We start from the raw sequence: 119,432 nt of genomic DNA on the forward strand, positions 1-119,432 counted from the left end.
TACTTGCACAGGAATATGCTCTGAATTCTGCCATTGTGTTGTTGCCATAGCAATGCGTGGCCATTGATTTGTAGGGTGGCATGAGCTCTAAAGTCAAGTGTGTACTAGTTCACATCCACAGGTGTCCACTTAAAATGGTTGAGGACCTCCATTAGCTTATTTCACTGTGGACTATTTTCTAAGACTCACGGGCAACACTCACCTTTCTCTGTCAAGTAATAGGAGACTCACACATCCTCTCTTCTCTCTGTTGTCTTCTGTCTCTGTCCTCCTTGTCTTTACAACTTTTCTTCAGGAAGCAGAGACACGTGTCTGCCTGCGCTGATCAGGTACCGTTAGCACGTGGTTTGGGAGCTGGACCGAACCATTTCATGTGCATAGGAGGGGGGCAGGGGGGCGCTTTCTTCACGAGAGGATAAAACAGAAAGCTTGACATTCACTGGAACGGATGAAATATGATTATAGGTTAAAAAGATTGTGCTCAAAACTCCAATAATCATGATTTTTAGGGTCCCTGTTGGTCCCAGTCCCTTTGAATCGTCCTACCCTTTCTCCATCATATAAAATGCTGGTTATTTCATCATTTCATTCCAAATTATAAAAATTAAACTTTCCCATTTACATCTTGTGTCAGTTGTACATGTTTTTTTTTATTTTTTTTAACAATATCCATCTCTGAGGTTCCTGCCGTTCAAATCCAATAGTGGTGTATGTGCCAGGTATGACTTAAACACCTTATAAATAGGGTGTTTAAAGGTAAGTTATATCAGTGTCTCATATTGTCATACTGTACGTACAGATGGTGAAGGAGACGGATGCAACACTTGGCCATGTGCTCGTGATGGAAGTGGTGTAGAGCTGAGCGATTAGTTAACAAAAATTACATATATGTGTTTTAAGAAAAAAAAGACTTGTCACATGATCCTCAAAGTTTCCCTCTTGTTGCCTGCTGTTACAGGCGTTCACTCAGTGCACCTCTTTCTTCTTTGTTATCATGTGGAAACAGGAGTGAGAATAAAAACTTTGAACTCTGAATCATCAGTATGTAGAACCATTTTATTCACAGGTACTGTAAAAGTAAAACACAAGCTGCCGTATCATACATTTATACATTGGGTCTGAAAGTCCTATACAAAAACAAAGGGATTCGAAAATATGGGTTTTGATATGAAATATGACCTTACATATAATAATTTATTGGAAAAAAGGTCTTGGTTTGGTAATAGTTCTTTAATTCATGAGCCTTAACCCCCACACATCATTGAAAACTGAAGTTATTGTAAAAAATTAGAATGGTAAAAATGGAGTAGAAATCATTCTTAGAAATGATTAAAAAATCTCATGCAGCATCTTCAGAGAGGGCCTGAGAGAGTACATCTTTGTAAAAGAAAGAACACAAAGTCATTTATGTCATAGATATAGAAATCAAACACACCGAAGTACAACAAAGCCAGTTTGTTTTTCTTGACATTAATTTTCACCGATCATCTTTGTCCTCTCCGTGTCAGCCATTTTGATTTACAACAAACACATTCTGGCAGCTTTAAAGAGCTGATGTCATGATTGATTTTGCTAAACAATGTTATGATCATTGGCTCTTAATCACTGCATCATTTCACAGGAAAATCAACAATTCTGAAGTCATTGTTTTGGACACTGGCTCGACTTCATTAATGGACCTCTTTAAAAAAAAGGGTGGGGGACGTAAGAGGCCAGAACTATGTTGTTGCCCTTTAAGTCGGTACTGAGGTTCTTGCAGTAATTGCAGTAAATGTATTGGAATGCATAGAGCCAAGGATTGGCAGCACTTAAAAAAAGTACTGGGTATGAGGCCGGTAGACCTGTGCTATCTCATCTGTGCCCCTTCATCATACAGTGTCTGACAGTGTTTCAGGCTCACTGATGAGCACCGCTATCAGTGGAACCATTCATTATGCTATCCTCATAGGCTAGTGTGGGGAAGGTTAAGTCTCTCAGGTTTGCATTACCACATACTGAGGCACCAGAGAGAATGGCTGAATCGAGAATAATCACTCACTATCCGTCACAGTGGCCCTTTGATTGATATGTTTTGGCTTCATGTCTCGTCATCTCGCAGCTTGAAGAAGCCCCCTGTCCCCCAACAGAGCGGCTGCTCTACCTTAGAGCGTCCACTGAGACCCATTTTGATCAAGGCAACTGGAGGAAAAAAAAAACATTCACTCAGCGCTGCAAGCCTCTTACAGGCCGGCTGGCAGGAGACGAGTGACAACAGCGAATGCAGTCCTTGATGAGATAACACAGTCCAGTTTGAGAATCTAGAAAACTACAGAACCAGAGAGTTAACATAAGGCGCAAGAGGCTGAATGAAGATGGATAAAATGCAGACTGAGGTTTGAAACAAGAGAAAAGGCAAAGTCTGGGAGCGCAATAACATTAGCTTATTGCTTTTTTCTTTTTTTTTCTTTCTTTTTTTTTTTTTTTTCCCGTAAAAGGATATTTGTACACACCACATAATCATATAAATACACTATACAATGCAATATAAAATATTTTATCATAAAAGAAATATGTTCAGGGTTTGCCCGGGTATGCTTAAGATACCTGCACCATATGAAAAATAATGACTTAAAACAAAGTGATAAAAAAGGCACTTCCAGGTGTTGGTGACTCTTGAGTAAGTGATGGCCACTGCCTTGCCATTTGGGCAACAACATTTGTGCTCACGTTTCATTCCTCTGTCTTTAAAACCATGTCCTGGACAACGAGGCACTGTAGTTAGGTGGTTAAGATTTCCTCTGTTGATCAATGCAATGATCCACTCTCGTCTCTGCCTCTGGTTGTTCTTCATTCCAGTGGTAACTAGAAACCGGCTGCTACATTTCTTCATCATCCTTCTTCTCACTTCCTCTTTTCTCCACCTCAACTTTCTTTCGTCCTCACACTTCAACTTCACGCAGTCCCTCCTGCGGGCAAGACAACGGCGCCGACGACGTGCTGATGTCGAAGCAGGTCACCATCATGACGCGGGACTTGCATAGGTTGACGCAGAAATCCAGCTCCTCAGTGGCCTGTGCCAGGGCCTCCAGATACTCAGGAGACTCTTTATCCAAACTCTGGTCCACCTCAACTATTGTAAAAGTGAAATGACGTTTGGTTAGATGATTTGACTTCAGAGAAATTCTTACACAGTTACACAAGATCTTGCATTTACAACTTCTCAGGAGTTACTTACACTCTCCTATCCACTTGCAGGGGTCCATCATCAACCGGGCCTTTGTGTCTTCCAGCTCCTCCAACAACACCTCATGCTTTGCTCTCAGGTCCTTCACTTGCTGTTGCCTTCTCTCCAGTATTTTCAGCTTACTGTTGAAATACAGCAGGCCCTGATAGACAAGAAGAGTTGATTAAATACAGTGAACACGTTGTGGCTCTGTTCAACTATAGATACGAATAATAACTCTTAAATGATGACAAAAGGGGTAACACAACCTAAAATGTGAGTCATGTTTATTAACCCTGCCTCCAGGGAGTATATTTAAATTATATAAAAAATAAAAAATAAAAGTCAAAGAAGTTGTGGTGTACTTTAATTGAAAATAAGTGATTTACTTTCAGGTTTGTGATGTCATTATGAAAAATGAGCTCACCTTGTCAACATCCTGGAATGGTTGCTGAAGACAAATGGAAAAAGATAAAATCAAGTTAGTATGTTGAACAAGACGTATTATTATATGAATAACATGTAATTTCATACATATACATACATACAAGTAGTGTGTAAATATCCATACATACTGTCGACACAAGCTATTGAGGCACTCGCATGAGATTCCAATAGTAATTTTTAAATAGTGAGGGAAAGTCACGGAGAAGCAATTCATTACTTGTATTCAGGCCGGGAGAGAAAATTTAAAGATAATTTTTTCCTAATTGAAAGTAAATCAAGCTACCGTCTATCTGATTTAATATCTTCTCTTAACAAATCCCCGTCTGGCTGCGCTGAACTGGTGGGAGCAGTTAATGATCCACAGAAGAGGAGCCAGCTATAAAAAGCGATCAGGCAACCAGTGATGAGTGCTTGTGGTGAGCTGATTTGGGAGAGCGTTGGGCGCCGCTCCATTCATCACACATTCCCTGACCAATCTTTTCATGCATCTACTTTCTCATTGCTTCTACCCGCACAACACACACTGCTATCGTCAGCAGTAAGTCGAGTCATCACTCATATCCAAACCAATTAACCCTCGTCAGTAATTGCCTTCTGAACTCTTGGCATTCCTGAGGAATGCTGCCAAAATACCAAGCTCCAGGAATCTGGATACAGACATTTTAGCTGTGGGATTTGCCGCTGAGCTGACAGAAGGTCAGACATAGCAGACTTATTATTCCTGTCTTGTTCTAAAAAAGAAACTGGGAAGAAGTGAGTTAAGACATTCCCACAACTTGAGTCTATGTGGCACATCTTGAGCATCTACGGCATCAATGTCACACATGCAAAATATTGCTTCGGGCTTAGCAAGTGGGATTGACAAGACCTTGACCCAGACGTTACATTATCTAATACAAATTTAGCGAGAGGAGCCCCTATGTAGAGCAAGTCAGCAGTGACCCTCTGCTCACCTCTGCGGTTTCCTCCTGACGCCGCCTCTGAAGCCGTTCCACATCATCGATCTCATACACCTTGATCTCAAAGGGCTCCTTCAGCGGTCCAGACATAGGAGGCAAGTCCACCCACTGACCCGCTGTGCCAGCTTTCTTCCCCAGGGTGGAGGTGTCTGGCAGGGGTGCCGGGATCAGCCGCCTCCTCTGGAAACCTACAAAGCCACAAATAAATTCAGACAGGTACCAGTTACACTGGTGTCATACAACAGCAGTATTTGCTCGGCTCTCTGAGTAAATATGTATGAGTCTCACTCTGAGATGTGATGTGAGGCTTTACATGAGCCAGCTGAGTTGTGGTGATTGCATATTTATGAAGGTTTCACAAGCTACTATTCTGTACATCTATAGCTCAAATAAATTCAAAAGGCAGGTGAATTAATTCAAATAGTTAAATATATCTAAGGCTACAAAAACCTGAACCAGGTCACTGCCACTCATGTTCAATTCGTCTTAGATGATCATCACACTGTTCAAACTTGTTTGAAATCATCCCATAAATGTATGAATAATGTATGCTGCTGATTCAGGGGAGAGAAAATCGAATGAAACACCAATTCATGACTGTAATAAGAATGGATTCATAAAGTTAGAACCGCTGTGTGGATAATTTACTTGGAAAGTGCATTCATTTCAGAATGCCATTTCATTGTATGTAGTATCACTGGAAGTGCATCTTAAGCTACTTCATAAGATGCTATTATCAGAATGATATATTCTGTAATATTACCTGTACCTGCATTGCTATGTGTAAAACCCCAAAACCCAAATGACTTTCTCACCATTTGTTCTCTTCTTGGGATACTTTGAGCCCCTCGTTCTGCCGGACGTTGACATGCCGCTCTCGCTCATGGAGTCGTGGGCAGAGGAAGCGCTGCCTGTGGCTTCACTGTCTCGGATCATGCTCTCGTATCCGCTGCTGCCGCCGCTGTGGTAGAACAGGGCCGTGCGGCCCATGGCTGGAGGCAGCTCCCCGCTCAGCACGCTGCTGTTGTCGCTGCCGTGGCCGCTGCTGTAGCGCTGAGGTCGCCTGGGTGCTGTGATCTTGCTGTATGGGGAGGGCAGCATGGCGATGGTAGATTTATCTTCACCTACGTTCACCCCACTGTCGTTCCCACTGTCTGAATCTCCTGAACCTCTCATGTGCTTTCCTAATATGTTGCCTGTTGCCAGTTCGCTCACACGGCTGTTGGCAGCCCTCATGGCCTGCTTTGTGCCCATGATAGTTCCCCTGCCAGGCTTACTGCCAACGGCAGCGGCGGCCCGAGGAGCTGATGTCCGTCCTGATGGAGGGAGGTTGGCGTTGGTAGTCCTGGACACGGGATTGGACAAAGATTTGTTGGAGGAGCTCAGGCCCTTTGAGTGGTTGGCCGACAGCGAGCGGGCCTTGCTGTTATTGACTGCCCCTAATGCTCTGGGATTTACAGATGCTTTTACCTGACCAGATTTGGTCGTATTCCCTCCACCTGGGGATGAGGGGCATGTAGCTATAGGAGCGCTGGATGAATTAGGAATACCAAATCTGGGAATGGACTTGTTGGATTTGTTGCTCCCTAAACTTGCCCCACTATTCTCCCTACTAAGTGCCGTTCTTGAACCCGATAAAGACAGGCTTCCACACCTCTCCAGTGACATTTGACTGCCATAATGCTGCCCAGCCTCTCCCCTTGGCCCTCTGGCCTTCAGACTGGAGGTAACTTTGGCTGTGTTGAGGCTGGAGGTTTTGAAACTGATGGAGTCTGCTCTGGGCCGTACGTCAAGCTCATCCTCTGATACAGCTGACCTTGCTCCAGAGGCCCTTCCTGTCTCCCCATATGGTGACTTTAAGGCACTTTGGGGCAGCAGGGTCTTAGTTTTATGATCAAGACTGGACTTTCTCACTGGAGGGGGAGGAGGCGAGATGCAACCTGGTTTCGGGAGATTACTCGCTTTCTGTGAGTTGGCCTTGTTGTTTTTCCCCAGAGAGGAGAATTTAAGGCTTGTGGCAGATGCAACGATGTCTTGGGTTCCCTTGTAGTCTGCGAAGGAATGGATGACGGGCACTGTCCCCAGGGTAGTGGCACCTCGTCTTAGCTGAGGCATTTTGCTAGGTGGATTCTTGCTGGCTGACTTCTCACAGCCATCAACCACCCTCTGGGATGAGGTAGACCCCTGCACCTTTGGTGGGCGAGGTACACTGTTGCTGTTGTTGGCTGTTTTGCTGGAAGGTATACCACTAGGGGGGTTTCTGGCAAATCTGCTGGTGCTGCTGGAGTCAGAAAAGTGAGGTTCGGAGTGGTTGTCGTTACGTTGCCATGGATCCTCCTGCTTAGCCTCTAACCTCTGTGGCTCTCTACTGCTGCTGCTACTGCTACTACTATGAGAGATGGATGAGGTAGGTTTAATCTTCCTGGGTAGACTAGAGTGGACTATGGAGGGGGCCTGTGGAAGTTGGGAGGAACTGAGCGAGTGAGCTTTAGTTATTTTAGATGTGAATCTGAGGGAGCCTTTGGCTGATTCCGGAGATGGGGGACACTTACTCAAAGATTGTTTGCTTGAGGCAGCACTATCACTGTCTAATTCAGAAAAACTAAATCCACTGTCATTTAAGGAGTTCTTGGCATCTCTAGAAGAGGATACACAATGGAACATATCCAGGGAATCAAAGTAAAAGGTGGCCTCTGGTCCCATGTGTTTGGTCTGAGGAAGGAAGACATCCGAAGAATGAGCCCCTTCGCTCTCCAAGGTGCAAACACTAACCTCGCTCAACCAAGAGCTAATAGATGAACCCCTGCTATCCATGGCTCCTTCCTGAAGGGGTGTGGCCACTGCGATGTTCACCTCTGATCCTCCCATCGCTGACGTGTAGGCATCAAATTCATCGTTAATGCTGCTGATGATGCTGACAGGTCGGGAGCCGGAGGCCAGGGCTTGAAGGGAGCAGTCACTGTTGAAGCTGATAATGCTGGTTGGCCGCCCCTGATCTATAATACTGCCTATAGACAGCTCCTCCACCACAGTGAACACAAGCTCATCCTCTCCATTTAGTTCTACAGGCTGCTGCAAGGTGACAGTGGCTCTGAGAATGTCCCGATCCAGACACCTCTCCCTCAAGGTAGAGCGCACCTGACACATCTCCACCGGACCTCTGAGCAAAGGAGAGGTGCAAGGATCCCTCCTTTTCACGGCTTGGTGGCTCATTCCCACAGGCGGCAATCTGGTGCTGGATCTTTCTTCATTATCTGCACTTTCTCTCAGCTCTGACGGAGGTGGAGCCGGCCTTGGCAGGGCTTTCTTGTTGAAGAAGACCTTCTCCCGTACCACAGGCTCGGAGTTTGGCACTGCAGCGGTTGATAGTTTGTTTGTACTGATCTGGCTTTCAGAAACCAAGGCCTTCTCACCATCAGCGCTGGTTCTGCATACATTTTGGACACTCTCTGGCGGTACCCTTTCTGCCGGTATGCATTGCCTCTTGATAGTGTCAAGTTTAGATTTACTAGTGGGACTGCTGGATGGTTGTGTGGTGGCATGTTTTGGAGATTGTTTTGGTGAGAGGTCCTCTGGGTTGTCAGAAATATTTGCTACAGTCTTTGGTGAAACAGCGCCTTGGCTCTCAGATTTGTCAGTCTTGGGGCTGGGCTGGCTTCGCTTGCCCTCTCCAACAAACGCAGTGGGTTCTTCACTGCCGTCTATACACTCTAGCCTCTCCTGCAGCTCAGCAAATGTGTTGCATTTGAAGAACTGGTCTCTGTCCATAGGGCCATCTTTTGTAGACCTCCTCCTATTCAGCGAGGGGATGATTGGAACAAAAGCAGGAGGGCCTTCATTGTCACTGAGCTCTCTGTCTGAGATTGCAGTTCCCCCCGGCCCAACGTAAATGACAGTATCACAGGACTGTTCACTACTGGAGGAGTAGTCCGGGTCACTGAGCAGAGAGGGCAGCTCTGGGTCCAGGGCTACTGTCCGAGGGTGGAAGGGCCTGAGGTGAGGCGGCCGACGGATCCTCCCTTCCTCACAAGAGCTCTCCCCTCCAGATGAACTGGATGCATACTGCAAAGCAGAGTTCAAGACATTAGTCACTTTGGATTTAAACACGATCTCATTAACCGATGACAGTAATGTAATTCTATCCTCTCAAAATGTTAATGTAACAATCCTGTCATTTTACAAACCAGTTGTAACCCTTGTGATTTATCGTGAACTCACTTCTTAACAAATTCATAGTGAACTAAATTGCAGGGCTATGAAATTACCAGTCGATATTTATCTTAAGGTTAAAAGTGCACGTCAATAGTCAGACAGAAATTAATGTCAAAGATATGAATTGCTATATGTGGACTGCATTGTAATCATGCCAGCGACCAATACCAAATAAATACATGCTGTCATTCCACCTAATTATCTGGAGCATATATTTCCCTAATCCGAGGGAATGCATTACACACTTCCTTAGGCGGTGGTATTGATTACATGATAATGTGTTGAGGAGCCGAGAGGAACTAGCTCTGAGTTACCGCACTAATAATCTTTCATTTGCAGAAGCATTCACACATTCATTTGCCTGATCGCTCCAAAATTACATGAGCAAGAAAAATGTGAGGGCCTAAGTCCCGGCGTGAAATATGATCAATGTCATAAAAGTTGCACATGCACATTAGCAAAGTAATTGCTATAATAGCAACGGTTAAAATAATGGTGAATATCAATTACTCTGCATTATCATTAACATATCATCGTTGCCGTAACATTAAATGGGGAACAGTTGTTACAGGATTCATTATTTAGAGTTATTTTAATTCAAACATCCTAAATGATTGTTGTTTCACAGATGTACCATTTTGCTGTCACTTGATTATCATATATGTTTATTACTGCATATGTTAAACCAGATTTATCAGTGCTAAGCGGATCATCAGTGTACCTTGGATTTCTTCTTCCTCATGCGGTGGATCCGTGATGCCAGCTGGATGGTGGTGAGTGAGTCGGCGTAGTTGGCAGGGGAGTCGGAGATGTGGGCGATCATGGTCGTTCTGCAGTTGATGTTGCCAAGGGACTCCCTCAACAGCATTGTCAGTTTACTGTCCCTGGGGGGGGGGGGGATGCGTTTACATCGTTATCAGCAAACAGCACGGTAACATTTCAAGATCACAATAAAAGGTAGTCGTCATGATTCCAGAAGGAGCCATTTTCAATTCTCTGAGCTGAAGAATCCTCCCAAATGAATGAGTAATTAATCTTCTCACGCCTGAGGAACTCTAACAAAAGCTTGTGCAACACCAGTAAAAGCTGTAATATGAGGCTAAACAAACTAAATAAATGGTCACACAGCAAACCTGCAAGACTGACGACACATCCAGGGACAATTACTTATAGTTCACAGACGCTGAAACCCAGTAAAAGTTTAATGTCAGTTCTCTTACCTGTAGGGGACATGCTTTGCTCCATTTGTTAAAGCCATGATGACATTTCCCAGAGCGTTCAGAGAGAGACACTGGCCTCCTCCTCCCTCTCTGCTCTTACTCAGGACCTTTTCACAACTCCCCAGGTCAATGAGGTGCAGCCTGCTCCGTCCGCCCGACACTGAGCCAACAACAGAAGAAGAACCAGATGAGCAGATTGCAGACACTCCCACAAACCCTAACTCAGCTCCTCACACACTGTGCCATAATGACATGAGTAGCCACTAGACCGGTGACTGTCAGAGCGGTGTGATTTGTAGATGCACAGGATTCCCACTGTGAAATGATTCAAATAGCAGGCAGACTGGTAAACTCCCACCAGATGTTTAACTTGTGGTAACAAGGAGGCTCCGTTGGTTAGACACATAAGAAATGAAAGAACCCACATGTCAATCAGAAATACATATGCGGTCTCCTGCTTATGAATCAAACGCATCTTGGGAGAATTGGCTGTCACACTGAAAATCACTGGTTTACACATTGTTATGTGGGAGAGATGTAATTTCTACAGCAGCAGCAAAACGTTAAACTCTTGTCAGTGAGATTTCAAATATTCACTTGATCCTGACCAAAACATAAAAAACTTGTATGCAGATTTATTTCTGTCTTCCAGAGGCCAGAGGTAATTCATCCATAAAGATTGCAAGCAATGGACGTGTCTGACATTTCATTCATACTTAAAGGGCAATTATTTGCCTTCTTGTTCACAGCACAACAATCTTGTGATTATTCAATGTGAAAGACAGGTCACCTTTACATAACTGTATTTATACTGATTATTACTGATGTTGTTGCTTCACGCTATAATAACGTTATCACCTCTGTCTGTCTGTTTGTTTGTTTGTTTGTTTGATTGTTTGTTTGTCAGCAAGATTACGCAAAAACCACTGGATGGATTACCACGAAACTTGGTGGAAAGATATGCTATGGGTCTGTAAAGAACTTTTGTACAGATTCAGATCAGGGGGCGGATCCAGAGATTATTTTTTACTTTCTTTAACATTGTGAGATATGATCCTTTTCATAATTTTACTAGATTTCTCAGAGAGTCATTTATGGATCATATGTTAAGGTGCAGGTGAAGATCCAAATAAAAATCCAGATCTCTTAAATTTAAATGTGGTTCCACAAAGGGCCTGTCTGTATGCCCTCTACTGAGTGCCCTTCTAGTTCTGTACTATGAATGTGTGATGGCAACATGGTGGTTCAAAGCAACACAGTCGTAGATGTAGTAATGTAAGCACTTACTTCCTCCCTTGCCGCTCTTCTCCATGCGGTACTGGTAAATGTGCAGGGTGAAAAGCATGTGGGAGTTGCGTCGGTCCTCCTCATCTGCACTCGGTTTACTGGTGCTGCGCGCGGCGATGGCTGCATCCAGGTAGAAGGCAGCCTTCTCAGCGGTCGGGGCGCGGAGCTCGCTCTGATTCTGGAGCTGGATAGGGGGGAAGGTAGAGACAGAAAACAGGGTTAGGGTGAGCAAAGGAGACCACACGGGGCTTGAGAAAAAACGTCTCGATGTAAAAAAGGGTCGAGAGGAAGGAGAACGAGAGGGGAGCCTGTTAATTGGACCTCAACACACATTTCTTGCCCATTAGATTGGGTCTCGGGGGCAATTAAAAACAGCAGATATGCACATGGAGGGCGGAGGATTAGGAGAGGTAATGGTACAGCAGGAGGCAGGGGCACTTCCCTTGCCATGGATGTGATGATAGTGGTGGGGGAGATACAGAAAGAGAGGAGGAGAAAGGGGGAGGTAGAAGAGAGAGAGAGAGAGACGGCGGGAGGCATCATGAAGGGAGCCGACACGTGGCTGCTGAGAGGAAGAGCATGAAGGAGCCTCACAGAAGTGCACCGTCTTTGAAGTACGAGTCCATATAGAGCCCCAAAAACAACATCTGACAGCAACACCTGTGAGTGCCTTCAAACCTACAGCATGCCACCATCCCCCAATAATACTTCTATTGTGCTGCAGAGGACTGGCGCTAACACACGGGTAATAGATGCTGATGGATGCTGACAGCAGAGTCAATACAAAGGTAAGGAAAAAGCCATCAATACCACAGATGGGTTTGGCGGAAATATAAAGCAAGGATTTCACAGTCAGGTAGGATAGAGGGGGAGTCCAGGGAGATAAAAACACACATGCACACACACAGGATAAAGTCAAACATCTTTGGGAGACGAAGAGGTAGATCATACACAGAAAAAGATCAATACCGAGACGGGCTAATACTTTATAACCTGCAGGGAGAATGAAAGGATTCAGCAGACAAAGAGAAAGTGGAGAGGAGGAATGCTTCCAACCTGAGTGCCACAGATGGGATCCTCTCTCAGGTGGATACCCTGGGACTGGCCCTCCTGCAGGCTGCCGCTTGACACCTCCGACAGCAGGTCCTTCAGCTCCTCGTCCTTCCCAAAGATTTCCACGGCGGACACTCGGATGGAGAAGCGCGTGCCCGTCTTCTCCTTGCGCTCGGTGATGAGCTTGAAGAGCCAGGAAATGGCGCAGGGCACGATGCCGAGGTTCTGAGTGGAGCTGTCTTTGCCGATCATGGTGTATGTCTTTCCTGCGGACGTGTGAACGAGAGAGGGAGGGATTGAAATGGAAGTGTTGGGAAGCGCAGTTAACACTGGCTCACTCCACAGTGTGTTTAAATTAAAATGACTTTTTCGATCAAGCTGTTCGGAATGACGACAAAAGAGTAGGCGCTGAAATTGGTTATTTTCTGAGGCTTATTGTGTTTAACAACTGCTGATGGGAAAAAATAATTAATAATGTTTGAGGTGGGGGTTCGGAGGTAATATTCAGTGCATCCCCAAATTGAAATCAAATGAGTATAAAATGGCTTATACCAGCAGCAGTAGAAAATATAGCTGCTCCTTGCATGAGGGGAGCAAGCCCCTCAGCCTAAGAACACTGGTCAGGCCAATTACTAAGATTTTAATTACAAACTGAGCCCTGAAGCCTGGATGCAGCACTTTATCCCTCAACACCCCCCTCCCCTCTACCCCGGACTCACTTCCCATTCCTTTCCTCCAATCCCCCATTCCTTGACTCACCCCAGTGCACCGCTAAGCCAATTGTGGACATCAAGTGTGGCTAACAAAGAGCAATGAGAGGTTTCCACGGCTACTAACAAAGCCTCTTGTCTAATCTCTTGCCAGTGGAGGAGCTTACCGAGCTTGACTTGGCCGAAGCAGAAGATGCAGCCGTCGGCGCCGTTCACCACCGACTGGATGACCTCGGCGACGGTCCCTGAGCACACCTCAGCCTGTTAAAAAACGCACAGAGACAGCGCACTCACAGTCAATTTACCATTCAGCCTCATCCGAGGAATACAGTGCAACAGGCCAACATGAGAACAATGAATCCAAACTGGTAACATATTAACCAAACAGCTATTTACTGGATACAGCAAATCACCTTAATGGTTTCAGTATTTTACATCACTCTGGATTGTGTGTGTGTGCTGCAACGTGGAGCTCATTTTTGCAATCTGTTTCAGCATGGGTCCTCTGGGGCAGGGCTTGTGGAAGGAGAGGCCCTCTCCCCATACATCACGCAGCAAACAAGGCCTCTAACAGCAGAGCAGCTTGCTGTTACCGTTAGCCACCAGCAGCGCCGTCCCAGCGGTGCAATCTAGCAGCTTGGCCTCAGCGCTGCGGCGGCAACACTTAGGCTTTCGCTACCAGCAGATTACTGTGCAAAATACTTTCTCCAAGTAGGTGGTAAGATAGAAGATCTGAGGCTCTCACCAGTACAGAAACGCTGTCCCACATAGTGTTGACAATCTCCTCTGCCCTCGGCTATTTAGAGCTTACTGCACCACGGGGAAATACGTGACGTATTTGACCTCAGGTTTTTCAAAAATTTTGCAGGGCTGATAAACTGCATTATAAAAAATGCTGTTTGTTTAAGCTATGGAGAGAGCATGGCTAGTGTGCACCTACAGTTACCGTGGAGTCAACATGTATATGACCTTTGTCTTAGTTCTTAGTGGGTATGTCTGCTCTGAGCTGCAGAGGCCTGAGGTTAGATATAGCTGTTCTATGAAAGGAGAGGTTAGATATAACTGGAGTGGATTCAAATCATTCCCCAGGGGCCTTAAAAAGCCCAGCTGTTAGAGCCACACTGGTACAGACGCCCTCTGACCCAAGACAAGCATTTCTCCTCTAAGCCCCGGGCCACACCCTGCCACAGCAGAGAGATGTCCCTTTGCCCTTGAGACGCTGAACTCCTAAACAACACCTAATAAAACCACCAGACATACACACCCACTCCTACTAGTCCTTACTTGTGAGGCATCCTGGGTAAAAACAGCATCGAAGGCGAATATCTTTGGGACGGCCACCGTGGCAGATCTCCGATGTCCTGAACTGGAGTGCGGCGGGCTGGACGCGGGGTCATAGAGGGTCAGCTGCTTCTTCCTACTGTCCACTTTCAAAAAAGACTGAGACTCGGAGGAGTCTGCCGCCTCCAGAGACGGACAGATACGCATCATCACTTTCACCTGAATTTCAAAAGAGAGAGGGAGAAACAGAAAGTAAAAAAGGGTGGATTAATATGTGTAGACGGACTCAGTGGAGCGATGTAATAATGCATTTTTCTGGTTGAGCACATTAGAGGAAAAAAAAAAATCACATCATACTTAACATCTTTTACTCAAGGAGAAATGCACCATGGGTATTCTGAACATAGGTTAGGATCCAAACTGTGAGCCTGGTTTAGCTTTGTGCATTAACGTCACGTCCACTATGTCAGGGTTGATGGACATCGGAGGTTGCCATGGAAACACTCGGTCTCGCATTGACTTGGCGAACTCAGTGGGTCAACACATTGTATAGTGGTGTCAGCGAGGCGGCAAGGTGCGAGCCGAAAGTCATAGCAGAAAATGGGGGACATTAATGTGTGTGAGGCGCCGTGCTGCGAGGATTATCCCTCGAGTGGGTTGTTTTTCTGGACCAGGTGCAGCTCGCCAGCATGGGAGTGCAGGAGCATATGGCCCCCTCCCTTACTCTCATCCCGCCCACCCACTCACTCTTCCTCCTTCTCCTCTCCGTCCCCCCTCTATTGCTTGAAAACTGGAAACTCGCCCTGTTGCATTCTGGGCATTCATGCAGTGGGCTTACAAGTCTTTACACATTCCACAGGTCGGGGTGTAGTTCATCAGGCCCGCACTGGAACGCTAACTAGGATGACGGCCTATGTCTCAAGGTGTCGATTGGGCAGCACCTTGACAAGCCTGTTCGTGTCTAACATTATTGCCATGGTTGCAGAGTTGAAGTCATTCAGCCAGTTGTGTACGGCGCCCCCTCCCCACCCCCGGACAAACAACAGCAAATTTCACCGCTACCTGAATCGACCGTGCTGCACTGTGTGTGGTCGGTGTGGGTTCGGCCATATGACACCCCCCCCCTTAACAATGACCTTCTTTAGAAATCCTGACGACTCTATATTGCTTTACAATCTGATGGTCAGATATACACCGTCGCTTTTTTTTCCTGCGGAGGCACAGTGGAAACATATCTTTGACTGACAGGAGACGTAAACGGCTCTGGGGATATGTATAGGGGCCTTTGGAGTCCCTGTCAACCCCCTGAGTGTTTAGTGTTACGCTTCGCATTATATCAACGGAACAGTTTCTATATCCTGCAGTGTATATGATAGGGAACTCAATCCCGGACCATTTCCAAACCTCTTGAAAAAGTACCTGTGATGCCTCGCAGGCATTGAAACAAAACCCTTAAAATACAGCTAGCTCCCTTCCCCTTTCTGACAGATGACTGTTTTGCTCAGCTGGGGGACTCTACTGTCTTCACTCCCACACAAAAGGTCCATTCTTCCCCTGACTAGTATATAAATATTGCTACAGATCCAGACTCCCGCACGCTCCGCAGCAGTGCCGCTGGAAATTCTTTTCTTTCAGACGATGAATTCATCTTGGATTCCTGAGGCCAAGTGCAAACTCTCTTTAAACTCCGCAGGGGGCTGTTATCCTGACTGACGTGTGCATATGTTGAGTAAATTACGTTCGCTGTGATATTTAAACTGGGCTCCCACATTCGCGGAGTTCGCCGTCGAGCAGACAGAGGCTACCAGGCGAACTAATGTCTCGGTTTTATTTATGTTGGCAGAGATCAGACACCGGAGGCCGCGGAGGATTGGCTACAGTATTTTCACACCTCCGACTCCGTGCTAATGGCCGCTGTTTCCCTGTCCCCTGATCCCCCACTAAATCCATTAGTGGGGCTTTGGCATTCCTCCATCCACTCAACTGTCAATGCCTGAGGAGACAGGTCCAGGTCAAAAGTGGAGGGGTGGAAGTGACCCACATATGGGTTGATGGAAACAAGACGTTCACTCAAGTCGTGCACAATTGAATAATGTGAATTAATACGAAACAGACACAGGAAAAGCCGAAAACCAAGCAGGCTATGCTGAAAATGTGACTCCACAAGGGAGAGACAAAGAAACAGAGAGCGAACTCAGATGTTTTTTGCTTTCCAATAAGAAAACCTGAAACTCAGGCCTGATCGGTTTGGAACAACATCATAAATCTTGATTCCCCTTTTAAAACCAGCCGATGTGATGCACAGTAAACCTCAGGTGTGGCGACGCTTGTTAATAACAAAGCGTTTTTTTATATGACGTCCGTGTGTCAATGGGAGATTTACAGTATGTGGCAGAATCTCGACAGTCTGGATACCTTGCAACAGAAGCGAGCACTTCCTATCCAGGTGGGATCTAATCTTGTTCGGGGGACTTCTTCTGCTTTATAAATACAGGACGCCGGCTCTGACAAACAATACCCAATAAACCACAAAGGAAGAGCGACGTGTTTATACAGCTTTGTTTAATGACCGTCCTATTGCTGCCAGCCCGACTTTCATCGTCACACACCGTATACCTTAAATGGAATTAAAAATCCTGCTGTTGAGGGGACCGCAGATTTGTGAATTATAGTTCTCGCTGTCTTTCTGGGTTCAGACGGAGGAAGCTGGTCGCACAAACTCGGTGAATTCATGACATTCCAGCAGGCTTATCTGACTGTATCTGTGCGGACTGTACCAGACGACACACTGCCTCTGGGCCAGTGTGCCGCCACTCTGCATTCTCCCCTTCAATAAGGCTCTGTATCTGTGTGTGTGTGTGTGTGTGTGTGTGTGTGTGTGTGTGTGTGTGTGTGTGTGTGTGTGTGTGTGTGTGTGTGTGTGTGTGTGTGTGTGTGTGAGACTAAATGTGAGAAGGGGTTTAGTCACATGTATTCACCATGCTTTATGTGTACTTAACGGGCATTAAAATAATGCATTCAGCCTTGAGTCTTAAGCGTACATGCCGGCTCTCACCTTTCCCATTCCTGGGTTCTCTTTTACTTTGGACACGGCTCGGAGCAGGCATGGCGGGGCGGGGGGCGGCGAGACCTGCAGGATGCCACTGAAGTTGGTGGGGTAGATGGAGGGCTCCTGTGGGTGGAGCAGCGAGGGCTGGTGCTTCTTGCGCTTGGAGGACAGATTCAGCTTCTGAGCTGCCCTGGAAGACAAAGAGAAACATGGAGATTGAAGCCAAACTTAGAAAAAACAACAAGGCCATGTTCATGTATAAACAAATTGCTTTTAGCTCAGGTGTTGTTTCCCGGTGAGGTACACAACCAAGAGCTTAATTGTCTACCATGACATTTTTAAGGGTGTGCAGAAATCACAGGCTGTAACGTAAAGGTCACCGAGCTCCTGTTGGTCTGCCAAAGTAAACAAAGTCAGCAGGAAAGCTACACCACTCCCACTCTTTCTTCACTTTAAATATTCCTTTTCTTCCAACTCCCAACTCAGTTTCCCCTGCAAAGAAGGTAATGATTAAGCCCTTCAACATCACCTGGAACCAGTTTACTTCTCTCCCACCTCGATATTTTATACAGAAACCACAAATCCATAAGATAAAAATAAATAAATAGGCCTTTCAACTGTCAGGGACCATGTGTAGGCTGTTATAGCAGGAAGGGCAGAGCAAGAGCATGAATTTATCTTGCTCAAACACAAAAAACTGTCACCGACATGACAGGCGAGGGCCGCCGAAGCACGGTCTCCTGGGATATAGTCATGTCCATTTCTGCAAGTACAACTAAGCAATTATGACAGTGTACGTTCCCCCTGTCATTTAAATCAAAGCTGGAGCAGGGTACGGTGCATTTGGAGTTTTGATCCTTTACATTAAATGAGGTGGACAGAGAGGCAGGCAGGTGAACCCAGCTCCCTCCTCCACCTTAGTGGAATCTTAATGGACAAATGGCTCTTAGCCCTCTGTAGTAACTGGATCCAGCTCTTTGAGGGTCCTCTAATTAAAATCCACTGTCATCCCGGCCGAGTGTCTCCCAGAGACAGCACTGAGGAGACGTAGATTGGCTACAGGGCCAAAAGAGTCTGGCACATACACACTCCATTCTGTCTAGATTCCTGCAGCTAAAAGGGCAGCACCAATATTTCTGCCTGGCCTGCAGGGAATCGAGCCAGACACAGAGTAGTTCCAGGTATGGCATTGCCCTGGATCAGCTAACACTGCACCTCAGCTGGAAATTCAAGGTCAGTGGAAGAAAGTAATACGCCAAGGACATCCAATGCACTCAAATCTATTTTTTTTTTCGACTCAAGCAGTGGGGATTCAGAGAAATGCATTCAAGGCAAAGAGGTGATTGCCAGCATGAAGGAAAATACTGGCACGGGGAGTGAATGAAAATTGCAGGGAGAAATTAAAAGATGAAAAATCTGCAGAGCGAAGGGATTTTACGAGAAGTGAAAGAAGCGAGGCAAATGAGAAAGAGGGAGAGAGCAAATAAAAAGTGCAGACCCATGTGCGTCCTGGTGAGCAGTATTTTCCTAAGAGGTCAGCCGGAGCTCATTAGTCCTGCACCAGGCTCCTCTGGGCAGCACTGGGTGGGCTACAGCCAAAAAGCACAACCCACCCACCCCCTCCTCCCCTCCCAACTCCTCTCCCTGCATCCTGGAATGACAACCCCAGACCCAGCCCCTCCTCTCCTCAGCGGTCCCCTCTCCCAACTGTACGCCCCCTGCAGCGACAGCCCAAGAGCACAATCAGGGAACACACTACCGGCTGATGGAATAATTATTGCAACCAAGGGGGCTACAGGAGAAGGCTCTCCCCGGGGAGCTGCCCATGTGTGATAGCATGCGAGACGGATCGTGTGACGGGGAGGAAGAAAAATGAGATGGAATAGATGAATGTGAGATGGAGGGAAAGAAAAGGGGGGAAACAACACCAGAGTACACGTGGCTGTGTATGTGCGTGTGTGTGTGTGTGTGTGTGTGTGTATGCACATTTATGAGAGGTATCCACGGCACGTTCGTTCAAGATAGATGCGCCCTGTCGCTTCGTCTCCGTCTCACTCGCTCTCTCTCTCTCTCACCCCATTCTGTCTCTTCCTTTTTCCGGCAAAGAGATAAATCAGGCATCACGTACCAGGAGTCACCATAACACACAGCATACAGAGGGAAGAAGGCGGCACTGTGCCGATTTATAATTGTCTTGACCAGTGAGGAGTGCTCAATACCGAATGCCACGCTTGTAACCTTGAGATTTTAATTCATGCTGCACAATGGTGCACGTGTTCTTCAGTGGAAGGTGAGAAAAAAAAAGGGATGGTTTGCTTTTTTCTCACCACAACCACATGTACACAGGGAAATTAATTGCTTGTCACCCTCTCTCCCTCCCTCTTCCCTCCCTCCCTCCTTCTCTCTCCCTCTCCCTGCGTTTCCCGACTACGCGATCAGTCAATGGGAAATAGGCTGCGTGAGGAGAGGCTCAGATTTCTTCGACAACAGCTTGTCCACCTGTTCACTCCCCATCTCCATGCTAATGAAGCTGTTTACTTGCACAACTTAGTCTAAATGCACCGAGGAGGGTGTGTGCACAGAGCCGAGGTTTCTGGTCTGGTATCAGTGTTGAGTTTGTGCAAAATATTCTCATGCAGTGTCTGGTGGGAACATGCACCAGTGAGAAAATGCTGCACTGTTGTACTTACAGCTCTTTCCAATCCATTATCTAGTTTATGGTCATAGTCAAAAAAGAGACGACTGATAGAGTTCAACTTTGCGGTCAATGTCTGTGTTGTCACTGTTCTCCATTACTTGCACATTTGATACACTGGCACAGTCGCAGAAAGCGCAGCACAAGGCGGGGCGGCTCGCTAGTTGGGGCACAGGGGTCCTTTTTGCTCCGATCGCAATCATCGAGGTTCCACTTGATTTCACAGACGTTTGTGAGAAGCTGGAGGGGTGGAGGGAGGAGAAGGAGGAGGAGGGGGCGTGGGCGTCATAGTAACGAGAATGGAAGTAGCGCCAGGTGGGGCAGGGTGGAGGTGGGCAGACGGGATGGGTATCCTGCAGGAGAAAAGCAGTAGGACCACAGCGAGAGGGAGGTGTGCAGGTATAGTCCGGAGAGCTTCTCAGGAGGAGGCGGATGAGAGGAGGCGAGGATGAGAAAGAGAATCTCCTCCGTTCAAAGCACCTCCAACTCTTTCCATCCCTCGTCACCGGCAAAAGTTCAGCGTCAGTTCAGAGACGCAAAAACCCTGCAACAGCTTCCTCTCCAAGCTTCTCACCGCTTCTTTCACAATCCATTCATCCCACAGGCTGCACGGTTTTCCTCTCATTCGGTTAATCCACTGTGGTGTGTCTGCTGTTGAATGGCTGCAGGTCCTGATGTCCAGGTCCTTCCCAGAGTCTGTGCTGCTCACAGGCAGACGGAGGGCGGGGGGGAGAGAGAATCAACACGCCTGGCTAGCCTGGAAAATTTCCTTGGGTGGCTAAGAATGAGGAGAATTCCTACTCCGGTTCCGCCTCTCGGTCCCTCTCCTGCTATCGGTGAAATGCTGGCAGCTGTCCTGCCGTGTTTCTCCCTCTCTCTCCTCTCTCCTCTCTCTCCCTCTCCCTGCCTCGCTCTCTCTCTGACTCCCTCACACACACATGCACACACACACATGCTCACACACACACACAGACTCCCTCCTCTCCCTCTTTCTTTCCACAGCCCAGCCCCTTTTCCCTCTGACTGCCAGACGAGGTGTCAGCGCTCGATTGCTGGCTGCTCGCGGCGCAATTTGCAAGTATTCTCTTTCTCTCTCAACCCACATGCACACACGCACGCACGCACACACACACACACACGCGCACACACACACACACACACACGCACACTCTGTCTCAAACCCCAGCACACACACATGTGCACCCCACCACACGTCACATGAATACTTAATGCACACAGGAGCCCTCTCTTCTTTTAGGGTCCCACACTTCAAACAGATTTGGTTAGTATGCATATACAGTGCATGCATGTATGAGTGTGTGAGTGTGTGTGTGTGTGTGTGTGTGTGTGTGTGTGTGTGTGTGTGTGTGTGTGTACACTTTTTTTTAGCCATTGTTAAAGGATGTAATTAGCCAAATGAATGAGAGTGTTATTAATCATAAGGAGTGACACACAGATAAGGAAGGATATACTTAAGAGCAGAAAGATGGATTGCCTGAATGAGCGATGCTTGGACTCAATTGGGAAGCTGTGAGAGATTTAAAAAAAAAAAAAGAGTGTGAGCGAGAGTAATGAGAGGGCACAAAATGAACAGATGACATGTTAGAAAGGCAGATTTATGCCGGCCAGCGAGACAGAGTGCAGTCAGTCAATGGTCAAGGGTAAAAAAAGGGGAATGAAAGCATGTGAGTGGGCGAGCACCGGGGTGAGAGTACCCTGTATTCCCTGGGCTGCCAATTTACCAGTAAGCCCTCTCAGCCCCCGACCAGCCAGTCTTGTTTGAAAGGCTTCGGCGTTGGCTGCAGAGTGCCTCCTACAACACGTCTGCAGACAGAGTGGGTGTGAGACTTGCCAGATGAAAGTGCATTCAGCACAAGCGCACAGCTCTCTCTCTCTCTCTGCCTCTCTCCCTCTGACATAGTGCCCCGTATATGAACCCTGCTGGATTAAATGTAGAGTTAAAAAAACAACAACAACCCTGCACTAAAATAAAAAGCCATAGAGCTGCTGATCTATTTGAAGTTGCAGAGTAAGAAGATACGTGGCATAACCTTTATCTTCCTCCTTGCCACAGCGAGCTCACCTCTGCCTTTGTGCAGCGTGTCTAAATTAATTTGCCTTAGGTGGCGATTTTCAGGAGCAAGAAGCTTGACCACGGAATCCCTTTGAATCATGGCTGGCAGTAGTCAATGAAAAGGAGACAATACTAATGTGGACATTGGTCACCCTAACAGTGTGACTGCTCATTGGTCTTATGCCTACTGCAAGTGTTATACATCAAAATGAAGTAATAACAGAGGACAGCCACAGTTGGAACTGTCCTGATAGCCTTTCAGCTCCATCACTGTCTCCTTATGAACAGACCGCAGAGACAGATAATGACTGTAATATATATAAATGAGCCGCAGCAAGACAGATGTAAAATCATGGACCGGTTAGAATAAAAGGTTTTCCCGGCGCTTTTGTTCGAGAGAGGACGTCCAGGATTTGTCCTCACATTCGGAGGGAGGGACAGTGAAGGAGTGGAGAGAGTGGAGGAGGTCAATGACTGGAGGACAGAGAGCGTGGAGAAGCTTTTGCCTACTGCTTTCAGAGCTCCACTTGGGCCTCCTGTCAATAATGGCTCCGGCCCTCTATTCAAGCTTTGTCAAATTAACAAAAGAAATTCCTCTGGCCCCAGAGAATCATTAGCTGGTGCACCAATTAGCTTGTTTGTGTAAATTTGTCCCCGGCTACACCTCTTTAGGTAGCTTCTTCCTGTGGCTAATTACCATGTTGGCCACATTTACTATCCTTGACATTTCCTTTCTGTGATTCTCCTTTTTTCTTCTTCTCTGCGGACAAGATAAGGATGCCCTGTCCATTCAAGCAGGAATCAGATCACCGGCTCTGATATCACACTGCTCCACAGCGAGTCTTCCCTCACGCTGTTGCTGATTAGCAGGCCGGCGTCGCTCCTCATGAATGGAGGTGGGAATACTGGGCTCCAGCCAGCCTCGACACCATGCAGTGATAATGACTACAACAACAATGAGTCGGGCTCGCTCGCTCGCTGCTGGAGACATTCAAAATTTATCCTGAGCACAGTAGTGAAGGCATGTGAGATCTTTTTTCAAGGATATACAGTGTGTGCATGGAGCCGTGCTGTTGTTGTTGAGCACTAGAGAGACTGTCAAGCCCAAAATGCCATACCAGCAGATGGTGATGATTGATTGGGCAGGATGTGTGTTGGCCTATCAGGTGAGGTGCTATGTTTTTGAGTCAAAGGCTAATCAATAGGAAACCTCCCCAGAGCTAAAATCAGTACACACTGTCTTATTGATGGGCTGCCCTTGACACGATCAAACAGCCCTCTGCCCCTAAGGTGTGGGGGGATAACATAAATCCTCCAACTGAGCTTAACTCGAGAAGAAATACAGACTTAGATCGGTTAAAGTAAGAGAAGCAGGCTAATGGTCGGACTCCACTGAGCAGATTGACGTCACTTCCTGTTTTTTTGGGGGGGGTCAAATTTGGGGTTGGATTAACACAAATCTTCATTTTCAACGCCGGCCTCGATGGCTGCGTGCCCAGGTCACTCGCGGTCCGACCCAGCCGCCGCCAAGCCTCACTGGTGATTAAGCGACCATGACATCAGCCCCTGAACACACACACACACACACACACACACACACACACACACACACACACACACACACACACACACACACACACACACACACACACACACACACACACACACACACACACACACACACACACACACACACACACGTCCATATCATGCACACACAGAGAAGAGGGGATGATGTCATACTCTGCCAACCAGCCCTGGCAGCAAGAAGGCCCACCCCAGACAAGATTTACTAGCAAGGTCAGGATGCTGATCATTAAGTATGAGACAAATGCCCGCACGCCATAAAACCCTCCTTCTCCGAGTCGACCACAGTAGCTATATCTCAGAGGGACTGTTTGCTGTGGTTGTCAGCATCCCTCAGATGTATGGCCTTTCATGTATAAATATATGCATTGCCCCAACACTAAAAGCCGAAGGGGTCACGTAGGGTGGGCTCTTAAAATAACCAAGGAAATAAGCAGATTCAGGTGACCTGACGCACAGCATTAGGCACATGGGGACAATAACTGAGGAACAGGCTGTCAAATGCATGAAAAAGTGGATCCGGGCCTCCTGTGTGGCGCTGAGGATTAGTCTGGTAATGAGTCCGTCTCCTTTCCAGAGTCTCCCTGCAATCAAGGGACCACTGGTATAAACATTCATTTAGTTTCTCTCACTTCCTCTTGTTTATTCTAAATCACTCAAAACAACTAATGCCTGAGGCCGCATCCCGACATATAAAGGCTTTCTTTTGAAAACGCATCGACTCTGGTACGGAAAACGCCTGACGTCCACACTGCTCCGGAGTTTTAGAGCCTCTAAAACAGAGAAGCTTAGAAAAAATGATGTGGAAACATTGCTCATTCACATGACCCTTTTCCTGAAGAATACAAGCAGCATCAGGGAAGAACACAGTGTAACGAAACATGGACAGTCAATTAAAAGCATTATTGTTGTCTTTGCTCACAGCTGTTGTGCAGTTGGATTCTGTTTACACCTGCACACGCATGTCCAGTATATGTGAATGGTCATGTGATGTGAGGGCCTGATGGAGGCAAATTTGTTGTGTGGACGGAGATAGTTTTAGATTGAAAATGTAATTGTGACAACATTTTACTTTACAGAAGCTACTAACAAAATCCTCCACCAGGAGACGGAGGAACAGACACTTCCCTCTGTACAGTCTGGTTATCTCATCAACAAAAAACCCTGATCTTTCCAGTTATTCCCCCAAAAAAATTGTGTTTCCTCTTTCCTTCGGCAGCACAGGATACATTAAAATGGAGGAGAGAACTAACAGGCTTATCTGGCTGTCTGAATCTTATCAATCGAAAGCTCTGAAGCTCTGAAGCCTTCACCTGCATGGAAGCCAGCCCGCTTGCTCGGCTGTTTTAATGACAGTCTGAAGGAAGACCCCCCCCCCCCCTCTCTCGTGTCAGTTTACACAGCGGCAGTTTACAAGAAGTGGCCAAACACCTCCAGGCTAGGATTTGCACGCATTCTATAAATCCTCAGAAATAGATAAATGGATCCTCAGCTAAACCAGACAGCAATGAATGTGATGTCCAGTTAGCTGAGCAATATCTCACTTGGCACGTTCCAAACACATTAAACCAAGGCCTTTTAGAAAAGCTCTTTGTTTCCATAAGGTGTTCGACAAGTCTTTTGTTCCTGTAGTGTCTGGCCTTGGACACAGAATACCAAATGGGGTATCATTTGTGTGCGCTGACTGCTGACAACCCAAGGCTGCACACACATCTCCTCTGCACCAATCCCTGGCAAATTAGGTTAGGCCAAATCCAATCATGTCACATCTCTGAATACAATGTGAGAAGAGAAGATTCCAGGCAAAAACCGATACGAAACTAACTTGTCTTAGTCATGTCATGAATGTGGATTCAAAGAGCTCATCTGCCGCTTCAGTAATAATCCCTGTCCATACTAACACACCTGAAAAGGTATATCATGTGGCCATTCACTTACACTGGGCGTGCTGGTGCAAACAGGAAGCAGATAATCTTCTCTACACTTAGTTGCTCACTTGCAGCAAATACTTTGAACGAGAAACAAATATGGTGAAAAGTAACCTTGAACCGACAAGGTGGAACTGCTGGTGTTTACAGCGTTTTGATTTGCCGCAGGTCATGGAGTTGTGACTGATAAGAACCACTCTGGATGTGATTACGGGGGACTGCGTCATGATTTCCAAACAATGAGTTTTCAAACTAAAACGGGGCCAGCAGTGCTTCCAAACTTCTCCACTGGAGAGAAAATAAAACATAATGTGGATGTTGCCCTAAATTCTCCTCAGAACTCTTCTGAATCATGTGGACTGAGGTGGACAACGAGGGGTTAGTGCATCCTCTGGAGAATAGCTTGAATAACGGCAGGTCGTTTCAAAAACAGGAAGAAAGTACAAGTAGGGAACAGGGAAAAGGGCAGTGCAGAGGTAAAGCTGGAGGTGAAAAAGATTAGAAATTAGAGATGAATGAGATGGAACAGGAGGAAGAATCTCCAACAAGTAGAAAATGCAGGTGAGTCAGAAAGACAGAGGCGGTGAGAGAGGGAGCGGCAGGGTGAGAGTCCTCTCTTCGATCAGCAACTCTGGCTCTGTGCCAGTGAAGCGCTGTCCACGAGGAGGTAAATCATTTTCTGCATGAGAAAGAAACAGGGGGGAAAAAAGACTGTTGGGGCCGCTCTGCCACGGCCAGCTTGAAGTTGCTTCATTCCCAAAGATGGGAATCCCCAGTCGGCCAAGAATGAATGGAACAGTTGGCGCAAAAAAGAAAAAAACTCATCAATATTCAAGGAAACCTGGTTTGTTGCGACAGTACATCAGGGAAAGCAACAGTGGATTCAAGCACTGGCTTGTATCAACACAGAGGTAAAATTAACTTCTTTGTTCGTTTTATTCTGCCTATCAAGGGAACTACGTTAGGCAGGTTTATCTTCTGTGCTTCTGGACGTCGCGTCGAGAAGAACAGACTCGTGACTTCCCAGAGGACTCTGCAGAGAAGGTGCTGTGTGTCTATGCCGGTTAACCCCTTAATGATGGAGGAGGGATTATTTCTGGCAGGGAAATGATCCACAGTGGGTGACAAACCCTTCTTGTGGTAAAACTGCCTTCCGGTGTTTTCTGTTTTTTTAAAGACCTACCCATAAAGCTTTGCGGTTCCAGACTCCCCCTGCGTCCCAGTCACCCTCTGTGAAAGACCACAAAGCTCTCTTGCCAAGTTAGGGGCTTAGGGAGGGCTTCAGACAATAAAGGAAGGACATTTAGGGTAAAAGTTAAGGGCTATAATTCTATTTACAGTTCACTTTATTGTTCTTCCTAGCATTCATGATCACATCATGCTAATATGCCTTTAACTAGCAAGAACATTAAGTCATGTGGTGTTGAACAAAGCACAGGGCTTTAGCTCCGCAGGACCCATTTATCAGTAAATGAGATAAAGGGGCCAATTTAAGGCCCCTGGAGGAAAGAGCTGGACATACCTGCAATGAGAATCAAAAGGTCCTCAAAGGAAAATCTCTAGCAATTGTCTCTAACTCGTTTACAGGAGACTTCCTGAAAACTGCAGCGTTAGAAGCGAGACGGGGGGGGGAAACGTTCAGCTATTACGTCAAAATTGGTCCAGGCAGCAAAAAAGAAAAAAAAGTCCTGGAAGAAAATTCACTTTTTCAGCTGATGGGTGACAGATGATAATGAAGACATGTTTTCCTCCTGCTCTGCAGACTCCCCACCTCTGGCACTGCTGACAAAGATTAACAGCTGCTTTCATCTCTTCCAGTGTTTTTTTCACTCTGCTCCTCAGACACGGCTCCAGGTATTTCTGCTGCGCTCCTCTTCGAGGCTGTGGAGAATCTGGAATAACTTCAGACTCTCGAATACACATGTTGAACTCCGATTCACCCGCAATCCCACCCACACGTTCCCTTGAAAAACCTCAGGAAATTCTGTTCGGGGGCCTGCCGAGACAGCATCGCTGCCGACTGACTGAGTGACGTTTCCTGTCTCGGTAATCGTTTTCGGCTCACAGTTGGCTATTAGACATAGAAGAGACAGATAACAGCCAATATTAACACAGGATGTCTCTGCGATCAGGTAAAATATCATCTAAGATTAAAACATAACGCCCTATGAGAACGGAGGATAACTTCAGGGCATGATGAGTGTGGGAGAGACAGACAGAGGGGTGAAAGCCAGCATACTTCTGCTCCACTTCTCTGCTTCATTAATCATTTGCTGCCAGGGTAAGACACCTAGCGATTATTTATTTGCACTTCTCCACACAGAGGCTATCACAACACACAGGCCCGCAGGCTGCTGAGAACATTTGGGCGTGATTAATCAGTGGGCCGTCCGGAGAGACAGAACACAGGGGGAGGGGAGATTCAACACGTGTTTCCTAATCTTTCATCTATATTCAAGTCAATAGGCATACCCGCAAAAAACTAGAGGGGGTCCGAGTCAGGTGGGATGAGCTGTGCTGTCGGCGAGGTGGCCATGATAGCAGCTGTAGGAGCGCTGGATGAAGTGATCATTTGGATCGGGCGAATCAATAAACACATCACGGATTTATATAGGAAGAATACCGACGTGAACACACGTGGGGGAAATGTGTCCCTGAGAACCGCTGCTAAGACGCTAGTGACTACAACCGCATTATTCGAGCTAAGCAGTTTATCCTGTATCACACTCTCGTAAAGTCAACCACAGAAATACACACTGCAACGCTCGCTGGGCCACATAGAGCGTATGGGGATAATGGGATTTTTAGCACGCCGCAGCTGGCTTTCACGTGCTGGGTCGTGAACCGATTACAGGCTATAATCCGCTCCATTCAAGACGACGTTGCACGCAGAAAGCAGAAACACAGGGGAGATAAATCCTCCTTGCTGCTTTTAGTTTGATACAGCAGTTTTCTTTTTTTCACGTGTCCTGCACAAGCTGCTGGCTTGTTTCGTTTGTAATTGGACGAGAGGAAGTCAAGGGCATAATGAAACTCTTAATCTCTCCTAACTCTCCACTAAGAAGAACACTGTGGTGCAAATATCATGTGGAATATGTAGAAACAAGAATACTGTATTTATTGCACCGTGAAGCCAAAGGTTATTCTTGAAACAAATAAATGGAAAACAAATAAACTCTGCTACGGACACGCCTGGCGTCCACAGTGTTTAAGAGCCAAGGGGTTTTAGTTTAAAAACTCCTGGGCTACGTTTTAGAGATGTTTAGAAACAATGACGCAGACACCCAACACTGTGTGCTGATTGGGTCTTTTTAGTCATGACGTAGCCTTCGCTGATTCATCAGAATCGTATCACATGACCCTTCTGGAAGAAAACAACCAGCATTAGCCCTTTAGTGTAGATCGCAACATGGATAATCATTTACAAGCGTTGCTGCCATTTTTGTCGGCCTTCTGTGAAGTTACATTCTGCTCTTTACAGTAATACACTGTTTACATTCAGAGGAGATGACCTATTATTGAAGCAGTTCTGTCTAAACCGACACATGCATGCCCAGTGTACGTGAGTGGTAACGTGATATGTGTTTTCAGGGGTATTAGTGACGACAGGGATTAAAACTGATATGGAGCCATTCCGCTCTTGTGGACAGAGATTGTTTTCAAACAATGACGTAGTAGTATGGATGTATCCATAGTGTGTTTCCCGTATAAGCTACATTTCAAAACAGATTATGAAAAGAAAGTGTGTTTTCAGGGTGGAATTGTTCAGCTCCTGAAGCTGAGGGTGATGAGGTAAACACTACAGCACCTGCCCTGACAATGGCCTTATCCTCAGTGGTAATCTAAACTCCATCCGCAGAAAGCTGGGCCCTTCTTATTAACTTACAGAACCATGGGGGTTCTGTAATGTTTCCTGAAGAAATAAAGCATGAGCGTTTGGGGAAATCAACCTAATGACAGTGATTAGGCAGCTATTAGTTATGTTGAATAGAAAAGGCCGTGGCTGAGGAGCAGCGATGTCTGAGAAGCTCCACCAGGAGCCGCCTTTGTTTCTCCAGATTGTTCGGCATAAAGGCAGCTCATGGGAGCACGGGCCACAGGCTCTATTCTACATCTGCGCACAATAGGTCATAAAATTCTTTAACGCATATATTCCCCGCCACCAGCTATTGCGATTCCGCTGCAATCTTACACTGCGTCTCGACCACTGTGCAGAAGTCACTGCGGTTGTAATGGCAAAGATAATAGAGTCCATTTGCATGACTTTCACTGAGGGGCACTAAAGAGGTTTAGATGGCATCCCTCGGCCCCCACAGGCATGATGTATAATATCCATTCAACAGGCTAGAGGTTAGAGGATTTGCAGAGTCGTGCATGATAACTAAACACTAATGTACTGATCATCGAGCCCTGTGGGGGCTCTGAGTCGTTATACAGTGGAATGAGGAATTCTCTACGTGGGCAGGCAAACAGAGTTAGAGAAGGATTGACCTCTCCTGCCCACACGCAAATATTCTCACACAGACTGGCTTCTTTGATCGTCCCTGCCGACACGGTGAAAGAAAAAGGAAGCTCTATGTTCAGGGACAAGCCGAAAGGACAGAGGTCGGTGCTCCACATCCTCTTATTTCTCCATGTGTGAAAGGAATATGTCAGAACTGCGATGGCCATGCTTTCCCCCCTCTCCCCTTAGGGCTTAGTGCACGTGGACCCAGGGTGAGTGCACAGGATTGAGTCAGCACTTCGGCTCTTTGTTTGTCAGTCACCCCTCCACTGCCCCCCTGCAGGCTATGTGAGTGGGCCAGACAGACTTCCTGACTCAGGGATTCATTTGGGGGAACAGGGGAAAAGGGGGAATGGGTTATGCCTCGTGCAGGCATGCGACAAACCCTCAGCTTCTCTTTTACCCCCATCACTAGAGCTGTTTTACCATTCATGATGAGCGACTCTACACTGTGTGTCACAATGCTTATCATCACCCTGGAGCTGCAGGGTTATGCATGTGATCATATGCTGTAGGGAAAAGACTGTCACCCAGAAAAAGGGAATCTGCCTCTGTGAGATCAGCAAATTCTCCTGAACGGAGATCATGTGAAAAGTAACACACAGAATCCAAATCCGAATTTTCAATGCAGTGTTCAGTTGAGCCTTAACCGATTCCTTTTCTGTTTTCTGATAAAATATCAGCCTTTCATAAACATATCAGTATCTGTGTTTATGTTTGCTGATATGCAAATGTTATTTAAAAAAAACTGAACAAGGTCATTCTAATAAATTACCGGAGGATGAAATGAAACAGAGACAAGAGAATAAAAACAGAAAGTTGTTACAGACAGATAAAATAGTTTAACATAAATAGCAGAGAGGACAAAGATAAAAGCAATCTGCATACAAAGACAGAATGAGTCGTGTATTCTTAGCAGGGATTTTCTGTATCATTATTATCTCTCTCACACGCGCACACACACACACACACACACACACATTTATTTTTTATTATTAATTTATCAGGACGTGAAGACGATTTCAACAAATAATATTTCTTAAAGGTCTTTCAGACACAAATTGCCAACCCTATCTTTAATTCAAGTTCAATATATTTGGTTGTATTTGTGTTTCCTTTTCATTTATAGTGATGTATAATAAAGTTTAGGGTTAAACTAGAAAAATATCAGGACACAATTAAATCTCTTTGTCATAAGGGTTTGATAATGACATCTTAAGAAAAGTATTTTATATGTTATGCGTAAATATTGGCAGATTTATCAGTATCAGAAATGTTTATTCTATAATATCGGTATCAGCATCAGCCCTCAAAAAATCCATCTTGGTCAGGCTCCAGTGTTCTGTAAATATACTCCTGTGCGGCATGTTATATATATATATATGAGTCACTCAGGCTGCCGGAACACTGCCTGTCCGTGCCAGTTTTCGATGCAGTAAAGATTAAATCTGTATCTTCCAATCAGAAAACAATGATGTCTGTTACCTGAGAATCATGGAGGCTTGTGAGTCAGAGAGAAGCGACCTGTAAGAGGGAGGATGAGAGGATACAGGATGGTAGCGGCATGCACCTCTCTGCTGTAGATGCCGGAGGCTGCAAGGCCAGACTGAATCTCCATCAACATCTCAGCCTTGACGGAGCCTGACGGAGCCTTGGATAGATTCTCACACCTGGGTTTATCTACCGGCTGCAGCAGACGCCGTCAAGGCCTCAGCTGGAGCTGCTGCAGAGTCGACCACTGCACAGAGGCAGCCATTAGTCCCATCAGCCTGATTATGGCAGGAATATAGCAGCTGGTGTTTTATCCAACAGCAAACAAAGACAAATAACACAGAGCAGCTCAACCATCCCAACTACCACCCACTCAATTCTTCTGATGAGCCATGCACTGCCCCTGGGCATTTGTTGCTCAGATTCAACAGATTGATATGAATCAATTTCATTTGTCAGGCTCTGGAGGTGGAGGTAGCATTAACATTTCAGCTCCCCTGTGGTGGTCTCCCTCAAAATGGAGCCAGTGTTTCTGCACTTTGTTTCCTGCCCTGCTACACATTCTGCTCAGACTCTCACTCGGTGGAGAAATCCATCTCCAGCAAAAACCATTACCCTCTCACCCCCGGGGAGCAGACAGTCCGAACCCGGACTGCAGAGAACCGCGCGTCCCACAGAGCGGAAAAGAGAGAGTGACACAGAAACAATAAAAAGCAAAAGGAAAAAGCAATAGACATCAGAGCTCACCGTGCAGAATCAAAAAAACAACCCAGACGTGCATTTTGCTACACAAACACGCACACACACACGCAGAGTATCACACATCCAAGTGAGGTCAGAGTTGCTTGTGTGCAGCATAGCAACTTACTTGACTCCCATGGTAGTGAATGCGATATTCTTCTCCACAGGCGCAGACCTCCTGCTCTGCCCGATGCTGTCAGAATGGAGCATCAGCCCGAGCGCTCCCTCGGAATGACAACATCTACAAGCCCATACGTCCCGCTCAGCCACCGTCCCGCTCTGTATCTTTATCCCCCTGCCATGTGGGCCGCATCCAGAGTGCTCAGTGAGAGCACTCTGCTCCACATAATCTGCCCGCCCTATTAGTCAGCGACGAAGATCCCTCCTGTCAATCACGGCGCAGCCAACCAAACGCAGGTCTGTCCTGCTATGTCGGCCTCAAGGCTCAACCCACGGACCACCCCTATCATGGAAGAAGCTTTAAGTTGTTCTTTACAAACAAACTCTGACACATGATTTAACTTGAATGGTGCAGAGTACAGCTCATACCTCCACCAATCCAACAATCCCCTTAAATTCAATCAGGCCACACCATATTTCACACACTCATACATATGCTTAAAAAAAAAAAGGTCTATTTCACAAAATCCTGGATCCCAGAAAGTTGATGTGTTCCACCAAATTTCATGGAAATCCTTTGATCTGTTTGTGTGTAATCTTGCTTATAAACAAACATATGAACCAACTGACAGAGGTGGAAACCTCATCTCTTCGGCGGAGGTAACAATGGGCTTCTGAACGTCATCCAACATGTTATTCAGAATGAACAAGCAGCTTGGGCTCCTGCAGCGCTTCCACGTTCCAACACGCCGGACTCAGCACTGAAAAGATGCTTTTCCCTCCCTCCGACTAAATTATAGTCCAGTGGACGAGAGAGAGGGTTATTTCAACATCCTGCTTCCCAATCTCCAAAATCAGTCACATTTTATTTCCACAAGCTAATGACTTGTTTCTATGGTTACTCAGCGCAGCCCGGGGGATAAAGGGCAGTGTTGCTCACACAAAGGCCGGAGAGCCTCGACTGAACGGCCCTGTAGCCGCAGCCGCAATTACAGGAGGATTCCTTCTGCACAATCACAGTCATTACTGCGCAAACACTCACCTGGGCAGCAGCTGCGGGGCGGACGATGAGCGACCCATAAAACCACTTCCTCCTGACACTCCTTCAGGGCCGCATTCCAGCAAACAGCTGTCCGCCCTGTCCCTGCAAACGGCCCGGCCGGCCCGCCTGTGTGCCACCTCTTAAGTCTTTAATGTCCCCGAATCCTTCCACTAACTTGTTGAGTCTGCAAAGTCTTTTTGTAGCACTCTATTCATTACCTGCCCATATCTTTAGAGAGAGTAAATCATCCCCCTCTGGTGTGTGATTAGTGTGAGGTTGCAAAGCGAAAAAATGAACTGCACGCCCCCCCCCCCGGCTCTAAACAAACACAAACAAGGGACCAACAATAGGCCGGTGGAAAATGTCTAATGCAGAAGTGAGCAGGAGAAGACCTCAAGCTGAGCAGTGGACTCGTCTGAGAAACATCACAGAAGCGACGAGCAATAAACACACCGTCACAATCAGCAGGTGTTAATGGAACAGAGTGATGGGCAGAGGGGTCTGCAGGGCGCCAGTCAGACACAGCGCCGAGCCCCTGCTGCGAGCTGCGCCTGCTTTCATTGCACAACGCTGTGTCAATACACTAATCATATGCTCTGTCACAAGGCAATCAGTGCTTAACATGCTAGTCAGCTGAACACATGGCTCTAAATTCATTAGCCCCACCCCCAGTATTGCACTGGTGTCCACACTTAATGATATGCGCACATGCACACACACACCCACACTATCCGGTCGCAGTTTGACCCTTGACACTTCCTGTCTCCTTGCGACTGTATAGTCACTCTAATTATCAATGGGTCATTACTGAACCCCCCCCCCATCATCATCATCGTCATCTCTGTTTCAGGCGACTTTACACAATCAGCAGACGCAGGAAGCAGCAGAGAGGAAAAAGAAAATAAAAAGATAAATTCAACTTCATGTGATCTTTTTTTTTTCTATTTTCTGAAAACAGAGGCATCACATGATGAGATTCATGGTCTCTGCATTTTCATGGCGAATCGCTCCAGGCAACAACAAAGAGACTAGCAGCACTTAAGAGTCTCACATTTAGACACACAGCCTCGCAGCCATCGGGGTTAACAGTATCTTATAATCATGCAAAACCACTAAGTAATTTGTTCCCTTGAATTAATAACTAGCACCTTCAAATTAATAATTGTCTCTCCCCAATTAAAATGAGCCCAGACAAATTACTTCAACAATCTCCGAAGGTTAAATAAGTTTCAAGGATGCATTTAAAGGTCCGGTGTGTAGGATTTAAAGGGATCTAAAAATCAGAAATGAAATATATATATATATATAGATAATTATGTTTTCATTAGTGTATAATCACCTAAAAAGACTCAATGAGAGTGGAGTCCGCCACGCTGCATCTTCATTTTCCTACATAACCCAGAATGGACAAACACTGGCTTTAACGAGGAGCTTTTTTCTTACATTACCTGAAGGGCACATTGTCGGTTTGCCTCCACACTAAAGCCCCTTTTTTACTGATCGCAAAACCCAGTTACACCCACTAACATCTGGCTTTTGTCTGCAATGGGAATGGATGCAATCAACATTCACCTCTGTGTTTAAAAAAAAACTAAACAAGTATACCCACTAATTTTGGTGTAAAAAAAAAGGTATTGGAGAGGGAGGGGATGAGGGAAAAGGGTTTTCAGCTGGTCGCACTCTGCAACTTCACCTCTAGAAGTCAGTACACCCCACACACTGGTTCTGTAACAGCTCAAACATAGTGCAATCTACAGTATATTGAAGTTAACGCATGGAATAATCTGAGGGAAATAATTAGTAATTTGCTGCCATCAACACAAACAAACTCTTTGTATAATTGTTTAAAGGAATAAAAAAAAAAAAAAAGCTTGATTAAGTAGTTTATAGTCACAAATAATTAATCTTATAGGATCCACGTTATTGATCTGTGCACAGGACCTGTCTTAAATGTGTCTCTGACCTGCTGAGCTCTGCGGTTACCTCATCGACATTTCTGCTAAAATGATTTTTCAACTCACTACACATCTTTAATGAAACAAATTAAATGCTTTTCTAAGCAGTTGAATGCTTGACTTATTTTCCCATGAAAAATTAAACAATGAGTGGCTTTTGTTCATCACCCTCTTCCCTTTCTCTCAGCAGCAAACTAGAGAGAGCAGCTCGACTCGGGCTAATTGTGTTCTAATTAAAATTTCATCTCTGAGTGGAACGGTGTTAGTGAATGTCAGACAAGTGTCTGTGGAGCCTTCTCCACCCTAGTGGGGTAGAAAGTGCTGTTTGGTTATTCTGCTCTTACATCCTGGGCTCTCAGGATTTACACATGCATACCGCTAATTGTATCTTTGGAGAACAAAAAGGAATACTAATCAGATAAGAGTTTTCAATCAAGTCGAAAACACGGAGAACGCTAATTTCAACACTTAATTTTTTTCAACCGGGGCGCTACCCGAGCAGAGAGAAAACATGCGAATCTGTTGATTGATTCGTCGTTGTTGTTTTTTTTTTACTTTAGAAGTTAAATTTCAATCAGCAGTGATACACAAACTAATGAAACAAACACAAGAATATGAGGACTGTGGTGATGATGATGATGTTCATGTTACAGACGACAGCTGCACAGGGTCAGGAAGTTGGTGGGTTATAAATCAAGCACAGTGCATCTCCACCACCTTTATTTCAATGCTGTGCGAAGCTGGCCCTGTCATCGCTGTGTTTCTCTGGGCCAAGTCAAACACCACATTCCTGGCAGCAAATTATCTTCGGGATGAAATCAAAAGGTGGGACACGTTACTGCACTTCCACGTACACCCCCCTCTGCCCCACCACGACCTGCTGCAAGGAAAAAACAAGTCCGCCTCCCTCTTTTTCCCCTGATTGGCCCGCAATGTGTGGCTAGACACAGCTCTTTATAAGCTACTCTTTTTGAGCTCGGGTCCAAAGAAAACACAAAAACCAATAAATCAGTGTCAAGAATTAACCCCGTCTAGCAGAGGGCCACACCTTGGTGTTATTCAGACCCACGGCTCTTGGGACGGGAAGCGAGATGCACAGGAAGTTGCATATTTAGTGGAATGTCAATTACCTTCTTTAAGCGGGGGGTTTATTTTTCTTTAACCAACGATACGGTAGAACTGTTAATGACAGTGTTTACACCTTTTTACCTTCACCGGTGGAAGTTGAGTCATTGGAAGCTAATGCGGGTGACTGTGTCATTGTTTCTAAATGTCTCTGTTTTTGCTCATCCCTGCTATAATGCAGCCCAGGATTCTACAAACTAAAACAGGACCAGCAGGGTTTCTAAACTGCTGCACTTTGGGGCTCGAAATCTCTGGAGCAGGCGTAATCATAGGAACAAACGAAAACACGAGAACCAATAAATCAGTGTCAGGAATCAACCCTGTCGAGCAGAGGGCCGCACCTTGGTGTTATTCAGACCCACCTCTCTCGTGACGGGAAACGAGATACATGGGAAGTTGCATATTTAGTGGAATGTCCCACAGCCGAAGGAGATGGACCCAAGCACTCATTTACTCTGACCTTGTGGAAGCTGGCAAGACAAACTCCATTTGGGGGCTGCTTGGAGAAAAAAAAAAACCTAAGCTCCATAGTGATCCCCCATGGGCTTCCTGTCACACTCTACAAGTCCCTTCACCTCCCGCGGTGCGGAGCTTCAATGGCCCCATGCATCATTCTCAGTCAGCTTCACTTTCGCCAACATTCATTATGGCGTAGGACTCCTCAGAGAGAGAAGAGGCAGGGAATGTATGCACTGACCAGCCTGCCAGGGAATCTATCAATGACAATGCAGCACATTGCACCAGCCGTCCACCCGCCTGGAGAGGGTGAAGTATTCTCCGGGGCAACAACAACACCAGAGCCAAGCAGCGCTGGAAAAAAAGAACCCTGAGAAACACCGGAGACAAAATGGTTCCACCAACAGAATGAGAAGCCCCGCTCTGCAGCTGCAGGAGGTTCGAAACGTGCAGCTGGAAAATCGGGAGTTTGAAGTTGAAGAAGCAAAACAAAGAGGAAAAATAACTAAACATGAAATACCTCAGGACAATACGCAGCTTTAACCTAAGCCCCTTTTCAGACACTCCCTCCTCTCATTGAATTATGTAATTCTATTATCCATTCATGGGCACTGGTGCCTGTAACCAAAGGTTCATTTAGTTCCATGATGGTGTGTATCCCAAGGCGTGCTAGAATTCAACCATGGCAAGAACAACATGTCCATGGAATAGGTGCCCCACATGGATGTTAACACCGTGAGCCATGACCTTCTGCAGACATCTGAAGGCATGTCTGTACACACCTCCTCTCCAGCTCTCTTCATGTACTGTACACACACACACACACACACACACACACACACACACTGAAGCTTGAATGCACGCAGGTGTGTATGCATACAAGCTCACATAAACACTAAACACTTCATTTACCACCACAACAGCTCAATCTTATCTCTCTATGCTTTGACAGACTCAGCCATGGTGTGATTTGACAGGACGGAGGCGGGGGGGGAGGGGGAAGGAGGTGCTTACCTAATGAAGAAGGAGGCTGCTGTAGATGAGGAGGGGGAGGCAGAGGCGGAGGTAACGGTGACGGCTGAGGGGAGTCCCGGTTGGCTGGAGCTCCCCAGTCGGCAGGGCGTCAGGGTGCTGCTGCTGCTGCTGCTGGTGGTGGTGGTGGTCATGTTGGTGACCGGGGCCTCTGACGCTGTGACGACCATGACTGGATCCCCCGTCAAACCCGGGGCCTGTTGACACACAGATACAGAGATAAGACCACGACCAACACTTACAGGCTTTATCACTCCTGCCCACCTTCCTTCCGCCCCATTTACTTCCCCTCAGCCACAGATGGACGGGCAGATGCTGCGGCCAGCTCCGGTGAGCGGGAGTCAGCAGTATCCACAGCAGAGAGCTCCCCACAGAACAGCGAGGACCGCCGCACCATTCATTGATTCTGGCAACACTCTCCAGCCTGATCTGGTTATGGCCTACTGTAATTAAGTGATAACCCACATTTAATTAGTAATTAAATCAGCAGCGTTTTACTTCACTCTGCTCCCGATTATACATATACCTCCATGACTAATTTGGCAGTTTACTCAACGGGAATGAGGGACGTGTCGTCTCGCATGTCAAATCGAAACTATCTACTTGCAGTTTTCAAAAGGGAGAAACAATTGACAGTCGACGTGAGAGGTATTTATAAGAAAGCTTACATGTTTATTAGGTATTGGAGTTGTGGTTGCATGGCGCACCCTGCTCTGGAAGCTTGGTAATTGAAGAGGAGTAAAATAAGGTGAGATGCTTTCGCTCCAGCCCCAGGGCTTTGGTAAGTCATGACAAAGCTACACTGGGTATATCACCTGTATGTCTACATATTTATTACATATGTGCTGCAGCAGGTCATAAAGAAGCTAAATCAGTTTCATCAATGTCCAAGACTTAAGATTGAGAAAGACAAAAAAAGTATTAACCAGATTTCTAAAGGCTATAAGGTGATAGAGACGATAAGGTGGAAAAAGTTTTGCCTTCACCGCTGGAATTGGAGTCATGCCCAGTCAGGAGGTGAATGCGGGGGACTGCATCATCGCGTACAAGGAGTTTTCAAACAGGTCCAGCTGCGTTCTAAAGCTTCTCAGTTTTATGGCCGCGAAATCCAGAGTAGTGTGGATGGCAGGCGTAAACGTAGCAACAAACTAAAACCTGTCAGTGAGGATGTAGTCTAAGTTTAGTATCAGTATGGAACAGGCTTAATGCAGAGCAACAGATACATAGTCCGGACAAAAATAGAGCCCATTCATACACTAACCCCTCCGGCCCTCTGTTTCTGTTATGTTCGCTGGACAAAGGACCATCTCAGCTCAGCCTGAGCACTGGAGCCGGCACTGGGTTACTGATTGCTCACGGTGCGGCACAAGGAGCGGAGCACAGAGCTGATTACATGAGCCACAAGCAGACTCCGAGACTACACTTCAGCTGGAGTCGCCACACTGACAAAAGGTTAATCCCGAGCGGAGCCGCTAGTTTATCCTGCAGGACGGTGATCAATAGCAGCTGACAGGAAGGAGTGCTTTGGGTTTTCAGCATTCGATATTAAATAAATAAAAGGTCAGGGTTTTCCTTAAAAAACATTTACAACACTGGCACATGAGCGTTTTCAGCAATCAGCAACAACCTTGAATTGAGCACACACACACGCCATTCCGGCCTTAGTGCCATTTCACTTGTTGTATTGTGTGTATTATAAATGCCGCTCAGGCCGTCTGCATATTTGCCACCTGGGTGTTTGTCCCAGATTCATGTTTGGCAACAAAAATAACATCCTTTACAATCTTTTTTATAAAGTGTGCGGCCTTCCACTATCTGCCATTTGTCAGCACGGGCCGACAGCTGTGCTATTTATATGCTGAGCCTGACATGTGAATGCTATACATCAAGATGTGAGGACATACTTACATTCTGGCATTCACATGAGAGGCTTGGCTACTGCTCCTGCGATGTTAGCTTTACATGCACTACAATGTGTTGCTATATTAAAAGTCTTTTCCCGGAAAAGCTTCGCTGACCATTTGTCAAGCAGAGAGGACCTGCAGAGCGAGCGCATGTCATGAATTCCCATTTCTTCCCTCTGAGCTTGTTATCTGAGTTAGGAATCGACATTCTTGCTTCGGAGCTCTGGCTTTTTGGCTCTCTTGAGACTTCATCATGGAGGCTAAGTCAGATGTTAAGCTGCCGCGTGTGAAGTTATGACTTGAGAGGAACACCGTGGAAAAAAGTGGGCGCAGGCTGAAATGAGCCAAGTACAGATCCTCATGCAGCCGCCGAAGCAGAAAGCCTCATGCCATGCGGGTGCGAATGCCAAGTGAGGAACTTGAACCAGAGCTCGGGTAGACCCATTAGACTCTGGCATGAAAGAGTGCAGCGCTTGACACGCAGCCAAACAGGAAGTGGACGTGTATAGCTCATTGAATCTGTCACTGATCGGACGGGTGTAGTGTCGCTTTTTAAAAATCAAGTGGCAGTAGATTTTCAGGAGCATAAAGGGACAGCTGGTCACAGGTGGGGCTGCGCTGTGGCCTCAGAATCAAACACACATACTGGCAAGCACACGCACACTCTTGAGCACATTACAGTGCCTATCAAGGCGTATTCCCCTCGGTACTGAGACAGGGGACTTAAGCCCCTCGGCCAAGCTGCTCTCTGCAGCCTTGGACCCTAATTCTGGCTGAAAAGTACGATCTATCCCCCAGTCAGGTAATTAGCCACCGTCAGCGGAGCCATGTGTGCTCGGCCGTTTACACTGAGAGTCGGTAATGAGCTGGCCTTCCATCCTTTAACCCCCAGCCCTCCCTGATCCCTTTGCCACTGTAAAGAAAAGGCAGAGAAACGAGCGGGGGGGCTGTGGAGATGTGGAGGTAATAGAAAGAGTGTGTAAGAGAGTGGAAAGAGAGAAAAGAGATTGAGAATAGTCTGAGGTGAGGAGAGCAGACCGGCATCCTATCAGTGGACCACTACCCCCCCCCCCCCCCCCCCCCCCCCCCCCCCCTGCTCCTTAACACCACCAGGACTCCTCTGTGACCTCTGACCCCAGTGGTCAACAGACGATTACTGCAGAGTTGAAATAGGCCCTGTGTTAATCTGCCAGCCAAGCCTGTCAGGCTTGGCTGGCCTCTGTAACCAACAGAAACCAGTGATGGACTGCTAACAGTACTGGAGTCCTACCAGGAGAGAAAAGAGAAAATACGCCTTTGTGTTCATGGCTCTTGACAGAAAATGTCCACTGACTTCAAGCAGATATCCAGGCATTGCTTTTCTAATTGATTCCCAGTTTGGAAAATGGGAGCGTTGTCCTTCGATTTCCTTTCCTGCATCGTTCCCTTGTCCTCGTCACTTTCAGTGGCACGTCCCCAATCACACCCAGCTGCACCAGGGCAGCAGCCAAGAACATCTGCTGGGCTTCACATTAGTGGCAGAGGAGCAGATCATGGTAGCCCGCAGCTAACATGCCAATAACGGAAACCCTCATAGGTTAAGAGTACTTGGTCTTTGTAGACACAAGTGGTTGTGGATTTCATGCAGCAAAGAGAGAATCGCAAACCAGTTTTTCAGTTTTTCCCATAGTCTGTATATAATGGTGGATGAAATGGCTGCACCCCAAAAGTGAAGCCAAAGCATCTCAAATGCCACCTGCTGGCTGGCTGCAGTACAGGTCGTAAATCCAGCCTCCTCCAAGTTAGTGGATCTGACATGGAACCAAGTCAAATAATTTTTTCTCAAAGATGGTTTCTGTCATTTTAGGTTGTTCTTATCGCATTGATGTATGATCAAGTGTTCGATTCTATGTTAAGTTTGGTTTTAATTACTAATTTTATGTTATAAAACAGTTTGACAGCAGAGACTAACTCACGATTGGTTGAACACATAGCGAAGGTACAGCGTTATCTCAGCTCCACCCCCTGATCGCTACTGCGCAGACTATGGCTCCAAATGTGTTCGTATCCGAGATGGTTTTATTTCATGGCAGTGGGAGGAAGTGGAAACGTGTCGTCCATCTTTATATATAGTCTACGGTTTTCCTGGATTCATTTAATTTATTAAACGTTCTCTTTCAAAAGGACAATAACACCAGGAATAAAAGAATTTTAAATGTTTATCAAAGCTGAGGTTTCTCATCAGGTTCTCGACCTGCAACCGACTTTCTCAAAGAAGTGCAGAATTCAAGGCAGCAGCATGAAACAGTGCCAGCCAATTTACAAAGAGGGAGTGAGATAGTTTCAATTCCAGTGACCACAAACATCATTCCAGATGTTAACCAGAGCCTTTTCCCAAATGGGAGATTCAAGGTGCCCTATAATGGGCTGTGTGTGGGAGAGCCCCAGGCTGTTTTTTATTCTGCACACACAGAGTCCAAAGCGTCTTTGTCTGAACAACACTGCATGGTCTCCCTACAAAGAAACCAAGAGGGAATCATGAATTAAAACGAGTGCCTTTCGGCTCAGTGTTAACTCCCAATCCTCACGGGCTGCTGTGGGTTTTTGTCATTCTGAGAGATCTGGCTTTAATGAAAGAAACAAGCTTGAGAAAATAAAAGCCTTTCTTTCTGCTGCGTGTGTTACTTTTGTGTCCTGAAGGGACGTTTCTCACAGCCTGAGGAGGGCCCCAGCCTCAGCTATGTGGCATTGAGCAACTCATCGCAGCTACGAGGGCCACTAATTGCCTTTAGACACATAGATGGAGAACACGAGTCAGCCGCTCCCTTCTGTGCCAGGCTGTTTGATTTGCCCTAGATTGCGTACATGCAGTTAAAAGCTTTTGATGGCCTCATATAAACCATCTCTACAGCCAACTGTTGACATTAAAGGGAGGAGTAAAAATCTGTCTTCAATTTCCAAGCAGAAAGGAAGGACTAGCACTGCCAAGACCCATAAGAGACTGCGGTTATCAACGCAGTTAGAACTGGAGTGGCTAAATTTACAGCTTATGAATCTGATGGGAAATATTAAATAGGTGTTTGCCTGGTGTTCAATGTCAGAGAGTTTTGTCAGGCTTTGAGTCCAGATGTTTAGAAAGAGAAACATCAGTATATGTCAGGAGGCAGAAATACAACCTGACATGTGAGAAATCCCTTTTCATGTTCAACTTACATTACGACAAAACCTTCAAACATGTGCGACTAAACTGTTTAAAGTCATAAAGAAGGTACAGCAAGACTAATCATTAGCTCCCATGACACTGAGGGCAAAACCCAGGACCCCTTCAAAGTCTCTGGACATCAAACAGACTAATGCTTATCCAACATGAGAGAAGAGTTATGGTGGCGCTGTGGGGTGGTCATTTGAAATGCCCTTGAGGAGGAGGTCAGCAGATTAGTGTTGCGATGACCTCTGACCCCAAATCACTCAGGCTCCTTGACTACTGAGGAATGAGAGGTCAGCACTCCTGCAGAGCTCTGACTCGGAGATTCTCTGCAGGGCGCCATCGTCTCTAAAGGGCTGAAATGTAACAAACGCATTGACAAGACTTGACCTGACAAGCACTGCAGCATTGTGTGCAGAGAAAAAAAGGTGCTGTGCCATTATTTCAAGTTAATTAATGTCAACTCAGGTTAAAAGGCAAGTCAAGAAGCCAGGGTTTATATTACTGCATATTCTTTACAATTCGGTCCTCTGGGAAGTGATGTGCAATACCTTCCAATCGCTTCCAAATGCATGTAATAAAAACAAGAAAAGTGAAAGATTAAAGTTGTACCAGTTTAGGCTGAGGGAGGAAGTTGTTGACCCTGGAGATGCTCCACATGCCCTCGAGGTACTGCTGAGCCTGAATGGTGACGGTGTTCAGGGATCCGGTGATCTGCCCTCCTGCCACCGTCACCTGGACGCTGGGCCCCGAGGAGGTCGAGGGGCTCTGAGACCAGCCCGGCACCCTGCGCCTCTCCCCCAGGGGCAGGACACTGTGCGTGATGGTTTGGCCTTTGGACAGCTGTTTGGCACGGACACTTGAGGACGACATGGGGAGTCTGGAAGGCTGCGGTAAAAACGATGCGGTGGGCAGGGCCGCCATGTCCGGGCTGAAGGCGAGGACGGGAGCACGGAGCGTCTGCAAGGCCTCCTGCCTCAGTTGGTGCAGAGGCGTGGAGCACACCTGGCAGCAGCTGACACCGGCGTCATGGCTCCCAGGTGTTTGAAGCTGCTCTAACAGAAATGTTGCATATCCAGGGTCCTGCAGAGAAAGCAAACACAAAAGAGAGTCTTTAACTCCACACACGATATGCCCACACACACACACACTTAAAGCATGTAACGCGTTGATTTCAAGCATATCGCTCGTCTGTTCTTATGAAAGGATTTCCTGTGTGTTGTTCACATTTTCCATGTGCGTCAGTGATCCGCTACTAGTGTGGTCTCTGGCTGCCCTCTGGGACCCTCACTCCCTGCCTTAACCACTTCCTTTTTTTTTTCGGGATGGCTGTTTGTTTAGACTGAGAGGTTTTGCCTGCATGCAACTTAAGACTGTTGATCAGGTTAATCAGGCATGTGCTTATTTCACAGAATCTGGGACCAAAACAAGACGAACGTGAGGAGAAAAACTTGGCTCGGAGGGATTAGCCAGAGACCCCACAGAGGCATTCTTCTGTAAAATAAACAAAATGTGTATTTTATTTATTTTGTGAAGCTTTCCGAAGAAAAAAGACAGAAAATTCCAGCTAGTTACTGCTTTTCAAGACGGTGTCCAGTAGAGTTTTGTCCTTTTTACTTTGTCTCTAAGAACGGCCCCCTACGGTGTCCATCTCTGCTTGGGAGGAATGACAACAGACAACAACAGCTGAGCGGACTGAGTGCCCACAGCTATACAATTTACATATGATAAGTGTCCCAGCATGAAAACATATGATGAGCCACCAAATGTGAAAATAACTACTTCCTCCAGGAAGCCGCAGGGACGCACACAGCTATCAGAAGTTTGCAATATCAAATCTAAGTAACTTTCTGATTTTAGGGAAACAAACAAACACACACACACACACACACACACACACACACACACACACACACACACACACAACACACAACAACAAGACAGTCTCTTAAGAGGCATTAAGGGCCACTAGGCCTCTGCCCAGTGGAGTCATGGCCTGAGACAGGAGCCCACAGCCGATACATAAATGTTTATGAGGCCTTTGCTCTGTGGAACCTCCGAGGTGATCAGGAGGAGTGAAGCTGCGGGGAAACAACAATCCACTGCACTAATGCAGCGCCACTTAATACAGCTACAACCCAGAGACCATAGAGACGCGGGTCGAGGGACTCTAAATCTCCTCCGCGTGAAAGCAGCTCAATACTCAGACTTCTGTGCGCACACACACCGACAGTATCAATAATATAATCACATAACCTTTGTACAACCCTGCGGGAAATGATGCACAGTTTCTGTCTGTCCATATAGTCAGAAATGGACAGAAAGTAATATTTGCTGGATTGCAGTGAATGTACCCATAATCTCCATATCATCACCTTACTTAAAGGACGATCGTGCGTTGGACTGTGACTGAACTGGCCCGATGTTAACTGAGTGGTTGTGGTAAATGATTTACTCTATACTGGCTACTTACTTTACACATGGTCGGGCACGGACAGGATGAGGGCACAACTAAGGAAAACACTTAGAAATGTAGAAATTCGTATAAATCTCACTGGGAATGAGGAGGCTGATGGGAGGATTACTGGCTGATGGGAGATCAAGAGCATCACGGTATTAAGTGAATGTTTATATATATAAATGAGGGATGGATTTGAATGTTAGAAGCTTATAATAGACATATGATAGAGCTATGATAGAGCTTTTCGGAATGATATATTAACGCTGCTTGATCCTGACACGTGAACGGATTCCATAGTTGCGCTCAGGCAGGATATTTATGCACAAGACAGGAGAGTTCCGCCGAAACAACATGAAACAGCCTATGACAAATTGGTGTGAAATGGGAAACAGAGCGACAGAGACAAAGGAAACACAGCGGCCTGATATCTTCTGTGCACTGGTCTAGTTTGGTGTCATGTGCGTGCCTCGCAGACAGGAAATTAAAGGGACGTCACAACCAGTCAACTCCGCCCTTCCATCACCCCGACACCCTTTACCCTCTCGGACCAGCTCTCACCCACCTCAGGGCACCGGTGGATGGAAGAAATCAATTCTCCCTCTCCCTCTCCGTGCATTGTTAGGTGTTGATTTAGGGGAGCTAATAAAAAGACACACAATGCTGAGCCCATCTGCTATTCAGTTAGCATTCTGGAGGTTAGAGAGCGGGCTGCTCCTGTAAAGCTGTCGGTGAGCTTTATGCCCGGTGGAGTGAATAAAGGGTCGCGGCCACAAGGCTTATGGAGATGATGGGGGGCGATGATGACGATGTTAGGCATGTGGAGGGGGGGGCGAAGCGGATATGGTGAGATTGAAGGCCACAGGCTCCATCTTTAGGGTCAGAGAAGACATAGATATGGTATGTAATTCTGAGAAAGCAGGTTTGGATTTAAAATGAATAAATTACACTCGGTAAAACCAGCTGAAAAGTCGCCACGCGGTGAGACACTTAAACAGTTTACTCTCGTGTCCGTGCTCTCCAGTTCAATCTAACGGCTTGAGAGCTTGTGCATGAGCATTAAAGTGGAAAACATGAAACATATGACGCATGAGTGCACCCAGCCTGGAAGCCATATTGTTTCTTTTATTATCCATATGATCTATCACTGACAGGTGCAAGTGGGTGTGAAGAGTGGTGCTGCAGCACGGAGAAGTATGTAATGCATAAGGCATCGACACAATGGAAATGTTCAAAGCATTCCCCGTCGGCGGGCCAGGAGTGGAGCTACTTCAGGGCTCGGACTCCTCGGCCATTGTTCCGCACAAGTGGGAGATGGCTTTGGTTTTCAACCCGAGGTCTATATCCACAGGGAGAGAGAGAGAGAGACTCAAAGTGCACAAGTGAGGATGAGAGGACAGCAAGAGGGAGAGAGAGGGGTGGGAGGAGGTGTAGGCCGAGGTTGTGGCCCTTGCCTGGAGGCTTGTGGGTGGTTGTGTTGGTTTACTGCCTGTCAGCAGTGATCTTTATTAAACTCTGGGGACAAATGCAGTCAGATGCTGTGCCCTTATTATGGAAAGGAGGTCTGCACTGCGAGCACGCTGGGGAGAGGGAGCCCTGCATGTGCCTGTGGAATGAGCCCTTCGCGGCCCTTAGAGACCCAAGTTTGTCTGTGTCCCTCACACTAACTGTGATGAAAACCAGGGCAGCCGCGGCAGGAGAGAGAGCCACCCGGCTAACTGACTGTCTCTTTGGCTTGATGGAGAGTGTCATCGCAGACAGGCCGTGCCCAGAGGCTGATGGAAACAAGCTCAGCCGTAACCACTTATGGATGAGGGGACAGGGAGGAGGGTGCGCATGATTTCTCTCCCGTGCAAACACAACCGGGCAAAGTCACACATTTCGAATTTCCCCCAAAAAATCACACCTCATTTGCTTCATCTCGTCCGCTACCTTCTCTCTACCCAGACAAAGTGAAGCTGCCAAATCCGACTATTCCCGTGTTCGGCTTCTGATGCGCCTCAGTTGTGGAGCACCGGCCTAGATGTAAATCAGGCTGAGGTCACAGTGATTTGAAATGCATGAGGCCCCCTCGCTGTAGCCCAGAGACTTTTAGGCACGCTCCATTGAAAGTAAAATACTCTGGGAAACCATATTTTCTATTCCAGTTGAGCCCAACAGATATTTCCCAGACATAAAAGCTCCACTACAGCGGTGGCAGAAAGAGGAATGAAGCAACATCGTATCAATGTGCATCCGTGATGAAAAAGAAAGAAAAAAAAGAAAATCAAATGAAAAGTTGTAGCCTGCAGCTCCTCAGCTCATATGTGAACTGTTTTACAGCTGCCAGCACTGTGGCATTCTGCTGGATACGATTACCATCTTATTTCTAACATCTGTCATTGTGCAATTTGCCCAGAACCAGTCCAGAACTGACACCGCAGCAATGAGACGCAGACTATTCCTCGATCCCCTGTGTTCGCTCTGACTTGCTCAGTAAACGGAAACACAAGCCAGTGGAACTCGTGAAAGTTAATTCTACGATTCAAACTTCTCAGTCGGTTTTCCTTTCCTTCCTTCCCCTTTCGCGTTTCTCCTTCATTATTCTATCAGCACGGAAACATTCCTCACAATGAGTCAGTGCAAACACCATGCTGCTTAATATCTGTCCGCACTAAACTTTATTCACACCAGCACCAGTCCTGTTTACCCGTCACCGATCTTGAGTACTTCCTATGACTGCATTTCTTGTAAAATCGAGACCACACAGCAGCTGCCAAATCCGATGCCCTTTCAACTCCTATTAACCGGCTTTCCCTTCCTCTGCTTCCCTGTAAGGAGCCATCTCTGTTTACTTGGCCTGAGACAGTGTTGACCCTAACCACACACAGTCTACAGTCCCCCCCCCCCAATAAACCGCAGGAGCCCAGTTCCAGATCCCGGGGTGAGGACGAGAGCTTCCAGCAGGCCTGCTTTCCCACAGGTAGCCCGCTCTGACAGCCGAGCCGGAGAAAAACGAGCACAGCTGCTGGCCTTTCCCCGGGTGAGCGCAGGGCATTAAGACCCATTACATTCCCAGGATAAAAAGCAACACATCCAGTGGCGTAATCGCCTTCTGCCCCCAACTACTCCCAGCACCTCAACCACCTCTCAGACTCGCCCCTCCACAGCCGCCACGTGGACTCAGATCCCCCGAAGCAGAGCTGGAGGGCCTGTGACTCTGATTAGATATCAGGTATGTGCTTTTAGTGCCGCAGCAGATCTCGGATACAGACCATTAAATTTAACCACTGCCTGCTCGGAGGCAGAGAAGACAATGACTCAGGATGTCACACGAGCATGCTACTTAACTCTGTGGGAACGAAATCTGGTCGAACACGAAAAAGGGACGGCTCGCCAAATCACATCAAACAGATGTCTGCCCCCCCCCCCCCGTCCGTCTGCTGACTTGACAAGATTAAACAAACCCGCAATAAGACGTTCAGCAAACAAAGCAACAGTATCTGCAGGAACACAAGTGCATTGTCATTACCTGGCTGGCAATACTTCCTGAGACAAAAAGCACAGAGCACTGCAGTAATGAATTCACTTGTCCTGCATGGCTGTGTGAAAAACTATGGCTGCTTCATTTCTTTATGTCAAACTTTTCCTAATTAGAGCACAAAGAGAGTCCATCCAATAATAATGAAACATTTCTGCACCTTCTTGAATATTTCTCATGTGACATTTGGATTTTGTCTAAGTGAGGCTTCATTTAATCTCCCAACATTGGAGCTAAAGCTTTAGTCAGAGATGTGTTTGCAAAATCGATTCTGCTCTTGTTTTTCTCAGGCTGCCATAGAGACTGACCAATACATTGGTTGACCGATAATGAAACTTTCACAGACAATGAAGAAAATACGTGATAATAACATCTTGGAATCATTGCAAGATTTTTTTTTATATACATATTGGCCGATATATCTCTATGTGCAATTTGTTGATTGACAAATATTGGTATTGATATCAGCTCCCAAAAATCGGTCTGGCTCTACTTCTTTCTTCTCCTCTCCTGAGATTTTGTGTCTTTTCTACTGCCCAACTTTTGTAAATTGCATGAAAACTTGATTAAAAGTGAAAAAAAAGCGAACAAACAAGTACAAAATGAAGACGTACTAACGCTGACTTTGCAAAAACAGGGTTCGTGACATTAGATTTCCCCCACAGAGATAAGACAGCATTACCGAATGCTGCAACTATCTCGAAGAACCAACTGCTTACTCACAATGTCAACAGCACATCTCTGTGAGCAAACCTCCCTGTCTCTAGATCAAACAGACGATTACCTTGTTTAAAGAAAGTCCATCCGATTTTTCTGCATCGGTTATTCCCTCAAAATGCTCAGTCGTGTCTCCCTGCGCCGAGCATCTGGTCACGAGGAGCTCACAGAAACAGATGTCAGTCTGTCTGCCCCCCGTGTGATTTAGCCCTCTCCTCCCTCTAACTGTCAGTGAACTGCTGACAGAAAATGCAAATAGGCTTTACCTCTTAGTGACACTTTCAACACACGATAGCACCACCTGTCCAGATCATCACCGTGACACATCCTCCGATGAACAATTGCAGGGTGGAGCGAAGTCTGCAGTGGAGATTTACTTCAAAACGCAGTTGTGACCTTTTTCATGATAAGACCTGCTGGGACATATCTGGGTTTTTTTGGGGCTTACGAGCACCATGACACTGCTCATTGCTAAACTGCAGCTCCATAAAAACACATGTCACTGTCAATCAAAAATAAAAAGGCCATAGATCTCACTGACCCTCAGGTTAAAAAACGATAAAAGTCAGATGGGATCAATCGTGACTGTGCGAAACCAGCGTGATATCACCGATGAGCTCACATAGAGTCAGCGCTCCATATGGTCATCCCACTGGTGTGTGTGTGTGTGTGTGTGTGTGTGTGTGTGTGTGTGTGTGTGTGTGTGTGTGTGTGTGTGTGTGTGTGTGTGTGTGTGTGTGTGCGCTTCTAGCTGCTCTCACTGTGGGTAGAATGAGATGCATGTTTTTATAAGTGTTCATAAGTGTTCACAAGACCAGGCTACATGAAAGGGAGAAATATGTTTGTGTGTGTGTGTGTGTGTGTGTGTGTGTGTGTGTGTGTGTGTGTGTGTGTGTGTGTGTGTGTGTGTGTGTGTGTGTGTGTGTGTGTGTGTGCGTGTGTGGCTGTCTCTCTTTACACCACACCCATCCATCACTCCAGCCTTTCACCACTTGGCCAGTTAATTACCTTTTCCTGTTCACTCGCGCACATAAAGAAAACAAGCCCTGTTCAAACTGTTTGGACAGACTTCACTCGCCCTCTCCCCCCCCTTTCCAACATCCCTCTCTCTCTCTCTTTCTCTCTGTCTCAGTGTCTCTCTCTCCTCTGTGGACGAAAGGCCGCCGTCACTGCCTGAGCCCCAGATCCGTCAAGCTATCATCGGCTTTGGCCGAGGTCAGAGTGTTGGGAGGTCCAGGCCGGACTCAGCAGTGTGAGCGTGAGGAGATTTTAACTCTTAGCTGCAAAATGGACATCTTCATTAGGCATTTAGTGGTGAGCGATCGTTACTTCAACTCAGACTGACTTTAAAACAATGCCCTGTATGAAGAGAGCAACGTGAACCATCCTTGCAAAGTTTTCTCATTAGTGAAAAAGTAATGCTCAACGCATCACCAGATAAACTAGACGGATGAAACATATTTTTCCCACTCTTCAAATATTTTCCACTTCCCTGACTACGGCTGCTGTGGAGCAACTGAGGCAGCAGCAGAGCTGCATGCTACGTTGTCCTCACCAGGGACGCTGCGGATTGCGTTTATGTACGCTTGCGCCAGCAATTGTGCACCTCTAATTAGAATTAGAATTTTGGGGCTTTGGGATGCTCTCAAGGTATTTTCTCCTTTTTCCCAACCAGGCTGGGCTGTGGAAACAAACCCAAATGAGTGCATAATGAAAAATTCAACAGGCGAGATGGGAAGGCAGGAGCCAGGTATTTGCTGTGAACTGCAGGTGAAAACATGGACAGAAGGAGGTGTGAGAAGGAGGGGTGAGGGAAGAGAGGTTGAAGAGGGGAGAGGAAGGTTAAAAATTGTCTGGCTCATTCTCAGAGATAATGAAAAACGTTCCCATTTTGCAAAAAAAGGAAAGTGCTGTTCAATAATATAACCACTTTCATTTAAAAGCTAAAACTGAGCATGTGAGGTCAGAATTAAAATGTTAACTCCGCTCTATGCATTTCCAGCCCTCATTAGTGCAGTGTGAGGCTGGAAGTGTTCAGTATTCCCGACTATCCACAGGAGCTGGTTGAGAGATCTATTTTTGTCCAAGAGCCCACTCTGAAACACTCAACGCAGAGCAGCGGATCCTGATACAATAGTTAGTTCCAGCAGCTCAAACCCCTTCTTCACTTGTATTCAAACAGTCTATGCGCAGTGATTTCAGCCACCTGCTTCTCCTCTGTCTGAACTGTCACTCTCAGAGAGCTGCGTTCACTGTAGTTTGCTCTACGGGAGTTTTTTTTTTGGTTTTCACTGAGAAACAGAGAACTCCCTGTTCCCTGCAGTTTATTTAGAGAGAAAACAAACTGCTGCAAAAGCTTACGGCGACTAATCTCCATCGCAGGATTCCCTCAGCCACACAGAAGGTAAAGTGTGTGGCGTGCAAGTGCACACACGAATGGTTAATTATCAGAGAAAAATGCAAAGGGAGTTGCTCGTGCTCAAACAGTTGTAATTGCATATGGTATCTTCATCAACATCCTCCACAGCCCATAGTGGGAAAATAATCTCCGTCTACACATCAACAACATGATTGGAATTCATCATTTTTAGATCAACATGTAAATATTTTCTTCATGCCAGCGCGGCAGAGTTAAAGTGCACGTAGGCTTTAATGTATGAATCCACACGGTTCAGATTTGCCTCATTTCATTTGCTTAGTGCAATAATTCATCCAAGTCACCTTGTGCAGAGATGAAAAGCTACATGTAGTCCCGGTCATGAAAATAAAGTGATGTCAAGGTGAAATATTGAGTATCCACCGACAAGTATTCTCTCCACTTTCCCCCTGGAATGGACAAGACAGTAATCGTACCGGCGAGAAGCCATATGGATAAATATTCAACATTTCTCTCACTGTTGGAGTCTCTCCCTCTCTCTCTCTCTCTCTACATGTGGGACTATATGGGAGAAGTCACATAATGAGGCACAGCATGTTGTTATTGTCGAGCGCAGCACTTTCACTTTCGGCAGGTAGCTCACTTTTCACACATCGGCTCATGTGCCAGTGTGCATACTGTATGGGAGCAACAGGCTGACTGATGAGAGACTGTAGGGAGCATGGAAACACCGTTAAAGTCCCCCTCCTGGTTTTTAACTTCCCGAGTGTGTTCATAAGCTGAAACCACAAACCATCGTAAGCCGAGGTGAGCCGGGCTGTCCCATCCGCTCCCAGTCTGCGGCGGCATTATCTCCGAGAGAGTGACACGCTTTGTGTCTGACAAAGCTGCTGCGTGTCGGCAGAACAATGGAGCAGCCGAGTTGTGAGTGGCGGAATCAGTCCGGTGCAACAGCCTGGTGTAGGTACAGCAGAGAGGAGGGGGGGGGTATAAATTTATCATGAAAGATGTCATTGCCATGCCATTGACTTCTCAGAGAAGACAATTCTCCCTAATAATAGACATTTCAACATCAGCCCATGGCTTTCAGCCGGGGAGGGTTGTATTAATGGAAAACTGTTTTCTGTTTATGAGAACTAGACATAGAAAGCTGCTGAGATTTGTGAGAGAGAAAACACACAGAGATAAGCGCTAACCAGTATCCAGTATAGTTTTTGATTTGTTTTTTTTTCTTGCTAATTGAGATGTCTAGACACATTCTATTGAATCTTAGTGAGATAAGGAAGTAGGCTGAACTGTCTTGGTGGAGAATAGCGCACGCTAATCCACTTACTGAGTCTAAAGGACTTTCATTCACTATCCTAGAAACTGCTTGGCTTATCAAAATTTGTTCACATGCACATTTTGCTACTTTGTCTCTCAGGAACAATAGCCTCCTGCAGATGGCCTTGTGGCCCGCAACACAAAGCTGCTCCAACCATTTCACTTAATATTCAAATGAGCTGCTCAGGATTGGTTTGGCTGGAAGCCTGATTGTTTTTTTTCAAAATAATATTCAATTTTTACCGTGATAGTTCATGGAAAACAATTTGCATTTATTAACATTAATTCTGCTTTATTACCAACTACGACAGTGGTCCTGGAGACACCTTAGCTGGGGTTAGGGTTAGGGTTAGGGTTAGGCTGTTTTAGGCTGTTTTCTGACATCAACTCCAGAAAATGTTCTTAAAACTGGGTCCAGACATTTTACGGAGTTTAGACTTCACAACAAGAGGAACGTCTCTGGAACAGTCAGGAGAGGGGCGGGGCCTGGGTAGAGCGAGCAGGAGGCAGCAAATTCTGCTGCATAAAATACAATGTTTTCATTTACAGCACATCAACACCAGCACTTCTTATTCTGCAGGTAGCCGAATCCTGGGAGGATCCACCCGGTGGAGCCTCTTTTGCTCGGGGGTGGAAGGACACATTTTTCGGACACATTTGGAGGAGCCTTGAAATAGGGACAGTCTAGTCGAGCTACTGTGACGCAATCGCTCCACAAAGGCATCCGACGAAGGATGCAGCCCCTAAATTGAGACACAGCTAATAGGATATATCTCCTGTCGGCGCAAAAATGGACATATTGGACATATTGAGTAACAGACGGACAGACTGATGTTTCCCTACAGATATACTGCTAGAAGTAACACAGTCCAGCAAACACAGGGGAAAACGAATTGATTTCCAAAAGCTTTGTATGTTATCCAACTGTTTGAATGAAACCATTAATGTCTAAGGTGACAGGAGCTGATAGTGCAGGAAACTGCCAATCTAGCCTTCTCTTTGTACCACTAAAGGAATCAACCTAAAAACTGACTCAATTCTTATGCCAGGGACACGAAAACGAATGGACAAGGACACTGCCGCTGTCACTTTACTTTGTGAAGTGATAACCTTGGAGCTGTTGGCAGCTTGAGTTCTGAGTTCTCGTCTTCCCATTCTTCAGGGGCTTTCTGTCTGCTCGTATGAAATGTCACAACACAGCCGAGCCCGGTTAGAGCTGAGCGAGTCGGCATGATGGTGAAACAATAGCTGCAGGTTTCACTGCTGAATTTTTATGCTCTGAGCCAAAGTAAAGGCAGAACATGTGAAGCAAAGTGAAAACCGAGAGCTGGAGCCTGCAGTGATTTGCACTTTTGGCTCAAGGATACAATAGCATTCATCTGAACCTGTCTGCATAATCCCTGAGTGATGCGCCTTAACTGCACTTCAGAGAAACACACACAGTTAAGAGCAGTTAAAAAGCAATAGTCACTCAAGGAGCAAAGAGTTGTACGGTCTACAGCAGACTGATGCAGACTAATGGATCTTTTATATATTTATGAGTGGAGAATGGAAAGAAGCCAGATATATCATCAAGCCAGGGATGTAAATTTCTATGCACGGCTCCAGTCTCTTTGTTTTGTTAATTTGAAACATGACAAAGGACGTCAGAGCCATTACAACATGTCAGATTGAATCACAAGCTACATCAGTGCCGTTTCAAGCTGCAAACACACACACACACCCACCCACACACACACACTTATGGAGTGATATGTAAGAGGGTCTGGGGATGCAGAAGCATGCCCAGTCCATGCTCACGGTTTTATTGTGGGACTGCGGGGTCAAAGGGTAACTAATTGCGCAACTCATGGAGGTCAGCGTCGATGTGGCCTTCTACCAGAGCGCTGGAACACCACCTGAAGGTCTGTCAGGAAAGACAAATGAACTCCGACCTCCCTTCGGATGACATCGACCCCACGAGCCGCATCTTAATCTGGGTCACGGAGAAAGGAGGAGACCTCTGCTGTCTGTCCAGCGTTACGTGCTGACGGAGCTATCGCTGACATTTACCTGTCTGGTCTCGTCTTCAGTTACTCATAGAGAAAACAAGTCTCCGTGAGGTCAAACTTGGCCTATTGCTCCTTGTGTGTTATAAGTAAAAGTCGGGGTCACTCTGGCCTCAGCGTGCACACAAACAGCTGGGAAAAGAAAGACAGAAAATGCTGCTTGGTCTCGCCAACAATAGCTTTCTCGTGTCAAACAGCTCTTTCTTTTTCAGAGACCCCATAAAGAGCCAAACATAGTTCTGCCGCCAAAACTCCTGGAATTCCACAAGAGCAACTCTCAGTTTTAAAAGAGTGACTCCCTGAGCGAGGCAGGAGATGCTTATCATTTTTCACCAGTCAATAATTAGCTGACTCAGTAATCAGCTGTTTGTGCAGCGCGCCTTGTCCCTGCCTTCTCATTTAGCCGTACTGCTGCAGACGCTGGGGCTTTTACCTGCCGTGCCATCAGCAGAAATCCACCGCCTGTACCACACAGAGAGCTGACTCCACTGTCTGGAATGCACTCGCAAGTAGTTGTGCCCCAATAAAAGAGCATTTACAATGTCTGCCGTGTGTGTGTGAGTGTGTGCACCATCCTGTTGCAAAGAATGAACAAATCAGTTTGATGGATGGATAAAACCACATGACAACTCCAGCGTTACGGAAAAGGTATTGTGATGGAGGTCTGGGGATCATCCAAAGAAAAGGAGTGTCTCGCTTTCATGATTAACAAAATGTCAAAAAGGATTTCCCTTCCTAAACAGAGGCTACAATCATGTGAGGCTGCCAGCCAATGGGACACGGACCGATGGGACGTCTCCCTCTCTCATGTGCTGCACTGTTTTGGAGACAAAAATGACCCAGACCTGTGTCAACAGCTGGGAAAAGCATCCCTCGCTGTGCTTTGTAAAAGTGATAAAAATAACACCATGAGGTAGCTCGCTGCGGGTTACGCCCTGACAGGGTCTGTTTTTCCTGGCCAGGAGGGTCACTGTCAGGCAGAGCTGGACATCCATCCAACACACATCAAGGCAGCACTTTCCTACCTTCCATTTTCGCCCCTGTCTTTTCCTGTTTTGACAGGAAACGGGAGATGATAACACGGCCGCGCAAACAAGCAGAGACTGCCTCCGACCTGCTGCCGGGGCCGTCCTCGCGCGGCAGTGGATGTCTGTTTTCTTTGGAGGGACTCGTGTCCAAACATACAAAAAAAAACATGCTAACCGTGCCACTAAATCTAGTACAAACACAGACATCAGGCCCGTGTGTCGCACAGGCCTGCACGCACACAACCCGACACACTCTGCATACACACCTGTCTTCATTGCCAAACTTGAATAACCTTTCCAGATCCCGGCACAGTCCTGTCTGTGTCAAGCATATCCTCGCAGGCTCCCAGCAGCATGCCAGCACAGCGTCACACAAAGGAGCGCAATAAAACTGACCACGAAAGTCACGGACACAAGGCTAAATGGGACGAGATGAAAGCTGCCGCGGTCACCATGGGGACCCAAACATAAATGGCGGAGGTTAGCGGAGGAGCAATGTCAATATCTGTTTTGACGGGGGGGGTTGCTTTGAAGGCCAAGGGAGGTGTGGATGGGCAGCATCCCTTGTTTGAGTCTCTTTTTGGAATGTGGGCCTTTTATGTTGTCAGGAAGCACACCGCAGTGAGACACAACAAGTGGAGTGACGGGGGCCATTAGAGGAGCTTTGTTAACGGTGGGAGAAGCTCAAAGGAACGGGACACTTCGATTGCCCTCTCTGATCCCCCACTGGCCTTTGTTTATGAGCTAATTAAGCATTGTTCAGCGGCTGCAGGAGCCTCGAGCACTCAGTCCCCACAGCGCCACCATGACTTTCAATGGCTACTGTAGGGCTTTTTACAGCGCCCTCTATAACTCAACAACTTGAGCAGGAAACACTTTCTGAACCTCTTTTCTAGTGCGGCAACCAAGCTCGGGAAAAACAGACGACTAATGAATGTGCGTGGAGTGTAAGTGTTTTTCGTGGATGTGTTTATGAGGTGGAGTAAAAGGCATGAAAGGGATGGCAACACAGAAATCAGGTGTATAGTTCAAATTCAGTTCAAATGTGGTCTGCAGCGGCTGCTACCGTGGGAGTTCAAGTGTGCCCCGGTTTCACCCCTCCATTGGCCACCGCAGCCGAAACAGCCTCTCGCTCACAAAGGAGATGAAAGCATAAACACCCCGTGTGGGATGAGGGGAGGCCTAGAGGTCAGTGGATGGACAGAATGGCGAGGAGGGGGCAGCGTCTCGCCAGATGAATGTGGTAATGACAGTGGCTGAAAGCATGTTTGCTGAGAAACGCAAACGAAATGGAAGGACATCTTTACAGAAACCGAATGGATTTGTGCAGAGATGTGCGACCTGAGTTTGGGTCAGGGATGGAGAAGTCGGGAGCATCGCGTAAAAAAGAAAAAAGACCAAATCACAGATTGTTCATTTACACGAATTCATCTACCAAGAAAATGCACAAATCAGGCCTTGTCTACATTATTTTGCAAATATAACTTTTTCCTCTGTGCTTGGCCTCTCCTCCACATGCAAACAGCATTTAACCAACTCAAATTTAGATTATTATAAATGCCTTCCAAAGTCAATATCTTAAAAAAACGTATTTTGTATCTGTGTGTATATGTAAAACAGATCAATTGGAAAACAACTTCAAAGCTTATTTTGCATGTGCCAACTGTTGCTTGGAGTAATGAGCATGTGTCAGAAACAACAACAATAGCTGCTATCTACCAGTTTCTCTATGTTTGGTTAGCAGGTCTAATTATAAGTTTACAGCTAAATCTAAATCTACGTGAATGAAAAACATTCACGGGCATCTGCCCAGTATTACTCTGCATTTTACTCTGGTAACGGATCGTTGATATAGACTTTATCGCCACCTACTGGCCGGGCATGTTTGTTCGGGTATTTGTAGTCATTTTTATGTTGTCGTCTGGATGGAGATGAAGGAAAATGAAGGTCCTGTGGACAAAGATTTAGTTGTTGTTTTTAAATGGAGGGAAAAATATCTGTAAAAAAAATATTTGCAGTAGTGTAGAAACGGTATGAGTAAATAAAACCAAACATTAAAGCTTGACTACATAATAGTTTTATGGCTTGCCAGCTGTCCGAAATTGCGATGTCCATCAGAGAATGACCCTGGTTATTTGTATGTTTTTTGCTTGTATGAGTTGCTGCTGTTGAAGGACATAAAGCGAGGGTGTGTGAGCTGGACACAGCAGAGGACTGAACACAGCAGTGGCATCCACTCCTGCTCCCAACAATAAAGCTGTGCAGGAATTCACCAAGGCCAAAAGACACAGGTGTGCTCCCCAAGAGCTTCCCTCCTTCTCACCGGGCATCTGAGGGAGGGAGGGAAGCATTTCCGTGTTGCACAGACACGTTCAAAGGCATTCCAGCAATGTTTTTGTTTGATGCATAAATTTAGAGCAGTAAACAACAGCCACGATCCGAGAGGAGCACCAGGTGAGCGGCTGCCAAACAGCCTGTGGCGAACAAAGAGCAAACATACCACATTAATGATAACAACTGAAAAAACAGAATAGCTGAAAGTAGATCCAAATGAAAGTGAAATGTCACAGCAATCAAGCCACATTCAATTAGGACAGGCAGCAGCAATTAGCCCCCAAGACTCTCAGAAAACTGAAAAGTTTAACTAGCACAATAGTTAGTTGAGCTACATCCATTCGACTACTTTTCAAACTAAAACAATCTCCGTCCACTAGAGAGTTTTGGCTCTGGATCAGTTTTAATCCCCGTCCACGCCTGTAAACAGGAAGGCATGCGTGTACCGCTGGACACGGGAATTGTCACAGATTTTACGAATAATAGTTTGTCTCCTACACATGTGAGCAGTTGTATCATTGTAATCATCCAACAGCTGTTAGTAACAGGGTCAGTATTGCGTGTCATTGATTATCCATGTTGAGTACTAGATTGGTAACCAAGGCTAATGCCTGTTGTTCTCATCCAGAGGGGGGTCATGTGATAGGAGCCTGACAAATCAACGAAGGGTATGTCATGACTGAAAAGACCCAATCAGCAAGCGGTTGTGAGTGTCTACGTCATCATTTCCAAACATCTCAGTTTGTGGCAGTCCGGACTAAAACAAAGCCCCGGAGTTTTAAAACTGAATCAGGATCAGCAGCAGTGTTTCCAAACTTCAGAGTAGTGTTGACGCCAAGCGTATCCGGACAAGAGTTGATGCTTTTTCGTATATAAATGTAGTAATGTGGAGGTAGCCTCAGAATGCAGCAAAGAGGCATATACATATCACACAAACTCTCTCACAGGCTTGTTCTCACACACAGCATGGGAGTCAGGCACTTAGCTGGGGGTCTGCACTGTGAGGCCCGACGGCGAGTCCCCCCCCCACACTCTCGGAACGGCGAGGACGGTTCAGCTTTTACAGGCGATGCTGAGCTGATACTGAGAAGCAAACGCAGAGGATGGAGAGGCAGTTTGGGACTCGTAAACAGAGAGGTTTAAGTTTAAGTGCCCGACACACATGAAGGAGATAAAACAGCCCAGAGCTCTTCAGCAGAGAGGGTGACATCATAAAATAGAGCGGCAGTAACAAGTGGGGAAGCATAAAGGACGGATCTATTAATGGGAGTCGGTTCATGGGAGGGAGACGGGGGAAGGTTTACTCCGTCCACCGGGAGCGATGACGAGCTCGAGATGGCATCATTTCTCACGCCAGGACGTTTCTGCTGATCTGAATGTAAATGTAATTATCCTAATTTTGCTTCTGTCAGAACACCAGTGACCTCCATAGAGCAGGAGTTTAGTGTTACAGTGCTAATGTGGACATTAATGCCAGTTCATCACCGTATCAGAGTTTCTGCAGGTTTCAGCAGCTTAAATTTAAGATCTTTTAAGACCAACATGAATTCAATTTAAGACCAGTGTCAAGTACGAACAGCAGAGTCCCAAGAATTACTTGCACTAGTTTATAATTAAAGATAAAATAAAGAAGCCTAATGGAGAATGGAGAGATAAATTGCTAAGAACGAACTACAACTCACAGAGAGACATTACAAAGTCTTTATTCAAACTTGAAAGTGTCAAGAAAGTAGTGTTAAATGACTGTTAACATAGATAAGACCAACCTAAACATACTTACTACCCTTTGTGCAATATCTGGCATCTTTAGACTTTTTAAACTTTGTATATATATGTGGGTTTTTTTTTTACTTCAATGCTGTGTATCAAAGTTCAAGGCACAAAAGAATCTGCTTATCTGCACAAATCATGGGATGAGCCAGAAAACATAAAGGGAGTCTGTGTTTAGAAGCTGATCTAACATGACTGTTGCCTAGAAGGGATGAAAATATCTCCAATCACTATGAAAACACTTTGGAGGCAATAAAAAAAAAGAAGCATAACAGTCACACAAGTGCACCAGTTTGTTGAGGAAACAGACTTCAACTCATGTGACGAGAAACACTGCTGCCGTGTCTCGATTGACTTTTTTTCTGGTGGAAATCCATTATGAAAATCCATACAGCTGAGGTTGACCTTTCCAGTTGTTCCGCTTATTGAGAAATTCAGATGTACATTTTTTTATCCGAGGTAATAAAAGCAACTTCGCTGCTGTTTTTTTTGTAGAATGCAAGGCTGTGCTATTTCCTTGAAAATGTCAGCAGGCAAATCGCTAAGTAAAATCGCTCAAAAGTGAAAGAAAAGAACAGAAACACACATGTTGCACTCTCCTTGTGCCCCTTCTGTTTCAGGAGATACACGAGCTGATGCAGATCTGATGTTTCAGACTCCACCGAGAAGGTTATGTTTTTGTCTGTGTTAGTTTGTTTGTTTGCCGGATTGCACAAAAAACGATATCCTTGAAATTTTGTGGAGGGGTGTGGCGAACTTGTTAGCAAAAAACTTTTTTAGAAAAGGCCTTTTTCCAACATTTCCCTTGATTTCTCAGAGAACAATCATTGGGTATTGATGAGTGTGTGCTATTTGAAGCAGAACCAAATCAAAATCTGGATCTAGTAGATTTGAATACGGTTTCATAAGGGGCTCTCCTGAGTGCCATTCTAGTTTGGTGATGTAATATTTCAGGCCCATAATTACGCTACTACCCGAGTGTAGTTTTGTAGTTTATGATTAGTTACGCAATCATATGAGGTCATGATCAGCCGCGAGTCATCCAGCACGGCAAAAATCGGAGCTAAAGAGAGATGGTTTCTTCATTGTATTCACCTTAAAGCTAAGCCCAGCAAGCACCATAGTAATGGCACTGGCCAGTCACCTTCTCCATCACCTTCTCCATTAACCAGACCACCACGAGGCCTGTGTGCTGGAATGAAGATAAAACACTGACTATAATAATGCAATCATAAATTGGTAGCAGTTAAGTTCAGAAAGATGGATGACTTCTGCGGCAAAGTGGAAAGGATGGAGGGACTCTGAATGTGCTTCATCTCTTTCTTTTCCTCCAGTACTTACACGCACGTTCGCACATCATCAATACACACACTCATCCTCGCTCGTGGAGCTGGACACTCAAGCATGAAATGAACATGAGCAGCGTGAACTTTGACTGGCATTTTCTCACAGCGCCAGGATTTATGGAGCACTATATACGTATCTGAATGAGATCCCCACAATGAAAAATAGCACCGACGCACAGGCCCCGGCAAGACAAGTTAACACAACCCATCTACCAATCACAACACAAGCCATCACAATCCATCTACTATTACACAAACACAAATAGACTCACAGAGGGACGCATGCATTCTGTCAGCCCGACACATATATAGAAATATGACATGAAAGCAGCGGTGCACTCACACGGCAGCTGCGCACCACAACTTCAGTTTACTACTGTTGGCAACTGAGAGACTCCACCGGGAATTGAACGGGTGATTGTTCCAGTATTAAATAAATAACACCTTGCAATCAGTGGCTCCGGTTGAGGACTTTGTATTTGCAGAGAGGTTAGCAGTTAGAGTGAGGAAAGCCGTTTTCAGAGAGGGACTCATGTTGACAATGTTCATAAAATTGGGTTAAGACATTTTCTGGAGTTTACTGCAGACAACAGGAGAAGAACATTCGAACATGGGATTGTGCGTTGTTCTGCTACATTTGCCTTTGTGTGATCGTGCTCTCAAACAAACTCAATTTGTCGTAAAAGCTTCTCTAATCACTATTCTTTTATCAATGAAAGAAATAACTAGCAGTGTGCAATGTCCAAGGAGTTGCTTGTACATAAACAGAGAAATCTGGCCTGATTCAGCAGTTCCCTTCAGTCCTATACCAGGATTTTAAGCATCTTTCAGCTCATTCTTTTGGTTTTTACTACCTACAACTTTACTGTTATGGTTCGATCTAAAAGCTCTAAAACCCGCTGTGTGCTACCTGCCCCGCAGCAACGCACAGCACATGGACAAAGAGGAAGCTAAAACTATGCCTATGTCTGACTATAACAGACCTGTAAGAAGAGTTCTGACAATTGGGCTCACGTTCATCAGGTAGACACAGACGGATGAATACATATATTCTGGGAACTGCTTGGATTCACAATAACAACCTCATGAGGTGATGTCAGTGATAGCCAAAGAAACCTGTTGATCATTTTGTCCCTTTTTAAGTAATATACACCTCATCATTTAACTGCCAACACGAGGCCTTCAAACTGCCACCACACTGTGTATAATTCATCATCTTATTGTGTATTTTATTTTGTGTAAGTAAGAGAAAAAAATCGCTTGCCAAGACAAACTCTTTAAGTGCCTCGCTGCTGGCACTTTGACAAAAGCTCAGAGAAGGTTTTGCTCAGTCCATTTAAACATTTATGAGAGATTTTCTGAACCCGCTTCCCTAAGATCTAGGCCCCGCTCTGTGCACGGCGCTCTGAGGGTAAATATTGCCACAGAGGCCAAACACTGGCAGCATTCTGAACTGGCAGGTGAGAGGTAGAAGCTCCATTGACATCTGCCAGAGAGGGAAACAAACAAAGCAACGTCAAGTCCGACGCAGGCGCCGCACTTTGCTGATCCACTGTTTGCTGTGAGCGAGGGAGCCACGCCCCAAGCAGCGCAGAGTTTGCCGTCCGCATATCCATCTTGGCAAGGATACACAGCGCTGGCATTCTCTTTCAGCACATCGCAATAAGCCAGGCGATTTGTCTGCTACCACAAGGCCTGCTGTCAATTGAGCGCGTTTTTATGGAGCCCCTCCAACTCGGCGCTCGGCGGTGTCCGTGTCTTGGAAATTTATCTCTACAACTATGTTTTTCCAATACTCTGAATCAGACTCAATAATGGACTGCAGTCTGCCTGGGTCGGGCACGTCTCACTTCACCATGACATATGGAGCCGAGCACCAGGAGCCCGGAGAAAGCACAAGACGAAGAGTCACACACACGCAGGCAGCTCGCCCTAAATTAACAAGTCAAACTGATGAATTCCCACTGGCTACACTTCTTGTTGCATTTGTGTTCTTTGCGCATTGACATTTCTGCCTTTTGTTGCTCCGTTCTCATGCTCCGCAGACCTGTGCTGTGCCGTAACACATCGTCCTGTCAGCCCCGTCCGCGGGTCCATTGTTTCATTTCGGTCTGGCTCATTGTAGCACATGATCCTTCACCAAACAGCAGCAAACCCATTCAGACACGCATGGCAATCGTTCATCAGATACAAAAGCAACAAGGAACAGCTCAAGAATATAGGTGCTGTCAAAAACCTCTGCAGTGCCCGTTGCTATAATTCAAAGACTTCTGTCCAAATGACTCTCGAGCTAAAAAACCACATCCTCAGATTTGATTGATTAGACAGGTAATGCCATTTCACAATACCTCACAATGAACACTCCAACTAAATGTGATGTGAGCTAGTAAATCATCCATTCATCCATTAACTATACAGGTCGCCAACTTTTGGTTTATCCTGTTTATGGGCTAATCAAATTTAATTTAGTGAGCACATTTGGTGGTTGAAGATTATTTACTTAAGTAAAACTAAACTAATACTATGAAAAACAACAAGTAAAAGTCCTGTGTTCAAAACCTCAGCTAAACCCTATTTTCATTTTAGGGACAAAGTATTTTCCAGCTAATCCAAGAGGATTATGTATAATTTGTTTGTTTAATTTAAGGAGCAGGAGAATTTTCTGAACCAACAAAGGATCATTTGCACTTTGGGTTTATCTGGAACATTCAAATTCACTAACAACACATTTGGACATTCATAGTTTTCATTGAACGGGAAGGGGCAAGAACAATTGTAATGTGAAAAGTAACAAGAAACTAAAGCTGAAGGAAAAATGTAGGGGGATAAAAACTATGAATATTTTCTTCGGAGGTGAAGTGGAATAGGAGGATAAAGTTGTATAAGATGGAAATATGCAAGTTAAGTGCAAAAACCTTGAAAAAAAAAGATTTCTAAAATGTTTAAATCTTTTAATGATTGGTGAGATTTTGCTGCTTCAGGCCAAAATCTACAGCGATTAAAGAAAAGCAAAGACGCTCTTCAAGGTGTGAACGTTCATGGCCTCTGGTAATTTAAAACTGCTTTCTCATCAGCTCACTTTAAGATAATGGGGCAGTTGTTCTCCTCAGTCACATACTTTGTCTAAACAGCGTTTCTGAATAACTGTTATTAAGGATAATCTGCTGGCTTGTATATTTGATTTCTTTGGATGAACGAGACACCGGAGCCTTTTGCAGTAGCTCATAGCGGCAGAGTAAATCCCCCGGTCTAAGCAGCTCTAAAAAGCTGTGCTCACCTTGACAGGTAAGTGAGGGAACATCTGGAGGGCTCTCTGTAGACGCACATTTCAGTGGCACGCAGCTGCACCAGATGGCCAGAATAGGACACATTCAGGTTTGTGTGTGTGTGTGTGTGTCTGAGCTCGAGCATGATTCCACCTGTGTTCCCCACGTGCCAGTGTATGCACAGTGTGTGAGTATGCGTGCGTGCATGTGTTTGGAAACTTAAGTCAGCTCCTGTTTAATCTCGCCCGCGGTGGATCCGCTCCTCTGAGCAGCCACGAGCGCCGCGCAGACGTGAGGAATTGTACTTATTCCAGGTGGAGAATTCCTTAACCTCCTCCAACGGATTCCTTCGCTTTGGTCCCGATGAAAGGCGGTGAGCATCAGCCTCGCCGCGGCTCAGTTTCCATCAGCGCTCGCATCTGCACACCCTGAACCCATTTCCTGCACTCTGCCTCGAAGCAATTCACCCTCGCAATTGCGATAAGTAGCGGCCCGTGCAGCAACAATTGGGGTCAATTCACTTTCGGCTCTGCAAATTAAAGATGTAAAATGAAACTGCAGCAGACATTGTGGAGATGTGGCCTCCATTCCAGGCTTGCCTAAAGGTTAGAAGAAAAGGCTTCTGGCACTAAAGTACCTTGAAATGCAGGAGGAGCTGTGAAAATCTGTATGCAGGAATAGTGAATTAAAAAAACTATTTACGCTCACTTTACTACTGACAGGGTTGTTCCACTGTTCACATTTAAAGGAATATGGCTGCACTGTGTGGCTCCCAGGAGGATATGAAGGCTGGAAAATACAGGAAAAGAAGGGAAAATCTTATATTCCAAGTCATCATCCATCAGTGGATTTTGTTCTGTGTCACTGTAGTGTACAGTAAGTGGTGGAAAATGAAACTTTTCTGAGCCAGTATCGATATGATTTATGAGTTTTGCCAGCAATGTTTTTCTTATTTCAGGTTTATTACATATGCTACTTTAAGATGTGAACGTGTTTTTCTACAAACCCATTTTCTTTCAATAAAAGATGACAAAACTAAAGTTAGCTCAACACAAGCAACCGTACAACTACCAAAACTGGCAAAGATTTAGATTCAAATCAGGGACGAGATGAAAATATAACAAGAAATTCCGTGCCAGCTTTCAGTACATGACAGTTTAAGACTTGGTGCGAAACATGGTGGAAACCCAGTATTTACCTTAGATTCCCGGCCCTAATAGTAATTGTAAAATAAATGTACATAAGTAATTTGTCGCATGAAGACGTGTCTGACAGCTGCTGAAAGAGCGACTGGCTGAAGCGGCGGAGACTTGAGGTGAAGTGGCAGCGAACAGCTGCATCCTGCTGAGGCTCACAGATACAGAGCAGCACGGTAGCTCCATGACTGATGTCTGTGGTCGCTGCACCACTTGACACCAGATTATTGCTCTGTGGTTTAATACAGCCACATGCCATAAAGCAAAAGTCACACTGCATGCAGGGATGAAGTGAGGGGACGGCTCAGCCCAGAGTCCCCTGTATTCTCCTGTCTCGTCTCTTATCTGCTCACTGCCTCTCACTGTCTCTTGAGTGCATGCACTGCTGAGCAGGCACCACACAGGCACGCAACACACACATATCACACAAAGCCTCTGGGGCTCAGGTGCTTAGAGGTGAATAGAATAATATGGTCATGCTCTGTTTTAACTCTACGTCGGCTCAAGTTTCACAACCGGAGGGTCTCTTTTCTGTCCTTCCCTTCATCCGTCTGCCAGTTACTCTGACCTGTCGTCCGCCCTCCTGCAGCGAACCTGGCAGCGTACACCTGTTCCAGCCCAGGTCGCCCCCCCCCCCCCCTGAAACCCTAACCCACCATCAAGACAGGGAGAACTGACAGAAAGGTCAAAGGTCAGTCAACAAAGGAGACGTAGCACAGCCTGAGAAACTGTGGCCAGGTTGGTAGATCTGAAGCCATTTACCAGCATCCACTTCTTCCCCCATCTCTCCTGAACTATTTCTCTTACACTGACTGCACAGTCAACAATGCTGCTGCTATGCCCTTGGTCATGACAACCAAACAATATGCGCCACGTCTTTTGTGAGTTTGAGAATGAATTGGGAAAATATTCAGAAAGCAAGCTACATGCAGTAAGTACATGGCATTCATGTAAATTCACGTGTTTATTTCCCACAAAACAAAGTCAAACACACTCGCCCTGAAAACATGAGTTGCATGAAGCGGAGTTGATTAATTAGCTTTCTCCGGGGCTTTGGAAAAACAAAATCTGATTTGAAACACTCACATGGATTCACTAACAACTCTGCACTTTGAGTGGATCAAGGGTCAAACGAGGAACAAAGCAGAAACAAATCAAACATGAATCCAAATGAGCCATTTGAGAAAATTATTGCTCCCATTATTTATGAATCCAGTGTGAAAAAACTGGCAAAAGGCCTGGTGGTACAAACTAATTCCTGCAGCCACATTCACAGTCACACTCATACACACCATCCATAATGGGCTTGGACACATTGTGCATATATCAGCAGTGCACTGTTTTCATAATTAGCTGCCGGTTTGCTCTCTATGAACCAGGATTAAACTTCGTTATACTTGAATGTCCACTGACCTGATTAGAGTGATGGGGCTAAATTCAGTTTCCCCATTTCCTGAGGGCAAAGGCCATGAGCAAGGTGAGATCTGGCTGCGACTGACCTGAACCTCAAACTAGCTCAACTTTAATCCACATCTTCCAGCTGTCACAGCCCTGCAGGACATTCTCTGTTAATCAGTCCGTGTGCTATAGAGCTCACAAGGACCAACACTGCGTTTATGCGTTTATATTCATAGGCCTCAGTATGGGCCTGGTGTTAGTACTGCTGACTTTAGCATTGATCTGCAGTTTCAACAAACCACAGTCGACTCTAAGAAGCTGAAATTGGAAAAGATTTGATGTTCTGGCCTTTAGCTTTAGATTTTAGCCTCTCAGAGCAACAAACACCAAGGCTGTCTCTGAAACCCCTCACCAATACGCCATGTTTTTAGCCTAAAATAAAAAATCGCCAATTTGAACTTGGATGACATCACACGAGTATGGAGGGATCGGTCCCCATTTACTTCAATTGTTTTGGAATTGGCTGCAACGCAGTTTAACCCTGAAACTCCAAAGGTGTATTGTGGACTCAAACGCTTCACCCACCCCTCCATCGACATAGCGGTGAGTAGATAATGAGTGAGTTTTCATTTTTGGGTGAACTATCCCTTTAAGCTGAGCTGACTTCCTGCTGGCTCCAGCTGCATATTTACTGTGCCGACATAAAAGTGTCAATCTAATACTCAACAAGGAAGTAATCTAGTAATTTTGTGTGCTCCAACGTTTTCGTCAAGGAAGCCTGAGCATCGATGCACCTCCATGCATATTTATTCAAAATAATGCAGTCTTTTTTGGCAGCCATTCAGCCCGAATGTCAACTCTCTCATGGTTCAGCGATCACAATCAAGGGTAGCCTCTTTAAAAAAAAAAAAAAAAGGTATCAAATGACAGGGATTCTGTCTAAACTGTGACTAAGGGGTCTAAGCTGTTCCAGCTCAGCCACGGGTGAGGAATTATATTCCTTTCAGGTCACAATAACTCCCGGCTACCAACTCTTTGCAAACCTAATTGTTGTCACTGACACTCTCCTAACTTTGTCATGAGATGGTTAATGACACAAGCACAAAAAAAAGAAAATATGAAGTTTCGTAAACAGACTTAAAAAAAAGAGGGTGAGAGTGAACTGGCTGCATGTCTCTATCAGTCGGTGTTGACAGAGCCTCTGAGGAGCAACTTGGTTACTTTGAAGTCGACTTTCTTCATATTAAACCTCGCCGCTGTGTCCAGCCACAATAAGCGTAGTCTACAATTATTCAATCCAGACTGTCTGCTATTCACTATTGAAGTCATTCCCCTCACTGTAGTTTTTTAATTATGCAAATCAAATAGGTGAATTCCCTTGATTACTTTAAAGTGATGGAGGTTGTCTGCGTCTGGGCATTTTTTAATCATCTGCTATCTGAATAACATCAAATGGATCAAAGACGCTCCCCAAAAAAAAAACTTCGGGACGTTAGCTCAAGGACATCATTTCAGGAAATGTGTTTTGTGGTTGAGCCTTGCGCAACACCTCATCAACTGGAATAAAGTATTTATAATTAGAAAACCATCGCAAATGATGTGTATAAAGGGTAATATAGTCTTATATGTGAAGTTAAAATGGTTTTTAAATGCTGTCAAACACCAATGTTGCACTTGAGGCAGGAGATGGAGACATGAAAGAGGAGAAAGCGTGAAAAATATTTAATTGCTGCAATTGGATGTAGATGGATAAAGAAGAATTTTTTTTTTTAATGCTGACCCAGTGATTTTGGCGGAAGAGCAGAGTTGTGATAAACTATAATGGGAAGGGAAAGTGACGGGACCTTTACTTCACAAAAGCTTTTGCAGGACATTTTGTAAGTAGGTTCCTTTAGACCCAAACAGGAAAACACAAAAGCTGTCTGGGAGACTTCAGTGTGTGTGTGTGTGTGTGTGTGTGTGTGTGTGTGTGTGTGTGTGTGTGTGTGTGTGTGTGTGTGTGTGTGTGTGAACAGGGAACTTTCCCTCCAGTAGACTTCATGTATGAAAGCACATTCTCTCAACCCAAACAGTCTTCCTTGAATTTTTATCTACTCGCTACTACTACTGTATTCAAACAATAAGTCCACGGGCAGGGTGAGGGGGGGAGAGGGATGTCTGGGGACCGAGCCGACTTCCTCTTCATTAAAAAAAAAAAAAAAAAGAAGTCTGGCGGATGGGGAGGGAGGGGAAGTGCGACCTCGGGTAAACAGTCTCCGCTTTTTTTTTCCCATGACAACCGCAGACACAACACTGGCCTGGACCCTCGCAGGTAGAGCATGATCCCAGACACATGAGTCGTCCCGGTTGACCTCGTTCCCTCTGCGGAGGAAGCAATTTGGACACGATCGCCCACAAACCGCGTCCAACAGGTGAGCAGCTCAAACTCACAGAAAGACAATGGGTCTACTATCCTCCAGCTGGACGAGACCATACCATAACCCTGGTACAATAACAGCCAACCCCGGAATTAAGGCTCAATTTAGCCATCAACAAGTGCGAGGTAGGGGAGGGAGAGGGGGCCGCTCTCATCTCTTTCTCCAACACTGAGCACCTGGTGAAGGCCACAAAGTACAGCTGGAGGGTCCCACACTAAAAAGGGGAGGTCGGTTCTCATGGCAGATAATAGCAGCTAAGAGGAGGCTTAATGTGTTCCCGGGGTGGACTTACCTGATACCTGTATATAGATCTGATATGCCCAGAACAAAGATTAGACCACACATACAGAAGTCTCAACCGCAGAGACCCAGGTGCTTCAGAAATGCCCCCTTGTCCCTCATATACCTGTTCCCCGTACCGACGTCAGGTGCTGTAGGGTTTGGGGGGGAACCTTGGAGAGCTGTAATCCAATCTGAAGTCGGGACTCTCTAAAACGGGACAACAAAGGAGGCCAGACCCCAGGGCAGACCCAGACCTCGCCACAACAACAGCGGGTCTCAGGGCCTATATTTAACAGCGGTGGGAATTGTGGGAGCAGCCGCACAGGAACACTTTCAATGCACAGCGAAGGTCGATTGGGTCCCGACTTCCTCCTCAGTCTGCAAACGTGAGCGGCTCGCCTCGTTTTCAAACCCCCCCCTCAGCCACCGCCGCCGCCCACACCCCCCACACCCAACAGCAAAAATAAAGAGATAAGCATTGTTTAGCCAAACAATGGGCCACTTTCAAAGTCCCAAAAGCTTCCATTTTCACATCCAAGGCCGGCATTTGAAGTCGAGTACGGCAATAAACAACTTTTGCAAGTGGATGGCGAGAGGGTTTCTGAGTTGGAAACAATCAGGTGGATGTTCACAGATGGAAAGGTCAACGTTAGGAGCAGGTGCAGGTGGGTGAGAGAAGACCGAAGACAGGAGCAGCTCTACAGAAAAGCTCCATCAGAGAGTCACAGTTCATCTCCTATGCTACAACAGTGACTGTAACTTTCTCACTTGTTGACTTTCTTGACTATTTTATCAAGAAATACTGTAGAACAACAAGGCCCCTCATGTGATGACAGTATCTCAAACTTTAAGGCGTCAAAACATGCAAATAAAAGTTGGATTTTCAGACCGGGATTGGCCTGAAAGGAGGAAAAAAGGGGGGTTTTCACCAACCTTCAGTGAGTTCTGGTCAGCCAGGGCCAGCGCTTGCCTCTTCAGCTCGGACACTTTCTTCTCACACTGCTGGCAGAAGCCTCCCTTCTCCTCCGACTCGCTGATGGACACCGACCCGGCGCCCTCCGGGGGAGGCCGGCTGCTGCACCGCGCGTCCTCCGCAGAGTGAAGTCTTTTCCTGGGGGTGACCGGGGACTCTCCACTCGGGCATCCCTCCACCTTACAGCGTGAAGAAGGGGTGAAAAGAAAGTTTGGTCAACATTAACAACAACTACCAGAAATACTTTGCTTGCGTCTTGACAACCTGTTTGAGCACAGAGCACCTGTCCAAGAGCGCACGGCACAGATTGTGGGTTTTTTAAAGTTTGGAAACAAGCCTGAGAAGCAAATCACCCTTTTTTTTTTACACTCAATCACGTGTGAGACACTTACAGTGAACATGCGGTGGCCGGTGTCGCCTCCACCAGGAGCTGCGTAGCCCCCAAATGAGCTCATTTCTCCTCCAGATCAAGGTCGCACCTTCGGCGGGGGGACTCAAAGGTTTCGCCGGTGAAAAACGCGACGCGGAGCCATAGGCTGGATGGACCGAGGACCTGGCTGAAGGTTACCGGTCATCTGTCAGACTGTGCTGGGACCAGGAGCTGCTGATCGAACTGGGGAGCGTGTGACAAGTTTGCGCGCAGCGGAGGAGGTTTTTTTTGGCACAGGAGAGAAGTCAGCGGTGCGCGGGGAGGAGGAGGTGTTACTGGAGGAATGGGAGGGCTGCAGCTGAGGGGAACTTTCCTGCACGGTGCTGGGACTACATGAGGGTTCAGAGCTGTTGTTGTGCCATGGATCAGTCTGAGTTAGTAGAGTAGTGCATTGTGATAGAGTGGGCTTCACATTAAATACACTTTTCTACACATTTCCTGCAGGAAAATCATCTTATTCCACACTATCTGACAATCGCCGAACGTATTTGTGCAGCAGCTTTACCAAGCTCTTTAAAGGGAGCTCTTCAATGTTTACACTGAGATAAATAGGCCTATTCAAACTCAATATATGTTGTTATGGCTGCATCATTTCATCAAATGGAAACATGGGCTGTGGCTTGTGCGTAATCGTTTGGCACATTCCCCAAAATTCAGCCTAAATGTCAAATATTAGGATTCCCACTGGTAATTAAAGTTCTGTGGGTCTGAACAAAGTTTGGGTTTGAGGGCATTGCATTGAGGTTTATGGAGTAAAGGTGCACAGATCTCCTCTTGGTGATCATCGAACTCTGATATAAGGTTATGAGATTAAAAAAAACGATGAAAAAACTCAATAAACTCCCAACACATTGTTCTGCAACAAGATGATGAAGATGATAAGACTTAGATCCTTTAGATTCTGTTAATTTGTATCATGAGAATTTGAAATATCAGGTCACCCAGTTTAGAGAATTCAACAGTTTCAGTTTCAGGGCGCATCAGCAACTGTTGCAGGCACTGCCCCTGGTGGTTGTTAGTGGGACTCTGGCGCCATCCTCTGGTGAACAACGGAGTAGCACCTCCCTAAGTGGCGGGGTGGATGGAGGTACTCAGGTTAAATATTTAATTTGGTAAACTTTAAATATTTCATGCGGATGATGTAAGCGACAGCGGCCACATGCGCCCCTGCTCTTGGCATCAGAGACGGGCTTGTCTCTCTCCCCTGCCCTGAATCGACCTAGTTTAGGGAAACCCACTTCAGGTTAATCCAAATTATGGGATGGGATGTTGAAGGAGTGAATTAAAAAGTCCACAAGATCCAAAAAGATTATAAATTGTCATTTAAAAGCAATTTTCACGGTGTTTTTTTTTTTTGTTTTTTTAATCTGTCTCTGAAAAAGGCTGCAAAAGGGACATGCAACGATCAAGAACAGAAATAAAAAGATCTCAATCAAATCGTTCACAACGTGTTTTCACTCATATTTCGATCTATACTGCTTCATTAATATCCGTTTCTATCTGAATAAACCAAATTTCTACCATATTTGAAGCCTTTTTTGATGCATTTTGGCCAAATCCCAGAAAACATTAAAAAAAGTTTAGACTCTTCAATCCGGTGCAAATTGTTGCAGAAGTGTTGAATGCGTCAGATAAAAGATGAGTGAAACGAAGGGATGAAGTTTTTAGATTAGAAGAAGAGATGGAGGATGCTGCGCGGCGCACCTCCAGGTCCTGAGCACCGGACAGGAGCCGTCAGACGCGCGTCATTTGTCGGACTCCTCACTGTTTCCCACTGATTTTACACTTACGCATGAGACCATCCTTTAGAAAACACGTGTTTTAAGAGTCTCTGTATTCTTACCTTTGTTTTTCTCCTCAGCAGGTGACTTGTAAATCCAAATATGATGTCGGAGTCAACGAAGATGGTCCCCAGGTCGATGACGCTGGGGTTGGGCTTCCCAGCTCCGGGAGACCCCGGCGAGTTTGGCAAAGCCATGTGGGCTGCGCGTGTAGCCTAAGAGAAAAAATATATCCCACTCCACAGGAAACCTATCTGAGCTGTACATCCATCTATCTCATATCTGTCGCGCCCTCCGACGAAAAGATCCGCAAGGTTTTTTAATCCGGACATCCAGTGAGATCACGGTGCGCGCTCGCACGTGTGCGTAAAACAACCCCTCAGGTTTCCAGCGGAGCGCGGAGACAATGCAGCGATACAATCCATCCGTGCGCGCAGACAGCTTTACATCCTCTCACACACTTGTTTCGTGAAAGCCACTGTGCATGGTGCAGGTCATGCTCTGATGTGTGCGCGCTGCTGCAGGAGGCGCACCTTGTGCATCTGCTGCTCTCTCTCTCCTCTCCCCCCCCCCCCTCTCCCTCTCTCAGTCACTCATCCCCTCTCTCTCTCTCACTCTCTCCTCAGCCCCCCTGTCAGCCGGTGATGACCTGCTCTCCCACCCGATTTGCTGGCACGGAGATAACGCAACAAAACACAATGACAACACAATGGCAACCCAGGCAATATAACCCCTAACGACAGCTTCCCTGTAATATTCCTGTAATATTCACACTGTGTGAGTGTGTGCACGGTAATGACCTCATCACAGCTTACTTTATGGTATCCCTGTCTCCTATGTAATATTCCTGCAGGGTGTATTTATTGCACTGTATTCTGCACAAGGGAATATCACACAGCCGAGAGACGCCTGATGTCTTATTTCTGCAACAGGGATGAGGCTTCTTCAATCAAATTAAACTGATTTCATTCGGATTGATTTTAATCTACTTTATTGCAGCAGGTTCCATCAAAATCAAGTCAAACTAAATTTCACTTTTGAGACAATCGTCCAACATTGAACAAAATCCCTTGTGTGACACCTGAGAAACATGATGATTTAAGGTGTTTGTGCTGCTGAATAATTCAACTGTTGTGGGGGATTCAGTCAGTGGGATCTCATCAGTCCTGTCATTGAGGAGCCGTCACCATTTCCAGCAGGCTGAGGCTAATTATGCTGTATTGACTGGTTGAGAGCAGCAGGTACATTGTGTGAGGTTCAGGAGAACAATCAGTTTGATATTGGCAGAACCGAAGAAGACCCTACGATGATGTTTTCAGCGTGAACAGTTAGTCTGAGCACTGAGTCCACAGAGCATTTGGTCTCCTCAGTTTTAATTCATGAAGTTGAACCAGTTTCTCCTGAAGCTGAGCAGCAGACTGAGGTGATGTCATCCACGTGGGGCCGCTCCTCACACTGTGAACTCATTGGCTCAGTGTGCTGGTGAGATTTCACTGAGACAAATGTTTCTGCTCTGTTTCAAATGAATCTAATTTACAATGTGACAGAGCAAACAAAAAACAATGTGTAATACAATGTATGAACTATACTATACTATACTATACTATACTATACTATACTACACTACACTATACTATACCATATCACACTGTCCTGTACTGTACTATACTACACTATACTACACTATACTATGCCGCACTGCACTGTACTATACTGCACTGCACTGCACTGCACTGTACTATACCATATCACTCTGTACTGTACCGCACTATACTATACCATACCATACCATGCTGCACTGCGCTGCGCTGTACTGTACTAAACTATGTTATACTGTACTATACTGTACTATACTATACCATGCTGAACTGCACTGTACTATACTATACTATACTATAATTTGTATGAACTACAGTATAAACCAGCACTCTATAGAGCACATACCTCTGCCAGGGCCCAACAGTTTCCTTATCGTCAATATAGCTTCTTAAAAATTTTACTCACTCATAGATATCAGTTCCCTAACTATTCCCTAAATTCCCATCATTTTGTATTAAATTTTTCCTAAGGAATTTAGTGACAGTGTCAAAAAACACTATTTTAAGATGTTAAAGAAAGTGATACAAATATTCCTGGATCCACCCCCTGATCTGGATCCACAGTACAACTTAATGGGTTCTCTCCTGACCCACACCACATCCGTACACACAGTTTTGTGATAATCCATCAAGTGGACATGAATTAAAACTTAACCTCCTTGGTGGAGTTAAGATGAGGGTTCTTGGATTAAAGGGATATTCCTGTGATTTAATATTGCACCTTACACTTAGAGGACTCCCAACAGAAAATATACTCGTAAAAAACTCCTAAAGAGTCTGACATATATCATTACTTTTAGTCCTCAGGCTTTCAAAATGCATGCCTGCTTGTAACTGCGTTTCTGCAAATGTTTAGTTTCCAAATCCAAAGAGGAATAACCCTTATGACCACTGTGATATCATTATTGTAATTTTCTTCACGTTTCAGAGAAGCTGTAAAGCCACAGAAAAGTGTTGTCACAGTCTGACCTGTGGCTACTGCTAATGAGGGGGCAAATCGATGGAGTGGCCCTTTAGCTGAACAAAGAGAGAAGCTGCAGGCAGATTATACTCAAGGTGGATTCTCACTTTATTCATTTCACACTGCTGGTGGGGTTTAGTCCGCCGGTGCCAAAACACTTTATTTGAAGTTAAACTCAGGAGATTGTATAATTCACCAAATCAGACTTGTGTTCTCCAAACTTCAAAGTCACACGTCCTTGAGCCAGAAAGACAAGTTTTTTCATTCTTGATCAGGTCAGAGATGATAATCTTAAAAAAAGACAATGATGCTGTGACGCCTGAGCTGAGGGGGGGTAAATAATAAATATTCTAGGCATGAATAAATTACTTTTGATCCAACAAACACCTCACACACCACGCACGTCCCCCTGTCGCACTCATACCAACAAGGACAGACACACACACACTTTTTTAAGATAGGGTGGAGGCGGGGGTGGGGGGGGGGGGGGGGGGTGGTGGGGGGGGGGGGGGGGGTTGCCTTGTCAGTGTAGACCAATAATTACAATCCATAGTAAAGATGATTTACCACGTCCGTCACCCAGCACTCCCCACTGGAGGAGGCCTGGGTTGGGTCCCCCCCCCCCCCCCCTCCAGCCGCTGATGAAATTCGGAGGACGTGGATCCCCCTGGGACGAGCAAGTGCTGCTACATCTGCTGCCCTTGTGCACGTACAGGGAAATCGCTCAGGGCATCTCATTAATGCCTCTCCCCTGTCTTATCCTCCTGCGTGTGAGACCTCTGCAGCTTCTCCTCGTGCACGGACCAGGCTTTGTGAGAAACGTTTAGCAAATATTGATAGTTCTCTGTGCACGGAGGGAGATCAAAAGGGAAAAAGGGGAGATGGGGGCTGTCTAAAAAGAAGGAGAGAGGGGGGGAATAATCGGTGCACGGTGCTTTCATGAATGATTTATGCAATATTAAGTAGCCTGTACTCCTCGGAAAAATAGGGCATTTGGATTTTCCTGAAGAGTCTTTGGGTCAAGTTTTCCCACCAAACGGATCCTGACACTAAAGGATCTGAATGTAAAGTTTTAATGCCGGTCTTTAAAGTTTAACTGAGTCCACATTTAGACTTTGAAGTGGTTTAGTAGAGAACGAGAGACAATATTTGTCATAAATCGAGTAAAAAGCACAGATATTTTACCCCAAGTTTCACTATTTATCATCATTGACTAAAACACAGTCAGTGCTTCCCTGTGGTTTCGAAGCACTGGATGTAAAATGGCGGCAAACGCAGTGATTTTTCAGAGATTTAAGTTTCAGTACTTTGGACAGCAACCGTCCCCACGGACACAGCGTCCACCAGCCCACACAAACTCAACAGAGACAAATGGTTCTTTATTGACTTGTTTTAATCAGTACCTCTGAACAGTAGCAACAGTAAAACACAGAGAGAAAAACAGTAGCGTTAGTGCATCAGCAGGGCAGTTAAAAAGGTGTGTGCATGCCAGCAGAATTAAATTACTGAAGCCTGATGATTTTTTTTACAACCCCAACACAGTGGCTGGGATGTAGCACTGCAACACAAGGGGGCACAAGGAGAGAGGAAGACGGAGAGAACACAACTCACAGTTTGACATGAAATGATCAGAATCCGGGCCTTCTCAGATGTTTTCCGACAGCAGCATTGGTCTGGCTGGTCAAGTGGTCCTAAACATTTCACAATTTTCTCTAAGAACTGTTGAACTGTTGAGAACCACTTAATCAGCGAGACTACACACTTCTTCTGGGTAAAAAGTCCGTCCTCCACACTTCTGCTGAAAAACAGAAGGTGGAATTAGACTCGGAGATCCTCCTGTGGTTACGACACGAGCACACACATCACGACAACAGGTTTCAACAACACGACGGAACCTACTTGCAACAGAATAAGTCCACAGGAAAACAAACAGAGGCTTCTGCTCTTCCTCCTGAGTGCTCACCTGGAGAAGGTGACTCTTCTCCCATGCGACGGTGCTTCCTTGGTGCCATCCCAGCCCAGACTGAGTGACTGCTGTGTCCCAGCTCTTTATATAGTGTTTTGGGGCTAGGTTCATACAAGCCTCTCATTCAGGCAGGAATGAGACCCATGCTGGTCTAACCGGACGAGCTGGGTTCCACCTGCTCCACAAGGAGCACGAAGGGGCAGCCGCCCTCAAGACAAGAGACTGCAAATACCAAACTGAAAAAGTCACATGGACGTGAGGAATTTAATGTCAACTCTGATTTCTGTTTTAAACTCTTCATTTATCTCAGTGTCAGATTTGTAGGAGCTCACACTGATCAGTGTCTCAGCAGCAGTTTGATGTGTTTCTGCTGAAGGCCTAGTGAAGCAATCTAATTATTATTCTGACCACATTTCTGTGGAGAACACAAAAGTAAATACAGAAAACCACATCGAATCAGAAACTGCTTGGGAATCTTTAGCAAGGAGGCAACAGGAGACAGTGATTTCAAACAAGAGATTTATTTTTCATTGGAGAAACACACCACTGAATCAGCTTCACACACATATGATTTTGCATTTTTAAAATACACAAAATTGGGACAATAACAGCAGTGAAAACCGCTAATTTCAGGCAATTAATATGTATTTGCAACTTAAAGTCATATGTAATTTTCTTACATCAAAGCGTGAAAAGAAATGGACATGGACGGTTTACAGAGTAAATTGTATCACATTACAGGACAGCGCTGTTAGACGTTTACTCGTACAAAAAAAACAAGTCACGTGTTTGTGATCAACACACACAAAGAAAATACAAGACAGACGACAATCAGGGTTGGTTTGACGGGGGTTTTCGATTGAACTTCTTCATTTACATTTCAAAAGAGAGATGTGACTCTTCCAGCTCGACAACGGCACGAAGAAACAGGCTGGATGGGTCTGGAAGGTGACTGCAGGTTTTGTTATACCTGTTTGAGCAGACGGAAGTGAGAACCTCAGCTTCGAGACCGGACTTTAGTACTTTAGACCCGAGTCAAGTGCTACAGTTGGCTCATATTCCAGAAAACTAAATACTTTGCAGCATCTTACTATAAAAATAACAATAAAAATAAGATCTGTGAAGGTACCCTGTGCTTCTTAGATGTCATGAATATATTGCTGTAGAACAGTACGACAATACTTATTTAAGTAATGTGCTCTTTTCAAGTTTGTTTGCTAAAAAAAAAAAAAATTATATTCATCGCCATCCTTCGCTGTTCATGGAGTCATGGGAAGTTTCAGCGGTCTCCGTGACAGAACAGCTCAGGTGAAGCTCTGAATTCCCTGACTTGACAGAACAATAACTCTGTTGTTCTGTGTTCATAGACACAAATTACAATTAAAACATTCAGCATGATAATACATTTCCTATGCATGTATGTACGTGTACAAACATTGTTGCTCTTCATGCACAATTCTTAAATGGCTCTCGTGTGAGCAGTGATTGGCTTTCAATGACAAACAAAAAAAACAGATTCAAAAGTGAGTGCAAGTGACATTCAGCAGGAGGGTGGACGGCGTGTGGAGGACGGCTCGGGAAGGAAGTGGACGCAAAAGGAGGGCGGCTTCCTGTCGGTCGAGGCAGCGTCACCTCACAGTGCTGGAGGCGTGGCGTCGAACTGGATCACTCCGCCAGTCTGCCACAGAGGCAAAAGGGAACAAAATAAATATATAGAGCATTGGTGAGGTGAGAGGTGTTTCAGCACAAACACACACATCACAGGTCACCTGTGGGGACATTACATTACAGGGACTTGCATTTATTTCCTGGAGACTTAGCTTAGCTCTAATCAAAACCACAACAGTGATTTAAGTTCACAATCACTGAACTTAAATCAGCTTGATGATGCAGCGTCTGTGCAAAATCAACAGATTTAAAATCTAAATTGTGTCCCCAGACGTAGCCTATGACAGAGACACTCAAACACACACACACAGGTGAATCCAAAGTAAGGCCAGCCGCAAATGTTCAGCATTCCCAGGCATTTGTGTGCAGCCATCAAGTGTGACCAGATTTTATCTGAAGACAAACAGTGAAAATCTGAGACAAAGAAATTCAGTATATTGAGGTTTGAAACAGCAGAAAGCAGCAGATCCTTATGGTTGAAGAGGGGGAAACGCAATAAATGCGTTTTGTTACCTCCACCAAGGACTACACAAAAACAATGTGGTGGTATGGGTCAGAGAAGAACCTATTAAATTATAGTGTGGTTCCAGGAATAATTTCACCCACTTGCTTTAACAACAAGAGAGAGATAGGGTGTTTTTCAATTTCACTTTATTTTAGATATATATATATATTTTTTACTGCTTTCTTCCATTCTGTTTACAATCTCCTGAAAAACTGATATATATATTATATCATTATTTATTCACATATGTCCTCATATAAGACCCACATTCCAATATATACCTTGAAAGAGCTCTTGGGTTGCTGAAATTATTCTGTCTCTGATCACAAAGTCATTTCAGCATAAGAGATGGAGGAAAACCTTGATCTGTGTAAAAATTGTTTTTTTCAAATTTCAGCTGAAGTTGATGTTTATTTTCTAAAAAGATGAAGCTGCGACAGTCACACAGTACGTTTGGAAATGGCTGCCTTACATTACTGCAGCTTTACATTCACCTTTACACAGAGTGAGGACTTTGGAGCTCATTCAGTGTCACGTCAGAATTGTTTGAAGACGTGAGGAATGTGAACAAACCTTTTAATACATTTGACTGTGTATTGCTTGTGTTTTAGGTGAAATACAATGTGGACAGAGTGACCAATGAGACTCAGGGACCAGGGGTTTACCATACGACTTGTGCAAAGCATGCAGCTAATACACACAACACCGATACACAACTCAAAAATGGATGGACCACAGGCTCAAAAGGGATGTTCACAAAGAAGAAAGGGAGCCATGCTTTTGAGGGGTCACTAATGGGAAATATATAAATAGGGAATCACACAAATTCACACTGTCCCATTTACCTCCTCCTCATCATCTGAATTAAATTCACCAAATACTGTCTGAAATTAAACAAGACAAACATGTAATTAAGAGGAAACTATATGAAGAGAATCGTATCAGTGTTACGGTCACGAGCATGTTCAGAGGAAGTTGTGCTTGTGTGTCAGGAAAGAGAAAGAGATGAAGCAGCTAGAATAGAAAACAGGGTCACCTGGTGTTTTTTGTTCAAGAACTGAGCTAAAAACGCCACTACTTCCGTTTTGCCGACAGCCTGGGCCTGGTGAAGACAGAACAAGACGTGGTTTTAATTTCAGAATTTAAAAGGGATTTTATTAACGAGGATTGTGTGCGCCCTGAACCTACCACTTGAAGTGCCGTCTGTCCGTCGTAGCCTGGTTTGGTCAGGTCAGCTCCAGCAAGGCTCCAGATCTCCAGGCCGTCCAGGTCACTGATGGATGCCAGGCTGACACACAGGAAATGACAGTTATTACAGCGAAGAACATAAGCATTATTAACACAATTAAACAGACACTGGGTAAAGGACAGGTGGTATAAAGAAACCTTCTTAAGAGACTGGGCAGCACATCAAGGAAAGAAATCAGTAATCTTGGTTTTCAGGAGTCAGTGATATTTGGCCTTTTTCTTGAAAGTGACACGAGCCATACTTCGTACCTTACAAAAGGTGTGTTTCTGAAATGCTTCATTGGAACAGATTTGATTATGCCTGTCGAGTGTCTCAACCAGATAAAAACCGGGGCCAACCCGCGTTGTCTACTTGCCGACAGTAGAGATGCGGAGCAGATCCGAAACTATGCTGCCTGGGAGCATTCCTGCCGTTTGTGTCAGAGTAGGGCGACTGGTTGTCAGCTATGTAGGATGGGTCCCTGTGTGCACAGCCGAGCAACCGAGAAACCTGTGACTGTGTGCGATTGTTTGGCGACATGCTTTCTGTGTGTCTCACCTGCACAGCTCTGTTCCTGCTTCCTCCAGCTTGTCTCTGGAGAAGTGAGCTCCGGTCTTTCTCAGCAGCTTCACGACCTCCTTGTGTCTAAATTAATTATTAGAAGAGATGCGTTGTAATATTACTGTTTATTTAAAACATAAAAACTATTAGCAAATCACTCAGTTGTTACCAGCTGATAAATCTGTATAAGGAAGTGTTTTCAGAAGCGTCACTTAAGTATCATGTTGCTTTCAAGCATTTGAATTTCAAACTGATTCTAAACTATATCTTAAATTTTCAGCTTTGATTGACAGAGTCAACATGACAGTGGTGGCAGTTTGGCGAGTAGGAACAAGTTTCTTATCGCCCACAACCAACCGCCCACACAGGAGTCACCTGCAGTGACATTAGCAGGAATAAACAATAAAACAAAAAAGGCCTAAAGATGTTGATCCCTGAGCTGCTGCGTGAATCATTAAGAGCTGCCCTCGCCATGTGAAAAAGGTAATTTACACAAGATGACAATTTAATGCTTAGTTGTTGTGAGGTTTGTCGAGTCACAGTGAAAGAAACTATTACACGTTTAGTGTGTTAAGAAGCCAGTATCTCTCCTCTGTGAAACTGGGAGCAGGCTGGTAGGACTGGTTCGGAGGACACTCCCCACATTTGTTCTTTAACCTTTTTTATTCTCTCTCTGCTCTCTGCCACCCCGTATATGGTCATCAAGCTGTAGTCGCTAAAATGTCTGTGACACGTGCGTCAGACATGTTCACATCCTTGTAGCAACTCAAAACTCCAGTTCGGTAACTTTCTCTTATTTTGTAAGTACTTTTATGAAGGCCATGCTAAAGGGTTTACTGTAGGTAGTGTAACGACAGGTGCTAGCGTTAAGTACATCCCTCTGCCATCGCAAGCGAAACAAGTCCACACTTGCAGTTAAGCCAACCGTTAAAATAGGACAACAGCCATTTGGCACAGCACATACAACATTCTCACCCTGAGGCTCGACGTAACAGCTATAGCAGAAACATTAAACATGGCTCCTACCACATACACATTCAGAGTCAAAGTCAATGAATGACACAAATATTAAATCAGCTTTGGTAAAAATAAACACAGTCTATATTGTGAGGTGACAATTAGCCTAATTAGTTTGTTGCCTGGCCTCTAAACTCCATTACGAGTTGCATCCCCTTGTTTCAGCCCCCCTCCTATCTCTCTCTCTCTCTTTCTTTCTCTCTCTGACAGCTGCTGCTCCCCTTCCTGTCATTTCCCACCTTCCAGCTCTTTTAATGAAGTTCCCTCTATAGGAGCCATTAACAACATGTTTGCAGGAAACACTCCGATGACTGAGAGGATTAACAATGGTTGCTAATGGCAAAAAAAAAAGGGGGGGTTTTAAATGTTGTGTTTGCAGCTTCATAAATGACATAATTACCTTAAGAGATAGATTAAAAACAAACACATCAGCTCTTACTGTTTCAAACACAGGGGAGGTTTACCTGAAGCGTACAGCATTGCACAGGGGTGTATCCCCATAGCGATCTTTAGCGTAGACTGTAGCTCCCTGACCCAGAAGATACGCCACCAGATCCAAGTGGCCCTCGCAGGCCGCAATGTGCAGGGGTGTACGTCCGTCGTAGTCTCCGTGACACAGGTTGGTGCCCTGTGAGAAAGAAAAAACACACAACATGTTCACTTCATTTCATCTGGTTGTTAAAGAACAGGTCTGGTGATATCTTGATACACATAAGAATTAATTAAGAAGCTTTTGCCTCCATTATCGTCCAAAAACATATTGACCCAGACCACTGCACAGCGTTTGATGTTCCTTTATTACAATAAACAGTGTCCCACATACACTGTCCTGCTGCTGTAAATACAGGCTTGTGTAAGCAAAAACATTGCAGTTTGAGGCGCTGCAGTGCTGAGCTGTTTAAAGACAGCACTAGAATTTAAACTTGAAAAGAAACTATAAAACCCAACAATTGACCAAATGAGGAGTATGTGGCTAAAGTTCATCACAAACTGTGTAGGTGTGAATGTGGCACATTTCGACGACAGATTTCAGGAAGAATGATTATATCAGTCCACAGAAACTGTCTAAGCAGCGACTGCATACCAGTCAAGCCACATACATACATGTACATGTGACTGCTGGGACAACTCAGGGCCTGCCTTACCAGTCGGGCCTCATGTTTTGTTTCCCTGTGTGCCGGTGTGTTTGCTGCGTCCATTAAATACGGAGAGAGTGACCCTGGAAAAAACATCAGTGTAAAAAACGACAAACCAAGCGTGCTTCAAGATGAGCTTCTATAGAAGTTTAGCACTAAGCTGTGTTCAGACTGTCACAGCAAACACCACGTTGAGCTCAGAAGGCCAGTTAACCTGTTTTTGATGACAATAGGTTTAGGCTGAGGACATTTTTCTGTACAACCCTTTCCCTTAAAACAAACCATTATTTGAAGGTGTGTGTATGAGAGGGTTGTTAATGTCAGTAGAGTAAAACTGGACATGCTGAGTGAATGAACAGTGATGTTGTACCATTTCTCTTAGGGCTTTTAAAGCATCTATGTCTCCGATCTTAGCGGCAGCACAAGCCAGTGGAGGAGTCAGAGCGTCACGAATGGCTTCCAGCTCCTGGAGACAAAACAAAATGTCATCATAAAAATGCTGAACTTCAATTTAAACAATTTTTGTTTTTGAATCTAATAACCACAACTTTAAGGAAATGTCTGGACTTCAATGCAAGTTGTAAAGAAATGCTCAGTTAGGACTCGTGAAGCCGGTGGGCAGTGGCGTCCTCACCTCCTTGCAGCTGACGCTCAGACACTTAGCGATGACCTGGATGAAGCGGCTGTCGCTGAGACACAGCTTGGCTCCCACTAAGTCGACGCTCATTTCACCTCGCTGGTTATGACCCATCATCTAAGACAGAGTCACAAACACGAGCACACTTTTACTTCATTTTTCTTTTCTCTTCTACTTTCTCGGGAAATGTTCGGATTCTCGAAAACCTGTATTTGTTTACGTATGAAGACACAGACCTTTTTCTTGGCTTCTAGATCAAGCTCCGTCTTGGCCAACACATAGGACAGCTTTGACAGGGCAGCCTCTGGAGTCATATCACCACCAACTATCAGCCCGGCCTCCATCAACACCTGAGAAATCAAGAGAAGGTGTTGTCTGTTTAATTCCTTCTTTCTAAATGATTTCGAGTCACCTAACGGACCAGATTCTCCTTTTTTTATTCGGGAAATTAATCACAAAAACATAAAAGGACGGATTTTTCAAAAGGTGAACGTGAACTACCTTTCCAGTGGCGTACGATGCGGACACAGTGCCCCTCAGACACTGCGTGCAGTTGATGATGATGACGCCAGAGTCAGTGGCCTTCTTCAGCTCCTGTAGCAGTTTAGGGCGGTTGTCGGGAGCGTTTCCGCTGCCATAGGTCTCCAGGACCACGCCCATCATGGGCGGCTGCAGGAAAGCCTTCACCTGGAAATGGACACCACCACAGTTTATTATTATAAACGACTAACTCAACTGGCCGCTCAACTGTGTAGAATCAAATTGAGGAATTAGTATTCCATGTTATTTTTCATGCAGCCCCTTTCACTCCAACGCATGCGACCATCCACTCCACTAAAAAGCCCATCTGGCGCCATCTACGCAACCAATATCTCCATCACTGGTTGGCTGGCAATGAGAGGCCCTATACCACATCATTAGCCATGGCTTATGACTAGAATGGCAGATGACTGAAATGGCAGGAAGGAGAGCAATTAATCTGAAGGTGTTAGCAAGCATAAAGTCACTTGGCAAGACCACGGCAGTTACCATAAAACGTGAGGAGAAGGTGACATTACCAGTGCCGGGCACAGTCTGTATTTTTTGATGTGATAAGCAGTTTGACAAGAAATGTTTGACGCAGATTAGCAATGAAGCGCTCACGGAGCAGTGGCGGACGGGGAACACGAGAGTCTGGTGCCTAATCAAAACAGTGCGTCACGAAGGCAGTTAAAAGCTGTAAGGAAGTCTTGATAGCCGAGCTGGGCAGCGGCAGCAGATTGAGATAGTAAAGTCGCTCCCCCAGCAGCCGCTGCAGGGGGAGGTGCACCTAAATGTTACAGTATCTGTGCCAATCCTCCCTCTTTACAGGGTGATTGGTCATGGCCCATAACTCCTTCTCATCTTTCTCTGGGCTGAGCTTTGATGGCAGTTTACATGACTGGCAAAGTAACAGAAGATGGGTAATAGCACAATTAAATTAAACTTAACTATATTTTATTGCAGTTTGGAGCAGTCAGTTGCCTTTGAAGAACATACACTTAATCACGTTTTATTACTCAGGAGGAAAATTATTTCATTACAACACGCATGGATAAAAATATTTGCATGGCGCTGTTAAAGTCTTTAATGTATCCCTTTCATCATTTGACTTAATTTAATCTGGTGCTGATTTGAAACTGTATTTACACATAAAAAAAATGGACGGGCACATTACTCGTAGTAGATGATTTGAAACTTCATGCAAATACAGAGGCAATAAAAAGCATGTGAACCCATTGGAACAAACTGATTTTCTGCATTGCTTGTTCATGAAATGTGTCCTGATCCTTTTCCGAGTCACATGTAAAAGACAAACACAATGTGCTTGAGCTAATAACACACGAACAACTCTAATCTTTCTTGTATTTTTTGAACGAATCCATTTACACATCAACAGCGCTGGTGGAAAATAGCAGATGGTAAACCTGTGGATTTCAGAACTGGTCAAAACCTCCTTTCATATCAAAACAGGAGCTTCCAGCAGCTGCTGTCAGATCTGCAAGATGTTCAGAACGTCTTCAGCTCAGACATATTCTTGGGACGTGGGATGTAATTAATTTTGTACATTCTACAACATCACTATTAGGTTGAGGTTACCACTCCAAAAGGTTGATTTTCTTTGTTTCAAGTCATTACCTCGGCCAAGGAGAATATGTTTTCATTTGCTTTCGTTTGTTTTTTAACAGGATTACGCAGAAACAACTGAACTGATTTCCATTAGGGTTTTGTGGAGGGTTGAGGTGTGATCTGACGAAGAACCCATTCTATCTTAAAGGGGACATAGCATGCCCATTTTACCACAAGTTGATATGGTTCCTTGGGGTCTTAATGAAATGTCTGTAACATACTTTGGTCAAAATACCACAAGGATCATTTCAAACAGCACCCTTTTTACCCTGTCTAAAACAGCCCTCCACAGAGTGACCTGTTTTGAGTGCCTGTTCCTTTAAATGCTAATGAGCCAGCTCCCCCCTCCCCCCCCATGATTTTAAACGATATAAATTACATATTTTATATGATATAAATTATCAAATATGCATCCCATACTTTGTATTCCCCTTCTGTTGTCCTGGAGTTTTAATTTTCCCAATCACATAATTAAATGTCCCCCTCTGCCCATCCACTACAAGCACACAAGCAGACAGACAGAGAGAGAGAGGGGTGGGGTGGGGGGGGGGGGGGGGGGGTGGGGGGTGGGGGGGGGGGGCTATGAAGACCATCATTTACCCCCGAACCCCGACATTCAACGGGTACAACAACAAGCGGAGAAAGCAGAATCGCGGGCTGACCTTATATATACAGTCTATGGGGCTGACCAGCGCGGAGAAATGCACGTCCCGTGTGAACAGCCAGGCGGCTGCGCGCTTGAGAACGGCGCTGCGCTGCCTCGCAGCGGCGCTTCCGCGTCCGGTGTACCCCGGCGTAACGAGTGGGGGGGCTCGGTGTGTTTGGCCGGTGTTAAAGTAGAGCTGAACACTGCAGAAGTCTTCCACACTTCTGGCTGTGTGGCGCTGACACAAATTCCAGCTCACGCACGGGAGAGCGAGCGGTCGCGCCCGAGCAACAGCTGCAGCCTCCCAGTCCCAACGATCCAGACAAATGCCACATGTGAGTGAATCGCGGGCTGACCAGCGGAGAAATGCTCGTCCCGTGTGAACAGCCAGGCGGCTGCGCGCTTGGGAACGGCGCTGCGCTGCCTCGCTGCCTCCGGTGTAAACCCGGCTGAACGAGTGTGTGGGGGGGGGGGGCAAGACCATGTAGGGAGACTTCCAGTACCTTGTTACGACACAAAACCCAGCAAGCGCAATCGAGTCGCTCAAGCATGACGTTTCTGACTTAGAGGAACTATAACAAAATGCGCAAGTGTTTTTTTCCCAGAGTTTTTGGGTTGGTAGACATGCCAGATACCCACATTAACCTGTAGAAGCACTAACAAAGTGGAATTTGCATGCTATGTCCCCTTTAAAAAGGATTCAGGTTTTTTTTTTTTTTTTTTTCCTTTAATAATGGTGGGATAAGGTGTAAACCTATGCGGAGGTATGTGCTCTTCGAGTGCCCTTCTTGTTTTGTATGTTTTTACTTCAGTGTTTAGTGACATTGTCCTGCTACATCACCCAACTTCCATTGAGCTTCAGCTGCTGAACAGCCACCCTGTTCTGTTTTAATGGGTACTTTCCTGACACTTACGCCAAGTTTCGTGGTAATCCGTCCAGTAGGTTTTGCATAATGTGGCTAGCTAACAGACAAACACATATACGAAAACCTCCTTGTCAAAGGTAATAATCATCTCTGCTCCAGTTCAGACGCTGCATCACATCAACGATATTTCTACGAGGGACTTACAGTGCCAGAGGTGATTCCTGGGAAGAGCCTGAGCAGGCCGACGTTACGGTTCAGCTTGGTGCTGACTTGAAACTTTGCTGTGGTGTTTGGCCTCCAAACCGTATCCCAGTTGACTGTGGGAAAGACGGAGGAGACAAACAAGAAATAAGAAATAAGATCAGGTATATCTGCTTCCTGAAGACCGGCTCAATCTGACCCCGGCTTACTTTTAATATCCACTTCAACTGTGGCCAGTGGAGCAAGGTTAGGAGAGCAGAATGCATTGAAACTCCCAGAATCCACCTTGGTCACGCGATTCCCTCGGTAGAGTTTGTTGTAGAAATACAGACACACCTGAACAGAGAGAAAAAAAGTGAGTCTACACAAATTGAATGGGTCTACAAAGACAAAAATCCCTTTAAACACAACATGCAAACCTGTGAACATGGATCTAAAGGCGAAACAGTTTCATCAACACTCAAAGAACGTCAAGGAAAATATGTCAGTTTGTTCTTAGTTTTCTTATTTAATTCAGTAAAATCCAATTAAATACAAAGGACACAAGTTTAACTGCTCTTTACTCTTTTAAAACACAGTAGATAACACCGTTCTTCCTGTTCTGGTGGTTGTTGTTCAGTATTGTGAACCACTGTTGTTAGAGACAATTCTTCTCAGAAAAGTGGTTTAAGAGACTTTTTGACCTTTTACAGGCCAAGAATGCTCAAAATAGTTTTTGTAGATCATGTTGCATCTTCTTAACATGTTAAAAAAAAAAATTATATATATATATATATTTATAATATCAACGGATTAGTTATTTTCATGTATTATTCATGTATTATTTCATTTATACCTTTATCACAATTCATCCATCAACCCCACACATAATAAAAAAGGCAGAGCTAATGGAAAGCTTTAAAAAAATAGTTACTACAAGTGAATCATATTTATTCTGTAACTCCACACATCTCTGGTTCCTCACCTCAGGAATGAGAAACTGGCCGGCGATCAGCAGCGCCCCCAGCAGGTTGCCTCTGCCATCGTTCCTCATCTCAAAGATCGGCACCTAAAGACAGAACATGCCGTATCTTAAGAAGACAGAACAACCCTGAAATTCAACAGTAAAAGGTGCAGACATATTTTCTTGTGTTAGATTCCAGCAGGTCTCACCTGTGAGCCAGTGAGAACGATCGGTTTGCCCAGATGTTCACACATGAAGGACAGGGCGGAGGCTGTGTAGGCCATCGTGTCTGTGCCATGAAGGATCACGAAGCCATCGTAGTTTTCATAGTTTTTCTGGAGACAGACAAGAGAACATTTACAAAAGCACCATCACTAGTTCATTTTACTCCATATTATGTTATATCATATGAACAATTGTTATGATCTTATCATCATCTGAGAGCTTTCAAAAGTATACACGATATTATTTGGCAATGAATCCACCAGCAGATACCTCAATGTCCCTTCCAATTTTCCCCCAGTCATCTGTGGTCATATTTGAGGAGTCCAGCAGAGGGTTGTACTCTAAGATAGTGTAGATGATCCTCTTTTTGTCTTTAGACAACCTGGAAGATAGATTAAGTTTTAAGTCTGAGTTTCAGTGACTGTGTACAAAACTTGTCATGTTTACAGAAAATAAACACAGAAAGAACATACAGTCGACATTCAGGGGTTTTAGTCATTACAATCGTTGTTGTTCACCCAAAACCACACAAAAGACACATGGTTAAACAAAGGATTATTATTGTCTTTGTGATTATTTGTGTTCATTGGGATTATTTCATAAAGTCGCATTACATTCTGGTTAAGCTTTTAAGAGTGTTTGAAGGAGGATGGGGATACACTGAAAACTTAGCTGACTTTATGAAGTGTAACTAAGTGTGTCTAGCCTTGTGTCTCAGCAGCAGGAAGCCAAAACCTGTTTCTTACACACACACAGAGGCATTTTAAGGAGTGTAGAAGGGAGGGGCATGACAGCGGCCCTGACAGCTCTACACACTGCAACTTCAGAAAACACACAAATAGACAAACCAAGAGCAAATTGAGAGAACATCAATCATGAGTTTGACAACACAAGTGGTGCAAATAGTCAAAATGTGACCAAACGCGCGTTTAACGCCAACACTGGATACGGTACAAAACTGGGCTTTATTCTTCTTTTTTGTTTGTTTCTGGCTGCTAGTTTAACATCTGATAAATCCAGTACAAGATCAAATCAGTTCTCTTTTCCCGCTCCAAAAAGAGTTCAATAACAGTTACATTACTAATAATGTTATTTGGCAAAGAAAAGTGTATTATTTTAATTTAAACTTTCAATATACATGTTGCTGAGACAGAGACAGGTCTCACACGAAGTCATCTGATTTGTCTAAAAAAATCTGCTGCTCGTCTCCTAAAATGTGGCGAGTGGCAAAATTCATGTGCGGGGAAAAGGTTCTAAATGAGTCGTCTCCCCTCTGAACTCTGTCTAATTTTCCCACAACCGACTTCAGACACTTTCTTTTCTGTAGTTGCTTGTCCTGTGTGTATTTGCATGGGTTTTCTGAAGTTGCAGAGTGTTGAGCTTTCAGGGCCAATGAGTAAAGTACTAATGCTTTCTGGGGCTTCATATTTGGGTATAGGACATAAGACAGCCCATTTAATATATCTTGAGGGTTATTTGGCGAGTCATCTCAGATTAGGTCAAAACCTTGCGTTTCTTTTTCATTCCAATTACAAGGGAGGGAACCTTGTATTAAATCGCCTCGGCGTGGAGTTTAACTCGGGCCGCCCCACCTGCGACACTGCGTATAAGGCAGCTTGACTGGCTAAACAACCATGGAAAGATTTTCTTTCTTAATCTCCCTTTTTAAAGAAACAGGGTGGAACACCCCCCCCGCCACATTACCATAGGGAAGCCTCATAACACGGAGATATAAGCTGAATGGAACAGCAGGGGGAAGGACTGGGAGGCAAGCCCCAGTCCACCCGACCAGACGTCCGACAGACACTCTTCTAATTAGCCTCAAGTCCACACACGACCCGAGAACGTATGTTGTTGATAATATTCAGACCAAAGTTCCCCCAAGAAAACACTATTCATATTACAAATCATATATCTATGTGGCGGAGCAGCCTGAGGTGGTGCAAAGCGATGCATTTGCATATATCCATGCTAAGATGCCTCATAGCTCAAGAATAATGATTTGTGTGTGTGTGTGTGTGTGTGTGTGTGTGTGTGTGTGTGTGTGTGTGTGTGTGTGTGTGGACTCGAGATGTGGAAGAAAACGGGTGGAGGTAGGGGGCAGGCGGCCTTGTGGCGTACCCTCGAAACATCACATGAATAAAGCTTTTCAATAAATCAATAAACTAATTCCCTCCTCAGTAACATAAGCTTGGCAACTGCATACTATCAACAGTACGCCCATTAGACAGTATACACTCAAGGATGAGCAAACATTACGTTGTACTGAAGGTCTAAAAATGTACATAATATTTAATAAAAACATGTTCAAATAGTCATGTTTAACTAATATTATATGGTTGCAAATGCTTAATATTAGTTTTAAAAAACTGATAATTATCAAATTTTTGCCAAGCAGTCGACAAAATAACACAAGAAAGCTGTGTGTCGCTGGGGGTGTGGACAAGTTTTAAGGTTGAGAGCAGTCGCACAGCCCTCTGAAATATGATTATGAGCCTCACAAAACTGCTCACACAGCTCAACTTCTAGTTTATGGAAAACAAGACTACTAACAACTGCATATATATATGGATATAGCTTATATGGATCCCTTATCTTCACCACACACCACACTCCTCCCCGCTGCTCAGCCGCCTTTCACCGCAGCAGCCTACGTGAAGGGGGGTATGGAAATTTGTGAGCGAATGTACGTTTCTGGCAGACGCGGCACCTACTATCACTAATGAAGACCCTACAGAGACTGCTGATCAGCTGGGAGCCCACTCACAAGGGGGCTTTACGCTCACCGCTCTACAGCACATGGAACAGACAATAAGACAACGCAACGTTAAAAAGAAGAAAAAAAAAATCAAACATGCAGTAGAGGAGATTAACCAGCAGGCAAACAGCAGCCATTTACTAAATAAACCTAAAAGACAAACATCAGGCTATCCCAGCTGAGTGAACCAACCCCCCCTCCATGCTAAACTTTAAAGCAGATGTCTTGTTGGTGACGGAGATGACATTCAAAAGTGCAGAGTTAGACACAGAAATACTTCAGGCAGTGCAAGCAGCTCTGTGCTCCTGAGTCCTTCCTGCTATTTTCTCCTAATGCCAAAGGCCATGTTGTCATGTGTTTCCTGTCAGGCGAGCACACCCTAAGCAGAGGCTCACGCCACTCTCATGCACAGTGCAGGGACACACACACACACAATACTGCCAATGCTACAGCACCCATGAAATGGCTGGTCACAATGGCTGGACGCCGGATTCCTGTTAAAGAAATTCATGGTCATTAAAGTCATTGTTTTTATATATTGACAGTCAGTAATTTCTATTCAATATCTGCTTCTTCAGATATGAAATGGATCTTTCACTGTTTAGTGACAATAACAACTATACTCTTGGGTACATGTAATATTCATGAAGATGCAGAGTTTATAGTCAATTCTAAATTGATTTAGCGTACAGCAACAACCCGCCTTGCGAAAAAAAGCCGACGAGCAGGTCTATGATTAAATTTCCGTGGCAATGGTCTGCAAATACAGTAATTTAAGTATTTCAATACAAGCTACATATAAGCTACTCACAAAAACCTTAGCTGTCAAAGACAATAACATTACAATGCATGAATTGCATTTCTTTTTTCATTACGAAGACAGGTAATCCTTTGCCTTCTTAATAATTTGCTAGATTTTTTTTCTTTATGCATATAATAAAAACACTGATGAGAAAAATTAAGAATAAACTATTGAATAACAGTTGAACATTTTAAATTAAGTGATAGTTTTGCTGTTTAATTGATTTTCATGGTCCATGGTTCAACCACCAAGACCTGCTGTTTCTGTGCTGGGACCTTACATGATGCTCACATGATGATCCTTGAGGCAACTGATTTTAAATGTTTGCAAATGGAAAATATGACATATGACATTGTTTGATAAGGTTAGTTAAATATTCGTGAATTTGGCCTTTATTAAGAAGAATCTGTGCATCGACATGTACAATCAAGATGTGATACTTTACACTTAACTGTACAAGAGCAGAACATATGTTGTATTAGTTCTTCAAAATATTGATTGAGCAAGGAGGGTATGTGGGCTCACTTACGGCAGGACCAGGGTGTCCTCGTACGAATAGTATTCATACAGGCCAGTCTGCTCGGCATACAACGCATCATGGAGGATGGGCAGCTTGCGCAGGCTGTTCACCAGTGCATTGGCTGTTGGTGCGAGCACTGTGGGTTAAAGAAACAGAAAAAGGGGATTATGTTAATCATTGATCACTGGGGAGAAGAGCACAGCGAACAGACCATCACAACACCAAACATCAGTCTCATACTGAACCCTAGTGGTACATGTAAGAAATTGCATTTTTACAGGTGTTGAAAAAACACATTTATTCTTCGTATCTACACTGAGTAAATAGTATTTAAGCTATGGATTAAACCAGAGGTCTTCAACAGGGGCTCCGCGGAGCTACTGCAGGGGGGGTCGCGACATTTTTGTTGATTAGACAATTTTTATTTTTTTTCCCAACCAATTTTTTTTCCACAAATTTAAATGTCTTTAAATACACATTAACGTGAATCTGTGAATTATTTTAATAGCTCAGTGTTGTATGCAAGATGTATGTTTATAAATGGCAGTGGCACGGCCATCCTGTACCTTGCATGTTTAAAATAAAAACATGAATATATGAACCTGTGTATTATTTGAATAGCTTAGTATTGAATGCACAATAACAGGGTAGCTATGTTTATACATGGCAATAGGCCCAGTTTAATATAAAACACAATTTTATCCAATATATATAGTAGGGGGTCCCGGATCCATCTCTCCATCAGTTTGGGGGTCCTTGGCCTGAAAAACATTGAAGACCCCTGGATTAAAGGATAATTCTGATATACATAGTAAAAAGTGAATTCATTGTGAAGACAGTGGGCACAGCACCACTGCAGCTGTAGAGGAAATATGTGATTCTGTGCACTGCGAATGAAAACCCATGAGAGATTCTTCAGCACAGCCTAAATGAGACAACACGTTGCGGCTGACAGCCACGTGAGCAAAAGGCCTCAGGAACGCTGCCTCCAGAAATCCTGGCAGAAATACGGGAAGCCTTTGATAGGGGGAGTAACATTATGTCAAAGTGCCCAAGTAAACTCCACAGTATAACCAACCATGACAAAGCAGATTCATGCAACTTCCCAATTTCAAGAGTGTGAACGTGGCACACTCTACATTCATTACTGGCTAAACAAATAATACAAAAATAAAAAAAACACTACTTGACTGAAGTGCAGCCTTTGATAGAGTAGACCACTGACTTCTTTTACACAGACATCAGGCTCACTGGTCGCTCTCTCTCACTTACTACCTTACTTGAATGTTCATCCAAAAGTTAGAAAATGTATTGTGGTGTACTGAAGGTTCACTTCTAGGTCCTACACTTTCAACCTCTACATTCTGCCTCCCGGACACATCACCAGGAGTGACATCATCACTTTCCAGAGCACACATGCTTTAGGTTGCTGTGTCTCCTGGGCAACTTGACGTGTCTTTTAACTGTATTTTTTAAACATCAAGAAATGGATTGGCAGAGAATTTTCTAAACCTCAATCAGGAAAAAAACCAAGACCTCAATGTCAAATCAAGAGGAGTCATTTTTTAATCTTTTAACAATTTTTAACTTGAAATGTCACTAAGAATGCAGTTCATCATCCAAAGAACATTGCCAGCGTGTGACTGCATGTTTCTCTCTCGGAGACACTAGTTCATCCTTTGTATCACCTGCGGGACTGACTATTTTGATGCTCTACTTTCTGGTCTGCCTAAGAAGAATATACAGTGCCTTGCATAAGTATTCACCCCCTTTGGACTTTTCTACATTTTGTCATGGTATAACCACAGATTAAAATTTATTTCATTGTGAGTTTATGTAATGGACCAACACAAAATAGTGCATCATTTGGAAGTGGGGGGAAATATTACATGGATTTCACAATTATTTACAAATAAAAATCTGAAAAGTGTTGAGTGCATATGTATTCACCCCCTTTACTGTGAAACCCCTAACAAAGATCTGGTGCGACCAATTGCATTCACAAGTCACATAATTAGTAAATAGGGTCCACCTGTCTGCAATTTAATCTCAGTATAAATACACCTGTTCTGTGACGGACTCAGAGTTTGTTGGAGATCATTACTGAACAAACAGCATCATGAAGACCAAGGAGCTCACCAAACAGGTCAGGGATAAAGTTGTGGAGAAATATGAAGCAGGGTTAGGTTATAAAAAAATATCCTGAGCTTTGAACATCTCTCTGAGCACCATAAAATCCATCATAAGAAAATGGAAAGAATATGGCACAACCGCAAACCTACCAAGAGGAGGCCGTCCACCCAAACTGAAGAGTCGGACAAGGAGAAAATTAATCAGAGAAGCAACCGGGAGGCCCATGGTTACTCTGGAGGAGTTGCAGAGATCCACAGCTGAGGTGGGAGAATCTGTCCACAGGACAACTATTAGTCGTCTACTCCACAAATCTGGCCTTTATGGAAGAGTGGCAAGAAGAAAGCCATTGTTGAAAGGGATCCATAAAAAATCCCGTTTGGAGTTTGCCAGAAGCCATGTGGGAGACACAGCAAACATGTGGAAGAAGGTGCTCTGGTCAGATGAGACCAAAATTGAACTTTTTGGCCTCAATGCAAAACGCTATGTGTGGCGAAAACCCAACACTGCCCATCACCCTGAGCACACCATCCCAACAGTGAAATATGGTGGTGGTAGCATCATGCTGTGGGGATGCTTCTCTTCAGCAGGTACAGGGAAACTGGTCAGAATAGAGGGAAAGATGGATGGAGCCAAATACAGGGAAATCCTTGAAGAAAATCTGATGCAGTCTGCAAAAGACTTGAGACTGGGGCGGAGGTTCATCTTCCACCAGGACAATGACCCTAAACATACAGCCAGAGCTACAAAGGAATGGTTTGGATTAAAGAATGTTAATGTCTTAAAATGGCCCAGTCAAAGCCCAGACCTCAATCCAATAGAGAATCTATGGCAAGACTTGAAGATTGCGGTTCACAGACGGTCTCCATCCAATCTGACTGAGCTTCATCTTTTTTGCCAAGAAGAATGGACAAACCTTTCCATCTCTAGATGTGCAAAGCTGGTAGAGACATACCCCAAAAGACTTGCAGCTGTAATTGCAGCGAAAGGGGGTTCTACCAAGTATTGACACAGGGGGGTGAATACTTATGCACCCAACAGATGTCAACTTTTTTGTTCTCATTATTGTTTGTGTCACAATAAAATTTATTTTGCACCTCCAAAGTACTATGCATGTTTTGTTGATCAAACGGGAAAAAGTTTATTTAAGTCTATATGAATTCCAGTTAGTAACAGTACATAATGGGAAAAAGTCCAAGGGGGGTGAATACTTATGCAAGGCACTGTACCTAATCTCCAGCTGCTCCTTTTTGTTTGTTGGTTTTTACTGAATTTATTCTGAAAAGCACTTCTATTGTTTGTAAGAAAAGTGCTATCAATAAAGTCTTATCGATTTAGAGACAACTGCATCCCAATAACGTCTCATCCTAAAGGGATAGTTCACAGAAAGAAGAAAATTCTCTCATTATCTAGTCACCACTATGCCGATGGAGGGGAGGGTGAAGTGTTTACGTTTGAAGTGGTCACCATTTACCATTTACGACCTTTACTCCCCCCGCACGCTCCAGAGGTTGCCCAATAGCTCGCGTAAACATCTAGTTATTCATTGAGAGAAAAGCGTGTGTTTTTACCATTGTCTGCCAGAGGGTGCTTTGAGGTGGTGTTGGTGGGAGGTGTAAGCCACCACAATAATAATACCATCACACAGTATGAAAAATATTGACTATTATGAAGTGGTTGGTTTTCTCGATTCAATATTATTTGCAGTACGAACTATAGTGATTTTAACTTGAACTCTTTCCCGCAATACCTGCACCTTGAAGGAGTCCTGCCACAGTGGTGCACAGAGAATATACTGTATGCACGCATGTACACATGTATGAATATGTAAATATTATGTAAAGTTTGTTATATTTTTCATATTTTTATTCTCTAGATATTTATGATCTTAGATTTGATATAGTTTTTTGTTGTTGTTATTTTTACATCTTGCTGACTGTGTTATGGGCCTTATACCTTGCTGCTGTAACAAAGACAGTTCCCAGTCTAGTGTATTTGATCTCCCCCTCACTGAAGGGAAAGTCCTTGAACGAGTTCCTGTGCGCCCTTCCCCCTGGCGTCTCTTAGCATGCTAACGGCTGTGTGGCTAAGCTGTCTGTATGGGACTGTATGGGACTAATTCAGGGTACGCTCACGTGTTGTTGACACGCACAACACTGCTCATGTTACAGCGAACACATGCACACGAACATGCACACGCACACGTATACGTATACGTATACTAGATGACGCGAGGTAGCAGCGCGGTTACACCAGTGAGACTCAGTTACCGTCATGTTGTATGGTCATCCCGATGGTTCCCCCGGTGTTGAGGACCAGGACCCTCCTCTCGGCGGTGTGTGAAGGCACACACTCGATGGTCTCCAGCGAGCTGCAGCTCGACAACTTTCTCCTCCGACATGTCTGCAGCTGAGCGCTGCGAGTGGGAGAACTTTCACTCAATTCACTCAGGTCCAGTTCAGTCTGCGATAAAGCGTGGGCCAGGGGTGTCATGGTGTGGCAGCTGGAGTCCGCCATGATTCGCTCTCGGTGCTGCCTCCTTCACAGGTTCTCCGTCAAAGTCTCTCAAGCGCTGTAAGTCAGTGGCAAGAGGCAGGATGCACTTACTCAGGCTGTGAGTGCAGAGCAACGGCAGCCATGGTCAATATATAGCGCAGCAGACGGGGGGCGGGACCATCTTGCAGTTTTTAAGCAATTTAATTTTCAATCAAATTACTTAGAAACTGCAAAAGAGTTTTGGACAGAACTGAGAACTCGGCCGTTGAACACCAAGCACTGCTCATCAGGTCAATAGCATCCCGGCAGTGAAGCATGGTGTTGGCAGCATCATACTATGCAGGTGCTTCTCAAACAGTGACAGGAAGACTGGTCGGAGAAGGAATGCAGCAAATACAGAGAGGTCCTTGAAGAAAACCTGCTCAGGGGTGCACATGACCTGAGAGTGGGATATGGTTCACCTTTCAGGAAGGCAGTGACCCAAAACATACAGGCAAGACAATGGTGAAGGGACTGTTTTTGAGTTGCACTGCTGAAACCCAGATTAATACCCCATAGAACTGGGGTCTTCAACGTTTTTCAGGCCAAGGACCCCCAAACTGATGGAGAGATGGAGCAGGGACCCCCTACTATATATATTGTATAAAATTGTGTTTTATATTCACCTGGGCCAAGTGCCATGTATAAACATAGCTACCCTATTATTGTGCATTCAATACTAAGCTATTCAAATAATACACAGGTTCATATATTCATGTTTTTATTATTGTGTGTCGCTGAATGTGTGCATTGCTGACTGAAAGATAGCGTCTTCTGCCTCCATTTATCCGATCGCCACAATATGTTGGATTCATGTTAATGTGTATTTAAAGACATTTCAATTTGTGGAAAAAAATCGGTTGATTTTGCGACCCCCCTGCAGTACCTCCGTGGACCCCCTGTTGAAGACCTCTGCCATAGAACGTCTGTGGAGAAACATCAAGATGGCAGTTCACAGATGACTCCTATCCATACTGATGGAGTTTGAGAAGATCTGCCTGGAGGAATTGGACAAATTGTCCAAATGTGCAAAGCTTAAACTTACCTGAATTGCTGCAAATGTGGCTTCTACATGTAATAATTTAAGGGTCCGATTCCTTTAATAATATAAGATTTCAGTTTTTGATTTGAATACATTTGCAAAGATAAAAAAACATGCTTTCACATTGTTATTATGACCTATTTAATGTAGTAATGTGCGACATGTTTGATCTATTTACAATCAAACCTATATCCATAAAGTCTGCAAAAGTAAATGGGATTAAATACTATATAATATATTGACATATTAAGTTGAAACGTCTACTGTAAAATACCCTTTTACACAGTTGTGTAACGAGTGAGTCATGCTGTTCTTGATCAGGTTTCGTAAGAAATATTATAATAAGTACTGTCATAGAATTTCCCGAATCTTGAGTCAGATTTCTATTTTAATTAGACCACAGATGATAACTCCCAAACCGAGACCATGAAGTGAACCGTGGGTCAATGTGCATGTCCTTGGCGGGTACTTTCTGAAGGAATGAGTGAGCGTCCTGGAACTGTTTGGAAAATGTTCTCCTCAGCATGACAGCTAACCGCTAGCATGCACGTATTGGTCTGTCGAGCCTCAAGGCCATTGGCTAGCAACAGGCATGTAAGACAGTGATGAGTGTTTAACAGGATTGCGAGCCGACCAGTATCACACTGACAGGTCCTGACAGAGAGAGCTGCAAGCTCATAGGCTAGCAATAGCCTTGAGAACGAAACATCGATTGATTGACACACCATACGAACCACCGATTTGTTTATGTTTTTTAATTGGGTTAAAGTCATTAGTGCCTTAACGGTAGAATAATATATTGACATATTAAGTTAAAACGTCTGCTGTGAAATACCCTTTTACACAGTTGTGTAATGAGTGAGTCCGGCTGTTCTCGTCCAGGTTTCGTAAGAAATATTATAATAAGTATTGTCATAGAATTCGCCGAATTGTGAGTCCGATTTCTATGTTATTATGGTTGTTGTTAGGGACACTTCCCTCGCTGTCACCATTGGCCGACACTCACATGTTGGGCGACCACAGATTAAAACTCCCAAACTGAGAGCATGAAGTGAACCGTGTGTCGATGTGCATGTCGTTGACGGGTACTTTCTGAAGGAATGAGGGAACATCCTGGATCTCTTAGCATGCACGTATTGGTAAAAGAACACCAGAACCTGCTAAACCTCCATGTACGCACTAAAAACATATGTAGAGCTATATGTAATTGTTATTTAGACTCTGATTGAAACCCGGGGAAATTTGTTAGTGCAAGTTGAAAACATTTTAGTGTTTTATAGAAATCTAGATCAGGAAACCGGAACAGCCCCAGAAAAACCGGGACGGGGGGAGAGCCGGGATAAGGCACAATGGGACTTAACTAAAGAGGAGACACTGTGAGAGCAAACTAAGAGTACGTTTTGATTCTGCAAATAAGCAAGGATTTCCATCTACTTGTAATTTGAAACAATAGTACAGATGTTGAAAAGTAAGTAAATCGTTCATCTTTAAATACTAATTATACTTAAAGCAAATCTGAGTTCTTTGAAAATGATTAATCAATGGGACAGTCTGCATGAATTTGATTGTTTAAAAAATGTCTCTTCTCTGTGACGGTGGTGTGAAGACCAATTTTAGTAGTGACCTTTTACAGTCTATGGTTGTGACTGATAAAGTTAACTGCACACACTAAGCTTACACATAATGTAATATTAACATAACCCCAGAGTGTTTTCAAGTAAGATAAGGTGTCACGTCCAACAAGAGTTATATAGCACAGTTATATTCAGTAATGCTATATTATGGTATGATATAAAGGCTAATAGCATAAATGTAGCCAATACAGTCAGTTCAAATAGTTTCCATTTGTACCTTACACTATTTCATAAAAAGCCTAAGATACCAAAAGGACAGTAATGTTATTTCTATATCAGTCCTGATGTTAACTGCTAATGTCAGGACACATCTAAAATATATATATATATATATGTTCTCAATCTAAGAAATACTCTAATAATAATAATGATAATTATTAAACATGGAAAAATATATATATAACAAGCGGAGGGTGTTCCTAGAGCAGCTGGGAAAGGCTCTCGTGACTCCGTTCATCGCACGAAGGGAGCGCATCCCCCACACGGACGCGTCCGCCGCGGTTGTGAAGGCTGTAAAAGCCGCCGCCGCTGCACAGAGAGCTCTTGACTACGACGCTCGACCCGAGTGTCCGGTCTCCTCCATAGCCCTAGCAGCAGCCCCGCTCGGGGCGAGTAAGAGGAAGAGGTGTCAGATATGCCCCAGGAAAAAGGACTGTAAAACTCACACCGTGTGCCGCGGGTGTAACAAATACATCTGCAAGGGCTGCTCACTTGTCTATTGTCCTACGTGTGCGTCCTACTATGGGGTGGGCTATGTGAGGGGGCCAACAGCCGGGGGAAGCAGGGACAACACAAGGGTTAACGAACTGCATCAAACTTGAGTTCACAACTGTGACATCCTAAAAAGAGGATGTGAAAGGTAAGGGAACGGCTCTCCAACTATTCCCGTACCATTACACTCTAGATTGCTCGGAACCTGGGTGTGACACTTGACAGTCAACTCTCCCTTCCCACCAACATTGCCCCAACAACCCGATTGCTTAGATACATGCTGCACAACATCAGGAGAATACTTCCCCTTCTCACTCAGAAGGCGGCACAGGTTTTGGTCCAGGTTCTTGTCATCTCACGCCTACACTACTGCAACTCCCTCCTGGCTGGTCTACCTGCTAGTGCCATCCGACCTCTGCAGCTCATCCAGAATGCAGCAGCTCGACAGTTCTTCAACGTACCTAAGTTCACTCACACTCTACGCTCCCTTCACTTATCAGTGGCTGCCGCATCCACTTCAAGACACTAGTATTTGTGTACCCTGCTGCGAACAGATCGGGCCCAGTCTGCATCCAGGACATGGTCAAACCTTACACCCCAGCCCGTCCGCTCTGCTCTGCATCTGCCAATCGGCTTGCTGCACCCTCACTGCGAGTTAACCACTCAACAAAATGACGACTGTTTGCTGTCCTTGCTTCCCAACGGTGGAATGAGCTCCCCATTGACATCAGGACACCAGAATGTCTACACATCTTCCGCTGTAGGCACCTTGGTTAAGAAGATGATGTCTAACAAACCAACGTCAACTCTGGTGTTTATATTTAATATAATATATTTAAAAAATAATAATAATTAAGTTTAGTTGCACTTATATGGCACTTACATGTAAGACTTTGTAGTTTGGCTTTTTAAAAGCAAATTTTACTTACTTGATTCTTGCTGTTCTGGGTTTGTACCCTCATGGTTGAATGCACATATCGTAATGTAATGTAATGTATGTAAAAGTTATCTGTAAGAGGGGAGGAAAACATTAGTGTATTAGTCAGTAATATGTGTATCTGTCACCTAACCTCCAACTGACCTTGAATCTACCTCTGTGTATGAAAGGTGCTTTGTAAATAAAATTGACTGGCCTTGCCTTATATTGTCTCCTGTTTTCAGTCATTTGCACTCAGCTGTAAACTGTTGACAGGTAGAGGTTTGTCATTGTGTCCCCTTTGTGCGCCAAACACCCAGGTCTGACTCATTGCTGGTCCCTGAAGACGAAACAATGTGTTGCCGCTGTCCTGCTGCATTGCAGCATGATAAAAAATATGCTTTAAGAAACAGCTCAGGAAGAGTCGTCTTCCAGTAATTGCAGGTTTTACACTCAGTTTCTCCAGCTGCACGTTGGTGAAGTGTCTGTGAGTGAGATCCTTGTTCTGTGCGAACATGTGAAACATATAAATTGTCCGATAATTTGTCACTGTGGTTTAGTGCTGACAGGATATCACAAAGATTATTTTAGTCAATGTAACCACATTGCATTAGTGTGTGTAATGATATTATGGTAACAGGCGTTTAATCAAATGAAAGAAAATGCTGTGTATTCTCGATAAGAAGCACCAAAAAACATTTAGTCCAGATTATTAAAAGGTGCAGTGTGTAGAATTTAATGGCATCTAATAGTGAGGTAATAGTGCAGATTGCAACCAAGTGAGCACTCTTCGTCTCACCTTCACCTTCCAACTGTAGGGGCAACCTTCAGTTAACATTCAAACGCAAAAGGCCAGTGTTGGGTGTTAGCTGTATGCACTGTATGGTTAACTGGCAGCTGTGCATATGGATGCAACTCAGGTACTTACCACAGGGAGTCTCTGCTGGACTTTCAAACATCAACAACAAATGATTGTATTGCAACTCTTAGTTGAATAAATGCTATGACATATAAAGATTTAGTTCATCATAACATATGTAAATAGTATTCAGAGCAAAATAAAAACAAAACAAGAGAGTCAATATGATCCAAGAAGTGTTTGTAAAGTTACTGTACAAAAAAACTCTAAAGGGATTGAAAGATTTGTCTGTGCAAAATGTGGAATGATGCCAATATAACCTTAAGAAGGTGTGATTGGTTTCTTTGTAAATATCTGAAGGTTAGCTTAATTCTTCCGGTTTACGTCTGCCATATCGCATCAGTTTTGTAGAAAAGGGAAACTTTTTAGGGAAAGATTTAACATTTGTTAAAGGTAGGGCCGATGTTAGTGACCGTCATTAGTATTCATATATTTAAAAAACACAGACATTGTGAGGAAATATCAGAAATAGCTTCCATATGCTAATATCAAAAATAATAATTATTATTATTATTACTATTATATTAATAAGAAACTTTATCGTATAGTACCTTTCATATAAGAAATGCAGCTCAAAGTGCTTTACATACAATAACAATAAAAACATAACTGTTCAACTGTATCTTATTTTGAATTCAACTGTAATTCAAAATAAGAAGAGAGCCGATTTTAAGAAACATAAGAACATGTTAATAATGACTTTTAAAATAAAATAAAATAAAAATGCATAAAACGTAGGAGTGCGGGCAAGAGCAAGATCTAGTTAAAGGCTGAAGCAAAGAGAGATGTTTTAAGTTTTCTTTTAAAGACATTCACTGAACTATCTTCTCTGATATCTAGCGGCAGGCTGCTCCACAACTTTGGAGCACGATTTACAAAAGCTGCATCTAGGATTTTCTTTTGGCTGTTGTTGGGAACCTCTGATAGACTGGCTGCAGAGTGTTTAGGGGACAAAGTAAAGTAGAGAGTAAGCTATAGTCGGTGCTGTGGCCCATTCAGAGCCTTGTATGTAAGGAGGAGAACCAGGAATCATACCTAACTTTAAGTAGCATGTAATTACCAGACGGGGGCGATGTTACCCTTTGTATTTATCACACAGCACCTTTAAACGCTTCAGATGAGAATAGGAGACAACTGGAATATAATAATAATAATAATAATAATAATAATAATAATAATAATAATAATAATAAATCTCATATTAATTGTGGCCATTCCAAAGAGACACGAAGTAAAACACACACCCGCAGTCTCTGTGTAGAATAAAGCCTCATGTTGTATTCTAACACCAATTGCTGTTATGTACAACATTAAGTAAAAAACTGTGTATGCGCAGTAATGAGGAGGTTCCGTGTATTTAATGACAGTTTGTGTTTTGCCGTTGTTTACCCTGTGGGGGTCGTGCGAGCCCCGGGCGGTGGGAGCAGCGCGCGGCGGCAGCAGCAGCAGCAGCAGCTGAATGAAGCAGACGCGGAGGAAGTGGCGGTTAATGCAGCTCCACACCTTTCCGGTGTAGCAGCGCCGCGACCAGCTCCACTTCCCGGAGAGAGACGAGCGCTGGTGGGGTTATCGAGGCAGGAGGGGGAGACAGGAGGTAAATCATCCGGCTTTACATGCAGCCTTCCACCCGGGGCGGACGCGAGCCCAACGTTGTTCCAGCGACGCTTGATTTTTTTTTTTTTGTCGTCAGATATGATCAGCTAACCGCCGCTAGCTACATAGCATACGCTAGCTTGCTAGGCAACCAAGCTAGCTCGTGTTAGCCGTCTTTAGCAGCCATGAGCGGTAGCTGGGGTAATTTGGCATGTCTGACCCTCCCTCTCTAAATCTCTTCACAGGGGGACCAGAAGTGGAGTTTCACGAGTGGACGCGGGTGTTGCTGAGTCACCGAGGATTGCTTTTTTAATTCCGAAGCGGACCCCCCCCCCCCCCTTCCAGCTTCGGTGAACGCACCCGGCTCGGTGGAGTAACCGCAGAAAGCTGCTTTTTCCTGCGGTGAAGAGAACAAGGGCGCAGCCGGCGAGGAGGACACAAGCGCCAGAAGGAAGTCACAAGTGCCGAGGCTTTTCTCCGGGCCTCGTTCTCACTCACACACACACACCGTGTCTGACATCTGCAGGTTTGACTCACCACGGCCTGAGTGTGTGTGTGTGTGTGTCTGTCACGCAGCTTTGTGTAGATTTTGGCCAAACACAATGAAAGTCGGGCAACAGCTGCTGCCAAGTTGTTCGTGTTAACCGAGCCATGTTGTGTGCAGGGCCTGACAACACTGTGCTGCTCTGAACATAGATGTCCCAGCACTTCACTGGATCCTGACGCACAGACTCTCCAAGAAAAGTCCCCAAGTATTGTTAGGTTTAAACATGAGTGTGCAGTTTTGACTTCACCCCCCCTCACCCGTAGATGCTCTCTCTAGTTATGTGTTCACATGTAAGCCCTTAATCAAACTGAAGCTCTAGAGTTAAAGTGAATCACCACCATCATCATCATCAGCACTGTATCTGACATTTTTCTCGTTAGGAACAAAGTATTTATGCACAAGAGTCCAACATGGGGAAGATGCTCTCAAAGATATTTGGCAACAAGGAGATGAGAATATTAATGCTCGGACTCGATGCTGCCGGGAAGACAACGATCCTTTACAAACTGAAACTCGGACAGTCTGTCACCACGATCCCCACGGTCGGCTTCAACGTGGAGACCGTCACCTACAAAAACGTCAAGTTCAACGTGTGGGACGTGGGAGGCCAGGACAAGATTCGCCCCCTGTGGCGACACTACTACACGGGCACCCAGGGGTTGATTTTCGTGGTGGACTGCGCGGACAGGGACCGCATAGACGAGGCGAGGCAGGAGCTCCACCGCATCATCAACGACCGGGAGATGAGGGACGCCATCATCTTGATATTCGCCAACAAGCAAGACCTCCCGGACGCCATGAAGCCCCACGAAATCCAAGAGAAGCTCGGGTTGACCCGCATCAGAGATAGGAATTGGTATGTTCAGCCCTCCTGTGCAACCACAGGTGATGGACTATATGAGGGCCTGACATGGCTAACCTCAAACTACAAATCTTAATGATTGAGTGCTGACTGTTTTAGGTCAAAACTGTAATAACGTTGCAAGTAACAAATAACTTCTCAAACTGAGTATGGTTAAGAAAAAGTTGATGATTTCCCCATTTATTTTTTAATACCTTTACCCCACGACTAATTTATCTTAAACTGGGATTTCTGGCTTACAGTTTGCTTTTGCTCTGTAGCAAGCTTAAATCACATTCTATGTTTTTTGGGGGGCTTGCTTGATGAATATTGGAATTGATTGGTCCAAATGTTAAAAAGCCACAGAGTTCACCGCCTTTGCCTCTTCTTTTTCCTGTTTTATATAATTTTTCTAACGGAGCGGAGGTTTTTATCTTTCTCGGACTGTGGCTTGTTTCAAAGTTCTTGGGCGTCTGTTGCATTGAACTTGGATCTTTGTTCTCTTTCTTCCAAGGTGCGATATTTCATGTCATGTAGCCTCCTTGGAAAGACTTTGACACAGTACTGTGATGAAAAATGTTTCTTCTCAATGGTATTGACAGCAGCAAGGGGAAAAAAGGAGGGGAAAAAATACACCATTGCTTAGATTTCATTGTCATCAGTCTTGACAGAGGGAAAAAATGACATTTGGACATGTTTCTTTAGCCCTCCCACTCCCCTCATGTGGGCCATAGTTAACTGATTGACCTTTTGTGTCATGTCTTGATACCTAATTGTGCTGAATATTCAACAACTAGGCCTCCAGTAACTTAAACATGCTTGTTGGGATGCATTTTGAATTTTGGGTAACATGTAGTCGTTGACTCAATCTCTCCAAAGGAATGTCATTCAGCTCTGAGCGCTCTCAATCTGATACCACAGTTGATTAGTCTCAGTATTGGGACATTATATGATAGCCTATATCTGTAGCATGAGTACGAAAGTACAGTAACCCTACATCAGAGTCCATCTGTCGTGCAGTCAGAGGGAGCTGTGGACCGGTGAAATGTTGACTGACACCTTGTGTTGCAGCTCTTACTCCTATTTTGACTGAGGGGAACCATGTACAGAACAATGTCATTGTAATGTCTTATTAAAAAAGTGATTTTAAATCTGTTACGTCTCCGTGTTTTTAAGGATTAGAGGGTAGTGTGCATAGTACGATCTGTGAGTGATTAAACTATTAAAAAGTTTGGCAAAAAGTATAATAGTTTAATATATTAAAAAGAAAAGCTGAATGTATGAAGAGAAATTTAAAATAATAATAAAAAATGAGAGACTCAAGAATGCTCATAGTTCAGAGTCTGCAGTGTAAAAGTGATGTTTAAAAAAAGAAGGGTTTCTGTCCTCCCTCAGTTGCCTCACCCACAAATAGGAAAATGTAGAAAACAGGAAGTCCAACTGCGGGAACAACAGCCACATGATAGCCTGCATGAGACTCAGAGGGGCAGTGAGAGAGATGATGTACAGCTGAATCGAGAATTGTTTTTGAATGTTGTATGTTGGTTGTGAGCCAGGGTGGAGCTGAGGCTGAGCTGTTGGCTGTTACTTCCTGAATTTGCTTTTGGTTGCGACTGGCAGTAAAACAACAAAAGTCATTTGTTTTTATTCAACAAGAGTGGAAAATAGATAAATGTCAGAGGAATTGCACAGCGATGAGAAGTCATGTTCTGTAAAATGCTGATAAATAATAGATTTCATTGAAACTGTTGGTGGGACCACTTTTTTTACAAGAGTCACTCAAGCATTTGAATAATGTAATGTAATATGGATACATATCAATAACACTCATCTAAAAAATGTTACATCTTTTCGGTTTTGTGTGTTCTGTTCTACTTTGCCAAAATATATATATATATATATATTTCTTCCTGGTTTGATTTTGCACAGCTATGTTACATTTTTCATATAATCTGGTATTTTACTCCATTAAAAGTTGATCTGAGTTTGTCAGTTCACTACAAGTGAATCTATCGGAGACACTGCACCACTGAGTCATAGAGGAAGAATGTTTTAGTTTCCGTTGAAGCTGATTAACGCCTGTGTTTTCACTTCTAACAAAGACGGGATTGATGGTGACAAGTAGCCTGACTTACTGTGTTTGGGGCTACAAAAGATTAGGTCATATTATTCCACTGATTTCCAAGGATTTTTTTCTGTTCAGGGTCTTTTGCTCTGTTTTAGACATTTACAGAAAAACTGCCTCTGGCGAGTTTGCATCTACGAGGCTGGGATGTACTTCCTGTGTCTCTCATGCATACAACAAACAGATGTTTTGCAGAATTCGAGCTGTATCCTTGTGTACACATGCATGTGTCTGCGCCCACAGACCGTTTTGGGTCTTTAATCGTGGTGGCATTTTGCTGTGTGGAAAATCTGGTGCTTAGCAAGTTGCTGCAGAGGCCTCAGGATGTTTGCTTTAGCACCGCAGAGGTTTCCGACAGACGGGTCATGTGACATTGACAGATACGACTCCACAGCAATACAGAAGATGTTTCACACAACCTATGCACCATCGTGCAGCCTATAAAAAGAGGACACACACACACACACAGTGAAACTATTCACCACAAACGGTACAAGTGGAGAAGGTGTCAGAGCTGAAATCCTCGCATTCAGCGAGGGCTTTCCATTAGACGCTGATGGCAGCTTAATTGGGCTGTAATGGCCCCTTTGGTTCCCACCACTTCATTACAACCATATGATGGTCACAGCTTTATTGGGGGCAAGGACAGAAACTGTAAGCACGTTTTTATGACCTCTGCTCTGTAAAGATGAGACCTCCTGGCCCTTCTGTTAACTCCCCGTGCTGCTGGGCTGGCATTTACACTTCCTGAGTGGAGAGGTTAGGAAAGGTTTTCAGGTCATAGAAGGAAGCTCAGTAAAATGTACTCCGTGTAATGATTCTCATATTTCTCGCTTGTAAAGTGTCAAACATTTGCAAAGGTGTGTTTTATTATCAAAGCAACAGGAACTTTAATGCAGTGGATCTCAAATGAGGGCCTGTGTACCCGTAGGGGAGCATGACACACAGCCAGGGGTCTGTGAAAGGTTTCCAGATTCATCTGTTAAAATTGTGAAGGTATATGGTATTCTGCGTCAATACAAGTCTAAAATATTTCTAAGACGTTTCTCTGGTGTTGTTCTGCAACATGGATAATCAATAAGTGTTGCTCACCCTGTTGTCTTTTCAAACGGCTGTTGTGCAGTTCAATTTTCTATCTTACAATGATTCAACTGTTTACATGTCTAGGAGACATATTTTTATTATATCATTCGAGCAATCTGCAACAATTCCTGTGTCTAGAAGGGTGCGTATGAAAATGCAAAAAGAAATGTCAAATTATTCCATGGGATGTACATGAGTTAGTCCTCAGAATATATTCTATCTTGTACGAGGTCCTTGTCTGAGAAAAAAATTGAGAGCCTCTGCTTTAAGCTTCTCACGACGAGGCCGACATAATATTAAACCTTTTTTCTCTTAGTTCACTGATGCCACAATACGAAGGCCAACTGCTCAAACACTTCCAGTGGTTTGCACAATAATGCGTAGGACAGACTTGTCTTAAGCGACCGCTGCACTTATTTGTTGGGGCTGTCCCTATGACAACTGCCTGATGGGATCTCTGCCAGTGTGGCCTGGTGTTTTTGGTATCACATAGGTGACTGAGTGGGCTGAAGGTTTTCCATTCAGTTCCTCTGCTGTGATTTATTTAAAAAAGGAAGAGAGGCAAGAAATCGAGAGACTCTTTATGAGCCAAGTTCTGCAATACTGGAACACAAACGTCATTTTTCTCCCCCGTTGTCGCAATGATGGCTTGTGAGTCAACCCAACAAAGATTTAAAAGAGCTCAGGATTAACTGTGCTGAGTGGCGTTACAGATCCACTCCTGATGTGCCTACAAACCCAGCCGGGGTTTTGTCTGTGGTTTTCAGGGGTGTGGTTTGTCTTCCTCACACATCTTCACTTCCTCTTCACCCTAGTTTCAGAGTTAGTATTTTGAGCAGGTATAAGACAACACTCACTTCTGACTGCGGGGCTGTGAGTACAGTCCCGCCTAATGTGGGCCTACAGCTCGTACAGCGGCTACACCCAGCTCGATAATTACTGGGGGATTTGTGTTGTGTGCGGACACGTGTACACTGGTGCACAGAGGCCAACACGGTTATTAAAGCGGTTTATTTATCTGGCGAATGGCAGGAGGAAACACCTACTCTGCAAGCCACAGTTCAGGGGCTGCACGCCCTCAAGGACAGCAAAGCAGCCTCTGTGTGTTCTCTGTGAGGTTCACTCCTCTGCACCTCCACTCAACGGTTAACAATGAACTCACGCAGAGCTCCGAGTCAAACAGGTCCGGAAGTGGCTGCAAGTTGTCTCGGGTTTCCTACTGAAAAACACAGTAAACGCAACTGGTTGCCTTTACACAGATGCACGCCTTTCTGTCTGTACCGTAGGTGTGAATGGTTTTAACTGCAGGTGTTTAAGGGTTTTTAAGTTTTAACACAAGGCTTCACTGCAGTGTGAAACCGGCTATATAAAAAAAAAAGTGAGGCTGTGAAGTGCAAGGTGCACTCTGGGCATCTGTCCAAAATACATTCCATTCGTATCTGCAACTGAAGGTCACTCGCTGTGGTGGAATTACACTTTCAGACGACCAGAAAATGATTATAAAGTGTTAAAGAGTCCAGATGACACAGCCAATTTGTGTTTCAATGGATGTATAAAGTGCTTGTACAAGTTTCAGCAGCTGATAATCTCCACTTGTTGTTTCTCCCCCTTCCAGTCAAAGTCCCATTACATTTTTTCAAACCTCTAATATATTTATATTACATGATGTGAAACTGTGGATGGATCCGGATTGCAGCTGTGTGAGAGTGTGAAAATATTTTGTCCCTGGATTCCTATGCTGTGTTTTTCCAGCTGTAACACGGAGTGTAAAGTGAATTGTGGCCGAGTGACATCCATCGTACCTTCAGATGTAAGTAATATTTCAGTAAAGGGGGGGCTGGCGTTATAGCTGATGCTGCAGCTCGAGTCCTCCTGAGTCTTTTGGCTGCGAGGGATAGAAATCTAGAATCTAGAAAGTGCATCTCGTCCCTGAAGCAAATTGACATCCACTGCGTGTTTATGAGATCGCGTGTTTGTTCACTGTATTTGCCAGAGGCTTATTCATACAGGACACAGATCACTGACCTCAGCCCTGTGGCATCTGTTGTTTTGGCTTTTACACAAGTTCCTCTCAGAAACACTGAACTGTGATTCTGATGCCGCAGTGCACAGTCATGTAAAACCGGTATACGTCACCCAGCTGCATTATCTGCCAGCCACATGGATTCACTCACACACACGGTCTGACAGAATGATGAAGATCCATGCAAAGTAACCTCAGAAGGCCGCCGCCGCCTCCTCCTCCTCCTTCTCCTCCTCCTCCTCCTCCACCTCCTCCTCCTCCTCCTCCTCCTCCTCCTCCACCTCCTCCTCCTCCTCCAGCAGCAGCTTGCCACCGCACTGTCACGCTCTGTGTATCCGACAAGATCACAGTAATTACAGAAGAGCCAGTGTTTTTCGAGTGACAGTGTGTCTGGATTAGACAGAGACAGTTTGGGAGGAAATCTCAGATCCATGGGAAGTGCTGCTGCTGCTCACTCACACACACAAACAAACACACACACACACACACACACACATACACACACACACACACACACACACACACACACACAGTCCAGATTCAGAGTACTGAGAAGTAATGACTCAGGGAAAGAAATGCTACACACACATGCTGCTCCCCTCCCCTCGGTGCTGGGCCGCCACACGTCCTGATGATAACAAATACATCATTGCACTGGAACATGGCCGTCACAGGGAGGTTGGTATTTCTAGCAGTGTATTGATACGCTCACATTTTTACAGATGCCATGGTGGAGATAATCCCTCATTGATTACATACGTGTGTGTGTGTGTGTGTACTCATTTAGTTTACGTCTTTAGGACCTTCTCCAGACGAGTAGATATCATGTGATTTGTGGTTAGGTTAGTCATTAGGCATTAACTGGTCATGGTTAAGGTCAGGGATACAGTTTTCATTAGGCTGCCCACAATGAATGGAAGTCAATTCAAAGTCCAAACAAACATGTTTGTGTGTATGTGTGTGTGTGCTTGTTTTTGTTGCCTCTTCAGGACCTTTTCCAGCATAAACACTGACCTCATGAAGACCAAAGCCTGGCCCTCATGAGGAAAGACTCCAGTGTGAGGTCCTGGGTAAGGACCCCAACCCTAACCCCCTGCACTTTTAACATATTTCTTTAAATCTTTTCTGTGTTTATTTGAATTACATTTTAAGATGTCTTTATTTTTATCTATATTATATGTAACGCACTTTGAGCTGCATTTCTTGTATGAAAGGTGCTATACAAATATAGTTTATTACTATAACCTAAACTGTTGAAGTAAGGGTTGGGGTTAGGCATTTAGTTGTGATAGTTAAGGTGAGGGTAAGAGGCCAGGGAATACATTATACCAATCAGTGTCCTCACAAAAATAAAAGTACAAGGTTGTGTGTGTGTCTTTGTGTGTCCAGCACTCACAGCCGACTGTGACTTATCGAAGTAGTCAGTGTTTGTGTTTTGTTTATTAATAAATATCATTACTCAAATTCTGTTGCAGAAAAACTGAAGATAGTTTGTCTAATATCCACTGTGTTTGAAGGCTGTGGATATTATCAATTACACACATCTCATTGTGATGTTATTATCTCATTTAGGGGAAATGGAAGAAGGCAGCAAGTGTTCACAATATTATCACAGTACTGGGTTTGTGTCCCCTCTCAACTGCAGCACAGCTGTCTTAACAGCACCCCCGCCCTCCCCCTGTCCCCCTGCAGGGGGGTTGGTGTGAATGGCAGGGAGGGGGGGGCAAGGGTGGAGCCAGCATTGTGTTTCTATAAAGCATGGTTGTCCCACCAGGCTTTGCTTCACTGGCACCGTACCAGCTCTTGCTTTCAAATCCACTGAAGAAGAGGGCCACCAGTTATTAGCGTGGCTGTGTCTCATTACTGGAGATGGGGATGGAGAGATGAGAAAAACAACACTAATCCCATGCTCTAGTTTTGGAATACACCTCTGGCCTGTTGTCTCTTACAGTTCAGCTTGTCATGTGACAGAGAGAAGGCCCAGCTCTCTCTCTTTGCAGGATCAGAGGAGTCACACATTCACACAGCCCCGCATTCTATAATTAATCAGCCCAGTTTGATGTCTATTCTTGAGCCACTCCCTAATAGTTAGTGAGGAAATGAGTCGCTCCTTTCTGGAACAGTGTCCCTCGGCTCCAGGCAGCGTGATGATGACGACACAAAGGATCCTCTGTGTCACTTGGCCGTGATGCATCGGAGTGGAGCGCACACCATGCAGGGCAGGCTGCTGGAGTCAGGCCCTTCTCCGTCCCATCTGGTTGGGGGGGGGGGGCTGCACTGCTGCCTCATGTTATCTGGTTTTAAAGGAACCTGCAGGGGGGATGCAGATGTGTTATGTGTAGAATGTGCAGACTGGATTAGTGAATTGCACATGAAGCTCATGCGTGGTCATAAAAAGGATCCACACACAATTTCATTATCCGTATTACAATGAACAGGCAGTGTTGCGGTAGCGCTCCCTGCATGTTCATTCAGTTATTGTACTGTCTCACTCCTGCTGCAGGTTTTCCACACAGGTAAGAGTTATATCCACTAACAGCACCATCTGTTGGTAGAAAACACCCCATTACCTCTTTCATAATTTCTATTTATAAGGGAAATACATATTTTCATCAAATTAGAGAGGATTAGATATATGATGGAGTCATAAAGAAAATTTAATAAGATGTCAGACCCCTTCCTCAAATACACAGGAGAGCTGGACAAACTACTGTTTGTGAGTCTATTGTCAGTTTTGTTTTGATGTTCTCTTTTTTCAGTGGTGGATGAAATACTCAAACATTTTACTTAAGCAAAAATAAGTGCTTGCTTGCTTATATATATATATATATACTTGAAGTATCAAAAGTATATATAAGTATATATAAGTACCTCCTGAGAGTAGTAAAAGTGAAAATTACCTGAAAAAAATCTAAGTACAGTACAGATCCTTGAAAAATTATATTTTTCACACCCAACAACTGGCATTTTTTGTATAAAAATAAACTTATATATATTTCTTTATTTAGAAGTCTCATTCTTACCTTCAAACAATTACCTGTCCTGTTTTTTTCTGCTTTTACCTATGTGCACTTTTGTTTGTTCACTATTTCACTGACATTGTATTTTTGTGATATTTGAGAAAACAGTAAACAGATTCTTTGAGGGGAAAAAAGGAAAATCAAACCCATTCTGTCTGCATGTTTACAGCACATTTACCACATGTTAAGTAAAGAATGCCTCACTCACAATCAACTGTGAAGTGTATGGTAACATTACAGCGACGCCACTGCTTCACTGTGGGCTGTCCTCATTTATTCCCTGCATTCCCCTGTAGTGGTAGCCTAATTATCCAACCTCAAGACTATAGCTACACAACTTTAATTATCTTTGACGTTTGAGGCGGAGAAGACACCAGAGAGACAGAGAAATAGATTCTAAAGGATTTGACTGGGAGAGCTTTGGGACGACAGAGGAATAAAATGTTAACATAAAACATTATAGAGCTCGCCCTTACCCCTCTAATCTTGACAATGACCCCTCTGGGACCTGTCCCTACCTACTGGGGGACACAGACTTGAAACCGGCTGTGAGGCAAATTAATTAGCTCGTCTTATCCTGGTCAAGGCCAGAGGAGACCTTAAGAGTAGGCTGATACCAGTGTGGCCGTCCAGCTGCTCCACGCAGGAGTTGGAGGGCAGAGGAGGGAGTGATTATGTTAAATGATCCTCTGCAGGTGTTTATAATGTCTGTTTTTAAAAAGGCTCTCAGGCATTATCACTGACCGACGCCTGCAGGGATACGTTCATCAGAACTATGATTCACCCCAACCACACCTCAGTGTTTCACCAGTAAACATTTCAGAATCACTGTTGGGACATTGGTGGATAATGAATCTATTCGCTGGGGCAGGACGTTTGTGAAATATTGTGCATGAAAGTGCTTTTTCTGAAGCGCATTGGACGACAGCTCTGATGTATTATGTGAAGGATGGAATGTGGAATAACTCATATGCACAATAAACTAGAATGGCCTTCAGGAGAGCTCATACCACCGCAGAGGCCCAACAGTCCCCTTAGATTCATAAATTGAAAAACACAAGGTTAAAGAATGTGATAACAAATTCCTGGATCCGCATTATAAGTTCACGGGTTCTTCCTTGACCCATACATGGAAATCGTTTGAGTAGTTTTTGCGTAATCCTGCTGACAAACAAACAGACAGTGATGAAAACATAACCTCTTTGGTGGCGGTAATAATCTCCTGATTGTGATTAGATGCATTGCTTCCATTCAAATAAGAAATCTTTTCTTTTTCATGGGTCTGAGGCAACATGTCGTCACAGATGTTCCTGACAAGATCATCATTTCATGCAAGTTATCTTTCTACTCCTGGATCCCTATGGGGGAAATACAAGAGAAGTATCTTACAATTATGTTTGATAGATAATCAAAACTTGTTTTCCCATCATTCTACTATTCTACTAAGTGATCAGAGTATTTAATGGGAGCTTCAGTGTTAACCCCACCCCAGCCAACATCAGCATTAACATTTTTTTATTTGGTCAGAGCGTTGGAGGCCACCCTGCTCATTACACTGCAGCTCCACTGTGTAAACACAGTGCAGCATGAAAGGCTGTGCGGGGCCCCTGCATGCCTGTGGGAGTGTGGGGCGTACTTCATGGTTTATCCCTGAAAAAGAGCCATAATCTTCCAGCTAATCTGGAGCTTGGGTGGGAATTCCCCTGGCATGGAGGGCTGTAGCTGGCAGAAACAATTCTGGCTTAATTTTGTTTTTGAAGTGAGTAATCTAACATAAATATATAGATTGAGAATTTTAGTCATGATTTATTTTCCCCATCTCTCTCCAAGGGTTAATCGTTGTAATAATATTGTATACACAACTTAAGTTAGTATTCAATTGTAAATTATTATCCGGAACTTAATATTAATCTAATTGCAGTTTTATTGCACAGGCTTAACACTTTTGACTTGGTTTTTTAAACAACTGTCTCCCCCTAGTGCTCCAAATGAGCAATGTCGGGAAATTTACATACCTCATTCACAAATCTGACTGCAGAGTATCAGTCAGTAGTTACTCCTTTCTTTGGGAGGGTCTCAAGAACATGTGATGTGCATGTTATTATCACCCACCAAATAGTGTATATTAAGTTATGCACCACAGAAAAATGGCAGTGCTTATGCAAAGTCAAGTTTGTTTTTCACGTTTTAGTCGAGTGCAGTTAATTGAGGTGTTAGCTCTGAATTTAGGAAAGAGTAGAGACCCATCCACGTCTTCTTGAGTGACCTCTGCAGGTTAAACAACTCATTTTTATTAAAGACAATCAGTCTGTGTGACATGTCTGTGCTTGCACATGGGCCACGTGGCTGCCATCTACTGTACCTTCACAGTCCTGCAATTACACAGACCAGAGAATCTGCCTGATAATATCATGTATTTAGTGTTTACAAGTTAATTCTTACATTGGGATCATTTTTTTTTTTATTCCAATCACACACCAGGACGGTATTTACTGATATATTAAAAAATATTTAATGATTAAAAAAATAATGTAGAAATGAAGATACACTGAAAAGTCTACCCACACACAAACTTCAGCAGACAAACTTTCAGACTTTTTTCCGAATGTGCAGGATGTGGATGTCTGGACTGCTGAACTCTGGGTCTTGTTTGTCTGAAGGGATCTCCTCAAACCTGAAGTGTTGTTCCAGCAACTAGAAGATGACACAAAACACCACAGTGACTCAAGAGGTGACGACTTCCTAAAATGTATATTTAGTTGCTGGGATTAACAAATTGAAAATACACTATTTGATGCTCACCTCAAAAAACTGCCTCTCCACTTGTGGGTTGACGCCCTCGGTGCGCTGCTCATAGCAGCAAATGATGCAGGTGTCTGGTCCGGAGAGAAGCTTCAAGGTCTCCACCAGTGGAACAATCGACTATGGAGGAATATGTGTTGAGTCACAATGAGAAAAAACAGCACAACACTTAGTTTGTTCTTTCTTTAGAATTATGATAATGATGGTGACAAGAAAACTGCAATAAAATACCTGCTCATAATAGATGCAATCCGCCATGAGGACATAATGTGGAGAAGGCAAGAAGTCAGACACATCTTCACCCCTATAAGGAGGAAGGAAATCATACATTTACCATTTTATGTCTTACTATAGGTTAAACATGCAGCTTGGATGTACCTGTATGAATGAAATGCAACAGAATATAAAATAGGAAACATACAAACCATTTCAGTACCTTGGCAGTTATGGATCCACTGCTGATGTGAGCCTGGTTTTCCTGGATGTTCACTCTCAGGAGGGTCTGCAAATCCTCCAGGTCCGTCACAGTCACCTGAGCTCTGTGGGAATTAAGATCTATCGATTATTGATTGTGATCAGAAAGAGGAATATCTGCAAATCAATACGCGCGGATTAATGTGTAGCTTGACACACTGACCGGTCCTCCTCTCACCCCAGTGTCGCTGCCATCAGACCCACCACTCCGGTCCCAGCTCCCAGCTCCAGCAGCCTCCTGCCGGCCCACACGTTCACTCCTCTGGACGGATCGTGAAACTGTTTCGTCTCTAGATATTTGGCGAGAACAATGGCCGCGTCCCAAACCACACAGCCTACATCCCCCAGGTAGCACTGCTTCACTTTCAGGGCACAGCCGTCGTTCTTCTCGATTTCTCGCACAAAATATTCATTTTCATCAGCGTCCGCCGCCATGTTGGTCCCGGCAGGAACTTGAGAGAGAGGAGTTCCGGTGTGGTTTCATTTTCAGAATAAAAGCATGGCCTCAAAACAGCTGTGGAGCATGACACACAGGGTGAAACCAAATTATACTCGTTTTTCTACAGAATAATATCTACTTTAAAAGCAATGTGAACTGTTTAGTACAGTGGCCCAGAAGTGCACATCTACAAATAAGAAAACACAACAGAAGATTCAGAAAACACAACAATGACCCAATTCACATAATCACAACAAGAAAACTAAATTGCAAAATGGGACGACAGATCA

The 119,432-nt window shown here is 44.8% G+C and overlaps 4 protein-coding genes and 3 long non-coding RNA genes across 13 annotated transcripts; 3 read left to right on the forward strand and 4 right to left on the reverse strand.

The window, feature by feature from the left end:
• Positions 1-1,035: 1,035 nt before the first annotated feature.
• On the reverse strand, positions 1,036-74,198 carry kif26ab (kinesin family member 26Ab). 4 transcript variants are annotated; one of them, XM_034577375.1, is made up of 16 exons: positions 73,985-74,198; positions 71,672-71,890; positions 43,871-44,341; positions 38,153-38,367; positions 17,427-17,610; positions 14,375-14,590; positions 13,258-13,351; positions 12,384-12,646; positions 11,328-11,511; positions 10,041-10,200; positions 9,542-9,704; positions 5,424-8,670; positions 4,603-4,796; positions 3,630-3,653; positions 3,215-3,365; positions 1,036-3,109 (listed from the first exon to the last, which is right to left on the reverse strand). In XM_034577375.1, exons 1-16 carry the CDS (start codon positions 74,117-74,119, stop codon positions 2,919-2,921), a joined length of 6,111 nt encoding a protein of 2,036 aa, XP_034433266.1. In that variant the 5' UTR covers positions 74,120-74,198; the 3' UTR covers positions 1,036-2,918. The 4 variants fall into 4 exon arrangements, with proteins under 4 accessions (XP_034433266.1, XP_034433267.1, XP_034433269.1 ...); XM_034577376.1 differs by lacking the exon at positions 73,985-74,198 and adding an exon at positions 72,104-72,383; XM_034577378.1 differs by lacking the exons at positions 38,153-38,367; positions 43,871-44,341; positions 71,672-71,890; positions 73,985-74,198 and adding an exon at positions 32,568-32,770.
• Positions 48,435-59,928, forward strand: LOC117756698. The gene is made up of 3 exons (XR_004612836.1): positions 48,435-48,445; positions 54,859-54,862; positions 59,815-59,928. It is a non-coding gene; the product is annotated as an uncharacterized LOC117756698 (long non-coding RNA).
• Positions 74,199-77,859: 3,661 nt separating the features above from the next.
• Positions 77,860-78,509, reverse strand: LOC117756697. Its single transcript, XR_004612835.1, has 2 exons — positions 78,381-78,509; positions 77,860-78,279 (listed from the first exon to the last, which is right to left on the reverse strand). It is a non-coding gene; the product is annotated as an uncharacterized LOC117756697 (long non-coding RNA).
• Positions 78,510-78,965: 456 nt separating this feature from the next.
• Positions 78,966-91,678, forward strand: LOC117756699. Its single transcript, XR_004612837.1, has 3 exons — positions 78,966-79,212; positions 82,946-82,950; positions 91,667-91,678. It is a non-coding gene; the product is annotated as an uncharacterized LOC117756699 (long non-coding RNA).
• On the reverse strand, positions 79,611-99,060 carry aspg (asparaginase homolog (S. cerevisiae)). 4 transcript variants are annotated; one of them, XM_034577387.1, is made up of 18 exons: positions 98,709-99,060; positions 94,318-94,444; positions 93,442-93,480; positions 90,499-90,610; positions 90,213-90,338; positions 90,025-90,108; positions 89,270-89,396; positions 89,064-89,176; positions 85,701-85,886; positions 85,436-85,549; positions 85,197-85,316; positions 84,933-85,028; positions 83,891-84,054; positions 82,407-82,493; positions 81,809-81,908; positions 81,669-81,722; positions 81,466-81,507; positions 79,611-80,125 (listed from the first exon to the last, which is right to left on the reverse strand). In XM_034577387.1, the coding sequence occupies exons 1-18, from the start codon at positions 98,953-98,955 to the stop codon at positions 80,081-80,083; spliced, it is 1,983 nt and encodes a 660-aa protein (XP_034433278.1). In that variant the 5' UTR covers positions 98,956-99,060; the 3' UTR covers positions 79,611-80,080. The 4 variants fall into 4 exon arrangements, with proteins under 4 accessions (XP_034433278.1, XP_034433279.1, XP_034433280.1 ...); XM_034577388.1 differs by lacking the exon at positions 81,466-81,507 and having other exon boundaries at positions 79,611-80,128; positions 98,709-99,053; XM_034577389.1 differs by lacking the exon at positions 93,442-93,480 and having other exon boundaries at positions 98,709-98,955.
• A 6,521-nt stretch (positions 99,061-105,581) lies between these two features.
• Positions 105,582-108,331, forward strand: arf6b (ADP-ribosylation factor 6b). The gene is made up of 2 exons (XM_034577393.1): positions 105,582-105,789; positions 106,034-108,331. Exon 2 carries the CDS (start codon positions 106,746-106,748, stop codon positions 107,271-107,273), a length of 528 nt encoding a protein of 175 aa, XP_034433284.1. The 5' UTR covers positions 105,582-105,789; positions 106,034-106,745; the 3' UTR covers positions 107,274-108,331.
• Positions 108,332-117,923: 9,592 nt separating this feature from the next.
• vcpkmt (valosin containing protein lysine (K) methyltransferase) lies at positions 117,924-119,144 on the reverse strand. The gene is made up of 5 exons (XM_034577391.1): positions 118,882-119,144; positions 118,655-118,768; positions 118,461-118,533; positions 118,230-118,349; positions 117,924-118,121 (listed from the first exon to the last, which is right to left on the reverse strand). The coding sequence occupies exons 1-5, from the start codon at positions 119,136-119,138 to the stop codon at positions 118,017-118,019; spliced, it is 669 nt and encodes a 222-aa protein (XP_034433282.1). The 5' UTR covers positions 119,139-119,144; the 3' UTR covers positions 117,924-118,016.
• Between the last annotated feature and the right edge of the window lie 288 nt (positions 119,145-119,432).

Source organism: Hippoglossus hippoglossus, chromosome 22, assembly GCF_009819705.1.
Source record: "Hippoglossus hippoglossus isolate fHipHip1 chromosome 22, fHipHip1.pri, whole genome shotgun sequence".
Taxonomy (NCBI): Eukaryota; Metazoa; Chordata; class Actinopteri; order Pleuronectiformes; family Pleuronectidae; genus Hippoglossus; species Hippoglossus hippoglossus.

Coding starts and splice junctions, on each gene's coding strand:
- kif26ab (XM_034577375.1), bottom strand. CDS start 74,119: ATGGCTTTGCCAAACTCGCCGGGGTCTCCCGGAGCTGGGAAGCCCAAC. Junction 17,611..38,152: donor GCAGCCTCCTTCTTCATTAG/GTAAGCACCTCC, acceptor TTTGTCTTCCAG/GGCAGCTCAGAAGCTGAATC. Junction 3,366..3,629: donor CATTCCAGGATGTTGACAAG/GTGAGCTCATTT, acceptor CTTGTCTATCAG/GGCCTGCTGTATTTCAACAG.
- aspg (XM_034577387.1), bottom strand. CDS start 98,955: ATGGCGGACTCCAGCTGCCACACCATGACACCCCTGGCCCACGCTTTA. Junction 89,177..89,269: donor AGTTGAAGTGGATATTAAAA/GTAAGCCGGGGT, acceptor TCTTTCCCACAG/TCAACTGGGATACGGTTTGG. Junction 81,723..81,808: donor GACAGACGGCACTTCAAGTG/GTAGGTTCAGGG, acceptor TGTCTTCACCAG/GCCCAGGCTGTCGGCAAAAC.
- arf6b (XM_034577393.1), top strand. CDS start 106,746: ATGGGGAAGATGCTCTCAAAGATATTTGGCAACAAGGAGATGAGAATA.
- vcpkmt (XM_034577391.1), bottom strand. CDS start 119,138: ATGGCGGCGGACGCTGATGAAAATGAATATTTTGTGCGAGAAATCGAG. Junction 118,534..118,654: donor ACTGCCAAGGTACTGAAATG/GTTTGTATGTTT, acceptor TCCTCCTTATAG/GGGTGAAGATGTGTCTGACT. Junction 118,350..118,460: donor ATTGCATCTATTATGAGCAG/GTATTTTATTGC, acceptor ATTCCTCCATAG/TCGATTGTTCCACTGGTGGA.